Source organism: Cydia pomonella, chromosome 17, assembly GCF_033807575.1.
Source record: "Cydia pomonella isolate Wapato2018A chromosome 17, ilCydPomo1, whole genome shotgun sequence".
In the NCBI taxonomy this organism is placed as follows: domain Eukaryota; kingdom Metazoa; phylum Arthropoda; class Insecta; order Lepidoptera; family Tortricidae; genus Cydia; species Cydia pomonella.
Window position 1 is genome coordinate 2,313,788 of NC_084719.1, and position 121,906 is coordinate 2,435,693.

The 121,906-nt window shown below is 37.7% G+C and overlaps 1 protein-coding gene and 1 long non-coding RNA gene across 4 annotated transcripts; one reads left to right on the plus strand and one right to left on the minus strand.

Annotated features, from left to right (window-relative positions):
• Positions 1-16,944: 16,944 nt before the first annotated feature.
• Positions 16,945-113,047, minus strand: LOC133527191 (ankyrin repeat domain-containing protein 29-like). 3 transcript variants are annotated; one of them, XM_061864090.1, is made up of 8 exons: positions 112,174-113,047; positions 60,430-60,555; positions 58,673-58,771; positions 56,144-56,242; positions 32,245-32,442; positions 22,979-23,176; positions 21,029-21,127; positions 16,945-19,974 (listed from the first exon to the last, which is right to left on the minus strand). In XM_061864090.1, exons 2-8 carry the CDS (start codon positions 60,553-60,555, stop codon positions 19,867-19,869), a joined length of 927 nt encoding a protein of 308 aa, XP_061720074.1. In that variant the 5' UTR covers positions 112,174-113,047; the 3' UTR covers positions 16,945-19,866. The 3 variants fall into 3 exon arrangements, with proteins under 3 accessions (XP_061720074.1, XP_061720072.1, XP_061720073.1); XM_061864088.1 differs by lacking the exon at positions 16,945-19,974 and having other exon boundaries at positions 20,853-21,127; XM_061864089.1 differs by lacking the exons at positions 16,945-19,974; positions 60,430-60,555; positions 112,174-113,047 and having other exon boundaries at positions 20,853-21,127; positions 58,673-59,185.
• On the plus strand, positions 94,857-96,693 carry LOC133527127 (uncharacterized). Its single transcript, XR_009800827.1, has 2 exons — positions 94,857-95,427; positions 95,933-96,693. It is a non-coding gene; the product is annotated as an uncharacterized LOC133527127 (long non-coding RNA).
• Positions 113,048-121,906: the final 8,859 nt, after the last annotated feature.

Genomic DNA, 121,906 nt, shown 5'->3' on the forward strand with positions numbered 1-121,906 from the left:
TATATTTGAAGAATATTTTCCCGGTGATGTTTCTAACTCTATACCTAAATTCAAAAGTCACACGAATAGTTTACTCGAAATTAGCTCTCATTATTGTAAGGATACTGTTTAGTTTATATAGATATTTTGTCATTATAATACATTTTTCTAGATTAAATTTAATAAGCTAACTATAGTATTAAAAGTATTTGTAACGATCGATCACGTGAAGAGTCACGTGATCGATCCCTCCATCTTAAATATTGAACGAGCATTCGGGAGGTGACATTCGAACGATGACATTCGAACGATGACAGTCGAACGATGACAGTCGATGCAAATTACAAGTGGTTACGTTGATTGTATTATTAGCAGGTCAGTACGTTTTGTTTTGTTAGAACTCGATACAATATAATTGCTTGTCTGAGCGACAAGCGTACTACTGTCGTGTGGTTAGTTAGATTGGAAGAGGTTATATTCATTGTGCCAAATAAATGTATTTTGATCACACCTACCGTTCTTTTAATATTATGGTTAGACCCCTTATATCTCAGAAGTGAGGATAGGCGAGTATTTTAACAAATCACTCGTTTATCCCGCCTGCAAAAGTTAATTAATCGGCCCTGGCACAATGAATACAATTACTGACGCATAACGACTGATGATATTGTTTGTCTATGTTTGACCACTTATTTTGACTAATAATTTTTTTTATGTGAGGTTAGTGCTCACACTTAAATAATGTTAGCTTATAAGACAACTAAATAAATAAAAATAGTAAACGAAAAAATAAGATATTGTAATGTAATAACATCATAAAACTGAATTAGCTTACGTGAGAAATATTAAACGAGTGCATACGTTAAAATTAAAACGTATGCTTGTCAGGACAGATCCTGAGTTGTTAGGACAAAAATAACAGTTACATATTTTACACTAGATAATTATAATTTCCTCCTCCTACTTGCATCGGTTTCCTCATCACTGAAGGTAGTTGCCACTTCGAGGGAACAGTTTCTCTTTGACAATTTACCGCCACCTCCATCTGTCGCCAAATGTAGGGCACCGTGGAGCCCGGATTGGTGGCGTGGAGCGTGGATTAATTTCCAATAAATCCAATAAGTACCTAAAATATAAAACCTAAGGTGGATTGTTGCATTTTAATTAGAATATTTTCATTTTTACTTCATTATACAATTAATTTCAATTACAACGGTCTGATTTAATAATGTTTTGATTGGTTCGCAATCAGCGACGGAATATATATATATAGACAACGCTCTCCATAGAAAATACCAGCCATACTGACACTGACAGCTACCCCTTCACCGTGAATATATCCTTGCAGCTTCGAATTATATTCAATAAACTAATTCCTACTATTAAACAAAAAGTTGTGATTGATCAATAAAAGTTTTGATTGCCTATAATAAAATTCTATGCGTCAAACCGTTGTTGTGTTACAATATTTTGGCGTTGTCAAATCTTACAATAATTTTACTAAGATGGAACCAATTCATATAAATTACTGTTTGACGCGTATTTATTGTCAAGATTAGGCATGTTTATACTTTATAAGTGTATGTCGGTACATACAAAATTTGAAACGTAATGTTAATATGTATTATGTATTTTGGAACAATGAAAGTACATACAAAATTTTATAAAATGCCAGTGTTGAATGTTTCCCAAGTTTAATATACGTTTTTAGTTATGTATCAATAAAATGTAAATAATACAAAACAACAACGCAATATGGAAAGAAACCTGAAGTTAAAATATTATAAGTGAGACGACGTTTTATTTTAAAATTTAATAAATTATTTAACTATTTATCATACGACCTTTTGTTGGGATGTTACTAGATTCAATTGAACTCTCCGAGATATTTTCAGTACGTGCCATCTGAAATATTATTCTTAACTGAATATAATATTGTTTTGTTTTAAATATAATACATATGAAATAACCAAAAATATAAGTAAGCGTAAGAACAACCTTATCTTCAAGTCCCACTTATCCATTTTCTGTCTGATAGTAATAAATTTCTTTGAAATGTACGCTACAAATTCGCGTGTTTGGCTAGGGAACCAAGTGAATCAACCTGGTGCCTGCCTGTTTAAAGTAACAGCATTTTTGTCCAAAGAATTTTCTGTTCCGGTCAGGGATTGTGCAATCGGTTTTATTTAATACCTGTAAATAAATTCTCAAACTAATACCGCTATAAAAATAATAGCTATATTCCTATTAGAGGTATTGTTTTGATTTTGCTTTTGTTTTTACCGTTATATAAAGACTATTTACAATATTAAATACCTTTATTCAATACCGCCATTCATTGTACTTGAAAGGTAAGATGTCAATCAGACACTACTACTAAATCACAACAAATAGGTCTAATACTGTAACGTCACGTGATAATATTTTGCATAGCTGGCTGAAGTGTAGTAGTAGTACCTAGATTAATATTATTTGCTTCTGAAAGTAAATTATTTAAGTAACGATGTCCTTCATTTTTATTCGCAAAGGAAAAGCCTTGCCAAAGTACTAAGTCTGAAATATTCTGACAATTTAGCAATACGCAAAGCGCAACATCTTCGAAGTCACAAATAAAGGAGTGTATTGACATTGACATGTATAACCGGTAATGGTTTTTAAGGGTAAAATGTCAAATACAGATATTGTTGTCTAATGGCAAAATCACTAATCGACATGAGTACCGTTATTGATTATACCTGTAATCAAAGCTTTAGTGATAAAAATTGCGAACTACAACTATAACCGGTTATACCTAATTTTAAACCGGTAGTCAGAATACCGGTAACGATCCTTTGTGAAACTTGAATAAATAAAACAGGAAGTTTATCGGCAAGAAATTTGCACCGTACTTGATATTTTACATAAGAACAAGTAATTGGAGTTCCTTTAAAGTAAAATGTTGCATAACGCCATCTCATTCTGTCACCCCGTATCAAAGTATGCCCAAAAGGGCATGAGTTATTATGAAACTAATACATATAGTTACGACATTTGGTTTAGCGTATTAGTCTACAACAGTCTGTTAATTTAAATAATTATTTATCATGTTTAGGAATTAAACTTACACAAACCAATTAATCCCATTCTTCTTCTTGTGTTGTATTGAATTTTTGGTACCAATAAACGCACAATAAGGCATTTGATATAGGTTTCTGAATTAATAATTTTGTATGGGCTGACATGTTATGCCACAGAAGGCTGCTGTCGTACTAAAGCTGTCTAATTCCGCCTAGTACAGTCAATTCACTGATTTAAACCTTCACGATTTTTACACATCTTTAACTTATACAAATGGGACTTAATCGCTTAAGTTTTAAATTTACCTCCGACGTTTCAAGGACGGTGTTGTCGGAGAAGACTGGCTAAAGTTGACATCAACATTTACATTAGAAAATCGCGCGAGTTTTTTGAACTACCCGCACAGTCGATTCGTTTTCGGCACAGTAGCCGAGGGGTCATTTTTGAGCCCAAGTCAGTCTTTTATAGTTATTCTAGTTCGATGTTCGCAATAAAATGGTTTTTTTATTGTACTTTTATTGAAAATATATATTTTTACGTTATGCTTAAAGCTAGATGGGTGATGGTGTGGCAATGATGCAAACTTGCCTATTCTTTTTATTAGTTTTTTTATTGTTCGAATTCCCTAGGTGAGCTTGAGTTTGCTCGTCTTACATTTATATGAACAAATTGAATAGTTGTTTATTCAAATAGTGATCAAATTATTGGTATAAAGAAAATAAACGATATGATAAATAAATCAATAATAAATCTATATAATAGATTTATATACATAAATACCTTGTGATGTTAGGATAATTTTAATGTAACATGACGAGGGGAATTAAGATGATTTTTATAAGAAAAATAATGAAACCGTTTTGACGCGGCCTGAGACGTTATTTCAGGCTGCGAAAAACACTAATAATTGATGCAAATTTAGAGTTTTGATATAGTGTAGATATTTCATGCTGCTGAAAATAACTGAAACTTGTTAAAATTTCAAATCTCATATATTGTGTAGAGATTCATTCATAACGGCCTGAAACGATATTTAAGGCTGCTGATGGCGACTGAAACTCGTGATAAATTCCAATGTTTTGACATTGCGTAAGGTATCATTAGAAATGGCTTGAAACGATAATTCAATTCAATCAATTCAAATATACTTTATTCATATAGGCCTAGCAACAAGCACTTATGAATAGTAAGACAGTATTACATATAATTATCTTAATCTAATTATCAGAGCAATTTATTGATGTTGTAAATATTATTCCATATATAATACTAATGAATATAATTCATAGATCAAATTTAATACTAAAACTTTCACAAAATATAGTCATACAAAAAAAATGTATAAAAAATACTAGTCTAGATTGTTTCTAGAATAAATTCTAAATGTCAAACAAATATAATAAAAACAACAAAGGATATTTCAGGCTACTGAAAACGACTAAAACTTGATTTAAAATTAATATATTTTATATAGTGTAGAGTTTTATCAGAAAGGACCTGACATGTCGCTTCCTGAAAACTCTCAGGACTTGATGAAATTTAATAAATTGGCAGGGGTGATATTTCGGGCTGTTACAGCTTGTTGGAAATGCTAATATTATAGTTTTAATGGTATTAGAAATTAATAATAAAACTTAACTGAAATCAAGGTATCCTGTCGGCTGATAGAGCTCTTTTAAAAGAACAACGTGTTTTCTACCTAATCATATTTTAAGCATATGTTGCAAAATGCCGCATCGTAATGTTTTTGTAAGGACGATTAAAAATTTGAATGAACAATGATATTATCCGAACAAATCTAAGTTTCAGTGATGGACGCAAATGACGATAAGGTCAGCAATAATGGGCGCAGAGAGAAGCGCAGCTCCGATCATAATGTCGCGGAAGTGGACGTTAACGAATGTGAGATTCGGGAACGTCCAACGCCTAAATCATCTGCCATGCCAAGTGAGGGAGCGGAAGGGAGCCTGAAAGGTAGGCAAAGCCGCAAACACTTGCTGCATGATGAAGAGTATGATTGCGAGTTACGGTGTGAGAGAGCGCCACGTTCACGAACACCAAATTTGGGTCCAGACATGTTCCGTGCAGTTGAAGCATGTCGCCATAGACGCACGGGCGCGCAAGAAATTGCGGATGGTAGTGGAGTTCCTCTTATGAAGACAACTAGCATAATTATAAGCATCCGCGACATCATGTAAGTCCAATACGGTATGGACGCATGGAGAGAAAGAGGCACTATGTTTATAGTAGTAGTTCTGATGACGACTATCGTGTAACCTCTAAACATAAAAGGTTGTACTCTCACTCTCCATGCGTCAATCGTGTCGTAGATAGTAAGTAGACTACCTGAATGAATCTGGTGAAAATACTATAAGTAAATTTCTAATCATCGTAAAGATGTTGAAGAGATGAAGATTCTCGAGTTCGATCCAATATCGAAAGATCAAACCATTCCTACATGGCTTACAAAAGTAGAGAAGTGTGCTGAGACTTACGGGTGGGCAGAGAAAGAGATTATACATTTCACGCTTCTGAAACTTACAGGTCTTGCTAAATGTTGGTACCAGGGTCTCAGCACTAACCTATACACGTGGTCAGAGTGGAAAAGGAAGCTTGTAGAATTATTTGCAAGTCGTGATGATTACACGGAAGTTTTAATAACTATGCTGTCCAAGAAAGCTCGATATGGAGATTCACTTGAGCAATATTACTATGATAAACGTAATTAATTATTATTTTATTATTATCTTTATTTGTCTTGGGTGTTAAGTTAGTAAAAGTAAAAAAATTAAAACATACGATGATATTAGGACGATGACACTGAAAGTCCAAATGGAATGGGTCTGAGTAATCATCATGGCTAATAGTCTAGGATATAGGTAATTTAGATTAATTGATATTTTTTGTGAATATTGCACTATTGTTATAAAATAAATGCTTTCGATTAGGCTTTGTAGACGTTAATAAATTAAATTATAATTCAAATTAAGTTATGTGAGCTGTATACTTTATGAAACTGCTAGCTTAACAGTCTAGGCGTGATTCATTTATTTAGTATAGATTTCATGTTGACACTTGGAGAGACAGTACACCTCCAAATCTTATTAGTATTAGTACTCTGACATTGGGGACCTTTTACATCTCCAGATTTAATGTATTATTTACCATAGAGACAATATGTCTCTGTTTTACTGTAGTCATTATTTATTTTAAGATAATTATAATGTAATGTTTACCTAGGTATTGGCCGTTGTATTTGTAAATGTTGTTATATTTTTTCATGTCACTACATGATGTTACTATAAATGTTGTATTGACTTGTAAAAGAGTCCTTGAGGTCTACTTGCAGATTTACTTTTAGAATTTTGAAATTCGTATTGCTTAGTTAAAATACTTTATTTTGTAATATACTGATATGAAACGAGTAAATCTAAAATGTAACCTAATGGTAAATGTAGGTGAGCAAAGGGACTTGCTCTAGCAGGATGGCCGAGCTGTAAGGATACTGTTTAGTTTATATAGATATTTTGTCATTATAATACATTTTTCTAGATTAAATTTAATAAGCTAACTATAGTATTAAAAGTATTTGTAACGATCGATCACGTGAAGAGTCACGTGATCGATCCCTCCATCTTAAATATTGAACGAGCATTCGGGAGGTGACATTCGAACGATGACATTCGAACGATGACAGTCGAACGATGACAGTCGATGCAAATTACAAGTGGTTACGTTGATTGTATTATTAGCAGGTCAGTACGTTTTGTTTTGTTAGAACTCGATACAATATAATTGCTTGTCTGAGCGACAAGCGTACTACTGTCGTGTGGTTAGTTAGATTGGAAGAGGTTATATTCATTGTGCCAAATAAATGTATTTTGATCACACCTACCGTTCTTTTAATATTATGGTTAGACCCCTTATATTATGCTCTTCTGATTCTGAAATTCTGTCTTTTTGTCCCTTTTACATATGTGCTCCGCTGCTGTCCTTTTTGGAAACATCAAAATTTTGACGCCTATAGACGATTTGATCAAAATTAGTTTAGAGACGATTCTAAACATTCAGCTGAGTGAGCCTTCCTGGTCTCAAGCGTCCCTCCCTATTCGGTTCGGAGGTTTAAGAATTCGCAAAATTTCCAGTGTGGCTTCCCCAGCCTTTTTGGCATCCACTCACAGCACGGTTCGCATAGGAAATATCTTAAGGGCTTTGCCCACAAACTGTGAGATTGCGGACGGAGATTGTATATATCCATTATGTATATTGTTATTGTAATTTTTTTTATACCACGACGGTGGCAAACAAGCATACGGCCCGCCTGATGGTAAGCAGTCACCGCAGCCTATGGACGCCTGCAACTCCAGAGGTGTTACATGCGCGTTGCCGACCCTTTAAAAACCTGTACACTCCTTTTTTGAAGAACCCCATACTGTAGACCCTCGGGAAAACCTCAAATAAAATAAAAATAAACAACTACTTACACTACTACTACTTACTTACTACTTACTTGTTGTAGGGAATAAAGTATTTTTGTTAATAAATCATTGCTTTAACTACTTATTGTAATATATGTAGGTAATTCAAGGCTCCTTTGCCTCAATCCTTTTTGCTGGAACTAAACTAAAATATAATTACAATATAATTATTCTGGTAGTAGGCATTGCCCGGAGGCGGAAGTACGAAGAGTAAAGAATTCGTTTTGCTACAGTAATGAGAGAATAACATTTCGGGCCAAACATGTCGGGCCCAGAGGCACGCAAACAAATGTCGTCCAACGATAGCAACAAATAGAGGGGACTGAACGTTCGAGGCTCGTGCGAACGAGTAGGTATATAGGTGGAATGGAATTGTCAAATGCGGCTGGATGTTTCTAAATTCAGCTTACTTAGATATCGTAAAACCACGCAACTGTAGTCCAGTACTACAACTGTGTTCCACAGGTACGATACGAAATTAAGTATACATACAAATTTATTGCTTTTGTTTGAGATTTTTCTCCCATTTTATAATATATATTTACAGTACATATGGGGCTACTTTATAGCACTAGTGCGAGAAGTAGCATATTACGTTACTGTGTCGAACATTTAAAGGGCCATATGTACTGTAAAACGTTGTACGATACATGTGCGAATAGGTAATTCGCAACTCGTGTCGATTTAAAACACTCCCTTCGGTCGTGTTTTAATTTATCGCCACTCGTTTCGAATTTCCTATTTTTCGCACTTGTATCGTAATGTACTATTTCCTATTTAATAGTCACGTCTAAATGAAGATATTGACGTTAATTTTGAACCATATTTGGAATCTTGTGGACTCACGTTTAGTGGTTATACGGTACCTAATCAAGCTTATTAGAAATAAGTAAAACATACTAAATACTTATTATAACTTTGTTTTTAATCGTTTTATGTGGGGGGGCTCCACAAGGTGCTCAGCAAACGTTTGAGGCCACATCAGGTGACCCTCGCGCGGGCGGCTTTCCCGCGCAAAGACGCCATCGCAATCCAGCGCGGGAACGCCGCCTACGTGATGGGCATTTTGCCTAGGGGCAACATTTAGAATGTCGTTTTAGGTAAGTATTTTTAAGTTAATTTAATTAGTTTTGTAATTTAGTTTTTAATATCTCTTACTTGTTTTTTTTTTAAATAAATGTCCGGCAAAACGTCCCACTTTGTCGCTTGCCGTAGGACGTCTTGACAGGTTGTTCGTATAAAGATACCAGCACATCTCTTCCTTATGGCAACCGGCAAAGTGGGACGTTTCGCCGGCCGCGGTCACAAATAGACATGTAACTTCAAAGTGTTCAAACCGTTAAATGTCGTAAATCTGAATTGGATTACATTACATGGTGCGCGCGACAGAGTGGAATGGATTTCCCATATATACCTAATTTTAAATTAAATTAAAATTAAATTAAATTATCATTTATTTCAGATCTTTACAATCCATAGATTTTGTTAGTTTATCTAAGCTACGTACCTAATAACTAGTGTTAGTATTTACTAATTACAAGTATTTATTTATTTAGTATTTAGTATTTATTTATTAAGGTAAACCTTGAAATGATTACATTACTAAATTGTTAAACGTATAGTTAGTACCTACAAGCTACACACAGTCAGTCAATAAAGCACCTTAAGTAAAACCGCAGTCATTCATCGCGCGTTGAAAATAAACAATTTCCCTGAGCTTCTCTTTATTACTGTCCGTGGTGTTGTATGTACCTAAGTCGTAGCTACAAAGTTCAAAGTGTAGGGGTTGCTGCAGAGCGGACGGAAAATTGTTGTTTTATGGACTTGGGTAACGTTACGTTTGTGGTAATTTTAAAGTTTAAGAATACGCGACTAAGCCCCATTAAAGTAAATGAAAACACCTTTCGTCTGCGTGAAATTACGATTTTCATGATGAAAACTATCCTAACTTTGAGTCCCGGCTGTAGCACGGTCGCATTTTTATCACTATGCCTGTCACTTTCGCACTTACATACTTGTTAGAACGTGACAGGCATAGTGACAAGTGATAAAAATGCGACAGTGCTACAGCCGCCGGGCTTTCCGCGGGTCTTAAGCTTAAGGATATACCTTATCAAATTTAATTTAAATCGGTTCAAGAGTTTAAGCGTGAAGCGTGAACAGGCAGATACAGTTACATTTATAATCAGGGCTCGGACTTTTAGTGCCGATGTTAAACATAGGATTGTTTCAAATTGTCTTTTTGTAAACAAATTATTTCGGAACCATTTATCAACCTCTTTCAATAAACGTCTTTGACTGACATTGTAGTCAGATTAACAATAAATTGGCGTTGTGATTGTTCAGTTCACAATATATTTCAGAATTTTAATTCTATTAACTAACTAAACTAACTAACTGCTTTGGCTCAGCGATCCAAAAAGAATCTTGGCCTCCGAAACGAGATTATACTATTAATTCTATTAGATTATTATTAGTCCAAGGATGTAAATGGTCGTATATGATTTATAATTGTTACATATTTGCCGTGACTTATTTTTCAAGTGTTTTTCAATAAAAAAAAGCGGCCAAGTGCGAGTCGGACTCGTCCATGAAGGGTTCCGTACCATTTATGACGTATTAAAAAAAAAACTACTTACTAGATCTCGTTCAAACCAATCTTTTTATCATTCTCTTATTTTAGAAGTTACAGGGGGGGGGGGGGGGACACATTTTACGACTTTGGAAGTGTTTCTCGTACAAACTATTCAGTTTAAGAAAAAATTATATTAGGAACCTCAATAGATCAGACCTATCCATAGATACCCCACACGTATGGGTTTGATGAAAAAAATCTTTTTGAGTTTCAGTTATAAGTATGGGGAACCCCCAAAATTTATTGTTTTTTTTTTCTATTTTTGTGTAAAAATCTTAATGCGGTTCATAGAATACATCTACTTACCAAGTTTGAAAAAAGGGGCTGTGACATAAACGGACAAACAGACGGACATGACGAATCTATAAGGGTTCCGTTTTTTTGCCATTTGAACCGTTCCGTTTTTTGAAATTTGCTACGGAACCCTAAAAACGCATTAAAATCGCTTACCTTCTTTGTAATGCTAAAAAAACAGACTATAAACCGGTACTAACTTTGTATAACTTACAGGCCCAAGAGCCGGGATTTTTCCTGGTGAGTATTAAAAAAATATTTAGTGTGTTGCTATGCTTACCGACAGTTCTTTTCTGAAAAGGAACCATTAGGAAAGTATTTACTCACTCCAGAGATGTAAGTAAGGCATCGTTGAGAGCGCTTCTAAGCGCAATGTTAATATTGTACGAGTACAAGGTTACTCCCGAGGGAAAGGACCTTCTTATCCTGAAATTATTTTTGCTAAAGCTGTTAATTCTGATGGACGTTTTTAAAACTTCTTACTGTCGTTCCCAATCCGCATTGCGCCAACGTTGGGATTACTTATATTTTGTTTAAGCAAATATTAAAATGATTTAAAGAATAATTTTATTTCCGCTGGTCGCCCCCCGGGCGAACCCCTACCGCGAGAACCGAAAATCGCAAATTGCGGGGATCTTCCTCTTTAACTCTCACTAAGACGTAGTGACAGAGAAAAATGCCCGCAATTGACGAACTTCGATTTTCGCGGTTATAGCCCAGAGACCTATAAGGTCACCCATTCTATTTTCACAAATCAAAATTGCATCTGTCTTGGCAAGTTTTCATGTGTCGGCAGGTAGATGAGAAAGCATTCGTGTTATATTCCTAGCTATGTAACAACGTGTACAAGTGTTTTTTCCTTTGGGCAATGACGTACTAATACTACTAATTAGCTAATTACTTACTTAAATAGCAATGAACTTGATAGTCATTATGGTCCTTAGCAACTTGGAGGTAGTATATGATTTCACTGTGGAATCTGGCATTATCTTAAAGAGAAGCAAGTTTTTAGGTCATACACAGTGTTCACATTTGTCTTTTCTGTGCTTATCAGAAAGTTACAATACGTTCTGGATTTTGATACTCGTGAAAACTGCAACGGGACTGGTTTTGGGCGATTGTAAGTCACAACAAAAAAAAAGGCTCAGTGACACGTTACATTCCTAATGGTAACAAACGACGGAATATAATATACAGACTAGTTAGACTGCTATAAACTGAGCCTGTCTAGTCAGACTGCTATAAGCTGAGCTAGTCTAGTCAGACTGCTATAAACTGAGCTAGTCTAGCCAGACTGCTATAAACTGAGCTAGTCTAGTCAGACTGCTATAAACTGAGCTAGTCTAGTCAGACTGCTATAATCTGAGCTAGTCTAGTCAGACTGCTATAAGCTGAGCTAGTCTAGTCAGACTGCTATAAACTGAGCTAGTCTAGCCAGACTGCTATAAACTGAGCTAGTCTAGTCAGACTGCTATAAACTGAGCTAGTCTAGTCAGACTGCTATAAACTGAGCTAGTCTAGTCAGACTGCTATAAACTGAGCTAGTCTAGTCAGACTGCTATAAACTGAGCTAGTCTAGTCAGACTGCTATAAACTGAGCTAGTCTAGTCAGACTGCTATAAACTGAGCTAGTCTAGTCAGACTGCTATAAACTGAGCTAGTCTAGTCAGACTGCTATAAACTGAGCTAGTCTAGTCAGACTGCTATAAACTGAGCTAGTCTAGTCAGACCGCCATAAACTGAGCTAGTCTAGTCAGACTGCTATAAACAGAGCTAGTCTAGTCAGACTGCTATAAACTGAGCTAGTCTAGTCAGACTGCTATAAACTGAGCTAGTCTAGTTAGACTGCTGCTATAAACGGTCTTAAACGAGACGTAAGTGAAGGAAGTCTTTACTTACACGTGGATTAAGCGAGTTTGAAAGCACTTCGCTAAGCGCCATGTAAATATTGAACAGGGGCCGGTATCCCGAGGGAGGCTGCTGGCAGTAAGTAGCCTTTTATTGTAAAATTGTACTTATGCGTGTACTAGAGTCTACCCGCGACTCCGTCCGCAATGTCGTTAGATATCGCTTTGTCCCCCTGCCTGTTTGTCATTGTTGGCCGAACGTTAATTAGAATTGAAAAATAACCATTACGAATTGAACCGTAAAGCGTAACGGAAGGTTACAGTTTACGGTTCAATTTGTAATGGTTAATTTTGAATATTTTCATTTCTATTAACGTTCGATGTTGGCCACATTGCCGTTGGAACCCCTAAACTGACTTAAGATGATGGTGGATGCCCGCTCCTCCATACAAACGTAATCTCCATTTTCCTCCCTGGACATTGACAGAATATTGATTGTAGAGAATACTCTACATACATATTATTCATTATTTTTCTGTTTGTACCAAGGGTTAACTGATAGAGAATGCCTTCTGAAGTTAAGTCGCCTTTTGTACAATTTTAATATGCAATAAAGTTTAAATAAATAAATAAATATTAAAAAGATTTATAACCAATTACATTCTTTAATTTACTTTATTTTAGAGAATAATGATATAATTTTAACAATACAAAAACTATTACATTCTCAATTACTCTGAAAAAAAAACAAACCAATACCAACCAATTAATAACCAATTTGATGTTTATTGACCGCAGATGCCCCTTCGTTTGATTTGTTCGATTTTGTAATTGCTATAAGAGTTAGGTTTAAAAAAATATGGACTTTTTCTCTCCTAAATCAAAAAATAAAAATAAATCAAACGAAGGGGCATAGCTATGTGCTAATGTGTATTCATCAAATTCAAAAATTTTTTTTTTCATAATATCATCATCCAGAGAAGAAAATGGGGACTACGTATCCGTCTCCGGAAAGACTTTGCATCCTTGTGTCCTTTTGTCGCTTGTACAATGGGCTGTGCTCTGAAGAATGGTTTGACATGATGCCAACGGCCGCTTTCTATCACCGCACCGCTCGCCGTCGGCAGGGTGTCGGCCCTTAGGGCGGCGACGGGGGTCGTAGACCTCTCGCTACACAGCATAATAGCGGCAATGCTGGGTAGCGAGAGGAATTGGGAAGCGGTGGCCTCCTTCTGCGAAGAAGTCATGTAAAGAAGGAGAAGGCGGAGAGGGAGCGAGAAACGTCTGCTGACGCGATTCCTCTCCGTCGCAGGCGGCAGGGCCAAAGGCAGAGAGCGCATGCTCGCCTCGAGCCTTAGGGCCAGCGGGCACTGGACCCGCATTGCATAGACGTCGTCGGGGGGCGGGGGATCACGCGTTTCTGATCCCCCCCTCCATTGTGAGGGTGCCCTGGCGTTACGCCGGGGCTGCCGGAGGGCGCCGTGGTGAATGTCATCATCGATCCCAGTGCGCCCTCATGAACGGCAAAGAGGGTGAAACGCCGGAGTGGGTTTAGTGGGTAGGGCTAAATTCCCCCAACCCCCCCCCCCCCCCTCTTCCCAGAAGAGGGGAAAGGAGTGGCGAGTCCCACACACCGTGCGTAAATGCATTCCCACTCCGTCAAAAAAAAAAAGGGTGTTCATCCTCACAGAACCTAAATGGTCGCACACTGTGCGGTTTAAGAGGAACTTCCTCCCGCGGCCGCTTCGGCTGTGGAATGAGTTCCCTTCCGAAGTTTTCCCGAAGGTCTACAGTATGGGATTCTTCAAAATGGGAGTGTGCAGGTTTTTAAAGGGTCAGCAACGCGCATGTAACATCTCGCAGAGTTGCAGTCATTCATAGGCTACGGTGACTGCTTACCATCAGGACCGTATGCTTGTATGCCGCCGTGGGAACATATACGTAGTCCCAAATGGAGAAGCTGAGAACCCCCTTTCTTCTTAATTTACAGTACCTATTTTAATACAAGGATTCATTTATAGATTTTGACCTACAGTCAAGTGTAAAAATACGGGTGTACACATCGTACTCAAAAATATGTCCCATAGCATATTATTCCAGTGTAATAAGAGCGTAGTTGTGAGACGATTCTTTCGATATATATTTTTGCCCTCGACTGTACAAAATACTTATGTAATTAAAGTTAGTACGTGCGTTTATATACGCAACGAGTCCGGATTTCAGTATGGTTTCGGCGGAAGCTTGGCATTGTTTATTGGATCGGCATTAATGTGAGCACGTTGCCAATGTTGCATGACTAACATCGGCAAGTAAAACCGATCCCTGTCTATTGTTGTTTCGTTTGGTTTGTTTCTGAACAAGCAGTGTTTTAGGCACCCAAAATATTATTGTATGTACAGTCAAATAATTTAATTTCCTACCCATTTCGTACCTTGTCACAGTGACAATAGTATGAGGTCTCTGGCGAGTTTCATGTTGTTTGTCACTGTGACAAGGTACGAAATGGGTAGGAAATTAAATTCCTTGACCGTACAAGTACAATTGGACAGTCAGCATAAAAAGTAAGGCATCAGATTACCGTAAAAAGTACCTACTATTCTTGAATAACTTAAGGCCCCGTAGGTTCGTATTCTTCTTTCACTCTCACTAAGCGGAAGTGAACTTTTGAACACAAACTATACTAATATAATACCATCATATTTGGAAGAGTATTCCAGGGCGGCAATCGCGTTGTTTTATTCGTAATCATTGATACTCACTACTATCACCTCGGAATAAGGAGCTATTTTTAATTGTAGTCTGACCTGTATCTATATTTGGTGGTTCATTGACAGGCAGTGTGGAACTATTCTGTTTGAATTCGTTTCAAAGTCTGAAGTTTCGACAGTTTGTTGTGATTGTAAATGGATCAAAATTCTTTTCGTTGTCTGGTTTTTTATTTTGTAAATGTAATCTACAGCTAAAAAGACATGCAAGAGCTCTCGTCTTTTTTATTTATTATATAGCGTTTTATATTATATAGCGTGAAAGAGTGGTCCAAAACAAGACAACGAAAAGAATTTCGATCCAAATATTAAAAAGGGAGACGTGAGACTGTGTCTAAAAGTTTTTGACCCGAGGACCATGCTCAGGGGCCTAATCCCCACACTGACAATTTCCTGTCCATTACTGGGTCAATAAGTAGTGATGGTACCTGGCATCAATATTTATTTGTTGGACTAGCAATGCACAGCTAATTGTCACTACCAGGTGATAATTAATGTCATCGTGTATTTTTTATCATAGTTTTTTTGTGTAATTCGACATTTAGAGACTGTATACATCTCTAATAAAGTATCTAATATTTAATTGATTCCATATTTCTAACTGTATTTTGTTATTTTTATGATTGTAAAAATTAGACATGTAAAAGTGCCCCTGTGGCCTATTTGCTGAATAAATGTTTGTTTGTTTGTAGGTGTATTTTTTGCGGCCTGGACTGGGCTCGCAGTTTCACTAAACTGCACTACCCCTGGAGCTCGATTCAGATTTAACAATTTGATCTTATTTTGATACGACCTTGAAAATCGCTCACGCTAATTGGTGCATGCGAAGTGAAGTGGAAATCGTGCGTGATATTAAAATCAGATCAAAGCAAAGCAAATTGTTAAATTAGAAGCGCCTTGGTTTTGACACGACCTTGAACATCGCCTTGGTGATTGGCCACATCTTACGCACGACTTTTACTTCATTTCGCGTGCACCAACTAGCGTAAGCAATCTTCAAGTTCGTGTCAAAATAAGATGACCGCAAGAAGTAAAGTTGTTGAATGTGACTCAGGCTATAGCTGGGAGACAGATTAACTAATGGCCCGCTAATAGGCGGAGTTAACCAGATTGTATCGGATCCGGAGCATTGTTGGAGTGGAACAAAACCGCGATTGCCACTGGAACTGGAATACCTATCCGTTGATCCGGAACAAATGCCGTTCGGAACACTTACCGAGTGTCAGCGTCAAACCGTCTGCTAAAGTTAGTAAATGTCGCTAATCATCAATTCTATCAACAAAATAAAGCTATGGAACAGCAAACTGGCAGGTTACATTCGTATGGTGACTGCAGAAATGTCGCGGTTGAAGCGTCACTGCTACATCATTGCAGCCATATCAGTACCACTGTCAATTTCCTTCAAAAATTGCGTTGCAGTCTTTACCGCATTGGTGTCGGCACCAGAACTACCAGAAGTAACGTTCTGGAAATCACTCATTTTATCAGAGATTGAAAGTGATATCACCCAATATGCCGATAATGCAATGATTCACAAAAAAACTGGCCAAGAGCATGTCGGGCCATGCTCAGTGTAGGGTTCCGTAGTTTCCCGTCCGTCAAAATAGACTTTTTTTTAAACTCACAAACGTCTGAACTGATCAGGTTCGCTATAGTTTTCCTTGGAAGTTTTTACTACCTACCTTGGACCCATGGTTCAAAAAATATGAAATGATGTTTTTTTTTCTTTCAGAGCGATTATTTCCGAAAATATTACGTTTCTTAAAAACTGGTTCTTTCTTTTTCGGTTTGAACGACCTATCCAATAACACCTACTAAAGGGTCGAACCAAAAAAAAACATTCATCCCCACTTTTATTAACAAAAAAAACCACTTCTGATTTTTATTTTACGACTTTGTAGGCGTAACTGATTTAAATATTCGTGAAAAATTTCAGCTTTTTAGCCCACACGATCACGGAGCAAAACCGCGGAACAAAAAGGGAATTGCTAAACTATATGGGTTCCTAGTTGACTATGGAACCCTCAAAACGTCGGTATATTGAAACTAATTAAGATAATTGTGAAACATCCTTTGAGACTTGAGACCTACTTGCAGAATATTTTTTGGAATTTTGATTGCGATATTCTTTTTATTTATAACCGTTTGTTCACTCGTACTGTACCGAAGTCAACCAGAAACTCGATTCGCCTACACTGGCGTAACAATTGGGAATAGGACCAAGATCTTCGATTATCGGATTAGTAAAAGCGTCCTTATCTTTAGTCAGTTGATACAAAGACAATAATATTCTGAGGGCAAAGAGCAGAGTCATGTAATCAAATGCTGAAAACTAAGTTGCTATGAAGAAACTATGCTTTGTTTTAGAGAGATTATGTCACAAAAGTTTAAATTTTAATTGAGCTTTATATTTAAGTATATTTACTTAGTGTTTGTAAAATGCGTACATAATAGAGAAACACAAACCAGTCTAGGGGAGACCAAGGTGAGTTAGAACAGAGGTAGATTGAAACAACGTCAATTTTGAGACATCTATACCTAACTGTTGCTGCCTACGATGTTTAACCTCGTCCCGCCGTCCGCTGCTCCCTCAATATGCGTCCTTGCCTCAAACGATTATAAATACCCAAAATTGACGCTGTTTCAACTTACCTCGGCTTCCCCTACATACATATGCCAACGCTTCATGATAAATATACGTTAATGTCACCATATTATCCCTTAGTTTCACGCATAACCAACCTCATCTGACGTCGGGGATAGTGTGTCGAATATCATAGATCACAGCGAGAAGTGACAGGCCACGGGAGATGGATCGGTGATGGCTCTCAGGGTCGTAGTTACTAACGGTGAAGCCAGGCGAGCGTAGTTTTGTGACTTTTGAGCTGCGTAATTTTGTGAGTTTTAGAGCTGCGTACCTTCAGCAGACAATGTATTTTGTGTCGCCGTGTGAACCAAACAGTCATTTTGTATGGAACCGAATGCAGCAGAAATTGAGCAACCGAAATTACGCGACTCACAACTCAAAAATTACGCTCGTCTGGCTTCGTCCTAATAGGTTGCCTGTTGATAACTTGTCACATCGGCATCGAAATTTTATCTACTTTAGTGGAACTAACAACAAACACACTATGTATTGTGTATTTATGCATGTTTATTTATATTTTTGACGACCGGTTTGGTCCCGGGTTCAAATACTTACCAGTATTTGAACCCGGGACCATCAGCTTCGTAGGCAGGGTCACTACCCACTAGGCCAAACCGGTCGTCAAACAAGGTTAAACGAATAGGCAAAGCTATTGTATAATTGATATCATATTGATTTAATACATTGTGTAGAATTTATTTCTATAATACCTAATACCCAGGTCGTCTACTGTCCTCTTAATTTATATTCTATGAAATTATTATAATCATCATATTAACAAAGTGAAGATCCACGTAATATGCGAAACCTAATCCCCTTCTATCCGTTTGAAGTGTGTCGCGACTCGAGAGCGAGCAAGTTTGAAATCCCCGTTGAGAGCGCGCAACATTTTATCACGAAAGTTTCTCTCAGGAAGTGATACATAAAAGCGGCGAGACTTTGCAACTGATACGGGAACATCTCAGTAATGTAAAATGTACAAAATATCAGACTGCGTGTCAAAAGTATCTACAATTCTCTAATAACACGAAGACATATGTTTCTGCATGTAGATGAATTAGACCGTGAAAGATACTTCGCCTGTACAGAAAGAGATACCTAAAGATATACTTGGAAGATTATACCACGGTTACAGATACTTCTGGCGCGTTTTTTCATCGCTACTATTGGTGTTGACTATAATTACAAAATGTCAATAATAATTATCCAAAAAACAAAACAAATTCAAAATTACCATGAAATTAAAAATTAAGAAGCAAAGGAAAAAGAAAACTAAAAAGAAATAATGGAATACATGTCAAACTATATATCTAGTAATTTAGCTTTGGGTAGTAATTTGCAACAAGGCCATGTTTAACTTTACAGGAACTGAAATTCTCTATTAAATATTAGTTCGACACGGAAGGGGCTCGGCTCGGTATGGACCTTTACTTCAGTCAACTTATAACTATTAGGGACCTCATTGGTGATCTCGAGGTTATTTTCAAGGAAGGTAATTCACCACCCAATTTGCCCCGTCCTGCCGTCATTTAGTAGTAAACCCGACCGACGAACATTGTGTAGAAGGTAGCAGATTTGACAATCGAACTGATATTTTAGTAGCTGGGACATAAATAAAATACATATCTATGAGCCAGTATATTTATATTTCGGAACTTATGTACGAAATATCATTTGATATTTACCAGTCGCTTTTCGGTGAAGGAAAACATCGTGAGGAAACCGGACTAATCCCAACAAGGCCTAGTTTACCCTCTGGGTTGGAAGGTTAGATGGCAGTCGCTTTCGTAAAAACTAGTGCCTACCCCAAATCTTGGGATTAGTTTTCAAACGGACCCCAGGTTCCCATGAGCCGTGGAAAAATGCCGGGAAAACGCGAGGAAGAAAAAAATATCTATGAGCCAGTAGCCACGAAGTCAGCGGTGTCAGCATCTTTACTAACAGCAACACTTAAATTGTCGTCATGGACCTTACGCATTTTCCATTAAGCATTAGCAAAGATGCCAATCGTATGCGCCGTAGTAAACTCTTCTCTCTACTCTAATCTCTTTCTATAACTCTTCCACAATAGTGGGACAGAGATAAATTATAGAGTATGCTTCATTTCGTCGAAAACGATTGGCATCTTGGCTAGGCACCCTGTTCCGATGAACGATGGCACTATCTATCGTACCTGGTCAGTGAGGGCCGGATCTGCACCGTGAGCCAGCAGGAGCTCAACGATGTCGGTGGCGTCGGCCGCGCACGCGGCGTGCAGCGCTGACGATCCCACCTGACACAGAAAACATACACTGCTCTAACTAACGTATCTCTCTCTTTATCTCTAATGAGATAGAAATCACGGACCTCAAGCACAATGTTTAATTTTTCGTAACAGATTTTATAATGAATTGACAATAATAACAAATCACACTAATTAACAGGCATGTGAATTCAAACCCTATTTGCATGGCCCACACTGTCCAGCAAGTGGAGGTTGGCTAATGTATACAAGAATTCACACACATAAACCACTAAAATAAACGAAGTTATGCTTTTTTACTGTGTGGCATAAAATAGCATGAATCATTTGTAATAAGAACATTTTATGCTCTTTAGCGAGTTGTTTTCCATGCAGTTTGAGGTAGTGACACCAAATATTGCGTGCCATGGCATGGTGGGCTGGCATGGGGAAAACATTAGCAGTGTAGCTGGAGGTTCTTTATTTTCTACTATTACTTGCCCACACACTTTCCACGCCTGGGCCCAGACTTGGGAACTTCCGTTTACAAGATGGTTTGGGCTATAGGGAATGTGCATGAACTATAGAGGGCAGCACAGAAGCCGGTGTTTATTGGCAGGAAAAGTAAATGTCAAGTTTAAGCTTCCAATGTAGCCCACAAGATGACAGAACCTACAATCCATGAGAAACTGTAGTTAGAGGGAAACACATCACATTGGTCCTATTATGGTTGAAGGGTAGAGAATCCATTTTGGCATTAAGTTCGCCATCTGTACATAATTGTATAGCTTTGTGCAGTAAAGTTTAAGTAAATATCTATTAATTTATAAAATAATAAGTTTCTGGTTGGTACTAGCCGGGGTTCCGACCTCGACCTATTCGCCACAAATTCGTGCCAATAATCTCACATAATTTCGATACATTATATTCGCTTTTGCGTGTGGGTTCAATGCAAAAGCTAAATCGGCAATGCCAAGTGGCTTAGTCGATTTAGCACTTTGTAGCTATCACAAGTATTGGTGAGGTATGATGGTTCAAAGAAAAATAGCAAGCATACAAGAGCAAAATGCAGGTAAGCGTAAAATCGAAGCGCCTGAATACTCACATTATTTTGCAAATGCACGTCGGCGTTGAAGGCGAGCAAATGCTCCACAATGCCACGGCAGCCCTGCGCGCAAGCCATCTGAAGCGCCGTCACCCCGTTCTGCAAAATAAATCATACTCTAACACAAGACATGAAAGTCTATTTTGAAATAGCTCGGCATGCCATTTGGACTATACAGAGCCATAACTGCATTTTGCAAAAAAAGTACTTTAATGTAACGTGATAGAGTCTATTATGAACTGGCCCGGACCAAGATAATTTTACTTAAAATGTTTTAATGTGACCCAAGGGGGTCTTCCATCCAATAAACTCGTGTTAAATTTTAATTAATTAGTAAAGTGAAATAACGAATAGGAAGGTTATTTTATGTAAGATCACAGGCTAAGATGGTACTCAACATTGATTCTTCTATTGCTTCTATGCGTCCAGTGATGAAATTAAAAATGACACATTGATTTAAGTTAAGTACGCCTTGATTAGTATTTTGATTGGTAAATATTTGAATATAAAATGACCCGTAAAGTCACGGGCTAGTGGCCAATGTCGTTGTCTTGTTAGAACAAGCTACATTTTCATATTAATTTATTAAGAGGCAACTGGAGTGGTCATTTCTCCATACACACGTGCTTGACAGATTCCTCCGTGGTTTTTGAAGTTAGAGCAATGATTTTTTCCACACATATTATTATCATTAATATCTGTGTCGAACTGTTTTGCTTTCTTTGATATTTTCGGCATTCACTTCACCTTCAATCAGCGTGAGCGATATCTTCTAGCTCGTATCAAAATTAAATCTAAACCGGAATAAATTATTAAATCTGAATCGAGCTGTAAGTTTTCATTATAGAGTCAGACCAAGATTTTGACAGCTCAGACAGTGCCAGTGTTATATTAAACGTCAAAATCATTAAATCATTTATTTGCATTTGCGTTCACATTTGTTGTTGTCCTCCTTATTCAGCTGTCCACAAACAGCATGCAAACAATACAATTTTATAAGCAAGACTATTAAAAATATGCCTACTTATATGATATTACTCTTATTAAAAATCCAAGAATGTCCACGACCAATTAAAATATATAAGTCAAATTTTACTTAACACTCGCCCAGGCTGGGCTATCCAAATCCAAATCGCTGCCAACTTAGCTTGGTCTGACTCTAGCACCATCAAGAATTTGCTAAAGTATAGTACTTCACATGATTGGGATAGCTGTCACAATAAATTCAAAGCCGTGTCAGACGCAACTACGGGGATGAATGGCGGCTCGAGGGTCGGACGTCGGGCGTCGGGTGAGAGATATTCCTGATAATAAAATCTATTCTAAGCTCTGTAGCTCTTAGTTTGCTATCTCAATTATGATATCGAGTCAGTGTGTGAGTAATTAATGGGTCGATTTCTACGTTCTGTGATTTATCATTTGCACTCTCTAAAGGCAATACATGTAGTTTAATCCATAGATTGAAATCTGAAAGTTTGGACATATTACATTTTAATTATTTCATATGGCATTATATTTTAGCCTACTCAATTAAATTGAATCATTTATTTCCGGTATTTGTCCATAATATTAATAGTATAAGTGCAAATAGGTCACTTAAAACTATAATGTTAGTAACTTCTCATCGATTTCGATGACGGCGACCTCAGCAATTACAGTTTACGCCGATTATGGGCCCTAATGGGCCGAACTTGATTTTAAAGACTCTTTTGCAGGTTTTACAATAGGTGGTGTTAATAGGTGTATATGTTAGTATACAAACATTGAGAAACAAAACAAACGAGACGAAAAAAAATTCATATCACATTTCCGCAAATACGAGCATGGAGGCTTTGTTGCGTTTCGCGAACACGCTCAGCATGGTGTTGGGCTGCCGCGCAGGCGGTGCATTAAGAGACGCGCATTTCTTGTGCATTAGGGCCGAGCAGCTGTCAAGTTACGTTAGGTCACCTGGTCAGTGGAGTCGACGTTGCACCCGTGGTCCAGAAGCGTCCTCACTAAGTCGGTATGTCGATGTACAGCAGCCAAATGCAGGGGCGTGCGGCCTGCCTGATCTCTAAACTCTCTATCCGCTCCGCGGGTCACCAGGAGAGCACAGGTTTGCGAGTGACCGCCTTCGCAAGCTACGTGCAATGCTGTCCGCCCAGCCTGAGGAATAAAATATTAGTTTACATTTCCTTGGCTAGTATTTAAACGGCAGCAAAAAAAACGTAACCTAACCTAAATGCGAATTATGCAACCGACTAACAACCAGATTTTTTTGGAGGACTTGAGTATTTTGTTTTTGAGGGACGTTATTAAGATTATGAATTACGAATCATCAGTTGTTCTGAGTGGTTGAAATTACCATACTGATGTACGAGTAAATAAGTGTGCATAGACTCTTTCTAAATCCTTGACTAAAAAGTGAAAAACAGCCATTACGGGTTACAATTATTTTATAAAACGTGACTCAGGACTAAAGTAGTTTTGTTTTTAATGTCTCGTAATACCTACATAACATTTTTCCTTCAATTTACGGGTAATGCAATTTGAAGTATTCTTTGACAATGCACGAGAAGCACTCTTCAGAAAGGTACACATCTCAAGTAAGTGTAAAAGAGAAAAATAACAAAACGAGAACGACCTAGTTACATATTCGAAAGAGCTGGAAGGCTGGAAATTGAATTCTCAAGTTATCTGACGTACCAATATGTAGATTCTAGTAGAAATGAGTGTTAAATTGCCCTTGCAGTTTCTTTGGACTATTTGGACTATCGACTTAAAGATTTATCTGTAACAATATTCCGCTTTTTAGGAAATTGAAATACTATTTCAAATAAACGTAGTAATATCAAAATAAGCTTTCTGTGCGCTTTCTTTTTTAGTGCAACATTAGGAAATTAGGAGAAAGTGCTCCTCTAAATGTGTACCTAAAGAATGTGACAGGTTAGTAACAGCTACCTATGCTTCATACTGACCTGTTCGTTTGAAAACACGGCTCGCTTGCTTTCCGCATCATATGGAAACATTGAGCAGTATTACCTACCTACCCTTACCATGAGTTGACAGTGGCCAGTGGTAAAAACATTCGAGCAACACTGGCTACCGACACGACAAGTCAGAAGGGAGGACCCCAAGTGATATCTTATCGTACAAATCGTTCTGCCGTTTGGGAGGGGGGGGGGGGGTGAGAACGTCGAATGACGACACAAATACATAGGATATGACACACGTCAAAGACAAATCTTGCACACCTCGATCTCTTTTTGTGTACGGACGAGTCACGAGTCACAACACACACTGCGCTATGCCCAGTTGGGCATGTGCTTCGGCATAGGGGAAATAGTGCTTCCCGGTGTTGCTCGAAGGTAAAAACTCGAGGGGTAATGGTCTGTAGACATTCGGAAATAATTCGATACGAGATTATTCGCTAAACGGTGATCAATCAAGCCTTTAGCGTGGCATGGTCCAGTCTATACCTCATGATGATAGATACCGTTTATGATTTATTACCGCCTACGATGCTCAGCTCAGTGAAATGACAAATGTGCAATTTGGAAATAAATCTACAACGCAGTGATATTCTGTAGTATGTTTCTCCGATTTCGACAAAAGTCAAATTGACTTTGGTATAATTGTGTCGTGTGTATCAAACGATTAATTTTGTAGCCCAGATGACACAGGGCAACATTTTCATTCAGTTTTCAAAAAGAAAGTTCAACTTATACGAAAATATAAGTTAGGTTAAAGTTGACTAGGTACCTATTCTATGGTTTAAAATGTTTGGGCCTATAGGGGCCTATTTTGTATATAAACTAGTTATAGTATTCATCTGTATCCATTATGTATATGATATACATAATGGATACAGATGAATACTATAACGATATACAGTATATCGTTATTGTAAATAAAGAATTATGTATTTCTATGGTTTTTAGTTAAAGATTTTTTTATTCGATTGTATGGCGGCGGCGAGGTTCGTATGATTTTTAAGATAAAAGAATATGGATCTACTTACAGCAACCCTTTTAACTGGCTGTTGATGCATTTATGACTTTGGAATAAGGTCTGAGAAGTAGCTGTTAACAGATTCTAAACAATCTCGAGGACGGTAATGAACAGCAGTTAGTTATTCATATAAGTTTACTATGTAGGACCAAAAAGCGCATACAAGCATAATATCTATAGTTAAAGATAAAGATAGTTTATTATTCAAGTCGGCATATTACAATGCGCTTATGAACGTCAAATAAAGCTACACCGTCTCTAACCCTACACCTCTGATCCGAGAAGATTTAAATCCCCCCTCAATTGAAGGAACAGTAACATTATTTAAAACACAAAAAAGTATATACGTAGAAACAAATCCATCCATAGTTTGCGATCAGCAACGCAGGCTTCGTCAAGTGGACAAAAACAAAAATCAGCTAATACATGCAACAGGCTTTGTCAATACACTATACATTGATATTATTAATTATTTTACAAGTTACAAGAAAAGGTATATTTACTCCTCTTCATGCGAATAAAGGGTCAATCAGAAAACTAGGCTTGAACTTTGGGTATGTACAGGAGTGGCGTGCAAAGCTCGGAACCGGTTTTTAAAATGGAACTTTCGTAAGAACGCGATCGTTTCTAGAACTTAATTGTAACCTAAATAAACCGGTTTAATCGACTTACGACGAGACGGCCAACCGGCTGTATCGGCACCGGCCTACTTGGTGTGCCGATGCCGCGTAAACAAAGACACCGACATAGGAAGAAGTTGGTCTTTATAGTTCTAAACCGGTTAATCTCACAAGAAATTTATGGAAATGTTCTCATAACAACCAAAATAGCAGTTTTATGAACGAAACCGAAATTATAAGGTTTGCGCCAAGTACCTACATGATAACGGTTCGGAAAGGGTCTAGCCGCAATCCTATAGTGAAACTGCCTTATTAGTGAGACGCCTTAAGTCGAATGGCCTGCATTAGTAAGACATTTTAACCTTGTTGCCACAAATGGATATTTATGAAAAAAATATATTTCATACAATATTGTATTGTGCATTAAATACCCAAAAATTGAGGTTGTCGCCCTCTTGTAAATAATAAAAAAAAAAAATTTTAAACAAAAAAAAAATCTTTTTAGGCCTTTGTAAATAAGTTAGAACCTTGATTTTTTTTTTGAAAATATATTGCTATTAGTGCCATGTATAATCCGAATTTCAAAGAAATCTAACCATTAGTTTAGCTTAAAAAAATTAAAAAAGATTTTACTTATTTTTTTTTTTTTATCCAAACCAAGGGGATTCCAGGCTTGAAATATTGTAAAATGATATCTTATAATAAGACCAATTAACGCTTCTAAGAAAGGTATACATTTCAGCCAGGGGCAGTTTCACTATAGAATTGCGGCTAGACCCTTTAAAAGGTTTTCGAGCCTTGGTGGCGTAAACCTAATTGTTGTACATTACACACACGGAATCCAATTTCGACTTAACAATTTGTTACGGTTTTGATCTTATTTTGATACTACTTTGAAGATCACATTGAGAGACGGTGCGTTAGAGAAACAGTTAAGTTAGAATCGACCCCCATATCTAACCCACTGTCAGCCGTCAGGAGTGTCAGGCAGGATGATACAACACGTGTACGCAGACTAGATCGAATTCATTATGAGCTTTTCCCATATTAATGCAATTTCTGCCGTGTCGGGTATTTCATATTTCAATCATGGCTTTTAACTTGATGTTATTAAACATTGAAGTCGCATCAGCTAAGTGACATATTCGTTGATGAAATTTTGTGTCATATTTTATACTAACATAGGATTAAGTGAATGTACACTAACACTATGGACATGATCCGAAATAAAATAAATTGAATTGAATTGAATATGCTAGGGTCGATCATATGATATGATGCGCAATTGGGTACTTGACACATGTTGAATACTATAAGAAAATTGAGCTACATGGATATAAAATGAGCCATACATTATAAAAAAGTGGAATTAAAAAAAAAACATATTGTGATTTAAAAAAATACAAGGAACCAAAGTAATTTTGTTTTCTTACTTTCAAAAAGAAAATGGTACCATTCGATTCCTTACATTTTATTGAAAAATAGCAATTTTCTTACATTTCCATACATTTAGTACAGACTAATGTAATGTGACGTCACATTACAATATAATTTTGTTAGAGGCGTTTCAATCGTCGAGTGCGAGCGTCAGACTTTTACTCTCATTTCTGACCTTTGTGTTGCTTAAATGCCATGAGTCCTATATAGACATTTGATCCTAAGGAAAATCAAGATCGATTGACATTATTTACCAAAAACTGTCAAGTAGCCAATTATGATATCATTTAAGGCAGTATACAGACATATTCCAGGCGTACAGCACATCTCGATCTGCATCTCCTACAAACCCGAGTTGTTCGTCACACGCACGGTGTGCACAGCTTTACCGGATCATCATACAATGCATAACGGATTTGAAAGCCCAATTTTTGTACTTTATCCTTATCGACATGCTAAAACGTTTTACTTCTTTCAATTTGTAAGATGTTCATCATATCTTAGAAACTGTCAAGACGTCACATGATGTCAATATTTATTAAAATATAAATAATACAAATATAATAAAAGGTAGCGGATCAAATAACGCTTCATAAGGATCTACCATTCTGTAACAGCTTAACAAAAATGATGTCTTTAATATACTTAGAACAACTAAGACTGTAAAAGATATATTTTTAAACACGAATTTTAGAAAATTATCTACATTTGGAAAAGTTATACGGAATATCAGATACTTTTGGCGCGTTGTTTCATCCGCTACTTTTGATGCTGACTGTACAATTAGTATCAAAGTTCTTAAATATAATATATTACAGGCTATAATCATAATTACACTAATAATAACAAACTAGCCCCGTCAAAAATTTCCTTTTAAGTCCCGAACCGAACTGTTCCCTATTTACCTGGCCTGAACGTTCCTAATATGCCAACTGTGTTGCCACGCTGAATGACAGGATTTTGTTGGACCACATAAGATCCAGCCCGGCGGTCGCAGCCTCGCTCCCTCAACCGGCGCCCATCTCCCTGACCAGCTTCTTGGCCTCGGCGCACCATGGCCCAGCCGTTTAGACAGCAACCGGAATATAGTCTTAAGGGCATGGCACACGGCACACTGCATCGTCGTGCGAACGGTATGTCGATATAATACGCGCATAGCGTTGTCTCGCTCAAACTTCGGAGCGACAGCGACGTGCGAATCGGATACAGTGTACCATGCCCCATAGAAGAATGTATCCGAATCGTTAACTTTTGTGATGTTCACAGAAAAGCGACCATCTATTAGAACGTGTTTTACTCTACCGTGGCACTTTCAAATAAGTTAAGAATATGAAAATCTATAACCCAACAGTGCCTAACAATCGGTAACAGAAAAACCATAAGCCCAAAATCCAAATAGAGCATTTAATTAAAATGACCAATTTAAACGAACAGTTCAGATCTGATTTGGGTAAATAATTGGACGTTACTCGTCGAGGTACAGGTACAGGTAGGCACGCTGGCCGTACTTCGTTATACTGGCCCTAGTGATGTTCCTTTCGGGAGTTTGTGAATGAAAATATATTTTTCAAATAATAAGTAACAGTGATGAGTTCTCGTTTTTGTATTCAGTAGAAGTTCAAATTAAGTTTTAACTATGAATGGAATTTAAAAATATTTCAAAATAATTGCTTTGTGACTCATGGTTATGAAATATGTGATATTGAAGAAAACATTATACAAACAATGCATTTTTTATATTACAGTAAGGTAGGTACAGTCAAGATCAAACCTTTCTCTGTTCTTCTAATAGCTTAATAAAAGAGATGTGTCGCAAGACTCGCAAGATGTATAACAAATAGGCTATAACAGATACTTTTGTACGCGTACCTAAATGTAGAGATACATTTGGCGCGTTGGTTCATCCACTATTGCTAATTCAATACGAAATAAAATGAAGATGTAATACTTGTAACTGTTAATATTAATGAACCATTTTAATTCACTAATCAGAGAAAGTAACCAGAACAAAGTCTGTTGCATGGGCAACAATAAAGCGCGCGGTTGTTTTATGTCATAAACGCAGCGTTGAACTCATGCGACCACGAATGTAGGGAAATGACAATGTGCTTACCGCTGCGTTTACTGCGTAAAACAATATACGGTCATTAGGTTATCCGATTTTAAAAGGATGTGCGGCAAATACATCGCATCGACGCTGCGTTTATCGTAGAAAACTGTATATTAGGAAAAAAACATTTTATATATATTATGAAATTCACTATCGTCGAGTTTCAGGTATATTTAAAGTACCGAGAAACATATAATAATCTAAGAATAGTCATATTCCCGCAGAATAATACTCTTATCACTAGTGGTACTTCGTTATAGCGGGCAGAATTGTTCCGCTTCCCGTTTTTGAAATAAGTTTATACATTCAACAATGTATTCAATCTGTATTGCGTTAGCGTTGTTTTTCGATTGAAGTTTTACACTCCAGATAAAATCAAAGATAAAATCAAACTAAAATTGAGTTTTAAGGTGTTGGGTTAAAGAAAGTTTTGCCGTGGCAGAGATATTTGAAATAGCAGGTCAATCGAGTGAGTAATTTGTCGGACGCTGACAATATCGTAATGGAGTTTGAGGTGTTTTTGAGCGGGTGGATTATTGAAGGGTTAGTATTGGAGTGTCATGTCATGAAGTTCGCTGTTGAATATTAAAGCTGATTGGATTAGAAGTTGGATCTGTCGCGCGACGCGTCGGGGCCGTCGGGTCGACGCTGGCGAGCTTTTGGAAGTGTCGAGCTCAGAGTTACACCGACAGTTGTTGCAGAAAGCTCTTATGCTGACAAGACATTAAGACGAAAGGGGACGAAGTCATGCGATCGCTTCGCCATACAAACGTAGTCCTCATTTTCCTCTCTAAATATAACATTCTAGAAAATGTTTTTACCCAGTTTTATGTAAAATTATGAACCACATAGCCCCTTCATTTCATTTTGTAATTATTACTAGAGTAGTATAGTAGTATATTATAAGAGTTAGCAACGAAAAAAAATCCATACAAATTTCTGAACGATAAATCTGTACTCGTGGGACTCTTTTATGATAAAAATCAAATGAAGAGGCTATGGTTAATATACTTACAATAAATTGTGTAAAAATAGTTTCCATAATGTAAATATCCAGGGAGAAAATGGTCGTCTACTCTGACTAAGGTTTTCAGTACGAACGACATCACTATAAACTGATGACATATTACTATTGACAGATAAGTAGTAGTGATTAGAATTAAATGTAAATAATGATAATAAAATTTCACGAAGTGTTAACGATTATTATTACAGATAGTGTCTTTGTCGCATTATCTATCAAGATGATCCTAGCGAAGCCAAAATATCTGACTTGGTCGTTTCGCTACCGTCACATGGGCGTAAGGTGAAAAATGTATTGACTATTCATTATTTTTTATTATACAATACTTCTTGTAGTAACGAAACGGCCAAGCCACATATTTTGACTGAGGTGTAGAATTTGTGAAGTCAGGGCTTGTAGAGTTATAGTAGCTTGGCTCTACATGAGATCTGATAACTTTTTGACAGTGCGAGCCTTATGGTTTCATCTTGGCAACATTTTAAATGAAAATATTTTTGATGTGATTTCACTTCTTTTTGTAAGTTGTTTATGATAATTTTCTATCCCCTAATTTAAAGGGTTGGGGCTGATTTACTATAAAAATCCTAAAATACGTATCTGGGAGCAGGCATCTTCTATATAATGTACTGATTCCCCATATAAACACCAACCCCTTTACCCGCTAACGCCCTTTTTCTTCCCCCTTTCACTCTCACAGGATGATTTTGGGGTCGCAGACTATTCTATATCCTTCCCCATAACTAATACTATCTGCATACCAAATTTCAAATAAATCGGTTCAGCTGTTATAGATTTCCCATACCAAATTCCACGTGCCTTTTCACCCCCTTAGGGGATATAACTTTAAGTTTTTGTATTTTTCGTTGTTTGTGTACTAATACTATTCTAAATACCAAATTGCAGCTTTCTAGGACTTCAGGAAGTAGCCTAAGGGTTTTAATGATCATCAGTGAGTGAGTGAATGAGTGAGTTAGTGAGTGAGTCAGTGACGAAATCGGGGTTGTTCAGAGATCAATAAAATCGAAAGTATAAGAGATATGCAATTGAAATGATTTTTTATGCTTAATAAGTCCACTATTGACATTATATCCCGAAAATTTTGTTTATCTGGTATAATCCAAACCCAAGTTATGAGGGTTCAAAAAACCGACGAAGTGCTTCGAGAAAAGGTAGGTAGTGCCCTTGCGCTTCGCTTTGCTCATCTTGGCGGGGGCACTACCGTGCCCCCAGATGCATTGTAAAAATGATTTTCTACACAGAACTTGGTCCCTATGATCTCAACTCTTTTGTCCGCAAAGTCAACAACAACGCATATACTTCATATTGAACTTGGCTCTCATATCACATTTATGTTTTGATAGGATACTACCTACATAAGAAAGTGAACTAAAATGCGGTACAGAAACTTTCATTTAAGAATGGAATTTAAAGAACAATTTATGATTATCCTCAAGACTTCTAAAAGTACTTCAAGAAAGGTCAGAACAAATAATTTAATTTGCTTTAGTGTCGTTCAATGTCAACGGTAGCTTAAATATTTAACGTTTGATGAATTGAAATCACAGGGGATCAGAAACACAATAGTCTCAAAATATTTGATGTGGATATTTTATTTACGAGCCGTATTTAGGTTTGGAGATGAAAATAGACGCTTTGTTCATTTGGGGATTTCGAACTAAATTAACTAATTGGCTTTACTATTTGTTAGGTATTTGATATAATTAAATAAACATAGAGGATATTATAGTTTATTCAACTTGTAATCAAATTAAATCAGAACCCTTTACTTTATAGACTAAATGCTATGTAAATTTAACGTGGGAGCTAAATTTTGGAGACACAGCTCTGTTTCCTGTTGCGTGACCTGTTCCGGTGTATAGGATTCAGCAGATTCCCACGGAACCGACGAAATACCACATTCTTCGGCCAGAAGTCCGCGTTCACGATGGTTTCCTGCAGCAGCCGTAGCACGCGCACCATTGAGCTGAATTATGTTAATTTTATATGTAGATAAGTTTTAAAAATACTTTACCTTATTAACGGCATCTATGTCCGCCCCACTGTCCAGCAGTAACTCCACTGTCGCTGTATGTCCAGATCTTGCCGCTAGCGCCAGCGGCGCGTCTCCGGCAGTATCGGTGTTCTGGACTTTGGCGCCGAGGGAGATGGCGTATGCTGCCACGTCTGTTGCTCCTCTACTGCACGCGCATTGGAGAACGTCGTTGTTTTTCTGAAGAAAAAAAAACGGGTTAAAATACTTCTGAACACTAATCAGCAAGTTCAGCAACCGATGTGTTGATTAATAAATCAACCGGTCTTCATTAAACAATTAGGTTCGACAAGTATCGAGTCATTTTAATATTTTCTTGGGTTTCAATCTCATTATGTTTCGCGTATTTTGCAAAAACTCTTATATGTTAGCGGCACCAATCATGGGACATTTAAGAGGAAAATTAGAGTATTTTAGAATATTTCACCGACACCTATAAAATTTCTACCGCTTTATGCTTTAAAAGTTGAATGTCCAATTCGTTCTTTATAGTTTCTATGTATTAAATGAATGGTACTGCAATTGGTTTCAATATTATTAACCAATTAAAACTATGGTTTTTTGCTCCAGTCATGGGATGTATGGGATTAATTTTGAAACTAACAAATATCAATGAAAATTTAAACTTAAGCAGCTCTTTGGCTCTCGTTTATGGTAAAATGTTGTCAGCCATTAAAAACTGATGGTATACACTTGTTTTACAGAATTTGTCTATACCATCCCATTATTGGTGCCTGTTCCATTATAGGGGTGTTTAATAGTTTTTGAGATGCTTTTAATAGCATAACGGAAGTTTTTTTTTTTTTTTGGTTTTTAATACGTCATGTTACACGTTGTAAGATGAAAGCATTAACCCAAATCCAACCTGTCTTGCGCAAAGCAATGGTACAGGTCCCATTCTACCTATACGTCGAGCCGCTTCATTTGCAGAGATCAAAGCGATCCGGATCTGACCTCCCCGGGCTAAGGAATTAAAATATCCTTGTGTGGGTGCTACGCGTGTTCAACTATATCCATAAAAAAGCGGTCAAGTGCGAGTCGGACTCGCCCATGAAGGGTTCCGTACCATTTATGACGTATTAAAAAAAACTACTTACTAGATCTCGTTCAAACCAATTTTCGGTGGAAGTTTGCATGGTAATGTATATCATATATTTTTTTTAGATTTTTCATTCTGTTATTTTAGAAGTTACAGGGGGGGGGGGGGGCACACATTTTTCCACTTTGGAAGTGTCTCTCGCGCAAACTATTCAGTTTAGAAAAAAATGATCTTAGAAACCTAAATATCATTTTTGAGGACCCATGAAGGGTTCCGTACCATTTATGCCGTATTAAAAAAAACTAATTACTAGATCTTGTTCAAACCAATTTTCGGTGGAAGTTTGCATGGAAATGTACATCATATATTTTTTTTAGGTTTATCATTCTCTTATTTTATAAGTTTATTGTTTTTTTTTTTTCTATTTTTGTGTAAAAATCTTAATGCGGTTCATAGAATACATCTACTTACCAAGTTTGAACAGTATAGCTCTTATAGTTTCGGAAAAAAGTGGCTGTGACATAAACGGACGGACAGACAGACAGACATGACGAATCCATAAGGGTTCCGTTTTTGCCATTTGGCTACGGAACCCTACAAACGGCAAAAAAATCACGTATGTTGTTTGGGAGCCCCAATTAAATATTCATTTTAATCTTATTTTAGTATTTGTTGCTATAGCCGCAACAGAAACACATCATGTGTAAAAATTTCAACTGGCTAGCTAGCACGGTTCATGAGGTTTGACAGCCTAGTGATAGACAGTATGTACAGTATGGGGATCTTCAAAAAAGGAGTGTACAGGTTTTTAAAGGGTAAAAATAGTGATTTTTGTTACATCCTGTACAAAGATGCAAGATCTTCACGGGAGGTTTTTAGGTAGGTAAATTTGAATCTTCTTCATACCTAGCTCAGCTAAAAGTAACTTGATAGCTAGGCAGCCGATGTCCTGCTGAAATTTGCGGAGCTACGAACTGTAAAACTAGTAATATGACTAGTTACTAGCAGCCAGATATCGGGGGCAACGTAGTTGCAGCTGGATATTGGATTAAATTGTGCCCGGTCCGTAGACACATTACACTGTAGTGTACTGTAATGTACAGTCAGTTTCGAAAGTGGTCCAATTACTACAGACGTCACAATTTTTGGGACGAAATTTAATGACAAGTAGGGAGTTCCTATAACGGCAAATTCAATTATCGTAAATTTTCCCAAATACTAGTGATGGCCCCCAACTTTGTTTGTAAGTGTATATTTTTTGTAAGTAGGTATTGTTTTGGAGTCGGTGAAAAAGTTTACACTAAGAATATTTTTAGATAATGTTGGAAAATACAATGATGAATGAAGTTTTAAAAATCCTTTTAAAATAAAGAAGAAGGGAATTGAGTTATTGTTTTGTTTCATATTTATACTTTCGTCACGTGTTTCGTTTCGCGCGTAGACTACAACTGTCAGACTTTGACAACTTTTTTGCGTGTGTCGATGCTAACTTGACTGTACTAATTACCAGCGAAGCGTTCCCGGGTGCATCCCAGAGTGCATCCGATGCAAATGCAATTAAACTATTCTCAGCCTGGAGTTAACGCTGATTTACATCCAGAGTAGCTTCGCAACAATATTTGCTGAAAGTTTATTAATAGGTAATGTATATGTTATACTCAAAGGTCGATATGCAGTCTCTTCCTTCCCGGAATCCTAATAGAATACCGGTGTGAAGTTAGCGGCCAAAAGTTGGCGGCCAAATGTTGGCGCCAGTCGGCCGCCAACATTTAGCGGCCAAATGTTGACGCCAATCGGCCGCCAACATTTGGCCGCCAACTTCACACCAAAATTAACCTACCAAATTAAGAAGTCCGTATGAAATCTCACCATACATAACACAATTGGTGGAACGTTAGGGCAGTGTCTCGTTATATAAGGGCATTTTGTCCAAACTGCCCTGCAGAATTGCAGCCGATTATTACAGATTTAATTTTTTCTACAACCTTTTAGAAATATTTCGGTTAGTGCTATATAGTCCACACTAAACGAGTACAACTCTACTAAAACCTGTTTTGGATAGTCTATTAGATGCCAAATGAAACGTATATAGTGCAACCCCAATCATCGATCCAGAAGTTAGGTGATAAAAAATAAAATATTTAATTATTCTCCACAAATCTTTTAGAAATAATTCGGCTGCTGCTATAACGTCCAAACTAAACGGGGTACAGCTCTACTAAAAGCTGCTGTAAATACCCTATAAGATGCTTTATGACTCGTATATAGTATGACTCGACGGCATATGAATGATGCAAGGGCTATAAATTTGAAACTTAGGCTTTCTATGAACATTTGCATTCATTGAAGAATTTTTGCACCTTAGACGCCAGGCGAGTAAACCACACCCACTGTATCGTACAGAACATAATACTATCTATTAAATAACACTAAGTATCTCTAGAGTGATACTCGGCGACATAATAATGGTGCACGGGCATCAAATAAGAATCTGATACTTTCTATGAACATTTGCATTCATTGAAGAATTTTTGCATCTTAGACGGCAGGCGAGTAAACTACGCCCACTGAATCTTACAGAGCATTATATTTTCTATCAAATAACTATATTTCTAGAGTGATACTCGGCGGCATATTCATGGTGCACGGGCATCAAAAGAGACTTTGGCGTTCTATGAACATTTGCATTCATTGAAGTTTTTCGGCATCTTAGACGGCAGGCGAGTAAACCGCACCCACTGCATCGTACAGAGCATTAAATTATCGATCAAATAATTTTATTTCTAGAGTGATACTCGGCGGCATATTCATGATGCACGGGCATCAGAGAGACTTTGGCTTTCTATGAACATTTGCATTCATTGAAGAATTTTTGCATCTTAGACGGCAGGCGAGTAAACTACACCCACTCTATCGTACAGAACATTATACTATGTATCAAATAACACTATATCTAGAGTGATACTCGGCGGCATATTAATGGTGCAAGTGCACAAATAAGAAACTTAGGCTTTCTATGGACATTTACATTCATTGAAGTTTTTCGGCATCTTAGACGGCAGGCGAGTAAACTACACCCACTCTATCGTACAGAACATTATTCTATGTATAAAATAACACTATATCTGGAGTGATACTCGGGGGCATATTAATGGTGCAAGTGCACAAATAAGAAACTTAGGCTTTCTATGAACATTTGCAATCATTGAAGTTTTTAGGCATCTTAGACGGCAGGCGAGTAAACTACACCCACTGCATCGTACAGAGCGTTATATCATCAATCAAATAACAGTACCTCTAGAGTGATACTCGGCGGCATATTAATGGTGCACGGGCATAAAAAAGAAACTTAGGCTTTCTATGAACTTTTCCATTCATTGAAGTTTTTCGGCATCTTAGACGGCAGGCGAGTAAACTACACCCACTGAATCCTACAGAGCATTATATTTTCTATCAAATAACTATATTTCTAGAGTGATACTCGGCGGCACATTAATGCTGCATGGACATCAAAAGAGACTTTGGCTTTCTATGGACATTTGCATTCATTGAAGAATTTTTGCATCTTAGACGGCAGGCGAGTAAACTACACCCACTGAATCCTACAGAGCATTATATTTTCTATCAAATAAATATATTTCTAGAATGATACTCGGCGGCATATTAATGCTGCACGGACATCAAACGAGACTTTGGCTTTCTATTAACATTTGCATTCATTGAAGAATTTTTGCATCTTAGACGGCAGGCGAGTAAACTACACCCACTCTATCGTACAGAACATTATACTATGTATCAAATAACACTATATCTAGAGTGATACTCGGCGGCATATTAATGGTGCAAGTGCACAAATAAGAAACTTAGGCTTTCTATGAACATTTGCATTCATTGAAGTTTTTCGGCATCTTAGACGGCAGGCGAGTAAACTACACCCACTGCATCGTACAGAGCGTTATATCATCAATCAAATAACAGTACCTCTAGAGTGATACTCGGCGGCATATTAATGGTGCACGGGCATCAAAAGAGACTTTGGCTTTCTATGAACATTTGCATTCATTGAAGTTTTTCGGCATCTTAGACGGCAGGCGAGTAAACCGCACGCACTGTATCGTACAGAGCATTATATTTTCTATTAAATAACTTTATCTCTAGAGTGATACTCTGCGGCATATTAATGGTGCACGGGCATAAAAAAGAAACAGATAAATAAGATACGGGCATAAATAAGATGCCGAAAAACTTCAATGAATGCAAATGTTCATAGAAAGCCAAAGTCTCTTTTGATGCCCGTGCACCATTAATATGCCGCCGAGTATCACTCTCGAGGTACTGTTATTTGATTGATGATATAACGCTCTGTACGATGCAGTAGGTGTAGTTTACTCGCCTGCCGTCTAAGATGCAAAAATTGTTCAATGAATGCAAATGTTCATAGAACGCCAAAGTCTCTTTTGATGCCCGTGCACCATTAATATGCCGCCGAGTATCACTCTAGAGGTACTGTTATTTGATTGATGATAAAACGCTCTGTACGATGCAGTCGGTGTAGTTTACTCGCCTGCCGTCTAAGATGCCGAAAAACTTCAATGAATGCAAATGTTCATAGAAAGCCTAAGTTTCTTATTTGTGCACTTGCACCATTAATATGCCGCCGAGTATCACTCTAGATATAGTGCTATTTGATACATAGTATAATGTTCTGTACGATAGAGTGGGTGTAGTTTACTCGCCTGCCGTCTAAGATGCAAAAATTCTTCAATGAATGCAAATGTTCATAGAAAGCCAAAGTCTCTTTTGATGCCCATGCAGCATTAATATGCCGCCGAGTATCACTCTAGAAATACAGTTATTTGACAGAAAATATAATGCTCTGTAGGATTCAGTAGGTGCGGTTTACTCGCCTGCCGTCTAAGATGCCGAAAAACTTCAATGAATGCAAATGTTCAGAGAAAGCCTAAGTTTCTTATTTGTGCACTTGCACCATAAATTTGCCGCCGAGTATCACTCTAGATATAGTGTTATTTGATACATAGTATAATGTTCTGTACAATAGAGTGGGTGTAGTTTACTCGCCTGCCGTCTAAGATGCAAAAATTCTTCAATGAATGCAAATGTTCATAGAAAGCCAAAGTCTCTTTTGATGCCCATGCAGCATTAATATGCCGCCGAGTATCACTCTAGAAATATAGTTATTTGATAGAAAATATAATGCTCTGTAGGATTCAGTGGGTGTAGTTTACTCGCCTGCCGTCTAAGATGCAAAAATTCTTCAATGAATGCAACTGTTCAAAGAAAGCCAAAGTCTCTTCTGATGCCCATGCAGCATTAATATGCCGCCGAGTATCACTCTAGAGATAAAGTTATTTGATAGAAAATATAATGCTCTGTACGATGCAGTAGGTGCGGTTTACTCGCTTGCCGTCTAAGATGCCGAAAAACTTCAATGAATGCAAATGTTCATAGAACGCCAAAGTCTCTTTTGATGCCCGTGCACCATTAATATGCCGCCGAGTATCACTCTAGAGGTACTGTTATTTGATTGATGATAAAACGCTCTGTACGATGCAGTGGGTGTAGTTTACTCGCCTGCCGTCTAAGATGCCGAAAAACTTCAATGAATGCCAATGTTCATAGAAAGCCTAAGTTTCTTATTTGAGCACTTGCACCATTAATATGCCGCCGAGTATCACTCTAGATATAGTGCTATTTGATACATAGTATAATGTTCTGTACGATAGAGTGGGTGTAGTTTACTCGCCTGCCGTCTAAGATGCAAAAATTCTTCAATGAATGCAAATGTTCATAGAAAGCCAAAGTCTCTCTATGCCCGTGCATCATGAATATGCCGCCGAGTATCACTCTAGAAATAAAATTATTTGATCGATAATTTAATGCTCTGTACGATGCAGTGGGTGTAGTTTACTCGCCTGCCGTCTAAGATGCCGAAAAACTTCAATGAATGTAAATGTTCATAGAAAGCCTAAGTTTCTTATTTGTGCACTTGCACCATTAATATGCCGCCGAGATTCACTCTAGATATAGTGCTATTTGATACATAGTATAATGTTCTGTACGATAGAGTGGGTGTAGTTTACTCGCCTGCCGTCTAAGATGCAAAAATTCTTCAATGAATGCAAATGTTCATAGAAAGCCAAAGTCTCTTTTGATGCCCATGCAGCATTAATATGCCGCCGAGTATCACTCTAGAAATACAGTTATTTGACAGAAAATATAATGCTCTGTAGGATTCAGTGGGTGTAGTTTACTCGCCTGCCGTCTAAGATGCCGAAAAACTTCAATGAATGCAAATGTTCATAGAAAGCCAAAGTCTCTTTTGATGCCCATGAAGCATTAATATGCCGCCGAGTATCACTCTAGAGATAAAGTTATTTGATTGAAAATATAATGCTCTGTACGATGCAGTAGGTGCGGTTAACTCGCCTGCCGTCTAAGATGCCGAAAAACTTCAATGAATGGAAATGTTCATAGAAAGCCTAAGTTTCCTTTTTATGCCCGTGCACCATTAATATGCCGCCGAGTATCACTCTAGAGATAAAGTTATTTGATTAAAAATATAATGCTCTGTACGATGCAGTAGGTGCGGTTTACTCGCCTGCCGTCTAAGATGCCGAAAAACTTCAATGAATGGAAATGTTCATAGAAAGCCTAAGTTTCTTTTTTATGCCCGTGCACCATTAATATGCCGCCGAGTATCACTCTAGATATAGTGTTATTTGATACATAGTATAATGTTCTGTACGATAGAGTGGGTGTAGTATACTCGCCTGCCGTCTAAGATGCAAAAATTCTTCAATGAATGCAAATGTTCATAGAAAGCCAAAGTCTCTTTTGATGCCCATGCAGCATTAATATGCCGCCGAGTATCACTCTAGAAATATAGTTATTTGATAGAAAATATAATGCTCTGTAGGATTCAGTGGGTGTAGTTTACTCGCCTGCCGTCTAAGATGCAAAAATTCTTCAATGAATGCAAATGTCCATAGAAAGCCAAAGTCTCTTTTGATGCCCATGCAGCATTAATATGCCGCCGAGTATCAATCTAGAGATAAAGTTATTTGATAGAAAATATAATGCTCTGTACGATGCAGTAGGTGCGGTTTACTCGCTTGCCGTCTAAGATGCCGAAAAACTTCAATGAATGCAAATGTTCGTAGAAAGCCTAAGTTTCTTATTTGTGCACTTGCACCATTAATATGCCGCCGAGTATCACTCTAGATATAGTGCTATTTGATACATAGTATAATGTTCTGTACGATAGAGTGGGTGTAGTTTACTCGCCTGCCGTCTAAGATGCAAAAATTCTTCAATGAATGCAAATGTTCATAGAAAGCCAAAGTCTCTCTGATGCCCGTGCATCATGAATATGCCGCTGAGTATCACTCTAGAAATAAAATTATTTGATCGATAATTTAATGCTCTGTACGATGCAGTGGGTGTAGTTTACTCGCCTGCCGTCTAAGATGCCGAAAAACTTCAATGAATGTAAATGTTCATAGAAAGCCTAAGTTTCTTATTTGTGCACTTGCACCATTAATATGCCGCCGAGTATCACTCTAGATATAGTGCTATTTGATACATAGTATAATGTTCTGTACGATAGAGTGCGTGTAGTTTACTCGCCTGCCGTCTAAGATGCAAAAATTCTTCAATGAATGCAAATGTTCATAGAAAGCCAAAGTCTCTTTTGATGCCCATGCAGCATTAATATGCCGCCGAGTATCACTCTAGAGATAAAGTTATTTGATTGAAAATATAATGCTCTGTACGATGCAGTGGGTGTAGTTTACTCGCCTGCCGTCTAAGATGCCGAAAAACTTCAATGAATGGAAATGTTCATAGAAAGCCTAAGTTTCCTTTTTATGCCCGTGCACCATTAATATGCCGCCGAGTATCACTCTAGAGATAAAGTTATTTGATTGGAAATATAATGCTCTGTACGATGCAGTAGGTGCGGTTTACTCGCCTGCCGTCTAAGATGCCGAAAAACTTCAATGAATGCAAATGTTCATAGAAAGCCTAAGTTTCTTATTTGTGCACTTGCACCATTAATTTGCCGCCGAGTATCACTCTAGATATAGTGCTATTTGATACATAGTATAATGTTCTGTACGATAGAGTGGGTGTAGTTTACTCGCCTGCCGTCTAAGATGCCGAAAAACTTCAATGAATGCAAATGTTCATAGAAAACCTAAGTTTCTTATTTGTGCACTTGCACCATTAATATGCCGCCGAGTATCACTCTAGATATAATGCTATTTGATACATAGTATAATGTTCTGTACGATAGAGTGGGTGTAGTTTACTCGCCTGCCGTCTAAGATGCAAAAATTCTTCAATGAATACAAATGTTCATAGAAAGCCAAAGTCTCTTTTGATGCCCATGCAGCATTAATATGCCGCCGAGTATCACTCTAGAAATACAGTTATTTGATACAAAATATAATGCTCTGTAGGATTCAGTGGGTGTAGTTTACTCGCCTGCCGTCTAAGATGCAAAAATTCTTCAATGAATGCAAATGTTCATAGAAAGGCAAAGTCTCTTTTGATGCCCATGCAGCATTAATATGCCGCCGAGTATCACTCTAGAGATAAAGTTATTTGATAGAAAATATAATGCTCTGTACGATGCAGTAGGTGCGGTTTACTCGCTTGCCGTCTAAGATGCCGAAAAACTTCAATGAATGCAAATGTTCACAGAAAGCCTAAGTTTCTTATTTGTGCACTTGCACCATTAATTTGCCGCCGAGTATCACTCTAGATATAGTGCTATTTGATACATAGTATAATGTTCTGTACGATAGAGTGGGTGTAGTTTACTCGCCTGCCGTCTAAGATGCAAAAATTCTTCAATGAATGCAAATGTTCATAGAAAGCCAAAGTCTCTTTTGATGCCCAGGCAGCATTAATATGCCGCCGAGTATCACTTTAGAAATACAGTTATTTGATAGAAAATATAATGCTCTGTAGGATTCAGTGGGTGTAGTTTACTCGCCTGACGTCTAAGATGCCGAAAAAGTTCAATGAATGGAAATGTTCATAGAAAGCCTAAGTTTTCTTTTTATGCCCGTGCACCATTAATATGCCGCCGAGTATCACTCTAGAGATAAAGTTATTTGATTGAAAATATAATGCTCTGTACGATGCAGTAGGTGCGGTTTACTCGCCTGCCGTCTAAGATGCCGAAAAACTTCAATGAATGCAAATGTTCATAGAACGCCAAAGTCTCTTTTGATGCCCGTGCACCATTAATATGCCGCCGAGTATCACTCTAGAGGTACTGTTATTTGATTGATGATATAACGCTCTGTACGATGCAGTGGGTGTAGTTTACTCGCCTGCCGTCTAAGATGCCGAAAAACGTCAATGAATGCAAATGTTCATAGAAAGCCTAAGTTTCTTATTTGTGCACTTGTACCATTAATATGCCGCCGAGTATCACTCTAGAGATAAAGTTATTTGATAGAAAATATAATGCTCTGTACGATGCAGTAGGTGCGGTTTACTCGCCTGCCGTCTAAGATGCCGAAAAACTTCAATGAATGCAAATGTTCATAGAAAACCTAAGTTTCTTATTTGTGCACTTACTTGCACCATTAATATGCCGCCGAGTATCACTCTAGATATAGTGCTATTTGATACATAGTATAATGTTCTGTACGATAGAGTGGGTGTAGTTTACTCGCCTGCCGTCTAAGATGCAAAAATTCTTCAATGAATGCAAATGTTCATAGAAAGCCAAAGTCTCTCTGATGCCCGTGCATCATGAATATGCCGCTGAGTATCACTCTAGAAATAAAATTATTTGATCGATAATTTAATGCTCTGTACGATGCAGTGGGTGTAGTTTACTCGCCTGCCGTCTAAGATGCCGAAAAACTTCAATGAATGTAAATGTTCATAGAAAGCCTAAGTTTCTTATTTGTGCACTTGCACCATTAATATGCCGCCGAGTATCACTCTAGATATAGTGCTATTTGATACATAGTATAATGTTCTGTACGATAGAGTGCGTGTAGTTTACTCGCCTGCCGTCTAAGATGCAAAAATTCTTCAATGAATGCAAATGTTCATAGAAAGCCAAAGTCTCTTTTGATGCCCATGCAGCATTAATATGCCGCCGAGTATCACTCTAGAGATAAAGTTATTTGATTGAAAATATAATGCTCTGTACGATGCAGTGGGTGTAGTTTACTCGCCTGCCGTCTAAGATGCCGAAAAACTTCAATGAATGGAAATGTTCATAGAAAGCCTAAGTTTCCTTTTTATGCCCGTGCACCATTAATATGCCGCCGAGTATCACTCTAGAGATAAAGTTATTTGATTGGAAATATAATGCTCTGTACGATGCAGTAGGTGCGGTTTACTCGCCTGCCGTCTAAGATGCCGAAAAACTTCAATGAATGCAAATGTTCATAGAAAGCATAAGTTTCTTATTTGTGCACTTGCACCATTAATTTGCCGCCGAGTATCACTCTAGATATAGTGCTATTTGATACATAGTATAATGTTCTGTACGATAGAGTGGGTGTAGTTTACTCGCCTGCCGTCTAAGATGCCGAAAAACTTCAATGAATGCAAATGTTCATAGAAAACCTAAGTTTCTTATTTGTGCACTGGCACCATTAATATGCCGCCGAGTATCACTCTAGATATAATGCTATTTGATACATAGTATAATGTTCTGTACGATAGAGTGGGTGTAGTTTACTCGCCTGCCGTCTAAGATGCAAAAATTCTTCAATGAATGCAAATGTTCATAGAAAGCCAAAGTCTCTTTTGATGCCCATGCAGCATTAATATGCCGCCGAGTATCACTCTAGAAATACAGTTATTTGATACAAAATATAATGCTCTGTAGGATTCAGTGGGTGTAGTTTACTCGCCTGCCGTCTAAGATGCAAAAATTCTTCAATGAATGCAAATGTTCATAGAAAGGCAAAGTCTCTTTTGATGCCCATGCAGCATTAATATGCCGCCGAGTATCACTCTAGAGATAAAGTTATTTGATAGAAAATATAATGCTCTGTACGATGCAGTAGGTGCGGTTTACTCGCTTGCCGTCTAAGATGCCGAAAAACTTCAATGAATGCAAATGTTCACAGAAAGCCTAAGTTTCTTATTTGTGCACTTGCACCATTAATTTGCCGCCGAGTATCACTCTAGATATAGTGCTATTTGATACATAGTATAATGTTCTGTACGATAGAGTGGGTGTAGTTTACTCGCCTGCCGTCTAAGATGCAAAAATTCTTCAATGAATGCAAATGTTCATAGAAAGCCAAAGTCTCTCTGATGCCCGTGCATCATGAATATGCCGCCGAGTATCACTCTAGAAATAAAATTATTTGATCGATAATTTAATGCTCTGTACGATGCAGTGTTTACTCGCCTGCCGTCTAAGATGCCGAAAAACTTCAATGAATGTAAATGTTCATAGAAAGCCTAAGTTTCTTATTTGTGCACTTGCACCATTAATATGCCGCCGAGTATCACTCTAGATATAGTGCTATTTGGTACATAGTAAAATGTTCTGTACGATAGAGTGGGTGTAGTTTACTCGCCTGCCGTCTAAGATGCAAAAATTCTTCAATGAATGCAAATGTTCATAGAAAGCCAAAGTCTCTTTTGATGCCCAGGCAGCATTAATATGCCGCCGAGTATCACTTTAGAAATACAGTTATTTGATAGAAAATATAATGCTCTGTAGGATTCAGTGGGTGTAGTTTACTCGCCTGCCGTCTAAGATGCCGAAAAAGTTCAATGAATGGAAATGTTCATAGAAAGCCTAAGTTTTCTTTTTATGCCCGTGCACCATTAATATGCCGCCGAGTATCACTCTAGAGATAAAGTTATTTGATTGAAAATATAATGCTCTGTACGATGCAGTAGGTGCGGTTTACTCGCCTGCCGTCTAAGATGCCGAAAAACTTCAATGAATGCAAATGTTCATAGAACGCCAAAGTCTCTTTTGATGCCCGTGCACCATTAATATGCCGCCGAGTATCACTCTAGAGGTACTGTTATTTGATTGATGATATAACGCTCTGTACGATGCAGTGGGTGTAGTTTACTCGCCTGCCGTCTAAGATGCCGAAAAACGTCAATGAATGCAAATGTTCATAGAAAGCCTAAGTTTCTTATTTGTGCACTTGTACCATTAATATGCCGACGAGTATCACTCTAGAGATAAAGTTATTTGATAGAAAATATAATGCTCTATACGATGCAGTAGGTGCGGTTTACTCGCCTGCCGTCTAAGATGCCGAAAAACTTCAATGAATGCAAATGTTCATAGAAAACCTAAGTTTCTTATTTGTGCACTTACTTGCACCATTAATATGCCGCCGAGTATCACTCTAGATATAGTGCTATTTGATACATAGTATAATGTTCTGTACGATAGAGTGGGTGTAGTTTACTCGCCTGCCGTCTAAGATAAAAAAATTCTTCAATGAATGCAAATGTTCATAGAAAGCCAAAGTCTCTTTTGATGCCCATGCAGCATTAATATGCCGCCGAGTATCACTCTAGAAATATAGTTATTTGATAGAAAATATAATGCTCTGTAGGATTCAGTGGGTGTAGTTTACTCGCCTGCCGTCTAAGATGCAAAAATTCTTCAATGAATGCAAATGTTCATAGAAAGCCAAAGTGTCTTTTGATGCCCATGCAGCATTAATATGCCGCCGAGTATCACTCTAGAAATACAGTTATTTGATAGAAAATATAATGCTCTGTAGGATTCATTGGGTGTAGTTTACTCGCCTGCCGTCTAAGATGCAAAAATTCTTCAATGAATGCAAATGTTCATAGAAAGCCAAAGTCTCTTTTGATGCCCATGCAGCATTAATATGCCGCCGAGTATCACTCTAGAGGTACTGTTATTTGATTGATGATATAACGCTCTGTACGATAGAGTGGGTGTAGTTTACTCGCCTGCCGTCTAAGATGCCGAAAAACTTCAATGAATGCAAATGTTCATAGAAAACCTAAGTTTCTTATTTGTGCACTTGCACCATTAATATGCCGCCGAGTATCACTCTAGATATAATGCTATTTGATACATAGTATAATGTTCTGTACGATAGAGTGGGTGTAGTTTACTCGCCTGCCGTCTAAGATGCCGAAAAACTTCAATGAATGTAAACGTTCATAGAAAGCCTAAGTTTCTTATTTGTGCACTTGCACCATTAATATGCCGCCGAGTATCACTCTAGATATAGTGCTATTTGATACATAGTATAATGTTCTGTACGATAGAGTGGGTGTAGTTTACTCGCCTGCCGTCTAAGATGCCGAAAAACTTCAATGAATGCAAATGTTCATAGAACGCCAAAGTCTCTTTTGATGCCCGTGCACCATTAATATGCCGCCGAGTATCACTCTAGAGGTACTGTTATTTGATTGATGATATAACGCTCTGTACGATGCAGTGGGTGTAGTTTACTCGCCTGCCGTCTAAGATGCCGAAAAACGTCAATGAATGCAAATGTTCATAGAAAGCCTAAGTTTCTTATTTGTGCACTTGTACCATTAATATGCCGCCGAGTATCACTCTAGAGATAAAGTTATTTGATAGAAAATATAATGCTCTATACGATGCAGTAGGTGCGGTTTACTCGCCTGCCGTCTAAGATGCCGAAAAACTTCAATGAATGCAAATGTTCATAGAAAACCTAAGTTTCTTATTTGTGCACTTACTTGCACCATTAATATGCCGCCGAGTATCACTCTAGATATAGTGCTATTTGATACATAGTATAATGTTCTGTACGATAGAGTGGGTGTAGTTTACTCGCCTGCCGTCTAAGATAAAAAAATTCTTCAATGAATGCAAATGTTCATAGAAAGCCAAAGTCTCTTTTGATGCCCATGCAGCATTAATATGCCGCCGAGTATCACTCTAGAAATATAGTTATTTGATAGAAAATATAATGCTCTGTAGGATTCAGTGGGTGTAGTTTACTCGCCTGCCGTCTAAGATGCAAAAATTCTTCAATGAATGCAAATGTTCATAGAAAGCCAAAGTGTCTTTTGATGCCCATGCAGCATTAATATGCCGCCGAGTATCACTCTAGAAATACAGTTATTTGATAGAAAATATAATGCTCTGTAGGATTCATTGGGTGTAGTTTACTCGCCTGCCGTCTAAGATGCAAAAATTCTTCAATGAATGCAAATGTTCATAGAAAGCCAAAGTCTCTTTTGATGCCCATGCAGCATTAATATGCCGCCGAGTATCACTCTAGAGGTACTGTTATTTGATTGATGATATAACGCTCTGTACGATAGAGTGGGTGTAGTTTACTCGCCTGCCGTCTAAGATGCCGAAAAACTTCAATGAATGCAAATGTTCATAGAAAACCTAAGTTTCTTATTTGTGCACTTGCACCATTAATATGCCGCCGAGTATCACTCTAGATATAATGCTATTTGATACATAGTATAATGTTCTGTACGATAGAGTGGGTGTAGTTTACTCGCCTGCCGTCTAAGATGCCGAAAAACTTCAATGAATGTAAACGTTCATAGAAAGCCTAAGTTTCTTATTTGTGCACTTGCACCATTAATATGCCGCCGAGTATCACTCTAGATATAGTGCTATTTGATACATAGTATAATGTTCTGTACGATAGAGTGGGTGTAGTTTACTCGCCTGCCGTCTAAGATGCAAAAATTCTTCAATGAATGCAAATGTTCATAGAAAGCCAAAGTCTCTTTTGATGCCCAGGCAGCATTAATATGCCGCCGAGTATCACTTTAGAAATACAGTTATTTGATAGAAAATATAATGCTCTGTAGGATTCAGTGGGTGTAGTTTACTCGCCTGCCGTCTAAGATGCCGAAAAAGTTCAATGAATGGAAATGTTCATAGAAAGCCTAAGTTTCCTTTTTATGCCCGTGCACCATTAATATGCCGCCGAGTATCACTCTAGAGATAAAGTTATTTGATTGAAAATATAATGCTCTGTACGATGCAGTAGGTGCGGTTTACTCGCCTGCCGTCTAAGATGCCGAAAAACTTCAATGAATGCAAATGTTCATAGAACGCCAAAGTCTCTTTTGATGCCCGTGCACCATTAATATGCCGCCGAGTATCACTCTAGAGGTACTGTTATTTGATTGATGATATAACGCTCTGTACGATGCAGTGGGTGTAGTTTACTCGCCTGCCGTCTAAGATGCCGAAAAACTTCAATGAATGCAAATGTTCATAGAAAGCCTAAGTTTCTTATTTGTGCACTTGTACCATTAATATGCCGCCGAGTATCACTCTAGAGATAAAGTTATTTGATAGAAAATATAATGCTCTGTACGATGCAGTAGGTGCGGTTTACTCGCCTGCCGTCTAAGATGCCGAAAAACTTCAATGAATGCAAATGTTCATAGAAAACCTAAGTTTCTTATTTGTGCACTTACTTGCACCATTAATATGCCGCCGAGTATCACTCTAGATATAGTGCTATTTGATACATAGTATAATGTTCTGTACGATAGAGTGGGTGTAGTTTACTCGCCTGCCGTCTAAGATACAAAAATTCTTCAATGAATGCAAATGTTCATAGAAAGCCAAAGTCTCTTTTGATGCCCATGCAGCATTAATATGCCGCCGAGTATCACTCTAGATATAGTGCTATTTGATACATAGTATAATGTTCTGTACGATAGAGTGGGTGTAGTTTACTCGCCTGCCGTCTAAGATGCAAAAATTCTTCAATGAATGCAAATGTTCATAGAAAGCCAAAGTGTCTTTTGATGCCCATGCAGCATTAATATGCCGCCGAGTATCACTCTAGAAATACAGTTATTTGATAGAAAATATAATGCTCTGTAGGATTCATTGGGTGTAGTTTACTCGCCTGCCGTCTAAGATGCAAAAATTCTTCAATGAATGCAAATGTTCATAGAAAGCCAAAGTCTCTTTTGATGCCCATGCAGCATTAATATGCCGCCGAGTATCACTCTAGAGGTACTGTTATTTGATTGATGATATAACGCTCTGTACGATAGAGTGGGTGTAGTTTACTCGCCTGCCGTCTAAGGTGCCGAAAAACTTCAATGAATGCAAATGTTCATAGAAAACCTAAGTTTCTTATTTGTGCACTTGCACCATTAATATGCCGCCGAGTATCACTCTAGATATAATGCTATTTGATACATAGTATAATGTTCTGTACGATAGAGTGGGTGTAGTTTACTCGCCTGCCGTCTAAGATGCAAAAATTCTTCAATGAATGCAAATGTTCATAGAAAGCCAAAGTCTCTTTTGATGCCCAGGCAGCATTAATATGCCGCCGAGTTGCACTTTAGAAATACAGTTATTTGATAGAAAATATAATGCTCTGTAGGATTCAGTGGGTGTAGTTTACTCGCCTGCCGTCTAAGATGCCGAAAAAGTTCAATGAATGGAAATGTTCATAGAAAGCCTAAGTTTCCTTTTTATGCCCGTGCACCATTAATATGCCGCCGAGTATCACTCTAGAGATAAAGTTATTTGATTGAAAATATAATGCTCTGTACGATGCAGTAGGTGCGGTTTACTCGCCTGCCGTCTAAGATGCCGAAAAACTTCAATGAATGCAAATGTTCATAGAACGCCAAAGTCTCTTTTGATGCCCGTGCACCATTAATATGCCGCCGAGTATCACTCTAGAGGTACTGTTATTTGATTGATGATATAACGCTCTGTACGATGCAGTGGGTGTAGTTTACTCGCCTGCCGTCTAAGATGCCGAAAAACTTCAATGAATGCAAATGTTCATAGAAAGCCTAAGTTTCTTATTTGTGCACTTGCACCATTAATATGCCGCCGAGTATCACTCTAGAGATAAAGTTATTTGATAGAAAATATAATGCTCTGTACGATGCAGTAGGTGCGGTTTACTCGCCTGCCGTCTAAGATGCCGAAAAACTTCAATGAATGCAAATGTTCATAGAAAACCTAAGTTTCTTATTTGTGCACTTGCACCATTAATATGCCGCCGAGTATCACTCTAGATATAGTGCTATTTGATACATAGTATAATGTTCTGTACGATAGAGTGGGTGTAGTTTACTCGCCTGCCGTCTAAGATGCAAAAATTCATAGAAAGCCAAAGTCTCTTTGATGCCCGTGCATCATGAATATGCCGCCGAGTATCACTCTAGAAATAAAATTATTTGATCGATAATTTAATGCTCTGTACGATGCAGTGGGTGCGGTTTACTCGCCTGCCGTCTAAGTTGCAAATTTTCTTCAATTAATGCAAATGTTCATAGAAAACCAAAGTCTCTTTAGATGCCCGTGCACCATTAATATGCCGCCGAGTATCACTCTAGAGATAAAGTTATTTGATAGAAAATATAATGCTCTGTACGATGCAGTAAGTGCGGTTTACTCGCCTGCCGTCTCAGATGCCGAAAAACTTCAATGAATGCAAATGTTCATAGAACGCCTAAGTTTCTTATTTGTGCACTTGCACCATTAATATGCCGCCGAGTATCACTCTAGATATAGTGTTATTTGATACATAGTATAATGTTTTGTACGATAGAGTGGGTGTAGTTTACTCGCCTGCCGTCTAAGGTGCAAAAATTCTTCAATGAATGCAAATGTTCATAGAAAGCCAAAGTCTCTTTGATGCCCGTGCATCATGAATATGCCGCCGAGTATCACTCTAGAAATAAAATTATTTGATCGATAATTTAATGCTCTGTACGATGCAGTGGGTGCGGTTGACTCGCCTGCCGTCTAAGATGCAAATTTTCTTCAATGAATGCAAATGTTCATAGAAAGCCAAAGTCTCTTTTGATGCCCGTGCACCATTAATATGCCGCCGAGTATCACTCTAGAGGTACTGTAATTTGATTGATGATATATTGCTCTGTATGATGCAGTCGGTGTAGTTTACTCGCCTGCCGTCTAAGATGCAAAAATTCTTCAATGAATGCAAATGTTCATAGAAAGCCAAAGTCTCTTTTGATGCCCATGCAGCATTAATATGCCGCCGAGTATCACTCTAGAGATAAAGTTATTTGATAGAAAATATAATGCTCTGTACGATGCAGTAGGTGCGGTTTACTCGCCTGCCGTCTAAGATGCAAATTTTCTTTAATTAATTCAAATGTTCATAGGAAGCCAAAGTCTCTTTAGATGCCCGTGCACCATTAATATGCCGCCGAGTATCACTCTAGAGATAAAGTTATTTGATAGAAAATATAATGCTCTGTACGATGCAGTAGGTGCGGTTTACTCGCCTGCCGTCTCAGATGCCGAAAAACTTCAATGAATGCAAATGTTCATAGAACGCCTAAGTTTCTTATTTGTGCACTTGCACCATTAATATGCCGCCGAATATCACTCTAGATATAGTGCTATTTGATACATAGTATAATGTTCTGTACGATAGAATGGGTGTAGTTTACTCGCCTGCCGTCTAAGATGCAAAAATTCTTCAATGAATGCAAATGTTCATAGAAAGCCAAAGTCTCTCTGATGCCCGTGCATCATGAATATGCCGCCGAGTATCACTCTAGAAATAAAATTATTTGATCGATAATTTAATGCTCTGTACGATACAGTGGGTGCGGTTTACTCGCCTGCCGTCTAAGATGCAAATTTTCTTCAATGAATGCAAATGTTCATAGAAAGCCAAAGTCTCTTTTGATGCTCGTGCACCATTAATATGCCGCTGAGTATCACTCTAGAGTAACTGTTATTTGATTGATGATATAACGCTCTGTACGATGCAGTGGGTGTAGTTTACTCGCCTGCCGTCTAAGATGCCGAAAAACTTCAATGAATGTAAATGTTCATAGAAAGCCTAAGTTTCTTATTTGTGCACTTGCACCATGAATATGCCGCCGAGTATCACTCTAGAAATATAGTTATTTGATAGAAAATATAATGCTCTGTAGGATTCAGTGGGTGTAGTTTACTCGCCTGCCGTCTAAGATACAAAAAATCTTCAATGAATGCAAATGTTCATAGAAAGCCAAAGTCTCTTTGATGCCCGTGCATCATGAATATGCCGCCGAGTATCACTCTAGAAATAAAATTATTTGATCGATAATTTAATGCTCTGTACGATGCAGTGGGTGCGGTTGACTCGCCTGCCGTCTAAGATGCAAATTTTCTTCAATGAATGCAAATGTTCATAGAAAGCCAAAGTCTCTTTGATGCCCGTGCATCATGAATATGCCGCCGAGTATCACTCTAGAAATAAAATTATTTGATCGATAATTTAATGCTCTGTACGATGCAGTGGGTGCGGTTGACTCGCCTGCCGTCTAAGATGCAAATTTTCTTCAATGAATGCAAATGTTCATAGAAAGCCAAAGTCTCTTTTGATGCCCGTGCACCATTAATATGCCGCCGAGTATCACTCTAGAGGTACTGTAATTTGATTGATGATATATTGCTCTGTATGATGCAGTCGGTGTAGTTTACTCGCCTGCCGTCTAAGATGCAAAAATTCTTCAATGAATGCAAATGTTCATAGAAAGCCAAAGTCTCTTTTGATGCCCATGCAGCATTAATATGCCGCCAAGTATCACTCTAGAGATAAAGTTATTTGATAGAAAATATAATGCTCTATACGATGCAGTAGGTGCGGTTTACTCGCCTGCCGTCTAAGATGCCAAAAAACTTCAATGAATGCAAATGTTCATAGAAAGCCAAAGTCTTACCAATAACAATTCTTACCAATAACGGCGATATGATCCCGAAACCTCATATCAGATTTGAATTTTACTTAATCTTTATTTTCTGTCACTCTTTTTAATTTTTGTGTCGTTGATTACGTAGTCATAGAGGATGGGGGAGTGACTTCTGGGGGAGTGAGATAATGTTATTTGATAGATAATATAATGCTCTGTACGATTCAGTGAGTGTAGTTTACTCGCCTGCCGTCTAAGAAGCCGAAAAACTTCAATGAATGCAGAAGTTCATAGAAAGCCTAAGTTTCTTTTTTATGCCCGTGCACCATTAATATGCCGCCGAGTATCACACTAGAGATAAAGTTATTTGATAGAAAATATAATGCTCTGTACGATGCAGTGGGTGTCGTTTACTCGCCTGCCGTCTAAGATGCCGAAAAACTTCGATGATCGCAAATGTTCATAGAAAGCCTCAGTTTCTTATTTCATGCCCGTGCACCATTAATAAGCCGCCGAGTAATGTTATTTGATTGATGATATAATGCTCTGTACGATGCAGTAGGTGTAGTTTACTCGCCTGCCGTCGAAGATGCCGAAAAACTTCAACAATTGCTAATGTTCATAGAAAGTATCAGATTCTTATTTGATGCCCGTGCACCATTATTATGTCGCCCAGTTTCACTCTAGAGATAGTGTTATTTAATAGATAGTATTATGTTCTGTACGATACAGTGGGTGTGGTTTACTCGCCTGCCGTCTAAGGTGCAAAAATACTTCAATGAATGCAAATGTTCATAGAAAGCCTAAGTTTCAAATTTATTGCCCTTGCATCATTCATATGTCGTAGAGTCATACTATATACGAGTCATAGAGCATCTTATAGGGTATTTAAAGCAGCTTTTAGTAGAGCTGTACCCTGGACGTTATAGGAGCAGCCGAATTATTTCTAAAAGGTTTGTGGAGAATAATTAAATATTTTATTTTTTATCACCTAACTTCTGGATCGATGATTGGGGTTGCACTATATACGTTTCATTAAGCATCTAATAGACTATCCAAAACAGGTTTTAGTACATAGAGTTGTATCTCTTTTAGTGTGGACTATATAGCACTAACCGAAATATTTCTAAAAGGTTTTACGTTTTGTAGAAAAAATGAAATCTGTAATAATCGGCTGCAATTCTGCAGGGCAGTTTGGACAAAATGCCCTTATATAACGAGACACTGCCCTAACGTTCCACCAATATGGTTGTTTCCAATTTTTTGAAACGCTTGTATTACGTTCTATATTAACTAAAAGTTGCCCTAAAATTCAACTTTTATACTAAAAACGGGTTTAAATATGTTAAATTAACAAAATATATTTTGACAGATGCTTTCGCGCCCAAAACGCTCTTTGTAAATTGTGTGACGTCACAGTTTACGGTTTGACACATAACTTCATACACACGTAGAAGATACAAACTGTCAACTGACATTTGTCATTTGTTGTTTATCACCTAACTGTCAACAGTGTCAATCCGAGAGTTGTGACGTCATCAGAATCTTCAAAGACGTTTCGAGTTTGGTCACGTGACGTGTGCCAAAAGATATTTTAAATTCAATATTTACAAAAATATGGTCATTACAGGTCCCCTAAAAGTAGTTTAACATGTTCTTATAATCCAAAAGAATTTATTGGGATACAATTCTGCCCTAAGATTTGTAGATGGAAACAACCCTATTGTGTTATGTATGGTGAGATTTTATACGGACTTCTTAATTTGGTAGGTTAATCTTAGTGTGAAGTTGGCGGCCAAATGTTGGCGGCCGATTGGCGCCAACATTTGGCCGCTAAACGTTGGCGGCCGACTGGCGCCAACATTTGGCCGCCAACTTTTGGCCGCTAAATGTTAGAGGCCGACTGTGACGCCAATATTTGGCCGCCAACTTTTGGCCGCTAACTTCACACCGGTTTTGACCAAAGTCTTCGGGCAAACCCTCAAAACAATTCCAACTTTGGCCTTTGACTTCAGTATTTAACCGCTTTCAAAAGTTATCAATCAATCAATCAATCAATCAATTCGGTTGGTATGTTTTTTTTTTAGTAAAACCTGGAAGTTCCTAACTTTTCAGTTAAACGGCGACAGTAAAATAATCTGTTTCGGGCTTTGTCTAATTCTAGGATAGAAGCGACTGACAGACTCTGTCTAACGTTGATCTGTACTGTACTGTCGACTTAGGGAACGAATTTATAATTACAATTACGACAATATTAAAAGAATAAACATTAAAATATAAAAATGTCGTATTATTATACCTAATCTAAACTAACTAATCTAAACGGATACATTCTAATACTTAATTGAGTTTGACTGGTCAAACCCCGATTTCATGAAATTGAGATTCGACGTTTGCCTGACCAAATTAGTCTCTCCTAGGTTTGACAAACATTCTTTAGTTTAAGGTCTAAAACGTCATTTATTTATAAACCGGCGCGCGTGTATGAGGAATGTTGTGACAGTGAAGGAAGCGAAAGAGGAATGTCAGGATCGTAGCAAGTGGAAATCCGTGGTCTCTATCTACCCCTCCGGGAAATTGGCGTGATTATATGTATGCATGTATGTTTGAATAGGACTCTAACAGCCCGATTCGAAGAATGATTAAGACACGTTTAAGATCTTGGAAGGATCTTTATTAAATCGATAACTAAACGACATGACAAAATTGACGTTTAGTTCGATTCCGCTGTGATCCCAATAAGATCTATCTACGATATTTCTAACGTCAAAGTGACATTGGTTGCCCGAATCGAGCTGTTTCTGTCAATTATACGACATACAAACAATATCTAAACCAGAACTTATCGTTATCGTATCTCATTCTTCGAATCGGGCTGTAAGTCAGCCCTGAGGATTGACTAGTGAAACCAAAGAGCGGCAGAGCTTCGAGGTTCGACTGTAACATACGAGTATACTCGTACATTGTATAAGCAATGAGCTCTTGACGTATGCGTTTTACTTACAAACTTTCTACTCGCTCTATTTTCTTTTTATAACTTCATGTAAAATTTCATGTTATTTCAGAATGTTATTTTAAAATGAGAGCGTAAGTAGCTTGGATTGTATGATTCTGCGGTCAAGCAGTGGCTTTGTGAAACAGTGAAAATTCGGGTGAAATCACAAATTAGGAGGTTACCTTGTTCGTAGCAGCCAGACATGCGCCGGCGTCGACCAGTGTCTTCACGGCCGCCAAGTGTCCGTGCCACGCCGCCATCAGGAGAGGTCGCATGCCGAACTGTGGAGACGAATATAGATAATAAGCTTTCACGAGAATGTAATTGTGATTGATAATCGCTTCAATCAGGGCTTTAATGCCCTGTACCATGAAGGGTGAACCTTTGAGCGCGAAATCCGACATGGTTTACGAAGACGCGCCACGCTCGATAGGCGAGACGTGGCGTTCAAAGAGCCACTCGCGATTTACAATCTCACGTGCTAACAAATCGTAAAATGTCATCTCGGAGCCGCATATAATTTCTCCATTGAAGGCGAGCGTCCCTGTGCTTGATATTCTAATGTCCAATTCAATAGTTGACACGTCCCTTCTGTCACATCTAAACATTGCTTAGATATAACAGTGGACAGTAACGAACACACGGACGTCTTCCTTAAGGTGACATTTGGTTATCAACTGCAACTGCATTGCTGTAGTGACTAGCGACGTTACTGCTGCGGCGTTGCTGCCTTTGAATTTTGTTGGTTAAATGGGTGACAGATTGAACGTCATAATCGCGACATTCACAACGGCGATAAATTCCTCGGCGAACGTCACTGATTTTATCAAGCAAATTAACAAATAATAATGTAAGGCCGCAGCTGTAATGCACGTGCGGTTGCCATCGGAACGTCACCATACACACTTGATCATACAGTCACGTCTGAAAATATCGATACGAAAAAACATGTGTACACTACCTTAATATACGGGCAATAATGTCGTGTATACGTATATTTATATTTGGCACTTTTTTCGTATCGATATTTTCAGACGTGACCGTACCTATATGTACTGTGTTTATGTGTTTAGTTAGATCATGTCTTACAAGCCAAACACCGAATTTCCGGAGTTTCGATATTGCTCTGAATTTGCATAGTTATTATCTTGACGCAATCAGATTCCAAATGGAGTATTATCATGCAGAAGTCTATCATATTGTACATATTAGGTACCTATATAATAAATTATGGTTCTTTATGCAGTATTGCGACGATCAAAGTCATGGCAGCTAAATTGAAGCACAATTACTAAGTCAGCCTGCGAAAAGTGCCAAATATCAATGAAAAAGCCGTGCCCCGAGTTTGAAAGATGAAATAAATGGCGTTTTCCTACAGTATCACATGTTTTGTGTGAAACTGGATAATCAAAAGTCGACTTTTGACAATCAGAGTTGAGAACAATGATAGAATAGAATAGAATAGAATAGAATAGAATAGAATAGAATAGAATATCATTTATTTCAGTATAAGTACACAGTTATACAATACATATAGATGATGAAGATATTTACTATTATCTATTTCATCATAGAGAAAAAAGAAGTAAGCATAGAGTGCTCACTATACACATCAGCCCGCGTAGCCAACGTGCCTATCGTTCACGCTGCGTGGCGAACGAAACACAACTGTCACAGTCGCACTAATATAGAAGAGTGATAGAGAGAGATCACTACGGTACGCAACGGAGCGTTAACGATTGTAACGTTGGCTACGCGGCCAGTTTTGGTACCAAAACGCTTATTATTTTCGTAGTCGACATCTAGCATCGAATAGGGGAATTATCAGTTCCGCTACGTGATACTAGATGTCTCTATAATTTTCAAAATAGAGTTCCGGTTTATCCGTTTATAATATAAGCTGAAAATTGTTGAGCATTAGACTTTTCGTTCGTCGCAATATCTATTGTCAAATAGCAGTACTGATAATTCTGCTACTCAAAGTTAGATGTCGACTACGAAAATAAGCGTTTTGGTAGCAAAAGTGATGTATGGAGTGAGCAATTTTAATAACAAAACTTCCTTGAGACACAGACATATTACATAACTATGTTAAAACTTGGCACTCACGTATTTTAAGTCGAAAACGCTCGATATGTTTCACTCCGTACTGAGAAGTGAAGCTGCTGACGCCACTCCTCGGTACAGAGTGAAACATGTCGAGCGTTTTCGACTTCAAATACGTGAGTGATCCGTTTGAACATATTTAATATGTGGACTATGTGGAGTGAACACTCTATGCTTACTTCTTATTTCTCTCTGCTACTATAATTATATGGTCGTCTCGTGCCCACAACCCACAACTTACGAGCTCACTGTGGGCATAGGTTGAGCTGCGTAAAATTGCTCTATAATATTTATTTATGACTTATTAGAAAGGAGTAAGGTGCAAAATTGTACACGTATATTTTACGTCGATTATACATAATGTACGAAATTTTTAGGGTTCCGTATCCAACGGGTAAAAAGGAAACCTATTAATAAGACTCCGCTGTCCGTCCGTCTATTGCCGCTATATCAACAAATACTAAAAAGTACGGAATCTTCGGTGGGCGTGTCCAACTCGCACTTGCCCAGTTTTTTTAGGCAATCAATTGATTGCATCAGTGATCCATTTCCGCGTGTACTCAAGGAAATAAATTCAAATATAACCGTTAAATGATCACGCTCACCTTGTCGGCAGCTTCGATGTCACATTTGGCGTCGATGAGCAAATTGACGATCTCCACGTTGCCGCGACTCGCCGCCCAGTGGATCGGGGCGCGCCCGTACTGCGAATCAATTATTAAGTGATATTTTGCTGACGACTGCCAGCAGTGGGAATTGGACGATGTCACTGCCAGTTCCCTTAACCTTTTGACCGCCAAAGACGTCATATGACGCGCGCGGCTACAGCCCAATATCAACCTTCATGCGTACCGACAAGGTTCACGATTACGCGCCGCGTGCGATAGACCTGGCGTTCAAAAGGTTAATAAACTGCGTTGCTGCGTTTTAAAGAATGACATCAACCATTTTCCCCTGCTACAACACTGTACCACTAGCGCTAAGAAGAGCGTCCATTAAGAAAGTAAAATAATTTTTCAATATAAGGACCGTGCAACGTTGAAAAACCGCCTTTACTTTGAATTACTTAGAAACAATCACGCTGCACAATCGAGTTCACAAGATCTTTAAAAATATATTTACACGGCTCTGCTAATAAGGTCCTGCAAATATATTTTTGGAACGTTGGTTTATTAAGATGTTTGTGAATTCAATAATAAGCTCATGTTGAGGACAATTCACGCTCTGCCCCATTCGCATGTTGACTTATGGCCTAACTCAGAAACTTTTAAAACTAAATAAGTCACCTTTCCGTTAAGTTTTAAAAATATATGTAACAAGTGCAAATCCCCAACCTCGATCTAATGAAACTGGCTGCTTTTCCACTAATGTGGAGATGAGAGGAGAGGTATGGGACTCAACCATCAGCCAGTAGCATTACTTGTGGTTGTAATCTAGCGGAGCGGAGAACGGAGAACAGATGTGAATTACAACCTGCTATTGGTTGGTTCCCGCGAGTCTCCTCTCATCTTCGCTCATCTCAGCCTTAGTGAAAAAGAAGCCTAAGTGACACCATCTATATTATATATATATGTAACAACAATAATAGTACATTACGATACAAGTGCGAAAAATAGGAAATTCGAAACGAGTGGCGATAAATTAAAACACGACCGAAGGGAGTGTTTTAAATCGACACGAGTTGCGAATTACCTATTCGCACATGTATCGTACAACGTTTTACAGTACATATGGCCCTTTAAATGTTCGACACAGTAACGTAATATGCTACTTCTCGCACTAGTGCTATAAAGTAGCCCCATATGTACTGTAAAAACTTGTATGTACTGTCAGAGAAATTAGGTCCCTCGCGGCTTTCATGTTAACTTTATTGTCACCGTGACAAGGTACTTAAGGACTTTGTTACATGGAGACAGTCAAATTTTTTCTTTGCCCTTATAAAATGAATGTTTATGAATTAAATTTAAACACTTTTTATCACTCGCCTGGGAGCAACTTATTAAAATTTCAGAAGGTTTCATTTAACTTTATTCGACCTCATTATGGTTTAAAGGGCAAGCTATGATCAAAACTTCTCTTGGGAATGGGAGGCGAAGCTGAGTTTAAGGATTAATATCAAAGGCAACTTGTAGTTAGTTATTATACTTATTATAACGAAGAGATCAGAAACCTTTATCGAACTAATGTAATACGTACAGTACTTCCAAATACAAATTCCCACAAATTTGTGCCCTACAGAATTTAGGCTCGGCCTCCCCGTACAGCAGATTTGTTCACATCTGTAGGCCTCCGCGAGGCCTCGCGGACTCGTTTTTGGTGACGGCCTCGTGTAGCAGCAGATCGTATTGTATGGAACACTCACATTATTCCTACAGTTGACGTCTGTAGGCCTCCTCAGAGCCTCGCGGACGGCATCGGGTTCGTTCTTGATGACGGCCTCGTGTAGCAGCAGGTCGTTTTGCTGCACGCGCGATCGCCCTTCGGCCATCTGTCAACAAATTATCTCCATAACAATTGATCTAACTTCAATTTAACCTAAATAAAATTACGGTAGTTTCGGCATAAGAATCATATTGTTTGGGTTTAAAGCTTGAGTTCGGTCAAAATATACCGAATTTTTCAGCCCCGGCGATGCTGAGGGCCGACCACGAACACCGAAGTTCTTGATTTGTATCTTTTTCTTTTACTCTAATTGAGGTGTAATTACAGTGACAGAGAAAGATGCTCGCATTTGCGAACTTCGGTGTTCGCAGTGGACCCTCTGTATTTTTTTTGGTAGTGTCCGACTGAAGTTTCGGTTTCGGCAGGATTGGACCGAAACTGGACAGGAGCAAAAGCGAACCTTCGATTTCGACAAAAATCCGGTTTCGGTCGGACACTATTTATTTTAGTTTCGGCATTGATTAACACACTTTTATAGATTTTATGAATAATGGACGACTTTTATTTGTCCTTATAAAATAATTCACCAAGCAATGTAAGCGAGGTTTATTAGATTAGCAATAATTTGCATGTATTTTCATTACATTGCGGTATTTGATCAAACTTTTGAATATAGTTTACCTTAGCAGCCGGCAATGTAACGTAAATTGCATGCAAGTTCTTGCTAGTCTACGCCTCACTGAACACTACTTTGTTTTAACTCAGAACGTTACATTTGATGACGCAACATCACAAACTGTCATGATGTACTAAATATATTGCCGCTAGAAAAACATTCAAACAATTAATTATGCTCAGTAGTAAGACTAAATAAAAAAAAAAAAAAAGAATTGTTTTAATGCACTAAAACCGACGTCTAGTTTAACTTTGCGGTTATATCAAAAATACACTGTATTATAAATTATAATATTTCTATTTATTTTAATTATCAAAAGGGCAGGTGCGTCGGGCTACTCGTAGCTGCGTGATACAATTTTATCTTTGTTTATTCATCGTAATTAAATGTCCACGTCCGTTGGCAATTTGTTTCATAAATTGGATATTGTCGTTTATAAATGGATAAAACAAAAAGGTTTTTTATGAAGCAATTGTGTTGAAAACAAGTGAATAAGGCGCATGGCGCACTGTATCCGATTCACACGTCGCTTCGAAGTTTGAGCGAGACAACGCTATGCACGTATTGTAGTGACATCCCGCTCGCGAATCGGATACAGTGTGCCATGCACCAAAGTGCACTGAGCAATGCAGCAATGTATGCAATAAATGTAGGAGTAATACAAATAGCCAACGAACAAATATAGGTACAGTAGCTATCTGAATTATACCGGAGCGGCCGAGGTGATCACAGATATTTGAACAAACCCTCTATAACCAAGACGTTAAGGTGCATGCTCAGATACTTTTGAGCACCTTAGCATGGCCGCTCCAACCCAGAAAGCGCTAAACAGAAACAACACACCTAAAAATAAAAACTGGCAAACAATAACAGATAGGTAGCGTGTGTCAAAGCCGAAAAATATTCAATTAGGCTTCAATTACCCCGATAGCATCAGATGAGCGTAATTCCCCCGCGATGACGCGATGATACCGGCCCGCGGGTAATCGATCGCTGGTGTGGACGCGTCATTATAATTATTATGTGACCTATTTTATATCGAGATTGAAAGATGAATCTGACAATTTTGCCTGTCAGATTATGGTGGCGCTTTATCAGCTGTCACGACGTTTTCCGCGCTTAAGCTGAGTTCCAACATAATACGATACGATAATTTATTGATAAAATATATTTTTACGTCACGTCTTAATATTAGGTACTTAAAATCTATTATTTACATCATTCATTATTTGATTTTTTTTTAAATCGGTGTATTTTGTTGATAAATAACTGTAGAAGCTTTATATTTTAACCGACTTTACTATTTGGAAGTAAGAGTTGTCAAGTTTGTTTGAACAGTTGGTATAATTGTCACCACGTCGGAATCTGAAACGTACCATGCACGTTGCGTTTGACGAAGTGACTGCTGATGAAGCTTGAAGTGTCGATGACTATAAAGTGAAGATAATTTAAACGGTTGGGAGGAAGGTTATTTTCTGTTCAAGAATCCGACTGTACCGTTCGGATTCAGACTGCACCCGCATCTCAATTTTTACGATATAAGGATTATAAAGTAAAGGTGAAATGAGAAAATGCTGAGAGGAATTATAATTAAGTAACTTTAAGTACTGCGTATTGTATTTGTACAAATCGTAGGCAGCGGCCAGCCGCAGCACAGCGTGTCCGAACCACACCCTTTGTTGTTGAGGGACAGCGATACCCGTGCTAAACTTTTAATAAAATTTGTAAATTTAGAATAGAATATAGTTAGAAATGGCTCTCCGTTTGGAGGAGGCCTATACCCAAACAGGGGTTCTTGCAACAGAACCATAATAATTAACTATTAGGTATATACACAAACACTTAGAGTAGGAAGTAGTATTTATTACAAAGTTTTATTCTATTTTATAAAGTTAGAACAAAATTAAGAAAAATATACTAATATTAGTAAATAGTAATACTTAGGCAACTGACATAAGACACTGTAATCCTTAAATTCGTGCAAGAAACAAAAGGCTTTTTTATTTTTTTTATTTTTATTTTATTATTTATAGTTATAAATTCGTAGATGCGGGTCTACAACCAATCCGGAGGTCGCGGGTTCAAACCCCGGCTCGTACCAATGAGTTTTTCGGAACTTATGTACGAAATATCATTTGATACGAGTATTTACCAGTCGCTTTTCGGTGAAGGAAAACATCGTGAGGAAACCGGACTAATCCCAACAAGGCCTAGTTTACCCTCTGGGTTGGAAGGTCAGATGGCAGTCGCTTTCGTTAAAACTAGTGTCCGCCAAATCTTGGGATTAGTTGTCAAGCGGACCCCAGGCTCCCATGAGCCGTGGCAAAATGCCGGGACAACGCGAGGAAAAAGAAGAGAGATGCGGGTCTACAACTTTTTAGTACCATCAGTTCAGGTTATGGTTTCCGTTCCTGTGGACATCATAAAATAAATACAATCTTAATTGTTGTACTTTTTCTTTAGAGGAATGTTAAAACCTACTACTTCTTTAAATTAAAATCCTATAGAAATATATGTAAATAAATCGTAAACTTATGTTATGTCCACAACGGTATACACGCCGATTTCCCAAACGATTTTGACCCACTCAGAAAAAAAAGCAAAATTCTTCAAGACGAAACACATTTTCTAAGATGGCGTTTTTTTTGGGTCCCCAACCGTCAAATAATCTAATAAATTAAAACGAGACCTCTTATTAACTTATCTGCATACCAAATATTAGGACTTATCTTGAGATATCGACCTTTGTCTTAAGAATATAATTATTATGATTTTACGATATGTGAATGGAGCCCGTGTGTAGTAGGATATCAGTAGAGAGGTATCATCTTCCAGGCTTCTAAGAGCCATTAGCCTGAGTGGGGGCGCGGCGCCGGCCGGTCGTCAATGCGGAATTAGGCCAGATCATAGCCCGTAACGCAGCGTGACGCATAGTCTCCGCTATGTACAGGTACGAGTAGGTACAGGACATATATTGTCGCGCTCCTGAAGTGGAGTCGATTGCATTAGCTCAGATTCATGCAGGAATTATGGCGATCGTCTCTTTCAATATGTAGTTTTGTAATTGTCTTAAATTCCTCCTAGCTTAGAGTGTAGTGACGTTGTCTAAGTAGCTGGAAGTCCTGGGTTCGAATCTAAGTATAGTAATTTATTTGTGTATTTATCACGAATATTTGTTCCTAAGTTATAGATGTTTTCTGATATCATAGCCTCGTATGTACCCATAGTCCAAGTTTTGGTTAGTCTGGGGCTAGGACGATCTGTGTTGTTTTTATTAAGCAAATAATAGCTGATTCTAATAAGGACCGAATATATTTACAGACATGTAAACATGAAATGAAATGAAAGTTTGTATATGCACTTAGTGTTTTAAAAATAAATACCAATTTGGAATCTGCTATGACGGCTTATTACGCGTACGCGCACGCCTGGCTGAGTTACGGCGTAGTCCTGTGGGGTGCGAGCACCGATGCTCACCAACTATTTGTTATGCAAAAAAAGTGTGTTCGCATTCTAACCAATACACGTATTCCAAATAGTTGTCAACAACATTTTAGAGACCTTAAAATATTAACACTACCCTCTATGTATATTATGGAGGCAGCAGTATTTGTCAGGAGCCACCCCCACTTATTTAACGGAACGGAAGTATTCAAACCCGAGAGTAGACGGAAAAATCAAATTATCTTACCGCCTAGCAAGTTTGTCATGGTTCAAAATGGTCCCTTCTATCGATGTGTCCAAATAATGCAAAAAAATCCCGATACTGTTAAACAATTCAGCGACATTAAGTTATTTAAAAATAAATTAAGGAGGATACTTATTGAGAAATGTTATTATACCATAGAAATTTTTTTAAGGATCAATCTTTAGCGAACATGACATAAAACATTTAATTTTATATTTACTGAGAATGAATTTATCTACATATTTTCTCTAATGTAAAACATTGGCATATACGTAATTATGTTGACATGCACGACTTGTTATAATTATAAACTAACTTAGTAATTGCTCTCATGTTTAAATTTAGTTTAAACCAAGTGTTGCATGATAATTTTATTATTGTAATTTTTATTTAGGATTAAGTAACATGTCCCATATTGTATGCCCTAACAGGGTATCATGTACCTACTAAGTCTAAAAATAAGATCTTTATGTACTGATGAACATGATAAAACAATGGATTAAATGAAATGAAATGAAATGAAATATGGTAAGGTATGTATGTAAGTTAACCCTTTGACAACGAATATAATAATTACGACAACAATTCTTGTTTGAGACGTTGTCAAAGTTGTCAAACACAGAGACCTGTCGTTTGTGACAGCCGCCTACTGTTATAGAAATAGAGAAACTTTATTTTACTCCAAAGGATATCACTTAATGTTAGGTCATTAAATGTCAAATACACATCGGTACATAACCAAGGTATAATACGATTACCTAATATTTTATAAAGGTAAGTAATCTAGTACGATCTAGTTTCAAATATCTTTCCAAGGCAACGATCCTTATTGCCAGTGCTTAGGGGCGTGTTCATATTATTTTCAAAACGTTTACTTGTAAAAATGTTTGTTAACTTGACTGTACTTACAGAATAAAAATCAAACGCTTACTTCACGTCAGTTTTGATAGTTCTATCTAACGATACCCTCGTTGGAGACGGGACGAAATCAAGGAAGATATATTATGTGTTTTCGTAGAATTAATTTTTTCAGTTGTTCGGCATGTATAATAAAGTATACCTTCACCTAGTAAAGTATAGTACCTAATTTACCTATCCATGCTAGACTATCAGCGTCAAGAGGTCTTAACACTATTGGTCACTATTGGGAGATAATTTAGTAATACTTAATACATAATCATGATACGTTCTTTAATAGAGAAACCGCCAGACGAACATGGTGAACTAACTACCATGTTGATAACGAATCCATAAAAACGACTACTTTAACGACTAGTCGTTCACGACACGCGTCAGACTCGTATTAACCGATATTGTTATATTTTATGACTTTCCCTTGTGCAGTCTGCAGCGAAAATAGCGGACAAACGGGTACCGTGTTCAAAATTTCCTATATACTTGCCGTCTCTTAATAATATATAAAGTTGTGTTTAGATGAACTTCTGCCGCCAACTGATATCAGAAATCAAAAATCATAAATTCTTTATTTCAATTGATAGAACGTATAGGGATATTACAATATTTTATGTTTCATTACATACCGGGTGCCCACTTGCCCAGTAATTATTGGACAACCTTCTAACCACTGACAGGTCACCTTAGGCTGGTCCAAATAATGCACTTGTCCAAGTAAAGACAGAAAAGTTGGATTATCTCGAAAACCATGAAACTTTTACTAGACCTATACCTGCATTATCTGGACCAGCCTAAGGTGCCCTGTCGGTGGTCAGAAGTTTATCCATTAATTACTGGGCACCCTGTATATCTATCTAGCTTTCATGCAAGCGTGCAAATAAATAGGTATATTATGTAGTCAATAAAATCAAAAAAATATGTACATTAAAATAAATATAAAATATTAAATTGTAAGAGTTAACATAATAGGCATAGGGAATGAAACTACAGGGAAGTTGGCTATTCTTACAAGCGGAAAATTTGTTCCATTTATAGGAGTTAAAATTAAGCTTACTAAATAGAACACAAGAAATAAAGAAAAGTTGACGTCGGTCGGCCAATATTTATACCAATAAAACTTATATTTTTGGAAAGCTAATGAGTTTTTCCTTAAAGTTTGAGATAACATTCATTGCGGTAAGGTTTGTGGTTTATTGAGTTGGAAGCATGTTTTATCGGTACTTGTGCCATCCATGTACGTTAAAAAATCATATTTTCTAGTATGTTTTTTTGTAAACGATTACAGTTATGATTGCGGTTATTGGGGCACAGTGATGGTGCGTTCGGTGTTCTTTCAAACGACACCTCACACGAACCGATCGGTCCCATGTGACTCAAGATGTGATCAAATATCTATGATGGTCAGCCGCCATCTTCCCCCCACCTTTTTTTCGACTTCTTCCGCTCTCCATGAACTGGATCCGGTCAGTTCTACGTTCTACGAAAATCGTGAAGGAGTCAACTCTGACCACTTTTGGTAAATCTTCCTATAGACTAGACAGACAGTAGTTATAAATAAATAAATATTATAGGACATTATTACACAAATTGACTAAGTCCCACAATAAGCTCAATAAGGCTTGTGTTGAGGGTACTTAGACAACGATATATATAATATATAAAAATATTCAATAAATATCAGGTAGCTGATGTATTGTAACAACAAAACATGTATATATTCATGATTTAAATTTGAATCAGTTCAGCTGTGTTTAAATGTTTACCGTTTAAGCTTAATATATCGTATTTTATGCAGAGTTCATGAATAATGCATAGTTTACCGACTAGTGAACATTTTCAGCGCAATAACAGCAACATTCTTAACTGAACATCGGTGGACCTTATATGATTGCAATAAGGTTGATATTTGGGCAGTAAACAGTGTTAACGATACAAAAAGTTTAGATGCTATTAACAGTTTACAGTTTATGTTATAGACGTTATAGTATAACAACGATTAAATTATTTATCTAATAAAGTATTGAGGGCACTGAGCATACACTAATTAGTCACATGAAATTCAATAGCCCTTCCCGATCACACGTGGTCATATTCCCTTCCGCCAGGTTTCACGTCACATAATTAGGCATCTTTAATCTAGATATATTTTAATTTAAGAAAACAGTACTAAAAGGAATTTTGGCAATATTGTAAAAACAGCAGTACCTAAAGTAAAAGTGCTTTTATTAAAATGGGTGTTTCAAAAAATAAAATTAATAGTTCGGCCAAGTAAATGTAAGTCAGCCGTGCGCACCCCAAGGGTTCCGTACTTTAGATGTTTACCTAATGGCTTTATAAAGTTTTTAACATTTGCCTCTCCTTATCACAATACCTTCGTCACCCATTTTAGAACCCTCCCTATCCCTTACCGTATGACTAAAGTTATGTACGGGCCCGAATAATTTTACTATTAGCTTAACAATAAATATCTGGTTTAGCAAATTTGTCATCGCTGGCAAAATAGCGGGTATAAAATGAATAGGCTTTTTTGTTTTTGAGGATACGCGTGTTCACGCAAAACAAATTGTCCCGTAATGAAAACCGGCTAGATTGAAAATGTTGACAACGTTTTGAAATAATAGCTATACAAGATGTTTCTAAATGTAATACAGAATACAGATTTTTATTGGTAAAAGCAAATTTTATAATAAATTAATTATAACATAATTAGGGGACCCTCCCGGGGGACTTTTCATAGGGTATCTTTTACAATAAATGTAATTTAATTTAGTTACTCTATATTTAATTGGATTGTAGTTTGTATAAGTGTATAACTTATAATGTAATTTAACATAATTTAAATTAGCTCCGTAATAAATCACTAATTACTTAAAAATAAATTTGACCCCTATTTTCAACATCCATCCACACCCTACTGATTCATGAGACTTTGTGAGAAAGGATGTATAAAAATTTTCTTTTTCAAATGAATGAGAAGCGCAACATTATCAAAAATGAAGGAAAACTAGACCAAACATTATGAAGTAACAAACATAAAAAAAACATACAGCCGAATTGAGAACCTCCTCCTTTTGGAATCTTGAAGCCGGTTAAAATATTTGATTGGATTTATGTAAATTCCGCTCTGTTCATCGCCTTACATATATATTGCTCATCTAACAATACTATAGGACATTTTACTTGTATGTACCAGAAGTGCAAAACCTTAATTTTGAACGTGCCTAAACAATTATACCAACCATAATATATATTATAATGAAAGGAATTGAGGAACTAAACTCGTATGAATATATGTTTCCTTTTAGCCGATTCGTAATAGAAAAGTAACTTATTTAAATATAAATAATTCCATATCTGAAGTCTCCAATATACCAGCATTACAGTCGTAACAACATTGCCATCAGGTGATTTAAAACTTATCTAAGAACCCATAATATATTCCAGAAATCAATACATAAATATATTACAAATCGTTTCAATAAATCCGTTTTAGAGATAAATATAATGTTGTTTCGTATATCTAACATGCAAAAATCTTTCCACCCAAAAAATGTGCCTGTTTTGTTATTAATTATTTTGATTTGAAGGTTGACTTTATCAAACTGCAAGGAACGAAGACTAGAGGATTTCATATTAACTTCGATACCTTCACGTACCTACACGTGAACCCGCGTAACAACGCGTAACGCGTCCTTGGGAAAAGGATAACTCGCGCTAGATCTGTCCGGGTCCGAGCCGAGGCTTCCTACACTTCTGTATAAAGGATCACGTGACCACCCGTCTGACACTATCACCCGTTGTAGAACAAGCCTCGGCCCGGACCCCGACAGTTCTACTTAAAGAGAGTCATTTTTAAAAGGGGCATCTTGACAAATGGACATACAAGATTCTAAGGTTACTTTTCTCCTTAAACAAAAAATAATTTAGAACTAAGTATACTTATTTCATAATATAACACTCGTACGTGTTCCTTTAAACAGCACTGTTCAGGTATTATTCAGAAGGCTCCCAAAAGTTGAACCTTCTGTAAGTTTCGTTTCTTTGAAGCGGAATGTAATGTTTAAGGGTAATTAGCCCTGGTCTAATTAATGTAAGTACAAATTAATATTTACATTTATGATGAAAGAATTCTGCGTAATTTACTGAATTTAATATAAAGTAGGCGTGTAATTTGAAATGCGTTGTGCGTAGATTGCTTAGGTTTTAACAGGTAAAGGTTTTTTCATATCTTCTGTTATAATTTGATTCTTTGACTTAAGAAGAAAAATATTACAGGCTGACAAAGCAGAGATGCTTTCCATGTAGATTTTCGTGCATTGCTGCTATTTCTATTGCACGTATTTAATGTTGAATATGTTTTAGGCAATGAGTTTTTTGCTCGAAATAAAATGATTTAAATTTCAAAAAAATACTATTTTAAATATACACTTCTTTATTGCCCACTGTAGTCCCTACTTAACTTGGTACCACTTGCAAAGTTGTAGAACTTTACGGCTATTAGAAATAGGTTAAAATCGACTTGCTAAGATTGTATTACAATATTGTTACAAGTGTTGTTACAACGTGTTACGCCAGCCTCTCCCGCACAAGACGTCAACGACAGCTAGCCAAAATGGCCTCTCCCGTGCAAGACGTCAACGTCAGCTAGCCAAAATGGCCTCTCCCGTATAAGACGTCCACGACAGCTAGCCAAAATGGCCTCTCCCGTACAAGACGTCAACGTCAGCTAGCCAAAATGGCCTCTCCCGTACAAGACGTCAACGTCAGCTAGCCATAATGTATGGGAAAGTCAATTATTTTTCGTGATTTCGGGATGGTCCCATTGTGAATAGAGAATACCTGGAAATGAGAATTTGACACCCAAGAGCGTTTTGTAAAGTTTTCAGTACTTTTTTCCTAAAACTATAACTCAGTATATTGTGTTAAAAAAATACGTAGGTACCTAAATATCAAAATTAATTCGAAAAATATTATTAGCGCTAGCTTGCGCTCGAGTTCAGTGCTATGCATTCGTATTGTACAAATATTATATTGGTATATTGCATGCCTTGCTGTTTCTTAACACGGGTTTTGATAACGCATATCGTAAACAATTGTTACATGTGGGCTAATTACACGAAACCTTATTTGTTATTGAGTATTTCTATTTTCGTATTTCTAAGATTTCCTTGTTCACTAACCTCGTCACACGAATTTGTTTGCATAAAACATTTCCATTACTTACACCGCTTAGGGGATGGTGATTAGGTTAAAAAGTATTTTTATGTTAGCTTTCATAAAGCTACTTATCTATTTATACTTTGTTTAGACACTGGTCCGCCGTCCTGGCACGCGGAAGACTTCTCGGGAAAAATTACGAAACGTAAAGTGGAAAATAAAACGGCTTACCTTAAGTACGGAATTTTCTTAAGATTTCCCCCCCTATTCCCTATTTCACCCGGCTGGTGAATGTCGAGACAAAAAAATAAATGACTTTCATAAAATTAATGGATAGCTCATAAAAACTTTTAATTCAGGTTAAATTTCATCGTTGTTATGTAGTAATTGCTATTTTACGGCCAAGAGCTTGAACAAAATTCGCTATAAAATTATTATTAAATTAAATTACTTCTAATACACAGAGTGATTTTAGGACTAAACAGTTTTCCAAGGAATATCTCGTTTCATGAAAAGCGTTGGCAAACACAGCTGCTTTTAGGGTTTCCAAGCCGAAATGGCAAAAACGGAACCCATAGTTTCGCCTTGTCCATCTGTCTGCCGTCATGTTGCAGCCATTTTATTTTGAAACGATAAAATATAGTTTTTTTTTACGAGCTATGGAACATACGTGTATTTTGCAAGCCCCTACTAGTTTTGAAGTTAAAAAATATGAACATATTTTTAGGAGTGGGGGGGTACTCCATACATATAACTAAAAGTAAAAAAAACAAGTGAAAACACTTGATTGTAGGGCACACCAATTGAAAGGACCTTAAAAATAACAATAAGTTTGTTAAAAAGGTTTTTTATTTAGTGAATATTTTGGCAATAATAGATTGGAAAGTCAGAAATAATGTGTTCACATTTCAGAAATAAACTTTTTCCGAAATCGATAACTTTTTATTCAGAATTTAAAATTAACTACTTGAATTAATGTTATGATGGTGTTTAAGTTCGGGTATACTAACATTGTTAATTATTACATATGCCATTCGAATATACGTGATAGTTAGGCAGTGTCTTACGTGAGCGAATAACTCGCGATCGCGAAACGGCGCGGCGCGGCGCGGGTGAATTCAATCTTTTGATACCTATAGGAGTGTCCTACGTGGGCGATCTCCGAATGCCGTTGGGCCAATATTTGCGTTGGGAAATTTTCTCAGATGATGTATTTCTGTAGCCGCTATAACGGCAAATACTTAAACAGTACGGAACCCTCGATGGGCGAGTCCGACTCGCACTTGGCCGGTTTTTTGTGTAAGATAGTGACTTATGATCTCAATTTCTGATCTTAATTTTAAATGTAAATAGGCTTTGTTTTTAATTTTTATTGTACTAATTTTAATTTTAAGTTAGTTTTAACTTTAATCTAGTTTTATTTTGAAATGTAAATTGACTTTATGAATAAATGAGTATGAGTATGAGTATGACGGTTTTACAACGGGGTGCGATTACCTCGTAAAATACCTCTTTTTGACAATGTCTCGTTTTTGCTACAAAAAGTTGTAAGTAGATCTAGATTCCAGAATATAATATCCATATCAAGTCAATAATCAGATTTCAGAATATTCAGAATATTCCGATGCACGAATATACAAAAGGTCAACACGTTTGTTGATTACAAAATCAAAGTAGGTTCCTAAAAAGCAAATTACCCAGCGTTGGAAAGGGTCGGATTAAAGTAAAAAAACACGCTCGGAGCGATCATGTGCTACCGGTTTACGCACAATGGGGGAGGACAAACAATGCGTGTTTACCCTTAGGGGGAGATTGACTCCTATAGAGTGTGCATTACGAAGCAAACATGAAACTTCACGGCCAAGCTACCTTACCACATCTCTTAGGGTCAAGCTCACTTATACTTTTTATAACACGTCTAACGTGTTGTCACCGGGTTGGCATATACGTTGTGAGCTTGCTTGATGGTAACTAGTTAGACATACGCGTTCCCGACCCTTTAAACAAAACATGTACCTCCACTACTTTTTATAAGAACTTATAGATACTTATAAAGGACTTGTATGTGACTCCATCATTGGATTATAATATATTACGTACGTATCGTCGTACGTATTTTGACGGACGCAGACACTTGTCTTGTCTCGGCAATAGTTATAGTTATAGGTATAGTTATACTAGCTAACTGAAATCGGAAAGTTTGTGCACGTTTTGACTATTACTCACATATGGCTGTTGCTCGACATGGTGCTGATATTTTTTGTAATATTCGACGAGTCATTGAAGTAAAAACGGCTTAATCTTAAGTGGTCTTAAGAGTCACACGAACACGCCGCTAAAAAGCCACTTCCATACAATCGAAGTTACGCTCTCAGGCGCATTCTGAAATTACATGAATTTTGACATGAATATAGAGAAAATAGAGAGAGTTGTGTACCTATGTAAAACTACTACTCGGTCTAATTTATTTGTATTACAAGTTCTAGCAACCTAAACTAGTTAAGTAGACAGTTATATAACACTTGAATATTCGTAACTTCGATAGTATGGTGGTGGCTAGTTTCCTGCGACTCTAACAGGCGTATTCGCTTCGTTTCTAATAAAAGGTTAAGAATTAGGTAACAGTTATTGATCTGATCTGTTTGAATCAAAAGTGAAGTTTTGGTTGAAGAAATGCCACTAATGACTCTGACAGATCCGATCCATAACTGATCTAGATCTCATTCACAACTTTTAGTTAAAATACGAATACGCCTGTAACATAATTAACACACATTACACATAGGTGGCCGACGTGGCCGTGAGAGTCTAGGAAAAATGTTTAACTCAACATGCTGCATCTAGCGAGTAAATTGCCTACACGCACGCAGTTGCTCTGGTATGAAACTAAAATCTTACACGACGTACTGGGCATTCGAAGTATTCGATCCTGAAAAGGCCCTTTCAGCAATAGGGTCCGCACTTGTGTAGAATCTAGACGAACACATTGGATTCAGTAAGAACTCTTACAATACTTATGTATTTTTGTTTATTTGATATTTTTATTTAGTTTCGATCATGGTGGGATATTATTAAATATGGTACTCTGAAAATTATATTTTTTTCTCCATTGACAATGCTGGAGCGTCAGTCATGCGTGACCGCAGCTGGTGCAGCCCAGCTGAAACCTCGGGTAAGGTAAAAATAATTAAATTATACCACATTAGACCCGTTTTAATGACTAAATGCTTTTGGACCAGGTGTTATTTCAACTTATTGTTATCGCTTTTTTTTTATTGCACAAAAGAAAAACTTAATGTACTAAAGGCGAACTTAATGCCATGAGGCATTCTCTACCAATCAACCTTAGGGCAAAGCAGAAAAGATTGTAGGCGGTGCGGTGCTTTTGTCATTAAATAACCCCTAGAGAAGGGAAATTCGGGTTGAAACTGTTTAATGACTTGTACGGCAACAAAGTCGCATCCAGCTAAAAATAAATATAATTTAATCAATAAGCAAACTAATAAGTCTTAGTCGGTAATTAATATTTGAATGGCATTTTCGTATTTCCTTTCCAAAGGCTAGTGGCAGCGTTTCCTTTCAGACCCGCATCACCCGTGACACTTCATCAGTCAAGTCATCGACGGGAGATCGAAGGACGTGTTAATTGAAACGGCTGTAACAGCACAGCGGAATGAACTGTCACAAGCGAGCAAAGCGGGATTTGGACGGTTCAAGGTGCATCCGCACCGTAGTTAATTTTGGTGGAGCGACACATTAGATAACTTACCTAGTTACTTACTGTTCCACAGTGTTGCTCAACAGTTGCCCCACAAAATGGTATGGATGTTTAGGGCGCTTACCGCTGTCACATCAAAAGCATCAATGATAGCCATGATGTGATCTTCCACACTTGGTTCATTGGTTTGTTTTAGATTTCAGACAATCAGGGTTTAGGCTGCATTTCCACTAAGGAGGAGGATGGAGGAGATGAGTGGTGATAAGAGGAGACGTGTGAGAATCAACCATAGCATTGGTTCCTTTCTCCGTTCCGCTGTATTTCAACCAATGAAGTTTGTTCATTCCAGCAGGTCTTGTCTTATCTCCGCTTATCTTTGCCTCTGTGGAAAGTCAGCCTAACAGCCTTTAACTTTAGCTTTGTCCACAGGAGGTAAACGTATTGTAAAAACAGGTCCACTAATCATCTGTATTGGAAGTATTAAAAATTTAATTGTCCAGTAATAGGATTTTTCGTTACATAGTCAATCGTTGCAGCAGATTTTCTCAAAGACTAAAAGGGATTTCATTATATTTTTAGGTAAATAACAGCTTTTATGGTCTTTGATGGTACCCTTAGCACACATTATCATTAAAATATGTAACGTTTTTCTAACTTGAGCACTCATGCAAAAAGTCAGTAGACATTTATCAAGGTTTATAGAAATGCTGGCAAATCTTGATGACCACCCTGTAAACTATACCTAAAGTTCTATCAATTATTTTGAATTTTAACACTGAAGATGTACCTAAAATAATTTAGGCTGTCGTAAGCTTGATTCGGCTTCTAGCCGGCCTCGAGTAGGTATACAAACTAGAGTGAAGTAGGTACAACAAAGGGACTAGAGTTTCTATTTACCTTGTGGATCACTGAGCTTTTACTCAAAAGATTTAACTAACCTATAAACGCTTAAATCGATAAAACCTCTTAAAATGGACTGAAATAAAATGTTAGAAGCTAAATCTTGGGCAACGAACATATAATTTGCAGGTATCCACAACATTTTGAAACTCGCGCTATGTAAATAGACAATTACCACCGAAGCAGTGTAAAATTACCCATTTTTTACCCATTATTACCAGAGCAAGGATTAATTAGTTTCGCGATTTCAGGTATATTAAAAGTAGTTTTTTTATGACATATGAGGCAAACGAGCAGACAAATAACCTGGCGGTAATTACCATCACCCACGGACACCTGCAACACCAGAGCAACCCAGTGCATTGCCGGTCTTCAAGATGGGAGTACACTTTTTCTTGTACGCTCTTTTCCTGTTCTTTATTTTTTTCCTTTTTTTTTTGTTTAGTACACTACTCACCTCGCGAAGTATGGCTAAGGATTGAATAACACCACGACCCATCACGAACGGCCCATTATTCCAAAGATCTCGTTCACAGGTGCGACGAGTAAATCTTGGTGATTTATCCGGAGAATAAATCGCAGTCTGATGCGCGCCGACTCCCAACAAACTTCCTCCGTGTTATACTTAGTTTTGTAACAACCTCGGTGCTGTACTTGGCTTGATTATACACAAGTTATTTATCAGTCTAGGGACTTCTCCGTCTTATCGTATATTATGTACGTATAAAACCATCGAAAATCTCAAAAACCGCAAACTACGTTTAGCATAAACATAAACTGTTTAAGTACCGCCGCAATGATGGCGCTCGAAACATGCCGTACCTGGACACGTCATAGCAATATATTATATGTCTAGATAAATCAGTGTACTCATACTCTGTACATACTCCGTACTCTGTATTCCCACGTTGTAAATTCGAAGTGCAAACTAGTTTTCCATTTAGTCTGTTGCGGCTGAGATGCGTGGTCAACTAGACTCGTAGATCAATCACATTATTTTCTTAAATATCTACTCACTTAGCGTTAATAACACTCCCATAACCTCCCATAGTCGTCGGTGCATGCAGCTCATGAAATACGGCGTGTCGTGTGATGTGAATGAAAAGCGTATTCGATAACAACTGAACTTTATTTTCTCTACCCTCTAATACATATCTTTATGATTACCCACACAACATCTTTCCCGTTACGAAAATAAGTCATAAGTACATAAGTAGCATAAGCTTAAGCTACATTATTATAATTGCAATGGATATAGAAGCTAACTTTACATAAGTATAAAGTTGAAGTACTATTATATTGGTATATAAAAGATATAATTATTGGAGTAATAATTGTATATATTAATGACGTAACAGTCTAATCGTTACGAATAAATACATTAGTGCTACTGCAAGTATATATCAGTTATTACTATATATCTTAACAAAGTAATAAACAAGATGCTTCGCGTATTATTGATCATATTGTAATTGTGCCAGTTGACACAGTGACAATGCGATAGTTATTATTACTATTTTAGATAAACATGCACGTAATCTAATCTTTAACAGAAGCACACGCATACGAGTACTACAAATAAGTAAATAACCATTCTTAACTCAGTAAAATACACACTTGCATGCACGTAAACGTAGCTTAACATTGAGTATTTAGGTAAGTAAGGAGAATGATCTCCTTTTTTTTTTAATTATTATTATTATGAGGATTATATTAGCTTAATTAATTATTTTAATTGACAATAACTGTAAGGGTAACTTTTTCATTGGCCTGGAAAAATTAAGAGTTAGATATAGTTTTTCATATTAATGCGTGCCTTAATCGCCGCCTGTCTAGGTTCGCGAGATTTTTCCGTATGTGGTTGCGAGTTAGGCGCAGGACAAGGAGCAGCACCAGCTCCGTCAGGCGACGGCAGGCTGTCGCTGTCGGCACTCGACCAGGCTTCGTCGTCACTCGGTAATTTGTCAGCAACGTTGCTGTCATCCACGGGTGAACATCGCTCAAGTTTTATTAAATGGCGCCTGTTTCGTCTGATCCGCCTGTCGGAACGATCAGTCACGAAGTAGGAACGAGGTTGATTTGCTCGAGACTCGACACGGGCTTGTCTCCTACGTTGCCTGTCCACCACCAGCACCCGGTCACCCGGCTGTAGTTCAGGCAGCGCACGTGCTCGTTGGTCGTAGTGTTGCTTACTAGTTTGTTGGTTACGTACCATATTCTCGTAGTCACGGCTGTTATCTCGGCTCGGCCGAAGTTTGCTCTCGTGAGACGGTAATCTTGTATTGAGCGTGCGTCCCATTAGTAACTGAGATGGCGAACTTAAATTGTCGCGGGGTGTGGTTCGGAAGTTTAAAAGTCCTAAGTAAAAGTCAGTACCAGAATTTATAGATTTTATGAGAATGTCCTTAATAGTTCTCACGCTTTTTTCGCTACGACCGTTCGATTGAGCATAATGGGGAGATGTCGTAATATGATCGAACTCCCATTCTTTTTTAAAATCCGCGAACTCTTTGGATGCGTAAGCAGGTCCGTTATCTGTAACTAATACCCAAGGAATGCCGTGTCTTGCGAACTGATCTTTCATGGCTTCTATGACTGCCCTACTTCCTATATTTTTGATTTGACTTACTTCGATAAAATTAGAAAAGTAATCAACCAGTATAAGAAAATATTTAGAGCCATATTGAAAAATATCGGAACCTACTTTTATCCACGGTAAATCAGGTATGTCATGCGGCAGCATGGGTTCCCGCTGGGCCCTCGGCGCGCGCGCGGCGCATGCCCCACAGCGGCGCACGCGGCGCTCCACGTCTCGACTCATTCCCGGCCAGAACATGACGTCACGCGCGTGCCGCTTACAACGATCGATGCCCATGTGTCCGTCGTGCACGCGACTTATCATTTCTGCCCTCAACGCCTTGGGGATGTAAACTAAATTGTCCTTGAAAATTATACCATCCACATATTCGAAACTATTTCGCAACGACCAGTGTCCTCGCACTTTTTCGTTGACTTCATATTTACTGTGCGGCCAACCTGACTGTATATATTTAATTATTAACTGACACTCATCATCGTCTGTAGTCACTTGTCTGATAGTACGTAACTTACCGTCACTGAATCTGACATTTTCCAATAAGAAACATGACTGGTCGTTTATTTCTTCGGATACTTTGTCACTGATGTTATCCGGGAGGGGCGCTCGAGACAATGTATCTGCGACAAACATATATTTACCTGGCTTATACACGACCTTGAAATCATAACCCTGTATGCGAAGCATCATCCTCTGCAAACGCGCTGGCACAGCATCTAAAGGTTTTGAAAACAATGCCTCCAGTGGTTTGTGATCCGTTTCGATTGTGACGTCACCATGAGCGTACACGTATTGATGGAAACGCTCCAGTCCGAAGACAATGGCAAGAAGCTCCTTTTCAATTTGTGCATACCTGGTCTGTGCATCTGTTAGCGTGGCAGAGGCAAACTCAACGGGCCGACCCGCTTGAAGGATCACAGCGCCCAACGCGTGCTGACTAGCATCTACCGAGACCAGCACTGGAGCGCGCGGTGCGTACAGGGCCAGCACAGGCGCGCCGCTCACCAATGCCCGCAGCTGTCCGGCGGCTGCCTCGTGCTCGGGCTCCCAGCACCATTCCGTGTCTTTTTTAACAGGGCTCGTAAAGGTGACGCCACTTCCGAGTAGTTAGGTATGAATTTCGATAAGTAATTCACCATACCTAAAAACCTTTCCAGAGACGCTCGGTCGTGTGGAGAAGGCATCTTCTCGATAGCCTTAACCTTCTCAGAATCAACACGCATACCCTCATGACTAAACGTGTGACCTAGATAAGTAATCTTTTGAACTCTAAATTCGCACTTCTGTTTATTAAATTTAATGCCTACCTCGCGCGATCTGTCTAGCAACGACTTTAATCTTGCATCGTGTTCCTCTAAGGTACGTCCCCAGACTATAATATCATCGACGAAGGACTCTACTCCCTCCAGATCTTCCAAAATTTGACGAACCTTAGAATGGAATACCTCAGACGCACAGTTTATACCATATGGGAGGCGTAAGAATTGGTACCTACCGAACGGTGTCCCAAATGTACATAGGTCGGCACTGGCATCGTCTATTTGTACCATCCAAAAACCTGAACGAGCATCAAGTTTGCTAAAATATCGCGCTCCCTGTAGCTTTGTGGCTATTTCACCGAGCGCGGGGAGGGGGTAGCGAGCGCGGCGCACAACGCGATTTAGCGGCCGCGGGTCGAGGCACACGCGTATACTGCCATCTTTTTTCGCGGCCACTACAATCGCATTGACCCACGGTGTGGGGTGGGACACTTTTCTAATGACCCCCATTTTAACCATGCGATCTAATTCACCCTGTAATTTGTCGCGCACGCCCATAGGTATCTTGCGAACCGGACAGACTGACGGTTGCGCTCCTTCCTCGATACTAATAGTATACTCACCCGGCAATTTACCCAGGCCATGAAAGAGATCCTCATAATGATCTAAGGTAAGCGAATATATGCGTTTGACCAGGCCTAAGTCCTCACAAGCATATTTGCCCAAAACACTCTTTCTATCGTTATATCGTTATATTATCGTTATATTTCTACGGATATAAACGTTCTTTATATAACCAATTAATAATACACGAACCGATCATAGGTACATAATTTCCGCAATATGATTCGGCCCTAATATTATCAGGTGTTATAAGAGTACTACTGTCAAGACCCAATTTTTTGAAATTTTTCATTGATAAAACGTTTAAATCCGAGCCAGTATCAAGCTTAAAAGTCTCGGCCCTACGATTATCACTAACTAGTAAAGTTTCATACCATTTTTTGCGGTCTTTGCGATAATCAGAGTCCACATCGACCCCATCGATGAAGTACAGTTCGTCGTCGTCACTGTAGCCGTCCTCTTCTTCAATTTGATACACTTTGGTCTTCTAAATGGGCACTTTACCTTAAAATTACCTGCACCACCGCACAATAAACACTTTGCACCTCTCGCTGGACACCGCTGACCTCCGTCGCAATAGGTACTCCGCCGCGTCCCCGCCAACGGCGCCTGCCGCGGCCACCCCCAGCAAACTGTCCAGAGGTTCCATACAGTACATCCACTGCCGACGATGACGCTGCCACGGCAACCTTAGAGCCTTCGATTTGGCGCTTTTCTTCACTTGACATCTCATTCGCCTGAGTTATCTTTACCGCCTTTTCCAAAGTTAGATCCTCCGCCCTAAGCAAGCGGTCGCGTACTTTGCTACTGGCAACACCGCACACTATGCGATCACGCATTAGGCTCTCCTCGAGGTCCTTGAACTCGCACTGCTGGGCAAGTATTTTCAGTGCCGTTACGTACTCGTCTATAGATTCACCACTTTCCTGGTTCCTAGAGAAAAACTTGAATCGTGCCATCGTTTCATTCTGTTTGGTCCCAAAGTGATCGTTAAATTTGTCTACTAAGGTTTGCAAGTCATCGCGGTTCTCATCTTTTGTAAATCTGAAGGTCAAATACACATTATAACCTTCCGACCCTATTAGGTTTACCAGCAAACTGGCTTGCACATCACTTGTCTCCTTATAGACACCTGAAGCCTTCAGGAATACTTGGAATTGTGTATACCACCGGCGCCATGCCTCGGCGCGCGCGGCAGGGCCACCCTCCAGGCACAACTCTGGTGGAGGCCGCGCATGCTCCATTGTTTACACAAACACAATTTATCACTAGCACACACTTCTAAACTACACGACACTTGTTTACTTGCCCAAAATGCCCTTAATATCTAATAAAATACGGCACCGCTGTCACCATGATGTGAATGAAAAGCGTATTCGATAACAACTGAACTTTATTTTCTCTACCCTCTAATACATATCTTTATGATTACCCACACAACATCGTGAACAAAAGACTTTCTTTGGCAGGATTGGTCCTTAGAACGCAAAGATGGATTTATTAAGTGGAGTGCAGTATGCACAATAAATATTCCTGATTTCTGATTTCTGAGCCACCAAGATTTATGATGTAAATTTTTAGGGGTGAGGGGGGCTCTCATCTCAAATTTATCTTGATATCTTTATCATTTAAGCTACTAGGCCAAGTTTGATATCGTTTTGGAATGCCGAATTCATTTATGGTATCATATTGACAAAAACATAATTATAAAACATGAAAAAAAAGTCAATATCAGGTTTAAACCGCTGAACCAATTTGGTTAAAAATTGGAATAGAGATAGGAGTTCCGGGAAAAAACATAGGATAGTTAAAAAAAAAAACAAAAATGAAAAAAAAAAAAACCAAAGTTATCACTTAAAAGTGAAAAGAGAGGTGGATGTTTGTATGGAGAATCAATAACCGCTGAAGCGGTTTAGATGAAATCTACGTGTACATCTTTGATCTAGGTAGTTGAAAATGACACCAAACTTGACTTAGACCCTAAACTTAAACAATTATTAACTTCAGACGTCGCCGAGACGAAAACCCCCCAACTCCCCACCTGCATCAAATAATCTGACTGGATCCACTTATATTAGGAACACAAAGATTAATTTTGCCGAAGGAAATCTTTTGTTCAGACAACGCCGTATTTGACCTTTTGTGCGTTCTGCAAACACCACTAAAAACAATATGCAAGTTTTAGAACATTCTCAAAATTTCCGAAACTTTTATAAGAAAATCTCAGGTAACTTTCCACTCATAGAAAGTTTCCGTTAAGATTAGGGATTATTACTCAATGTTCATAACTGTTATTACTCAATATTCATAATTGTTATTACTCAATATTCATTAAAATGTTACGAGTAACTGTTGACGACTGCTCCACTTCCTCGTAAAATTTACGTCATTCAGTTATTGGCGTCTATAAATAGAAATCGAAACTAACTGTGAGATGGTTTGGCAATACACATGCAGAAAAAATCCGACTTTGCATCTTCTGAAAATTCTCCTTGTCATATTGTTTCTCCCATACAAATTTAGATGAAGGGCCTCAGGACACTTACAGTTTTTAAATTATGTGTCGCTCGATTTTTTATGAGATTAATACATAGGTGCCATGATAGCGTTTCTTATCGGCTCATTGATGCCCACCTACTCGTATATTTGAACCTCAATACAATAGACGATTCTCAGACACCTCTATGCCTCAGACGTGGGCGGGGCATAATTCAATTGACTAAGAAGCCCACACAAAACTCAAACATTTATTCGAACTTACGGGTTGACATCAAATTGATTTCATATTGACATCACTTTTGTTTGTTGTCAAATTTATTCGTCGTATTTGGATAATATTTAATTAGTTTGAAGAGTTCCTCATTTTGAAAGGAATAAATACGAAATCCCAATTTGGTACAAAAAAAATGTACGTAATTTTTCATTGAGGTACGAAAGTAGGTACCTTAGGTTTTCGTAACTCAGAGGAAGATTTTTTTAGGAGATGCGGTGAATTACACTTATATTGTACAAAATAAAAACCTATCCACCAAATTTTATTAAATTATGACGAAAAAATTACATCGACAACAAACAAAAGATGATCCTAATATCATATCAATAACAGATTTCTAAAGTTAGAATACTGCTTCTAATTTACCGAACAAAGAATCGAATTCAAAGATTCTAAAATTAAACGAAACCCTTTTAAATTCAAACCACGTGTACCAGCGACTATGAAATTGTGGCGGTAATTTATATAATTGTTCTCAACAATCGCAAGAACAATAAATTGAGAACAAAAGTATTCGGAGTGAGAGTTTGTGGAGCATTGTCTGTGGATTAGGCATTCAGTTTGGATTAGGCTTGGAGTGGATCTGGCAGTTTCCAGGTCATGTGTTGTTAGGATTGTAAGCGTTTTGGGACATTTTGTGTACAAACGTTTGCCATTGTTGGCTTTCAAAACAAAGTTGCTGAGCCCGTGAGGTCGATTCTAATAAACTATAACAACTTGGTACAGTTTTGAAGTGGATTTGATACGACCTTGACGATCATCTTGGTGATGGCGACTTCACTTCACTTAGTTCATTTCATCTGGGGATCTTTATAGTCGTGTCAAAATAAAATCAAAACCGTAACAAATTGTGACAGTCCACATGAAAAGGGACCTTATGGCGGTTGGCGCTTACGTCGCGTAGTACTGCATTAGTAAACGGTAACAAGCTGTCGTTGCGTGAAGAGGGTTACATTAATATAGATGACGTTAATAAACAAAATACAAATACAAATTGTTTATTTAACAAATATAAGTTTAAACAGTGTTACATGTTATACTGACCTCCATACTAGGCATAGCCTGTCTCGTAGAGGAAATAATAAGATTAACATATTGTAAGCATTAGCGGCTAGTAGCAACAGTAAGTACTTATTCTAAAGGTAATACATATAATTAATTTAAGTAGCAATTAAAAACAGATAAGACTTATGACCTAGGTAAGTAACATGCTAAGAAAAATGAAGTTGTATTATAGCACAAGCGTGTGTGTATGTGTGTTAGTGTGTGTGTGTGTGTGTGTGTGCGTGTGTGTGTTAGTGTGTATGTGTGTGTGTGTATTTAGGTCTCGTTAGGATGTCGTCTTTAATAGATTTTCGGTGTCTACATAAGATAGGCTTATCATGTTTTTCAGTAGAAGCTTCCTTGTCTTGTAAACGGAGTGCTCTTTAAACTCGTATAGCCCTACTAGACGATTGTAAATACGGGGGAACAAAAATACTGGGAAATGGTGTGCAAATTTGGTATTAACTGCTGTGGTTGGGATTTTAAAGATACGGTTTTTTAGTAGATTGTTGTAGTTGGATGAGCTGAGAACCGCTTTATGTACGTGCAATGCTACCCTCGCTAAGTATAGTTTCCGGACGCTGAGCACCTGTGCGTCGCGGTATAAATCATTCGTTCGGTATGTAATTGGTTTTTTCAAAGCCACATACATACATATAAAAAAAATATATGTAAGGCACATGTTTGCACAGCTTAACATGTATAATTCATTTAGATATAAAATAAAACAACCGGGGGACAAAAAGCCAAGACTTAACAGCTGCATGCGTGCCAAGTTTATATTTCATATTTGTTTATGTTTTAAAGAGAAAGATCCGGTGAAAATCGGTTTTTATTAGGGCGTCTCACCACTGAGCCTGCCTCTCTATCACTCTTGCATATTAGTTTTTCGTGTTTCCCAGACCCTACCATCTGCTGATTTATCTACCTAATCAGGCGGTCTTGCAAACTGCGCGGCGTTGCCACCGCACTACGAGCTCGGGTGAAGCCAGAGCTCGTTCAAACCAATATAAGTAGGTGTATGTACGTTTCTCGATTACCCTATTTACTCAGCGCTGAATCATTTTATTTAAAGTCGTATACTCCACTTTAAAAAAAAATGTCATTTCTATTCAGAAACACAAGCTCTTTGAATCCTAATGCGAAATAAATATTTCCAAAATTGAAAGAAAGTGTAGTGCAATTTTAAATAAATCGGCCAAGAGCATGTCGGGTCATGCTCTGCGTAGGGTTTCGTAGTTATTATTCTATCAGAACAGGCCAAATGGGCCATTAATTAGTAAGTATCATGCAGGTACATAACAAATAAGAGAGTACCTTCGCAGCGCTTTGTACGTCTTTTTACTAAGAAGAGAAGTTTTTTTGCTAGGCCGATCATGATCGCTTTAGTTTTCATTGAAAATATTTACTAAGCTTTTGTTTAAGGATTTTTTTCATATTTTTGGATTTAATTTTTCATTTTTCAAAAGTTAAAGGAGGGGGCACATGTTTTTTTTTTATTTTGGAGCGATTATTTCCGAAAATATTAACTTTATCAAAAAATGGTTTATGGAGACCCGTATGCGTGTTGAAAGGCCTATCCGAAGATATCCCACACTATTGGGTCAAAGCACAAAATAAATAAATAAATACCATTTTGTATGGAAGGCACCCCAATTTTTTTTTTTTTCAAGTTTAATTCTATCGCCATGCATAATTTATATCCATGCCAAATTGCAGCTTTCTAGCACTAACAATCAGGGAGCAAAGCTGCGGACGGACGGACAGACGGACATAGCGAAACTATGAGGATTTCTTTCTAGGTGACTACGAAACCCTAACTAAATGGTCCAGCTACAGATCTGTACATCACATTACGCGGGTACATCAGAGAACTCGACTCGCTCCCGTTGGCAACTAGGTGGTCGTTGTATATATTTTATTATCCTATATTTGAATCAATAGGCAGCTAATGAGGAACGCTGTTCGCTGTCGGGACCTCGAGGGGACTATTACGTTAAACAAAGCTTTTCAAATTACAACAGCTCTTGCTAAGCATAGAAAGCGTCCGCTGTTGGGAGATAGAATAAGAGAGACAGATCATCCGATATAAGATGTCTGATACACCTACTAGGAAGGAAAATAATAATAACTATCATCATTTTCCTCACGTTGTCGCGGCATTTTGCCACGGCTCAGGGAGCCTGAGGTGCGCTTGATGGCAACTATTCCCCAGAATTGGCGTAGACACTCGTTTTACGAAAGCAACCGCCATCTGACCTTCCAACCGAGAGGGTAAACTAGGCCTTATCGGGATTAATCCAGTTTGCTCACGATGTTTTCCTTAACCGAAAAGCGACTGGTAAACATCAAACGATATGTCGTACATAAGTTTCGAAAAACTCATTGGTACGAGCCGGGGTTTGCTTTGAACCCGCGACCTCCGGATTAAAAGTCACACGCTCTTACCGCTAGGCCACCGGCGCTTGTGTAATAACTATTAAATGAAAATAAAAAAAACCTATGCCTAAAAAAAATATATTGTGCCAAAATGTCTTATATCATTTTGGAAAAGAGCTGATACTCTTCAAACTGCTGGACTGATTCCAAGCATAGCTGCTGCTTTTTGGTGTAGGTATAGGTTTTTCACAACATATGAAACGCATATTTTGCAGTTCCTGATAGTCATTCGCCTCAATTTTCTGATTTCTGATTGAGAAAGGGCTTAGGGTTAAGGCACGTAAGATAGATATGTTAAATATATACTTCACTACTGTAAATATATATATACATTTAGTTTCCGTGGTGGGAGCTGCTGCTGCTGATGTATCCGTCCTTTGCATGAAAAGCTAACATTTACCACTGCATTACCTCCTTTACACCAATGAATTATTATTTAATAAACAAAAAAGTGGTTTACACAAGTTCAAAACGTATCATTTTTTGCGAAAAAAACAAGAATAAAAAAGTGGAATAAACACGGTCATAGTTAAGAATTTAAATATCAGGATAAAGCTTACATCTCATTGTCATCGCCGAGTGGGAAATTCTTCTTTAAATTAAATAATAAATGGAGAAACTTCACGAGCGACCGGTAGAATCGGCAATAAGTTAAAAATACAACCTTCATAACGGCGACTCCGCGAGGTGCGAATAACGAATGAATATTGTTCCGGCTCAGTTAATGGGTTCTGTTACTTCTGTTTCACGAAAAACGAACGGAATTTATGTTCAACGACGAAATTACTTTCGTTTGCCGTCTCATCCATAATATAATAATGCGATCAAACAGATAAATTTGTACCTAATGTATATCGGAGCGGCCAAGGTTCGCACAAATATCTGAACTTTTATTTATAACCACCTCGGCTGCTCCGATATATCTGATGGCGACTGGATATACATATGTACATAAGTGGATAAACTGACATAAGTTCTATAATACTCGAGGTAAAGGAAATCTCAGGCCTTCAGTTCCCGAGGCCGCCTTCAAATTAGCCGATGAAGATAGGTGAAAATCTAAACAAGCATTTTTCGGTAATAGCTTTTTCAACCCCATTTCTTGTCTACCTGGATTGTTAGTATTTTGCCTCCGGAGTCTCCTGAATCGTCATCTATCTGAAAGTACCGATATTGTTTATTTCTGTATTTTCTAATCTGACAGTAATATTCAAATATTCCTGACAAATCATCACCGTTCCTAGTAGGTATATAAAATGTCCATCAAGTGAGAGAAACTCCTGTCATGTGGTCACCCTACACGCAAGATTTATACTAGCAATCAAATCTGCTCTCCATTTAATCATACTCTATCATGTGCAATGTCTACAATCCGAGAGCTGTTGGAATGATATTCATGTTGTAGAAGGATACTTCAACTATCGACGGCGATAAGCGAATGTGATACTGCTATTCTGTTTTCTTAATAGCTCACAGAACTTTTTAACATACCGTAAATTATGTAAAGAATTAACCAATAACGTAAAATAAACCCTAACATGTTATTATGCTTATTATTTGATTGTCCGTTTTTTTTTAAATATCAGGTTTTTTAGAATTCCTCCGGCGATTCGTGATTGCGGATCGTTTCAAACTCGTACATAACACTTTGGAAACATGTCCACCTAATTTGTAAAATCAATAATATACCTACTGCATAATATGCATCGTGTGTATTCGCGGTATAACAAAATGAAATGCCTCGCGATAGTCTCGATTGTGTTGGCGTCACATTTTCCTTGCATTCCAATTTTAGCACGGCAGGACGTTATCGAGCTCACTTCGTTCCGTCACTGCAAACACTGGTTGCTCATTTACTACCCCCATACACCCAAAATGAACCGTGCTTGTTTATGACACGGTTGAATATCGCATGTGCTCTTCCCAAGGGATGCAGGAAAAATTCTAGGACCAAAAGGTTGAAAGTTTACTTGAAATTTAGAAGTTTTTACAACGTTTTAGAATTGAAAAGTTGTGAAATTTATAACAGTTGGCCGGGTTTTAATCAAGAAGCGAGTGCAGTAATAAAGGCTTGCCCACTTTTGTACAAATTGAAATATTAAGAGATGAACGGACTAAGTTGGTAATCGTTGGATTTTAATGAGCTTTAAAAATCACACATGAAAGATAATGAGTAACAAATACTTTGCTTAATCTGAATGTCCCATGTGTTAAAGATTTCATAGTTTTACCTTATAAAAGATGTATTTTTATAAGGTGGCAACTCAAGATATGCCAGCTGTCAGGGCATTCGAATAAAAAACGAAACTCTAGTAGTGACGATCTGTAATAAAAATATCAATAAATAAGTGAAGAACCTGTGTTCAAGTGTTTAAATTACTATTCTATTAATAAATCAGAAGTGACAAACCCAATCTTACAAAAGTGGTTGCGTGTAAGTAAAAAATCAACGAGTACTTGGTAAGTGAATATTGTTTCTCCATTTGGAGCCAGCGTGCTTCTCAATTTATATTATTTAGCGTTAATTTGCGCTTTCTACACCGCGATTATCGCGAGTTACTGGTGTGCTAAATAACCGATATAAATAACATGATATGCGACGTTACAGAAGACGTTCATACTCGTTTAGTTACCTACAACCTCCAAGACATTGAAATAATAGACTCCTAACTCGGACCGATTTGATCGCATAAACGTCATAAAAAAAAACTTATGTTATGTATTATCTTATCATGTATCAATTGTATCATGTAAATAACGAAATTAAGTTGAGGAGCAATAGTTTACTTATATGCTCCTTATGCCCATGTATCACAAATGGAGCACGACATGGACTTAGAAAACTCATGAATACAACAGTAATCATGTCATCATTATTCCTGATGGGATACTTTATTTCATATTAAAACCGTCTAATCTAGACACAAGTAAATTTATGAATGCTTAGTAGTAGTATAATACTTAGATCCGTAAAACCTAGAAGGCAGGTACTAGCTACTTACAGGAAAGCTGACATTAGTCTTAATGTGTTATATAGTTATTTATTAATGATTTAGTCATAGAAATGTGATAAATATAAAAACGAAATAAAGTTTTATCGCTCAATGGACAGGCTTGTGGCTAACTTTACCACAATACAGCCTTTGGGTAGTGCTAATAACAAATTAACCTTCAATATTAATTGAAAAATATATCATTTGACAGCACCACACAAAATATTATACAGACATGAGAGCGCAATACAGTTGCGCTGACAGTACGATAAATGTGTAGTCCGCCATGACCAGCGGCAGAATGATCAATTGATATGCAAACATTATTTAGGTAACTGATTTAAATATAAAATAAATAATGTTTTGGATGACTAATAACAGCAATGTGTTAATAATAAAATTTAAATAATCATACTATCGCTCATAGACTGAAGTATTCGGTTGGATTATAAATATTACTCAATATTATGTTGACTCCACCAATTATTAAATACTGTTTACTTTCATTCATCACTATGCAATACTAAGTTTTTGATCAAGTTAGTTATCTAAAACTTAAAGTAACTTGTTACTTTAAAACATTTTAAAGTAACAATTTAAAATCTAAATTAAATAATAGTTTATGCGCAAAACACAAACACAGAATGACTTACCAATTTGATACTTAATTTTATAAGTAAGAATTTTGTGTTACACATATACAGAGTGGTACATAATGCGCTTATACAAGGTGATCAATGGGTCGGTGACCAAATTGGAGTATACAAGATTTTTGAATTGGAATTAATTTGTCAGGCATGCAAAGTAAAACAAGCTATTCAAATCATTAAATTACCGATTCCTTTCCTTATTATTATTTAACAAAGAAAATCATGATATGTGTATGCACCATTATTCGGTGTTGCAATATTTTATTTGCAAATTTGTTTTTATTTTTAAGGGGCTTCTTAATATAATTCTTGCCTCATCTGAAGCTGTGATATCTGTGATGTGATGTTAAGTATTTATCATCTTTGAAATTTACAGCTGCCAGTTCTTTCCCTTGATTTTTCCCTTCATGTATTACCCTACCTATCCCAGATATGGAACGTGAGGATATAGTCGCAACACCGCCATTGACGGACAATATGCGAATTTTAATGAATAGGAGAAGATCGTGCACTCCGCCTCTAGCTTGTAGTACAAGAATACACGCCTCTCGGCGTAAGCGCTCGCCGACACCTCGTCGTTATAAAAACGGTTACCGTAGTAGCAGACAATCGCGGAACAGGTCGCGTAGTCGTAGTAGTCGGTGTAGCAAGCGGCGACGAGTGTCTAGAGAGGTAAAAAGAGGTAGGGATACTTCAAGCTCGTTCGAACGCCATAATCGAAGGAGGGATAGCTCTAGATCGACGTATTTCTCGAGTAGTAGTAGTAGTAATGAATCCTATGACAGGCGCCATAAATATCGACGCCACCATACTCGCTCGCGTAAGAGAACTTATTGTTCTAGTTCACTTGAAAATCGGACTGATTATTATCAACGACGCAAACGTAGCATCACTAATAAAGAGAATAAGCAAACACGAGCTCACGAATCACCGGCACATCAAACCTTATCCAACGAGACTGTCAATTCCGAAAATACACTTCTTGAGAAATTGGTAACAGTTTTATGCGAACGTAATAACACCGGGGTTTCTGGAACTGGACTGCACGCAGCACAAAATATTATACCAGATTTCGACCCCCAAGCCAAAACCCAAACCATGAAGAATTGGATATCAAAAATTAACGAGTCCGCTCATGTTTACGGCTGGTCAGAGAGACAAACAATTTTTTACGCATTGCCCAAGTTAAAAGGCCTGGCTAAACGTTGGTTCGACGGACTGACTACGGTGAAGTTTACATGGGAAGAGTGGCAGAATAAGCTGTTACTAGCCTTTCCGTGCGAACAGAACTACGGCGATCTATTGACCGAAATGTTGTCTAGGAAGACGCGTCGTTCAGAAACCCTAGAAGAGTATTATTATGACAAGGTCATGCTCATTAACCGATGCGAACTCAAAAGCAAACAGGCCGTAGATTGCCTTACACACGGCATATTTGACTCAAATATTAAGATGAATGTGCAAGGGGCTCATTTGGAAACGCCTGAATGCGTTTTAAAATATTTCCGCAATATTTCCAGCAAAACACCGGATAATATATTTAAAAATTCTTTTGCTGGAAGTCGAAATAAGTTTGATCCAAATTCGGTACGAAAGCAAAACGATCCTTTCAACAAGAAATCATTTGGTAGCATGACTTGCTTTAACTGCGGTCAGATGGGTCATGCAATATCAAAATGTACTCAAGAGGTAATAAAATGTAAGAAATGTCGTCGTTTTGGTCACCTTGAGAAGGACTGCTCGAATGCAGCCTCCAATATTGATAATAAAGTCATTAACTCAAACTCATCTAAATCAAACACATCTAAAAATATCCTGAGTATAACTACAACAGGGAAACGCAACGCTAAATATTTTAAACCAATATTGATTAATGGAACATTAATGAAGTCCTTTGTTGATATGGGAAGCGAGAGTACAATGTTGCGGGCAGATTGTAATCTTCCTGGATTAAATGTAGACACCGAGAATCTGCCAGACTTTACAGGATTCGGCTATGGCAAAGTCGAACCCAAGGCCCGGGTTACAATCCAACTTACACTAGACGGCGTAACTGAAGAGGTTAAAGCGTTCCTTGTGGAACCCAGTTTCCTCCCTGCCGATATTTTAGTAGGGCAGTCTTTCACTGAATTACCCAATATCAGGGCTTATAAAACTGACGACGCACTTATATTCTACAAAGAAATGCCAACAGTGACCCAAAAGTTTGAAGTCCGCTTATCAGAACCGGTATTAGTCGATAAAAATAAACTAGTCGCCATAACAATGGGCTCTAATATTACTGGGTCTATTTATATGAATACTGAGGCTTGCCTCGACAAGGGAAGAGAATACATGGTTCTACCAGGGGTTTACTCAGTTAAGGAGGGACTCGGGTCGGTTATGGTGTTAAGTCTAAGTGTTAATCCGTTCAGTTTATCCCAAGGCACTCTATTCGCCAGAGTATCTTTATTGTCAACGGAGTTATTACCAATTCCAACGATTGACGACACAGCTGAAAACTGTAAAGTTTTCTCAATTACGGAAGATTCTAAAGTACATAACATTAGTGTTGATCAACTTAACATAGACGGGGATCTAGAGTCTGTTGTTATCGAACGGTTATGCGAACTCTTAAATGCTAATCGGGATTGTTTTGCCCTAACACTAGAGGAATTAGGAAGCACGTCTTGCGCTGAGATGCACATTCAGTTGAAAGATGATATACCGGTTAGCTACAGGCCGTACAGACTTTCGATACCAGAACGCGAACGGGTGAATTCTATCCTCAGTAATATGCTAGCTAATGGGATAATTCGCGAATCAAAATCTGAATATGCAAGTCCAATTATTTTAGTTGCGAAAAAAAATGGTGAACCACGACTTTGCGTCGATTATCGAGCACTTAACCGTAAAACTATAAAAGAAAAGTTTCCGATGCCTATAATCGATGATCAAATCGATAGTCTGACCGAGCAGGTATACTTTACTACCCTTGACCTTACTTCGGGTTACTACCAGGTACCTATAGCGGAGGATTCAAAACACGTTACAGCGTTCGTAACGCCCGACGGACATTACGAATACAATCGTATGCCCTTCGGACTTACGAACGCGCCGGCAGTGTTCCAACGTTTGATACTGACATTACTAAAACGACGCCCCATTCCGGGTGTTTCTGCTTACATGGACGACATCATAATCGCGACGAAGACATCTGAGGAGGGGCTAGAAAAATTAGAATCAGTTTTCGGCTTATTAAAAGACGCTAACTTAACTTTAAATTTATCGAAATGCTATTTCTTAAAAAAAAAAATTGAATATCTTGGATTTGAAATATCAAGTAGCGGTGTACGTCCTGGTCAGAAGAAAATTGAGGCGGTAGCCTCTTTTAAAGTTCCCCAGAACGTACATGAGGTTCGGCAGTTTGTGGGCTTAACTAGCTTCTTTAGACGTTTTGTTCAGGGGTATGCGACCATCGCTAAGCCATTGACATCCCTTACAAAGAATAACACACCATGGTTATGGGGCGAAGAGCAGAGCAAGGCATTTTCCAAACTTAAAGAAGTACTAACTACTCGCCCCATACTAGCGATCTATAACCCCAAGTATGAAACCGAGTTGCACACAGATGCAAGCTCGCTTGGCTTTGGAGGGATTCTTTTACAAAGACCAAGCAAGGAAAAACCATTTCAAGCTGTTGCGTATTTCAGCAGGCAGACGACAGCCGAAGAACAGCATTACCACTCTTACGAGTTGGAAACATTGGCCGTTGTATCCTCTCTAAAACGTTTCCGTATATATCTACTGGGCTTACAGTTTAAGGTAGTTACAGACTGTAATGCCTTACGCACTACACTAACTAAAAGGGACTTAATCCCCAGAATAGCTCGCTGGTGGCTCCTTGTGCAAGAGTTCTCTTTCTCAATCGAATATAGACCAGGGTCACAGCTAGCACATGCAGACGCTCTCAGCCGCAACCCAGTACCGCTTAACGGGAAAAATTGCGTTACAGTTATGCAAGTTAGCGAAGTGGATTGGATTCAATCAGTGCAAATGAGCGATCCAAAACTGTGCTACGTTAAAGCGGTACTGGACACTAAATGCCCGGAAGCAAAGGATATTCGGAATAACTACGAATTAAAGGACGGAAAATTATATCGGAGAGTAAATAGTGAACTAAGATGGGCCGTGCCTAGAGATGCAAGATGGAGAATAACGCAGCAATGTCATGATCAAGCGGGTCATTTTTCCTACGAAAAGACGTTAGAGAAAGCCAAAAGAGAGTACTGGTTTCCTAAAATGGCTCAATTTATCAGGAAGTATGTGCGTGCTTGCATACCGTGTGCCCATGCTAAGGCACCGAGCGGGAAAAAACAGGGTATGTTACATCCAATCCCGAAGGGCAATGCACCTTTTCAATGTTTCCATATTGACCATTTGGGACCGTTTGTAAGAAGTAAGCGTGGGAATACGTATATCCTTGGTATTATAGATGGTTTTACTAAGTTTATCATTCTGCGCGCTGTGAAAAATACAAAAAGTAAAACATCAATCAATGTTCTTAAAGATGTGTTTTCCCTGTTTGGAACACCCAAAACCCTAATATCGGATCGCGGAACCAGCTTTACGTCAAACGAATTTAAAGAATACATTCATTCAGTGGGAGTAAAGCACGTACTAAACGCCGTGGCAACACCTAGGGCCAACGGCCAAATTGAACGATATAATCGAACAGTTCTTGCGTCTTTAACAGCTGTGTGCCACGAAGAGAATGATCGTGATTGGGATATTAAGTTAGCTAACGTCCAGTGGAGTCTCAATAATACGGTTAACCATACCACAGGCAAATGTCCCGCTGAAATCATTTTCGGAAAATCAACAGTAAGCGTATCTGAAGGACACTTGCACGAAATAAATGTAAATGAACCAGTTACTCCAGAAGACATAGATAAAATGAGGGCAGACGTCATAAATAAAATAGAAACTCAGCAGGAGACAATGAAAAGTAAATACGATAATAAAAGATGTAAAGCCAAAGCGTATAAAGAAGGAGATTTGGTCATGGTCCAAAAACAGTCCAAAACCCCCGGTGAAAGTCAAAAACTTGTTTCACCGTTCAGCGGTCCATATCGTGTGACAGCCGTGTTTGACCACGATCGCTATGAGGTTTGTAGTGTCGAAGGTTACTCAAAAAAGAGATATAAAAGTGTATTTCCGATTGATAAACTAAAGCCGTGGGTTCGTTTTGTCGAGTCGGAAACAGACGATAATTTCGAAGACAGCGAATAGTGTAACCGGCATTGTCATAGTGCACTTATTAGTAATGGTTGATTTCAGTTGGTAACATTATCATCAGAATGTTAGTTTAATTTTATATATGTTTTATTTCCTTCTCTCTCCTTACCAATATATACTATTAATATTTAATCCACTCCACTCTACCCCTGGCACCACCACCGCTGTTTGGACTGCACGGAACCACCGCTGGATGGGACCGCAGCATGTGGTCTATGTAAGCGGCAACCAGCAGATTAATGGTCACCCTGAGGAGGTCAATGCAGCCGGTGCGTGAAGACAGTATCTATTCTCCTATTATCACTCTGGACGAGGCCGAAGCACCTAGTGTGTGCAAGCGGTAGCCAGACATTATATCTTCACTCTGGACGAGGCCGAAGCACCTAGTGTGTGCAAGCGGTAGCCAGACATTATATCTTCACTCTGGACGAGGCCGAAGCACCTAGTGTGTGCAAGCGGTAGCCAGAAATTATATCTTCACGCTGGACGATGCCGACACGATTGATGAATGTGAGCGGTAGCCAGTACTACATCATCACTCTGGACGAGGCCGAAGCACCTGGTGCGTGCAAGCGGTAGCCAGATTATTTAGTTTGTTTTTCTGGGAACAAGTCGAAGCACGGCTTGTGCAAGCGGTACCCAGCCTTAATAGTATTCGCTTACGAATATTGATTATGCCATGAAGATGTCGTGGCCATGCCATAATGACGTTACAGAATATATATATATCAAAATTGGTATATAATTTATTTGTTTCTTTCCTCTTCCGTACAGGTCAGAAAACGAGATGACTTTACCGACACCAAGCGGCTACCGGAAGCTGCTACGTTATGGGTCGGATCCTCGAGCCGGACTGAAGGAAGCTGCGCTACATTGTAGAAGTTGCTGCCTGCAGTGGCTGCGGGCTTAAGAATGTGTTGTGAAGGCGGCGAAGTGCATACAATACGCCAACATCTGTCCAATATCAACCGAATGAGGACATTCGTACACGGTGGGATGGCCGAAAAGAGAAGAGGAAACTGCAGCTTAGCGATAGTGGATGTGTTTATTATCTTTTATTTTATTTTTATTTGTTTTTTGTTTCCCCGAGTATGTTGGGGTTTGTTCCTACTAACTCTAAGAAGACTTCCTATTTTGACAAATGGCGTCATTGGTGAACAAGTGATAAAAGACTGATTAAAGAACACAAGTTTAACTGCAATCGTGTGAAAATTAATGGAGGCCTTTATATCGATAATCGGCTAAGTGATTGATCTCAATTTTTTTTTAATCATTATTAGTACATAACATTGTTCAAAGATTTTAAGGCTAAGTGTTAAAGGTTAGATTATGTTTATCTATGTCCTGTGCCTGGGACAGGCACTAATTCAGGATGGTCGACTGTTAAAGATTTCATAGTTTTACCTTATAAAAGATGTATTTTTATAAGGTGGCAACTCAAGATATGCCAGCTGTCAGGGCATTCGAATAAAAAACGAAACTCTAGTAGTGACGATCTGTAATAAAAATATCAATAAATAAGTGAAGAACCTGTGTTCAAGTGTTTAAATTACTATTCTATTAATACATGTAAGTACTTTTCTTTCAGACAGCCGGGCGGCCAGGCAAGCAAGATTTGACTTTTAAAAATCATCAATAGCAGGTGACACTGATGACGCTTCTCGCATGAACTATTAGAATTAACTTTAAAGAGAATCACTTCGCAGAAGGAAATTAAAATTAAGTTTTTTGCAAAAAAAAATTTTGGCACAAGCTTTTATCGCTGGTTAGTTTTCTTTCAACAGGCAACTAATACTCACCGAGACAATTCTTATAACACTAAACACAATTAGAACTAGTTTGCGTTGTTTTATCACAGAGTTCCCATGGCCACCTCCTGTCTCCATCATCCGATCAGTTCCATGTCATCATAATATTCCATTGTACAAAATTTCAGCTCAATCGGAAGTCGGTGGGTCAATTTTAAATAAGTAGCTTCCAAGATTTGACCCACACTAACTAACCAGGCAAGTTAAATAATAGCTTGTAATGAGTGTGACGTAATCAATATAGTACATTTCGATGCTAATGCGGAAAGTATGTCATTACTTCACGAGTACCGAGATATCTCGGATCGAGTGAAGAATGACATTTCCGCACGTGTATCGAACGACGTTTTATTTAATACAGTAGCGACAAAATAAAAATACAACAAGTACCTTTTTTATGTATTGTCTATAAGACACAAACAATTGTACATATAAAATATTATACTATTATTACCTAAGTATCGTTATTTACGATTATTTGTGTATCGTATATTTAAATTGTATGAAAACAATATCGAATGTTGCCTTTGGAAACTTAAAACATTGCAGTAAGAAAAAACGCCTCTGCTCTGACAAGCGTTTCGGCAGCTATTCCGTTCCATTCAGACAACTTATTAAGAACGGTTGTTCAATATTAAAAAATAAACGTGTTATAATGATGAAGAGGTAAGTAATAAAATATGAAATATAATATATATATTTATAATTTTAAGTCCTAAATTGTACACCCTAGCAGGGTATCATGTACCTACTTGATTATATTTAAGACCAAAATGTACAAATGAACATGATTCAATGGAATAAATGATATGATATGATATGATAAATATGCTTATATTTATTACTTTTACATTAACAAAAGGTTATTATGTTGATTACGCCTTTTAAAGGAAACTAACATTAACACTCATCAATAAGTAGTCATGAATTGAAACAAGTGGAAAAGTAAAAAGCACTAGTTCGCGAAATCCAACTTTCCGCACGCTAAACAGCTACGTAAAGTAGCACTTTTTGAGCAACTGTATTAAAAATTATATTATTGGGCCTCGACGGATGGGCTTGCCGAAACATCCCACTTAAATAAAAGGTCCTTGATGAGTGATATGGACCTACATTAAAACCAGCTACGTCAGATTCAGGACTTGACATGATGCTGATGGCGGTCAGGGTTTACAATAAACTCATTTTTTTTTACAAAATCATGCTTTCTCAACAGAAAAACTTGTTTCAATTTTTATTTAAATACCATGTAAACCTAGTTGATCATTCTGATTGATTCGAATCCCAATAACTAAGAGAATTTATTTGTATCATGAATAACAAAATAATAATGAATATTTTGGGGACAATCTTACAGATCGGCCCCAAACTAAGAAAAGCTTGTATAAGTACTATGCGCACTAGGCGACGATTTACGTACTTAAATATGTAGTTCGTGTCGTCCACGATGACGCGCAAATTGGTCAAATCTAACCTTTAACAACATGACATTACGAGCCAAGACACGCGTCTTCATGAATGACACAATCAGATAACATCCGTAGCTCAGGAACATTTTGTTCTAGTGATAAACCCACAAATAAATGCCCTTACCGAAATTCGATCCCGGCGGGACTTAAAACTCTGTAGGGAGGGAGGCATATCAATGTATTTTAATAAGATGATCACGTTTGGTGTGGGAGCACCCCAGGCATCGAATCATGTGTATTCAGAGGAGAAGAGGTATGTGGTACCCAGCAGTGGGACCTATATAGAGCGAGTTATACTATTTATTTACCCTCTTCCAGCCGCAGTCTTGACATAATTACCAAAATTCTGGGATTTTAGGAATGTTATAGAAAATTCCTGACGCCTTGTCACCCTATAGATGCATCCCTAATCTATAGTAGGTATCTACCTACCTACACGTTGATATTTGAAGGGTTATAATGACAATGTATGTACTTACGATCCGTGTAGGTAGGTAGAACCTAAATAATACACCTTCTAATTTCTCATTAAGTGAAACCCTTTATTTGAGTGGGTTAAAAAGATTGTGCCCTATAAAGAGTTCAATATTGTAGGTTCGTGCAAACAAATCAAAATGTGAGTGAGCGCAACAACACAACGCAACGCAGCGATAGTTGGTTAATCCGGATTAGTTCAACATCGGATTTACGTCGCAGTCTGCATTACAGAATAATCGCACCTATTTTATAATGGATTGATAACGTAGCAGGTTTTAGTTAAAAATGTGAATATGTATAATCTTTCTGAAGCGTTCCTTTAGGTGCCAAAAAATTTGCGATACCTAATTTATAACAACGTTGAAACTCTAGGTCCATGGGGTCCCAGCGCGCACAAGTTTTTTGGAGAAATCGCGAAACGTCTGGTTGACGTAACTGGTGACCGAAGAGCTGGCGGCTTCCTCGCACAACGTATCAGTAAGTAAGTAAGTAAATATTCTTGCACCAACAATTTCAGTATTGCGATACAACGAGGAAATGCCGCCAGCATCCTTGGTACAATGCCTCAAGGGCCTATTTTAGATATAAGCTAGTTATAGTAATCATCTGTATATATCCATTATGTATATTGTTATTGTCAATAAATACTGTTTTTTTTATTTATAACATGGTCAAAATATATCACCTCAAAATTCTGTCCAAGTAATTTGGTTGAATCAAAATTTTAGGCAAATAACTGAACGTATTTACGTAAAAAATATCAAAATCATAAAGGTACTGGACTAAGCAATACTGCAGGAGCCGCAAAGCGCTCGTTTCGCGGCCTCGGGATCCATTCGAAGCGGCTGGCGACTGCCGTAAAATAAACTACCTGGAGCCTTATTCGAATTAAATAAGGTTTTTGACAAAATTACATTTCTCTAATATCTTATTGCTGTCATTTTCTTTTAACATTTTATTATAAGTAATACTCATCGACACAATTCGTACAAACCCAAACACAATTAGGTTGCGTTGTTTTATTTACAGAATTCTTATGGCCAACTCCTGCGTTCATCATCAGATCAGCTCGATGGTACCATAATATTGTATAAGTTGGGAGACAATACAAATATGTGTGAAGTTTCAGCTCAATTGAATAATGGGAAGTGGGTCTAATTTATTTAACTTTACCCGAACATACATACATTGCAAGTTAAATAAAAAACAAGAAATTACTAAAAGATGAATACAGATTTCATTTCCTGAAAATTACTTTTTTAATGACGACGTCGCTGTGTACGCATTGCTCCAACCTTTTCCGTATATTCCGAAATTAATGCAAAACTTACGCCTTACGGTACATGGTGCAAAATACTTTCGTACAATACCCGTCAACAATCTCACGCTGCTCTGCTGGCCAGCGATCCATTATCACTAATCAATCCTAGCCGCACGAAACTAAATCACACCCTCGCGTCTCCCTCGCATCACAAATTATTTGAATTTGAAATAGGAAATCTGGCAGACATTCTGTATTTACGAAACGAGTTGTGTTGCTTCTCGTACTCCTCGCTTTCAGCTAATTGTGGCACAAACGCGATAGTGAATATTTGAAAAGACTATTCCAATCGATTTCAGCCGTGTCTGGATGAGGTTATTGCACCAATTGTGTGGGCACTGGAGGGACATGTTAAAGAACTGGAATCCCTCGCTTATCCGTCTACTATTTGCAACATACTTACACCGTTTTTCCCAGATAAAAAGAATGAATATCTATAGTAGGTATTTATCTTAATTTGTCTTTCAAAAATGTAATAAATAAATAATAAATTATTCTGTATTACAGAATAATCGCACCTATTTTATAATGGATTGATAACGTAGCAGGTTTTAGTTAAAAATATGAATATGCATAATCTTTCTTGTTTTTCTTGATATTTATAGGTATGTGCGATGTGTATTTTTAAAGCAGCTAAGTCACATTTAACTGTATCAGCAAATTTGTAGATTAATGATAGCCCCTTAGTAAGTTTAGTTTGGTTGTCACCCGTCGAAACCGGGTCTGACACACATCATGAGTTTTTGTATTTAAAGATACGTTTAATATTTTACATACTTAATAATATTTTTCATACTCACTTAAATTTACCTTCTTCTTTCCACTACAAATATGCGTGTCGTGTAATAATAAAAAATATCATTTTCATTTCTATTTTTTTCAAAAATTTTATCCGAAGTTTCTGCATAACTCTACACATTTTATAGGTATTATATAATTTTATCGCAATGTCATCAAATCTGCGATGTCTAAAAGTACAGACAAAAAAGCGAACACTATAAGTATCGTCATAAAAAACATACCGAAATAAAAAATCCTATCGCTGTGATTCTGATTCCTGTCTCTATTACCTGTTAATTAGATACTTCGCGGTTTGAACAGCATGCCGCTTTCCGAATGTTATGTTTAAAAAGTAGACTGAATCAGGCTCCTGTGTATATTCGAAAAACGGTACTTGCAGTTCAAATTATGTCTATGCAAATTCAAATAAAGAAGTCCAAAAGGAAGGGTTATAATTTGGGCAGTCTGAATGTGTACGTTTGTGCTTATTCCTTTTACATGTCCCGTAGTAGCATTGAAAATATTCTCGATTATGATGTAATATCATGCAGATGTTAATTTGTAGGCCATTTGAATTTGACGCTTGTTATTATTAGTTGTAGGTAATTATACAGCTGTCAATTCCAAAGAAATATATCTTATCTAATTTAATCGACTGATTTAAACCGCCTGGGAGACGACATGCCAAATTCCTATACAGTTAGGTGTACATATATCTTAAGAAATTAAGAAGATGTAGCAAAATGGCTGAAACATCATGAATAAGTATCTATTTTGCGCATTACTAACTGGAACGCACTGATTAAAATCAGGCCCCTCTTTCCCACTGAGCACTCTGGACACGTGATTCTGGACTTCTGGACACGATGTAATTAATGAATAAGTAACTGTTATTAATCATTGTTGTGTTATGGATAATTGGATAATTTATTTAATTCCGCTACCTAAAGGTTGTCTGGAAGAGATCGCATTTTAGCGATAAGACCGCATGTTGTTTAGCTCTGCTTAATGTGCTGTATTATTTGTATTGTTTCTGTATTGAGGTGTGCAACAAAGAGTATTTGTATTGTATTGTATTGTTATTGGCCATCTGCTGTAATGTAACCACTCATATGTAAAACTCTTATTTACGGCTGTTGTTGTCGTAAATATTAATGAATAAATCCCCTGTAGGTAGGTCTCTGTGTCACCTTGTCACTGTATTATAGCTTAAAATCCGTAAGTCCAATCACGGAGTTTACTTGTTAAGGTATTTAGTGGTCCATTTACATTGGACGTCTCATAGCGAGCATTGATGATCCAAATTAGCTTGAACCCTAAATAGCGCATCAATTACAGTACAGTCCGTATACGTTGAGGATTGTCATGCGCGCCGGAAAGAGCCCCTCGACGCCTCGACCGTACCATGTCGGGTAAGTATAGTCCGCGGTATATGCCTGGCTCATTCAAATGTGGGCAACTACAATGTGGGCATCAATACTCGCAGTAGCGGATAAGACTACGTCTACGTCAGGTGGAAATATAGCATGCGAGACTTAGCATATATTTATTAATTGGGTTCAAAAAAACAAAACCCCTCTTTGTTTTCAATCTGACAGTCAGAAATGTCAACATATTTCTTCACCTGCTAAGGGCCCATTTCACAAAGTCAAGTCCTGAATAAGCTACTTGCCACTTATCTGACGAATAAAGTCATCGTTGGCAGGTAACTAGATAAAGTGCTAAGTTTTGTAGGAAATTTTATCTGGCAGTTAATTTATTTGTCAATTAGCTATTCTATACTTTACTTGGACATTGTGAAACAGGCTCTAAAGGTTACATCTTGTAGCTGTCATCGAACCCTTTATCAGAAATTGTTCTATTTTTATTTTGAACACGAATAAATGAATTGTAAAAGTACCACTTAAAAATGCTGTAGAAGGAACCCAGCTATTGGAACTTAACATTAAAATGGCTGTTCGAACTTGAAAAACATGTTGCTAGGCTGTCATTCATAAAACCCTTCTCCAACAACAAGTAATTACCTATATTCGGAGACAATCAAGAACAACACCGGGATCTTCTCTACAATACGTATCTAAAAAATAAATGTTACCCCATTAGCCTTTAAAGAACAATAGGGGTCCCTCTCGCACGCAACTTAGTACCTCTTGCTGGGAGAGAGACGCTTGCAGTAAATTAAACATTCGTAAACTTTATTATTAAGAGTCAAGGCCCATTTATGGTTCCGTTAAGTTCGTTGGTACATTAGACCTACCCTCTTTCCGACTAAGTCGTAAAAACAAACAAAACTATGTAGAAAAGGAATAAAGCCCTAATTAAATGAAACTTGCGTCCGTACTTACAGTTTTGAAATGGACGCATTAACTGGAAGCAGGATTAGCGTTAATGTGGCTTGTGGCGCTACCAGTGTATCATACATACACGGAATGGTACTTAAAGTACAAAGTTGATAATTACACACAGCCTTCTGAAGTAACTTTATTTTTTCACCAGAGGACGCTTTTTTTCTTGAAGGTTTGAAAGTCGTATCGGTCCGGAAATACCGCAGGCAACCTGCGAGGCAGGCAGGGAGTAAACTTTTGTGAGGGATTACGAAAAACAGACTAGTCAAATATTAGAGGAAGTCTCAGAAAAGTCTTTATATGTATATGGATCAACAAAAAGTAGCAAACAAAATAACAACGTAAATTATGGACTCCCTACACAGTAAACACTAACCAGAAGTAAAGTGTAATAAATAAGATTGTCCAATTAGCCGTGGAGGGTAAATTGGCTCATTGGGAATTTCATTGATAGGCAAATATATCCATAGCAAGCAGGTTAATTTAAAAAGGTTTATTTAAGGTAAGGCCAATGCGGGTAAGTGTAACAAAACGGACCGCCCCGGTTTGCAGCAAAAATACATATGTAGTCTGAGGCCTTACCACTAAAAACATAAATTTCGAAATAGCAAAATTTAGATTTTCGCGGTAGACTCTCTGGCCGTGGGTATCCATTGGTTACCAGACTGACACGAGTTCACCGACAGTGAAACGTGTTTGGTGATCCCGAACGAATATGAGTCAATGTAAATAAATATAGGTAACTGCAATTTCTGAAGAACACCTAGGAGAAATGGAAAAAAACACCGGCAAGATTCGAATGCTGCCCACCGACTCTCTGTCGATTTAGCCACGGAAGCTTACTCGAGGCGGTGAATTTTTCTTTATCATGCTTTAAAATTTATTGGATATTGCGTTAGTTTGTCTCTAGCTAGGCTCTGCTGAATGTGTACAAAAAATAAGATAGCGCATTGTTACTGATGATTTTCAGTACGATTTGAGACGTCATTACTCATAAACGCCATTAATTCGATACGATTCGTGCCTACAGTACTTAAGAGGAATTCCTAGTTGCGATTTTTCCATACAAACGCTCTCGACTGATTCCTCCCTGGATTTTTAACCTAGAGCAGTGATTTTTTCAAATAAGATCAATATCATCAATATCTGTGCCGCTATGTTTTGCTTTTTTGGATTATTTTATTTTGAAGAAAGATACAGCGCCTCGAAAATCGCAAAAACGGCTCAATTGAATTGGCTGTAAAAAAAGGCACAGTATACAAATATGACAAAAAATATCCAAAAAATCAAAACATAGCGGCATAGATTATTTCTTCTTCTTGCAGTTTCCAAAATTTCATAAAGATTGATTGCGTTTTGGAGGAGGAAACAGTCGAGAGCGAAACCTTGATTTTTGAGTTTTTTGCATGTGAATTTCAGTCCGGGCTGCAGTTGTCCTTATCGCACGAATTGGAGGCGGAGACAGTTTCTAAATATACGTACACAGAAGAAATAGTGATGGGCATAACATCCTTATTAGGGATTGCAGAACCGGTACTGTTTTAAAGAACCAGGATTTCCCGGTACTTTCGTAACCGGTCTAATTATTTCATTATTTTAAATAAAACGACAGCATTTTGCTATTTGACCACTTTTCGTATTATAATTTAATAATCACATGTTCTTTTACTACGTATAATCAATCAATAAACAAGGTATTTTTTTAAGAAATATACTTAGTATTTTACATTGCTCACACTTGTGCGTCACAAGTAAAAGATAACTACTTTGATGTTTGCCACTAGATGGCAAATTTAATGCAATTACATTGACGAGGGGATTTATATACTTATAAGCAGGGATCGGAAACCGGTATTTTTTGTATGGGAACGAAAACGGTATTTTTTCGTTCTTTGTTAATTATTTCATTCCTAATCGGGCAATCTAATAATACGAAGTCGTTATCTAAAAACACAACTGAGTCCTACATTTTGAGTATAAAATAAACCGAAATATATGGTTATTTCGATGTTTTTGCAAAAAACCGGTTCCGATCCCTGCTTATAAGCATCGCAGTCGTATTGTATAATCCGCCGTATTACATTACGGCTAGCCGATATCAAAATAAGGGCCATTTTGAAATGCGGCGGTTCAACGATTAAGGTATGTTGGGTAAATACCGGATGCGGGTGAAGAACGTAGGACATTCATTTCTCCCTAATTTGGCTTTATTTTTTAATGGTGGCAACATTGTGTAAGACACATTGCTCAGGGAGTTTGTGCTATGCGCAATCACAGAGAGCAAGGTAAATTTCGCGAATTTGAATTCGCCCTGTAATTTATTTTGCGTATTGTGATGAAACTGTGTTTGTTTTTGTAATTGTGTTAACAGGCCTAGCAATGCTGTAGACCGATATCCGATCGTGACCCATCCAGGTAAAGATCGGAAAGAAACAATCCCATCTTTACCTATTTAAAACAGCAGTGATTGTCAAACTTTAAATTTTCTTCAATTTACCTACTGACCTACTTAATTATCACATTTATTGTTTTCTTGATCACACTTTCGTACCATTATTTTTATCCAGTACCATCCAGTTGTATGTGTACCTATGTACACTTACTTACGGACAATGTACTTTTTTTAATTTCCGCAACCCAAAGGTTGCCTGGAAGAGATCGCTTTTTAGCGATAAGACCGCATGTTGTTTACCTGTGCTTATGTTTCTGTTTTCTTTTGTATTGTTTTCTTTTATTGAGGTGTGTAATAAAGAGTATTTATATTGTATAGGGATGATGATACATGTTGAATTTTATAACAAAATCGAGTAAAATAGATAGCAAATGAGCAATTTTTCGCAATAAAGTACCTACACATACGGATGCATATGTAGATGTGCACGCATACATACATTGCTAGTTTCGGATACAAAATAGAGATAGGGCTTCGAAATTAGTTTCCTTAAAATGCTTCAAGAGGGCTCTCTTTTCCTATATATTTACTTTACTCTTTACATACGATCCTTACATTTTATCAAAAAAAAAGAGTATATATCAACTATATATTATATACATAATTGCAAAATTAAACCAATAAAATCGCAATTTTACTTATTTTCCATACTTCAAGATGGGCTCGCAGTGACCTTGACCTTTTTAAAGAACTACTTAGTCTTTTTGATTTTTAAGTTTGATTCTTATTTTTTTGGCGACTTTCATTAAAAATGATTGGGCACGATTATTTTTGTCCCTCCTACTTAAGTACTTAATATATTCCAGTACATTCCTTTCAATAAACAATACATTTACACTTTCACTAAACCTGTACAATTCACGAGATCTTAAATTGTCAAGACTTCGAAACCTATCAATTATTTTAGTGGTTTTTCTTATTTTATTACTTCGTGTAAACCTTACAATAAGAGGTTTCTTAGCAAATTGTTTACTTATCAAATTACCTTATGAGTTATGACATAGGTATCAAAGTTTGAGAGCCACAATTTTCCTATTTTTTGTATCAGGGTTAAGATCGGATACAAAAATACGAAGAAAAACACTTTCGTTGACAACTTTTAAGTTTGTAATTATTGGTGGCTGTAATGTAATTTATATACAATGGATAAGGGTAGACACCGGACCTATTTCTTTGTGATACCTTATTCTCTTTCCATTAGAAGCAACTTTTTTTCACCATTCGATGTTCTCCCTTGATGGCAAAACACTCGTTACCCTAACCGTTCTATATTGAAGATTACCAAAATTCAGGCCGAATCTACGGTTATTATTTAACGATTCGCTCCGTACTTCAAGAATCTGTCACGTGCTGAGATCTCGAAAAAACATTTTTTCCCGAGTTCTCTCAATTGGTCCCAAAATTGTCCGGCATTACCCAGATTGTCATTGTCATCAAGTTTAGCCCCATCGTACTACAAGTTAAATAGATTGTAGTTTAAACATATATTTATACCTACTTACAAAATTTCACAACACACCATGATCACTCCCAACTTACTGATACGGATAGGTACAGTCAAGTGTAAAAATATGGGTGTACACATCTTACTCAAAAATATGTCCCGTTGCATCTTATTCCAGTGTAATAAGAGCGTAGTACCATATTTATGAGACGATTCTTTCGATACATATTTTTGCACTTGGCTGTACGACGACGACCGAAGCAGGGACATCATTCTTTTTTTTCTCTTACCTATATAGTAATTAATAGATACAGTATAATATAAAAATGAAAAACAATATTATGTGATAACAACAAAAACAACTTGCGTCGGTCGGGCAGCGCAGGATAAATTCCGTCCGGCTCGCGGGCGATCGACTAGACATGTGTAAGTAATGCGCGTAACATCACAAATGAGATATCACTCAAACGCGTAATGTTGCATTACGCATCACTCCGAGAAACCAAGCATTACTTCAAACATCACTCGAGGATATGACTGGCCGAAGCGCGCGTAAACTCGTAAAGCATCAATATAGATTGACGCGCCGGTAGTCGGTACGAAAGGTCCGTAGTACAATCCGCGTAATGTATAATGAGCAATGAGACGTGATGGTGTGATGTGTGATGTTTGTTTGCCATGCTATCATTACTTTGCTATCCCGTCTGTCTAAGGATCGACGGTACGGCGCGCAATGAGCGAGCGTTCGAGTCTCGCGTCTGTGTGCGCGCACTCACACTTAGATAGCTCCCGCTCCCGCCCACCGCAGCGCGACAGAAACATAGCTTCAAAAATTCGAGATTTGAAAAGTTGCTCAGCTAGGAATTGCTCTTAACGATAGATAGGTCGCGAAGTACCCTCGAAAGATACGAATATATTCGCACCCATATCAGATTCGGATTGAATACGTAAACTGCTTTTTACGGTGTGTTCGGGACAAGAGCGTCGCCGGTGACTCCTGTGAGCGCCTGTTACGAACGGAAAGGGAACAATCAGAGAGTCAAGTCCAGCGAAGGAATGTAAGATATTACAATAATTTGGCTACCTAGTAGTAATAACGTTATACCCATGTAGTGCGGTAGCTTTGCTTAGTTTGGAGTAGCTTGATCTGTGTAAGATTATCCTCAAATATATTTATTTTTGTTCAATTCCCGATACCAAAAGTTCCGGGATTTCTCAGGAATTTTGAAACCAGTGCCGGCAATCGAAATGAACGAATCTGATACAGGTCATAAGCTATTTGTAAACCTATTGGCTTTAAACGTTTAAATACAAACTTTTAATAATCTTTCAAAACTATAATTAAAGACCAGACCTTAATAAGTTAGTAGTAAATTTTTGGTACAAGCTTTTATCGCTGACTGCACTTTTCTTTCCAAAAGTAACTAATACTCATCGAGACAATTCTAAAAATCCCAAACACAATTAAGTTACGTTGTTTTATCACAGAGTTCCTATGGATCCATCATCCATCAGATCATCTCGATGGTACCATAATATTGCATTGTCACCCGACTTACATATGTATGCAAATTTTCAGCTTCATCGGAAACCGGGAAGTGGGTCAAATTTAACTTGCAAGATTTGATTACAAACAGACAACGGCCAGGTGAAAGTAAAAAATAAAAGCTTGTAAAAATACATACATACATATACAAAGGTATGGCAACACTCTGTTTCTAATAGGTAGTAGTAAAAGTCCCATCATAAAAGTTAGACCGGTTTATAGTTTTAGAGTTAGCTTATAATCAGTTAAATCGGTTTATATTGTTATCGTGCAGCCTGACAGCGAGACCCCTCGTAGCACGACACGTGTATTTGATGATGATCGTATTATATAAATATTAAAACCATAACGGAGTGTAAAACCGGAATACGCTTTTATACACGTGCTCCGCCTCTGAAAGAAGTATCATAACTTTTAATTGAGTCATTCCTGAACAAGCTTAATCGGATTGCCGACGGGTCTCCAGGATACCGGCCGAGTTAAGTGTTAAGTACTTTTATATAACTTTTGTTTTTATTTTTAGTCTTATTATAGGTAGGTATAAAACCGTGAGCTGCCATTGCTAGTTATATAAAGTTGTATTAATAAAATTAGGACAGCGGTTAGGCTTCGCATGTAAATTTACACACCCACCAACAATTGACATGAATCCAATGAGTTATAGAATGGTGGTGGTGTCACAGAATTGGACATAAACTTAATACATACATAAGCTCAAGAAACGTAAGCCGTTTTGAGCAGTAGTTTAATTATTTCCTCTAGACGAATAAAGCTGTTTTTTTGTTTTGCCTGGCTGGAGGCTGCCGAAGGAGGGTTAAATTTTTCGACCATATGTTTAATGATTTGGCACCTGGTACAACTTAATATTGATGGATTCCTATGAAACTATGGGGTGTAGTGAGCTTTTAGTGTCGGGTCCACCCAGTCGGCCTATTGGCGGGGGATTAAAATCGCTGATGCCTATGAACTCTCACTAGTGGCTCCTCGTAGCTGTCTGCACGCAGCTGCCACACCCCGGGGCAACCACGTCGACTCGTGGGCCGAACCTGATAGAGGGGGATTTAGGTGCTTGCACCTAAGCCTTGCGGTCGCTCCCCGCATAGTGCATAGTGTCTGCTTCGGCGGAATTGCATTCAACCACCGGCGGCGAAGCAGCTAGGCAATTGTGGATGGCCTGAAGGGTAATAATAGGAGACCTGTTATCACTACCTAGATACTGCATCTCTACCTTTCTCCGATCGTAGCGGCTATCCGTTCCATTGGGGCAAGAGAGGTAGAGACTAGACGGTGCGTCTGTGGTTGCGCGAGTATCTACGCACCGTAATATATCCTGCGCAACGGACTGTTTTCTAGATACTGACTAAGTGAACATCAAAAGACCTGTGGCGATGGGTCAAGGTTACTTTCAACCCCGGGAAAAATGTTCGCTAGAATACTCCTCAACAGCCAATGATACTGCCCAAAACCCAGTTTAGGTTCAGGCCAGACAGGGAGACATGTGAAGCCATCTTTTCTGTTCGTCAGCTGCTTGAGAAAAGCAGAGAACAGCATCAACCTATGTTCATGTGCTTTGTAGATCTTGAAAAAGCCTTCGACAGTGCCCCCCGCGAAGCACTCTGGATAATTTTAGGGAAACTTGGATGCCCTGACAAGATCGTGAAATTACTGCGACTCCTACATGATGAAATGAAGTGTGCTAACAATCAACGGTGAACAGTCTGAGCTTTTCTCTGTTTCATGCGGGGTCAAGCAGGGCTGCGTTCTTGCACTGACTCTATTTGCACTTTATTTCGCATTTGTAGTTCGGGAGTCTATGAAAAACTTATCAGGAGGCATTGGTTCCGCATGGATGGGGGACTTTTCAACATTTCAAGGTTTAGATCGCGTACCAAAGTATCCTTTGCTGTAAATAACACTAATTGTCAAAAAAACTGAAATCATGACTAACGTTGAGGTCCCTGGCAATGCGCCAAATGCGAGTGTAAGTATCGGTGACGAGATGCTGAAACGAGTGGAGAGGTTTAGGTACCTTGGTAGCACGATAACAGCAAAGTGCGGCTTCTTCTTCTTCTTGGGTCCTTTACTGTAAGCATATCCGTACACTCGACAGATTTCACCATAAATGCCTCCGAGACATCATGATTCATGAATATCAAATTATCCTACCGGATCAGAAATACAAACGTCCTGAAGCGCGTAAATGTCGGAGGCATTAAGGTATATCTGATGAGGCGGCAGCTACGGTGGTGTGGGCACGTGTCTCGGATGTCTGAAGACAGAGTGGCGAAGAGCATCTTCTTTTCAGAGCTCCAGAATGGTAAGCGTAAAATCGGTGGCCAGTACTTACGATATAAGGACGTTCTGAAAAGACATGTGAAGAGAAGCAAACTAGAGTCTTCTGAGTGGGAGCTAAAGGCAGCGCATCGGTCGGAATGGCGGCGCCTCGAGCATGATCGAGTCCGCGACTTTGAAGCTGAACGTCGCAGCGAACTCGACCGAAAGCGAGATAAGCTTCATATCTCGCTTAAGCCTTAAGGCTCGACCGCCAAACTCTATTTCCTACAATTATGTAGTTGGTGTGGTGCCGTGCCCAAAATGCGCTCGGAAATTTAGTAGGAAGGTTGGGTACGCGAGTCATCTAAAAGCGCACCAAAGATTGGAACAGCTACACTCTGTTAACAGTAATTAAATATGTCTACTCCAGAACACACAGTCGCTGTGGCCGAAATCGGTCAGGAGTCATCATCATCATGAAACTACTATGAAGTATCACTCGAATCGACTCGGTTTGTAAGATTGATAGGTATAGGGTACTTATATTAAGATTACTTGCACAATGTTACCGCGGGTAGTTTTTTAAATTTTATTTCTTTAATTCGCTTTTTAATTGTGCGCAAAATTACGCGCACAATCTGTGAAACGTAACGAAAAATCTAATCACTACAATCCGAGATCAAATAATATTATTACAAAATGTATTACTTTTCAATGTGTACTGCTATGTACGTACGTGTATATCTCCGATAAATATTGCTCGAGACAATTGTCATAGAAATGCAAACAAAAACTTGTTCGGTTTATAGCCTCAAGCTAATACATATACTCACTGATTTTATCATAAAATATATTTGCTTTGTTTAATAAGGGTTTTCGTGGGTCAACGTGTTTAATTTTATCAAAGGAGGAATTTGTAAATTGTCATTAAGCTAAATTAGCATTTTACAGGATATTTTACTCATTTTATCTGAATTATAAACTAGTTAGTTAATAAATACAATTGCAACTAAAACAGGCATTTTCAATTAAAAATAAATATCTGTTACTAAAATTTTATGCTTAAAACAAGTAATTAAGTAAAAGTAAAAAAACTTACCTCTCAAAATTAATTAGTCGACAGTTACAATTGAATTCCAATTCACCGAAGTCACTGAACGAAGTTACATTTTCTCCTGGAGCGAGTTTTGAGCGGGAGTCGTAGTCGATCGCGGCGGGAGCGGCGTGCGTGCTACGCCGTAGGCCGGACGCGACTGGGATACCTGTGGCGTCGTAGCGCGTAGCTCCAGACTCCCGGAGCTCGCTTCTAATATAACACGTTGTTATAGCTTTAACCGGCTTTGATACGACGACGTCTCGGTGATCGGCGTGCATCGCACACGACTTCCACTTCATTTCGCATGCACCAATCAGCGTGAGGGATCTTCAAGGTCGTATCAAAATGAGATCAAAACCGTAACAAGTTGTTACCTAAATCTGATTTGGAGTCCCGGAAACGTATTCTGAGTGTAATAAATTTGATCTGGAATTCTGGATTTATAATGGACATGATCAGTCAGTGTCAAACACAAAAGGTAACATTTCTTTAATCAGAAACGTCACGTTTGACTGTGCTTGACTGATCATATCCATAACAAACTAACTAACTAACTTTTGTAGCGTAGTGATCCAAAGAGGGTCTTGGCCTCCAAAACGAGAAAACGCCACCTGTCCCGATCCTGTGCCACTTCCTGCCAGTTATCGGCTTTGAGTCGCTCCAGCGGTATCTGGGCCGACCCACTGGACGGCGACCAGTCGTTCCCAATAAGCTCTCTTAACACCTCGATCCTCACCCATCCTCAATAAATAGCCGAACCAGCGAAATCTGTGGCATTTTGTTTCACCGATGATATTGGGTTCGGCCACTAACTTCTCGATTTCGCAATTCGTACGGATCCTCCAGGTGAAACTAAATAAAAGCTTGTAAAAAAGGCATTGAAAGCGGCCCATCCGTTGTAGCGCTACGATGCCACAGACATACAGACAGACGTATGCGTATTCGTAGGAATATCGACATAATTAAACTTACTTCTTAACTGAGTAGACACAATGTTCCTGAAGCCATCTCGTTAATTTTGTTTTAATTCTAAATCATACAATAATTTGATATTATCAGGAAGCTTATTATAAATTGCAATAATTATATTGCAAACATTACGCTTATAAACGTCAGCATGACAGGAAGGTTGATAAAGCAGATTGTTGTACAGTATTCGTTGATTTCCTTTAAAAACATCAGAGCGTAACTTAAAATATTTCATATTAGCTCACACGGTAACTCAAGAGTATGTCATGACACTGGTGTCACTTTAATCTTATCGTGATTGCGAGCGGCTTAAACAGTATCCTCTTATTTAGTGATGATTTATTCGAATTAATTTGAATTATAAAATATATATCTAATCAAATAATTTACCATATTAGAACATTCCTGGGAAGGAACTCTTCTCGGGATCTCGGTTAATGTCTAGAGAGTAAAGACACGTTGTATATAAGTGTTTTAAAGTTCATCAAATTTCTTCACAAAGTAAATAAAGAGTCTGTAAACTTTACATCTTATTACTAATTTCAAATTTGGAACGTCTACTTGAACACTTCGCTGTATACCTACAAATGGGGCTTGATATGAGCACTTCTTTCCTATTAATACATAGGTGTAAATATAGATGCGTGATTTAAAAATTCAAGCACGGCTTCAGGGACGGAACCCAAAACCACAAAACAGAAGAAATTCTCGGCAGCTGTCATTTTGACAGTTTGATATCCGGATATCCGGTGGAAGTGAATAGTCAGGCCATTTTTCCGCCGCGTCGTAAAGTGGAACACGACAGCTGACACGTTTCAACTCGCCCTAATCGGGCTTCCAGTGACTTTCCTGAATTTCCTAGCCAGGGCGTAACTATGATAAGAACAGATAAAACTTAAATGAAAGTTATATACGCATTTACACATTAATCATCAAGATTTATTTATACAGGGTGTATTTTTGATACGTCCGATATTCAAAGGGCACTTTATTAGTAGTGTTGGTCCTTCTGAACGATCTTTCATGTTTTACTAAATAATTGCGACTTTTTTATTTTTCCTTACGAAATAATTCAGCATGTAATATATTTATATAAACTTTTTCCTAATCCTCTACTGTTATCTGTCATTTATGCATTCATTAAAACACGAATATAAGAACATAAATAAAAGGTTTCAAGAAAAGTCTATATTGTCTATTCCTCATAACAGCACTTGTGCTTTTAATCGCTATACTGCGATTAATGGCTACCAACCTAACAAAATCAAAACGAATACAGTTTTAAACTAAGTGCATTGCTGCCAACTTACAAAATATTCATTTGGTTGCATAGTAAAAACAATTACTTCATAAGTCAGAAACACGCATGTGACACCCGTAATATAGCAACACCCATAGACTACGAAGACCGCTTAGCGTTGCTTGTTAGTCTCCGTAGGCTACGGTGGCCAAAATCGAGAAAAAACTGTCCAAAAATTTAATTTAGCATGTAGCAAGTACCAGGGCCTCATGAGTTACAAGAAGGTGTCGCTGACCGGCCGGCCGCGGCCCGGGGCGGGCCGGGCGCGTAACAAAGTATGCTCGCGAGTCTTGGCTATATACTTTTGCTTTGTTTACCTAAATTAAGATTTATTTTTGTTGACTCGTAGGAAAAGTATTGTATGGAACGTTGTATAAGTAGGTCAAAAAATGCTCGTGGCGTATTCCTTATACAACTGTTGCATAAAATACTATTTCCTACTCCTCTACTGTTATCTGTCATTTATGCATTCATTAACACGAATATAAGAACATACATAAAAGATTTCAAGAAAAGTCTATATTGTCTATTCCTCATAAAAGCTCTTGTGCTTTTATAAGCTATAATGTTACTGCGATTAATGGCTACCAACCTAACAAAACCAAAACGAATACAGTTTTAAACTAAATATTCATTTGGTTGCATAGTAAAAATAATTACTTCATAAGTCAGAAACACGCATGTGACACCCGTAATATAACAACACCCATAGACTACGAAGACCGCTTAGCGTTGCTTGTTAGTCTCCGTAGGCTACGCTGGCCAAAATTGAGAAAAAACTGTCCAAAAAATTAATTTTGTAAGTAGCAAGTACCAAGGCCTCATGAGTTACGAGGAGGTGTCGCCGACCGGCCGGCCGCGGCCCGGGGCGGGCCGGGCGCGTAACAAGGTATGCTCGCGCGTCTTGGCTATATACTTTTGCTGTAATTTGTTTACCTAAATTAAGATTTATTTTTGTTGACTCGTAGGAAAAATATTGTATGCTACGTTGTATAAGTAGGTCAAAAAATTCTCGTGGCGTATTCCTTTACAATGTTCGCCTACGCCTTCGGCTCCGGCTCACATTGTAACTCACGCCACTCGCCTTTTTTGACCCCTTCTTATACAACTGTTACATAAAATACTATAATGTAATTCATATCATCGCGCTAAATGACGCGATGTCACAACTATCACAAGTGATTATTATGCACTTAATATATTGCGGCTAGAAAAAAAAATCAAAAACTTATTAAGTTTAATTTCAATTTCAATTTCCTAGCCGATGTAAAATTCAGGAAGAATTAGTTATACGCATTTACACAATTATCGTCATTATTTGTTTACACGGCGTGTATTATTGGTACGATCGATATTCCAAGGGTAGTTAGTATTTGCCTTAACTGAACGATCTTTCATGTTTTACTAAAACATTACTTACGACTTATTTTTCCTTACCAAATAATTCAGCATGTAACATATGACTACTTTGTTTCATTCATATCGTCGCACCTACTGACGCGATGTCACAACTGTCACAAGTATTGACCGACATATATGTAAATGTAGCCATTGCGGCTCGAAATTTTTTTTAAAGCGTATTAAGTTTAATTTAAGCATACCGTTTTATATCTTTTCCTGGCCCTAAAACCTACGTCTCGTTTAAATTTGCTGTTGTATTAATAATACACATTGTACATACGATTATACAGTGTGGGCAAATAAGAGTTTTAATGTAACAGTTTGTTTTTAAATTTTAATTATACTAAATGCAAAATTTATTAAATATTTTATCATAAAAATATTATTCATGGTTGGCAATTGTATACAGAAGATATTTTTTGCCAAATGTCTACCGCTAGCTGCAAGCATTTTTTTCAATTGGTTGTATTTGCTTTGTTTGTCCGATTTGCTCGATTAATTTCAAGAAACAGTGACAATGATTGGCACCTAAAATCCCCAAATTTTGCAGCTCCTGACTTATTTCTGTGGGGCATTCTAAAATTACGTGTCTGTCTGTGCTAACAAGCTGGTGAAATTTGAACAGTTAATACCGACCACCCGACACAAATTTACTAATATAATACCGAAAATGTGTAAAAATTGCTGAAAATTGCGATGATAAGGGCTCACATTTGCCTGTTGTTATTGGTAGACATTTGTCAGACATTATAGTCCGCATCTAATTGTCATCCCTGAATAATATACTTTAAAACAATGCCTAATAATTTTTGAACTTAATATAGTTAAAATTTTATAATAAAATGTATACTTACTTCTTATTTGCCCACCCTTTATTTATACAGGACGGACTAAACGGAGGTCAATGATGGAAAACAGTAAAAATTACTAATGTACTACGTAAATTACTTTACTAAGTACCTTAATTACTTTTAAACGCGATTAATTATCAAATTATTGCCGTGTACGATAAAATAAAATGTAAATTATTTTATTAAACTTTTTTTCCAGCCTGCTTGGTTTCTCCTGCCTCTATTAGACGAGCAATGTTTGTATCTTCTGTTTGTTATCGGCTTTTACTTATAAAAGGCGTAGTTTTCCCGACGTTTTCGTCTAGAAATCCAGAAATGGATATGTTTTTTTGTACGTAATGCGGAGAGATTTTTTTTTACTATTGGCTGCCTTTCCACTGGAATCATATATCATAGGCAGTAATCCACACCTCTTCTCCGCTCCGCTGGATTACCACCATTGCTATTGGTTGGATCCAGCACGTCTGTTCGCGTCTCCGCTTGTCTCTGCCTTAGTGCCAAGTGTGAGTCAAATATTACGCTCTCAGATGATAGGTATGCATTTTCATTGCCAAGTGGTCGCAGTCTACACTTGTAAATTCTATGGCCCATATTTTGGACGAATCTATCCTCCTCCTCAATATTCAAAATCGATCTTTAGATATTGTTGAAAAAAAATACTAAAACTATATCTCAAGGCATGCGCAGCAGAAAAATAGATTGTATTTTTAATAAGCATTTAAATTTCAAAGCGTCGCATCGTATCCCCTTGTTTACATAATTATTGAAAGTCATAATGTAATGATTGTCAGATTATCATTAGTCATTCTGAAACCGTTAATTTCTCAGGATTTTCGTAAGGTTACCCTATAGATAGGTTAGGTTAGGTTTGTTTTATGACAATCCTGGAAAGTTACGCGTTTGTATGAAAAAACAAATTATGACTAACGAAAACGTAGAAAAACAATACATTATGACCTAGATCGTACACAAGTTGTAAAACAAAAATTATTATTTATTTATTTATACTTAATATATTATATCGCACAGGTCAAAATAAAAGAAGTAGGTAAGTACCGTTTTATGCGAATAAGGGTTCAATTATTCAATAAAGCTTGTTAAACTTAACTTTATATATGTCCACGGAAAAGGCTTGAAACTAATTAGCAAGCCTAGATAGGTAGGTACATATAACCCACCTGCATCCTTAAACCTGAGGTAATAGCTGCAATATCTGTTGGTCTTGTTGTTTCCGTCTAATTTAAATTGAAGCAATATTTAGCTTTCATTTAACTTGCCCTGTTAGCGCGGGTCAATTTGGTTGAGCTGAAACTTTGCATACATATGTAAATCGCATGACAATGCAATATTCTGCTGCTGATCTAATAATGGAGACAGGAAGTGGGAACTCTTGGAATTGTCTCGATGAGTATTGCCTGTAGAAAGAAAACTACAGTTAGCTGTAAAAGCTTGTACCAAAGAAATGAAATTTGCCAAAAACTTATACGTTAATAAATAACTACCATATTGGTGCTCTGCTTTAAAATAAATTATGCAACTCTACAATATTTCGCAAGTTTAGTATGTGCATAGTAATCAGCCTAAACTCAGGTAATATAACAAGCTAGTTAAGTAATTAAAGTATCAAACTCGAATGGCAAGGTTAGCCACTCCATAATGCCCGCCGCTGACTAACTGGCCTTCTGTCATTATGGTTAACACTAAATACTAACCATAAAATGCATGAATAACGTAGTATGTACACGTGGGAATATGTCTTAAAATGTTGCTAAGCTTTATTGTACCTATGTGCAAATATTTACTGAAAGAACCAATCAAACAAACAAGGAGCTGGGACTACAACCAACGATCCATTAATTTTATACACGACTATGTACCAATGAAAGAATGAAATTACTAATTATCAGTAATTAAGGGCTGATATATACATTCCTTTAAACCAGAATTAGGTACCTACATTATTAAATAAAACGTAAACTCATTATGGCTGCGATACATTATGTAACCCTTCCGTGTCATGGGGCGTCCGGGACCGCCGCAACTACAGTAAACACCCTTTCGCCCAAAACTTTTACTTGGTGAAAATGAGAAATTCAAATGTAAATATCTGAACAAGAAACTTTCCCTTATAAATAAACGCATTGAGGAACATCAAGACGCATTGATTCCCATGCGTCTTGTTTTTCCTGAGTTCTGTATATTTAATTAATTTTAAAGATAAAGATGTTTATTATTCAAGTAGGCATATTACAATGCGCATATGAACGTCAAATAAAGCTACACCGGCTCTAACCCTACACCTCTGACCCGAGAAGATTTAAATATGGACCCAATATGGACCGGCAAGAAACTCGGCGGGACACATCTTTTCAAAACATTACATCTAATGCATGTTTATTATACATGCATTAAATAAGAAAAATGAAATACAATTTAGATTACTATAGAAATCATGCAATTACATACAGTAGCTACTTTTCTTTATACAAAATTGGTAAAAAAATATATATATGTATGTCTGCATATAAAATCATACAAATACGTAGCTCTTTCAGAAAACATATCGATGACTAAACATATTGTTTAGTCATCGACCTTTTAAAGATCTTAAACGTGTCTTTATCATTATTTTCGTCGCTACTCGCTTCCAGCGCCCAAAGCGCATATAAAGGAGAAGATGGACATATTAGCAGTCGTTGGGTAAATCTCGGTAGCTCAGTTGGCGGAGCGATGGGCTAGTGTTCCCGAGTCGCGAGTTCCAGTTTCGCCCGAGACAGTGAATTTTTCTACTTTTCCTTTATTTTTAAGTACCTCTGTATATTGTATGGGCAACGGGGTACTGAGACCGACGTACGCGTTGCATTTGCAATTGAGATGTTGTCTCGTTTGAGCCGAGGCGGGGGTCAATGCTGTCGAGGTTTATTGTCTAGACATTAATTACTTACAAAGCGGTAATATTTTATTTCTTTTTATCTTTTTAAACTTTATTGCACGATTTAAAATTGTACAAATGACGGACTTAATGCCTTAAGGTATATATTGATTTGAATGAGGCATATAATCATCCCAATACACGTTCTGTGTTAAGGTTATAAATTTTAAGGAGATGATAGCTGTCCACCCGACCCAACTTATGTGGAAAATACTATAACAAATCTGTCACATTTTTTTACTTATTTCACTTTCTATCGATTGCCATTTGTCACCATACTGCATAATTTTTAGTGTTCCGTACAAAACTTTGTTCACGGAACACTTATGGAATCACTTTGGTTTGGCAAATCGGTTATATGCGATTTTTTCTCTTGGGAAAAGCCGTGGTCAATGTCTGAGACCTTTATCAGTCGAGGCAAAAACCCGCGGCAGAGCAGAGTCCGTCGGAAAGTAACAGCAATTGGGATTGATCGGATAAGTGTCTCGTAGCTTTATATAAGTCAACGACTACCTGTATTCTAATCATATAAAGAGCGGGGCAAAATATCAACTTCATTTGATATTGATTTTTGGTTTGACATTACTTAAAATATATCTCGCAGCTTGCACGCGCTTATATTTATAATAATATTGATTTAAGAATTGGCTACTTTACTAACGTGTCAAAATAGGTACTCTTTGTGAGACGTGATAACGATTTGTTACCTTCCCATACAGGATTTCCCATAACCTGTCGCTTGGTGGCGACTTCATTTGAAAAAAAAATATTGAAAAAATACTAAAATTTTGAAATAAGGGATTTAAAGGGCACGTTATTGTAGTAATGGTTAAACGGTAAATACTCTATATAACGGTAGTCCTTCATAATGTATAAAAGCCCAGTAAAATTATCTCACTACGCTTGTTTGCACTTTCATATTCATATTCTTTATTTGTATTGATCATGCATTGTCATAATCATGTTGTCATGCAGCGTAATTTACATTATTATATACAATAGGTATGTCAGAAATATATAAGATTTAAATCGGGTAGGTATCATTGTAAACATTGAAAAATTAATAATAACAATTAAATTGGCAATAAAATAACTACACCCCGTTCTAATACTCGGTTCGGTCTGTGGGAGACTTAACATTGTGACGTCCCGGTGTATTATGCATTGCCCAATTCCTTTTTTTGGCTGATTGTAAAATTAATAAAAGCTCATAAATTGGTGTTACTATTTTTTCCATGTACTTAATTTTGAAAATATAATTTAATTACTGGTATGAACTATTTAATTTTTCTTTATGAATTCAATTCAATTCAATTATTAATGTTGTCAAATAGATGCAGCTCCACGTCGTACTTGTATAATACAGTCCTAATTGCCATTGGAAAACCACTATGAATTTAAAATTTGCTGCGCGAGAATACGGTAACAAATTCGTTTTCGTATGACAGTCACAGTTTCCTAGGTGGACACACTGATTTAAAAATCGGAATATTATGACTATGATGAGTATTAAATCGTACCTTTCTGAATAAGCCTACCACTGGTCGTCGAATCGGTCAAGGCGTCGGCCTCGGTCCGCGACACCCGCCACCCATACCCGGCGCCCACAAGCCTCTCACGTACTCCTGCCGGCATAACCTGGCCTCGCAACACCTAACAACACTGCGACAGCAGAGCTCATGCTTACAATGGTCTATATGAAGGAGGGTTGTGAACATACCTTCTTACGTGCGTTATAAAATCTGTTACACAATTTTCGAGCCTACTCTAATAAGAAGCGGCTTAGTTCTCTTTCGGTCAAAGTCGTTTGGTTGATATCAGATTAACATTGTTTTCAAATAAGTGAATACCGACTGGACGCAATTTTTACGTAGGTACGCAATATAATTTTATGCACAAATTATTAAAATTCATACGACAGTAAAAGTCAACGTACTAAATTTATTATGTAGATTGGTCTTAAGCGGTTTTGATGCCGTAAAGTACAATTTAAAATTTATCGAAACACAGATATTGTTTCGAGAAATATTTACACTACATTAAATATTGCCGTCATGTTATTCATGAAATTAAAAATTATTGAAACTAAATATGTTTATTTTAATTACTTGATGTGATGTGTGATTTAATTTGTTCTAATTCTCATACTTTTAATAAACATCATTTATAAACTATTCATAGCTTTATGTATTACTTGATAATTTACATATAATATGAACTTGAAAAAAACATTAGTCTTTGTTGACCTAAGGTGTTCTAGGTTTTTCTAAATTAATATGTCTC

Coding starts and splice junctions, on each gene's coding strand:
- LOC133527191 (XM_061864088.1), bottom strand. CDS start 60,555: ATGGCCGAAGGGCGATCGCGCGTGCAGCAAAACGACCTGCTGCTACAC. Junction 58,772..60,429: donor ACGTCAACTGTAGGAATAAT/GTGAGTGTTCCA, acceptor ATTGATTCGCAG/TACGGGCGCGCCCCGATCCA. Junction 32,443..56,143: donor GTCTGGCTGCTACGAACAAG/GTAACCTCCTAA, acceptor TTTTTTCTTCAG/AAAAACAACGACGTTCTCCA.